At 34.9% G+C, this 132,235-nt stretch overlaps 9 protein-coding genes, 1 long non-coding RNA gene and 1 pseudogene across 13 annotated transcripts; 9 read left to right on the top strand and 2 right to left on the bottom strand.

Moving 5' to 3' along the window:
* Positions 1-23,264: 23,264 nt before the first annotated feature.
* On the top strand, positions 23,265-28,977 carry LOC132622186 (putative methylesterase 11, chloroplastic). 2 transcript variants are annotated; one of them, XM_060336743.1, is made up of 5 exons: positions 23,265-23,768; positions 25,578-25,814; positions 26,672-26,815; positions 27,834-27,974; positions 28,426-28,977. In XM_060336743.1, exons 1-5 carry the CDS (start codon positions 23,430-23,432, stop codon positions 28,702-28,704), a joined length of 1,140 nt encoding a protein of 379 aa, XP_060192726.1. In that variant the 5' UTR covers positions 23,265-23,429; the 3' UTR covers positions 28,705-28,977. The 2 variants fall into 2 exon arrangements, with proteins under 2 accessions (XP_060192726.1, XP_060192727.1); XM_060336744.1 differs by having other exon boundaries at positions 23,266-23,768; positions 27,843-27,974.
* A 10,942-nt stretch (positions 28,978-39,919) lies between these two features.
* Positions 39,920-42,085, top strand: LOC132622960 (protein SPIRAL1-like 3). The gene is made up of 3 exons (XM_060337651.1): positions 39,920-40,074; positions 40,998-41,283; positions 41,833-42,085. The coding sequence occupies exons 2-3, from the start codon at positions 41,035-41,037 to the stop codon at positions 41,914-41,916; spliced, it is 333 nt and encodes a 110-aa protein (XP_060193634.1). The 5' UTR covers positions 39,920-40,074; positions 40,998-41,034; the 3' UTR covers positions 41,917-42,085.
* A 998-nt stretch (positions 42,086-43,083) lies between these two features.
* Positions 43,084-43,650, bottom strand: LOC132622961 (large ribosomal subunit protein eL39x). The gene is made up of 2 exons (XM_060337652.1): positions 43,497-43,650; positions 43,084-43,413 (listed from the first exon to the last, which is right to left on the bottom strand). The coding sequence occupies exons 1-2, from the start codon at positions 43,497-43,499 to the stop codon at positions 43,261-43,263; spliced, it is 156 nt and encodes a 51-aa protein (XP_060193635.1). The 5' UTR covers positions 43,500-43,650; the 3' UTR covers positions 43,084-43,260.
* Positions 43,651-46,015: 2,365 nt separating this feature from the next.
* Positions 46,016-50,739, top strand: LOC132622805 (uncharacterized). 2 transcript variants are annotated; one of them, XM_060337476.1, is made up of 10 exons: positions 46,016-46,222; positions 47,938-48,067; positions 48,302-48,440; positions 48,518-48,730; positions 48,808-48,946; positions 49,547-49,700; positions 49,780-49,889; positions 49,965-50,062; positions 50,185-50,254; positions 50,378-50,739. In XM_060337476.1, exons 1-10 carry the CDS (start codon positions 46,130-46,132, stop codon positions 50,465-50,467), a joined length of 1,236 nt encoding a protein of 411 aa, XP_060193459.1. In that variant the 5' UTR covers positions 46,016-46,129; the 3' UTR covers positions 50,468-50,739. The 2 variants fall into 2 exon arrangements, with proteins under 2 accessions (XP_060193459.1, XP_060193460.1); XM_060337477.1 differs by having other exon boundaries at positions 46,017-46,222; positions 49,547-49,697.
* A 1,394-nt stretch (positions 50,740-52,133) lies between these two features.
* LOC132624736 (uncharacterized) lies at positions 52,134-52,502 on the top strand. The gene has a single exon (XM_060339467.1). It carries the CDS (start codon positions 52,134-52,136, stop codon positions 52,500-52,502), a length of 369 nt encoding a protein of 122 aa, XP_060195450.1.
* A 16,352-nt stretch (positions 52,503-68,854) lies between these two features.
* LOC132621924 (receptor-like protein kinase FERONIA) lies at positions 68,855-72,061 on the top strand. The gene is made up of 2 exons (XM_060336401.1): positions 68,855-70,889; positions 71,187-72,061. Exons 1-2 carry the CDS (start codon positions 68,996-68,998, stop codon positions 71,915-71,917), a joined length of 2,625 nt encoding a protein of 874 aa, XP_060192384.1. The 5' UTR covers positions 68,855-68,995; the 3' UTR covers positions 71,918-72,061.
* Positions 72,062-89,264: 17,203 nt separating this feature from the next.
* On the top strand, positions 89,265-91,666 carry LOC132622561 (uncharacterized). The gene is made up of 2 exons (XR_009575934.1): positions 89,265-89,699; positions 91,266-91,666. It is a non-coding gene; the product is annotated as an uncharacterized LOC132622561 (long non-coding RNA).
* Positions 91,667-115,131: 23,465 nt separating this feature from the next.
* LOC132624735 (putative receptor-like protein kinase At5g39000) lies at positions 115,132-115,851 on the top strand (the record flags this gene model as incomplete). The annotated part of the gene is made up of 1 exon (XM_060339466.1): positions 115,132-115,851. A coding segment is annotated over one exon (720 nt), but the record flags the coding sequence as incomplete, so codon positions are not given.
* Positions 115,852-115,891: 40 nt separating this feature from the next.
* LOC132622494 (receptor-like protein kinase FERONIA) lies at positions 115,892-118,316 on the top strand (annotated as a pseudogene).
* A 4,622-nt stretch (positions 118,317-122,938) lies between these two features.
* Positions 122,939-126,756, top strand: LOC132621677 (uncharacterized). Of its 2 annotated transcripts, XM_060336019.1 has the most exons (8): positions 122,939-123,095; positions 123,182-123,303; positions 123,811-123,863; positions 124,000-124,063; positions 124,208-124,250; positions 124,351-124,398; positions 125,447-125,505; positions 126,092-126,228. In XM_060336019.1, the coding sequence occupies exons 1-8, from the start codon at positions 123,012-123,014 to the stop codon at positions 126,093-126,095; spliced, it is 477 nt and encodes a 158-aa protein (XP_060192002.1). In that variant the 5' UTR covers positions 122,939-123,011; the 3' UTR covers positions 126,096-126,228. The 2 variants fall into 2 exon arrangements, with proteins under 2 accessions (XP_060192002.1, XP_060192001.1); XM_060336018.1 differs by lacking the exon at positions 125,447-125,505 and having other exon boundaries at positions 126,092-126,756.
* Positions 126,757-127,525: 769 nt separating this feature from the next.
* On the bottom strand, positions 127,526-130,969 carry LOC132621676 (uncharacterized). The gene is made up of 3 exons (XM_060336017.1): positions 130,568-130,969; positions 128,491-128,835; positions 127,526-127,993 (listed from the first exon to the last, which is right to left on the bottom strand). Exons 1-3 carry the CDS (start codon positions 130,676-130,678, stop codon positions 127,784-127,786), a joined length of 666 nt encoding a protein of 221 aa, XP_060192000.1. The 5' UTR covers positions 130,679-130,969; the 3' UTR covers positions 127,526-127,783.
* Between the last annotated feature and the right edge of the window lie 1,266 nt (positions 130,970-132,235).

Raw genomic sequence — 132,235 nt, 5'->3', positions numbered from 1 at the left:
AAGTGAACAAAGGCGCCCTTGTGATATGGATGTTCATTACGAAGCTTTGCAAGTTTGCAATGATGCTTTTTTTTGTTCCTTTTCCATAGTATACGTTTCTCTGTTTTTTAACCCCACTGACCAGAACTGCTACTCTATCTAAGCTCATGTGTCAGTGTTTTTTACTTGCTATTGTTGAGGTAAAATTTTGCCGTTGTGAAAGCTTTCATCACTAATATTTTTCTATATCAACTCTTAAGCTTGAAGTAATCTTCACGCGTTTAGCATATTTTAACCTGTTATTATAAGTTATTTATCATCACTTCAAAGATACTCATCCACACTGAAATTTAACAAGCACTTATAGTAAACTTTTAAATGACCAAATCATGTATTATCATTAAAGGGCTCTAAAGACTAAAGGTATTTTATCATGTAAAAGTTCTCAGCCCCACTTGTTTCTACAAATCTCAATTCAAACTAGTAAACTGGCGCTTCGTTTATTAATTTTTGTTTTTAGCTTTAGTAAACTGGCGCTCATATTTTGCTTTGGTCTAAGGTGGGGGCGGGAGCAGATCAAAGGGGGTTGACTATAAATGATTGCAGTCAATGCTTGATTTATTAAATCTCCCCTCTATTTTTGTTTTCATAATCCTTCTACGGTTCTTGACGATGACTGGATTCATTAAGTATTCCATAAAAAACATTGACTGGATTTTCAACTCAATGTAATGAAAGAGAAGTAGAAATAACCCCGTAATTTCTAGCTTATGCATTCTTTTACTAAGTTTTCTGTAATAGTAATTTACCACGTTATACGTAAAAAAAAGTCATTTCTTTCCTTTTTTACAATATGATGTCTGATTGATTCTCTTTTTTGGTCCTAGTACAAAGTCTACGTTTATAAGACTAAGACACATGTTTTGTTTAACTCGCCACCAACATATATCCTGTTTTGGCAAGAAATTGTTAACCATGAGATAATGTTCTATCGTCAATCGAGATAAATATCGAACAGTTAACAAAATAGGAATTTCAAGACCAAGTTTAAATTGCATTTTGAGATGAATGGATTTTACCTGACCCTTCGAATAATCGTCTCAGGAAAAATACTTACTCGCTCCACATTAGTTGAAATTTGGCTGTAGGAACAGGAAAAGGTGAGACATGACACTAGGCACATATGCGTTTGTTCAATTAATGCATGAGGTCCCAACAGTACTAGGACTTGTTTAATGTTACTGTGTTAAATCACTCTTTTGGTGCATTGACCACCAAAACTGGAGATGCAGCTAGTCTCCCCAGCTAGTGACCTTCTTCTCATTCAACGTTATAACACATAAAGAACACCAAAATTCAGTACCAAAAATAGGAATTAGTGACGGATAACTTTTGTCGCTAAACAGTAAAAATCCGTTCCAAATCCTATTTAAATAAATATTAGCGACGGGTTATAAAAGAATCTCTGTTAGCTAGAGGCTATTTAGCAACAGATCAACGACGAACTTCTTAGTTAATTCCCGTTCCTTTTGTAGTGATTTAATTTGCTATATACCGCTTGTCCAAACAGCTGGGGTTTGGGATTTCTCTTTTTACATTGACCACCAGAACTAGAGTTGCACTAGTGCTGTTGTTCTCATTGAAAATTCAAAGACAAGAGAAACACCACAATTTACTAGTAACTTGTTTTAATCAATGTATTGTTTCTAAGTGTATTTATTAGCTGTTATAATTAGCGCGTTTCAGAAAAATCTAGAAGGTTAGATCGTTCTGGTACCATAGTCATATATATACTACTAGTAGTCAGTAGTCAGCTTCAACATGTTTTGAATATCAGTAGCTACTATTTTCTCCAATCTTTTCTAAACTAGCTGGTGTCTGTATTGTATATTTGTTAAATTGTCATATGCCTTTCCAACTCATTTAATCCTTGTCGAGTTTTGCTACCTCCGTCCTAGTTCAATATTTAATCAATTTTGTGCCTTTGTGACCGATGTTCTCTTATCAGACAATGACAGTACTCAATTCAAGTTGCAATCCGTATATATATATACATACTTAATCAGAGACGTCATGTTCGAGCGTTTAGAATGAAGAAACACGGGTGTGAATCCAAATTTATCGCGTCAATAAATTCAAATACAGGATACCTAAACAAAACAAGAAACCTAGAAACTTTTTTTTTTTTTTTTAAGATTCATATTACGTAATTCATCCTCTCTTTTTCTCGGAGAGTTTAAAAAATCCACTCCGGCTCTATTCTTGATGTTACTTATTTTTAGACATTCTTTTATTAGGGATATCTGATATGCATTATATTATTTAGTTTAAAGACTTAAAATGTGAATGTTCAACTTTCTGAAGGATCTTTAAGGAATTATTAAGAGTCAGTTCTATAGCGATAAACTAGGTATACAAGTGAGGAAACGATTTTTAAGTGTATACAACTTCCGCGTCTTCAAGCTGTATTACCAATTATTTTCAAGAAGATTGTTTAATTAATTGGGTCCACACAAACATAGCGACCTATCAGTTTATATTATACCATACTATATACTACTAAACATGGTTAGTAGATATTTCGTGCATATTCTATATATCTAGCTAATTATCTGTAGTACACTTATAACTTAATTATTAATTTCATCCATGCGAATTCAATTATATGTGCTTGGTATAAACATGGGGGGTATTTATACAGAGTGATGGACCCGTGGTATACTCATTCTCACTATTATTAGTACCATAAGCCTATGATAAAGCTGTAGCGGACCCTATGGAGAATTTCATTTTTGGCCTTTAGTAGCTTTGATCGTATTAGTCTTTTAGCTTGCGGATAATATTGCAAAAGTACAATTGCGTGTTGTATTAGTCTGTACCAAACAAGTCACTATTACTGCTATTTTTCAGGTCTAGTTAAATTATAATAATTGAAACATGCATGAGAATCTGCTTCACTTTATTCTTGTCTTAACCACAATCATATATATCCAATTCCTGAATAGGTAATTAGCTTTGATCATTTGTGGTGGGTTTAATTGACAGCTTAACTGCAGGTAGCACGAGCATTGCCTATGTTGTAACATGCTTGCATGTTCTGCTGTTCTGGATTTGTAGGGTTATCTTTTAAGACCGAATTAAAACCAAGTTTAATTAGGCCGCAACCCCCCCCCCCCCCCCGGGCTAATTAATATAGCAAAATTGATTTAACTTTGCACCATTTAGGTGTAACTAAGGTTCCAGTTTCATCAGAAACAAAAGGAAGTACCATTGAATCTCCTTCGATTGAAAAATATCCTACGTAAATTAGGAAAAAATGTATTTTTTTTCATGTGTATGAGCGAAGGTGAATTAAAATTGTTTTAGATCAGAGGTTTTAAATTCCAGTTGTGATGTTCTTGCATTTCTAAGAAGAAATTCTTAACAAGATCTCTTATTTCGCCACTTTGCCTGACTCACTACTGCTCGAAAAAGTTTTAAAGCAAAGTAGAAAAAAATATTTGAAAAAATAGTAGACATGGAAAATATAGCAAAATCCGTATACCTAATTTCTTGAAGAAATCAAAAACTTTGATAACCACTCAAAGTTCAAAAGTAAGGACGAGCTTTACCTTATATTAAATTTTAGGAAAATTATTTGAAGATTTTGGATCTGCAAGTGCGTTAATTAAGTGAGACTTTTTTAAGCATGATGAGTATAGTGGTAAGGTTATATAGTACTACGAATGCGCACCTACATTGAAAGTGATCAACACCCGCCAGAGTCTAAATTTACCACTTTATTTCTCAATAGTCATCTCTAAAAGTAATATTCTCACTCTTTTTTTTTGGTTGATTTTTTTTGTGTTCCTCTGGAAAAAAAGTGAACGTGTTTAGGTAACAATTTATTGTTCCGGTTCACTTTGTATAATGTGTTTAACAAATCTTTAACTTTTTATTGATTTATAGCTGGTTTAACACGCGTTGTGAAGTGAAACCCAAAAAAGAAAATTGTTGTATATATAGCAAATTGCTTCTAGTTTAAAGAGTATAGTTTTCATCCAGGATTCTTGATTATTTTTAAAGTGGATGATCCAAATTACAAAGTTACCTCTAGATGGTCATATGAATCGAAGGTCTATTGAAAACGACATCTCTACCCTATAAAGGTAGGGATAAGGTCATGATCATTTAGTGGCCGACTTTTCTTATTAGAGGAAAAGAGGTCCCTCAATTCTCTATTAGATGAAGACAAGCAGTAAGCTAATTATTTTAAAAATCTAGCGTGTTTCTTGATTTTCGTTAAGTCATGTCATAACCAAAAAGGGAGACATACTTGATTTTGGATGTCCTCCAAGGAGTACATCTTATCTCGTGGTTGCTTAATTAAAACTTGAGCAAATTTAAAATTCAGGAGCATATATTATCTGCTCAATTTTTACTTGGTTGCTAAAAAAAAAAATTGGCCAAAAATATTTGTCAGTTTAGAAAATTAAAATAGAATTAATAATTTTCTTTCCACTTTTAGCCTTACTCTAAAAAATGTGGTAGAGATTAACATGATGAAAGGAGGAAAAGTACATTATAGATTGAGATTAAAGAATAAATACGGGCAATTTAGTTAATCTATCCTTTTAGTCAGTAGTTTTCTTAAGAGACGTGTCAAAGGCAAACATAACAAGTTAAATGATCTAGAAGGATTATATAATAAAAGCAACACGTATAGGTACGTTCGTAGTCTTTATATATAATTATTTATTTATTTACAACAAGTGCAAACCCTATTATCTATATATTTAATTTAAAAGCATGAATATAAATGTTAATTAACCAAAATATCCTTTAAATATTGAACGACTTTTGTACCCTTAATTATTTCATTAGAATGTACAAGAAAAGAACACAATTGGTATTGTGCACGTTAGGATAAAAATTATACGACTATGAACTTAACTAACTCTAATCCTATTAGGAACTAATTTACTCACGTTAATAGCAACTCAATTTGAAAAATTACACTAACATGGTACAATTCTAACACCTAAATTACTCCAATCCTATTAGGAACTCACGTTAATAGCAACTCAATTCAAATAGAATGTTACACTAATATGATACAATCTAACATCTAAATTTTTCTGTGAAAATAAAGTTAATTTTTTTTAAAATAACTTATTCATGAATGCTACAACTGAAATAGAATAGAAAACAAAAGGCACATATAAGAAACAAAAATAAAAGGAACTTAGGGGTCGTTTGGTTGCTGGCTAAGGTTATGTAGGTATTAGTAATGTAAGAATTAGTTATGGAGGGATTAATTATGCTTTCTGCCATTAATCTGTTCATAGCGCAACTAAATAATTTTTGATTATTAATGCGGTTAAAATTTATTATCTTTTGCATAAAAATTTTAAAGATTGACGTGGCAACGCAAGTCTATAGAGACTAATTATTCAAAATGAATAGACGGAATAGTGTTAAAATTTTGAATCAGTGTCTGTCTAGATTAGAATATAGCAATGAGTAGTATCTAAAGAGGGAACTAAAAATGAGTGATGGTGATAGTAAAGGAGTTAGAGAATGCAATATGATATCACATGCAAATAGGGAAGAGATGGCATGAGGGATGTGGGAGTTTGAGAGAGCAAGTTAACCCCACCTATTACTTATCTCTCTATCGTAATCTTCCCACTCCTACTGCCCTTCTCTTTATACTATGTTCCAAGAAACCTTCTACCCCATTAGTCATCCATCATTGGGCACATGAAATACCCTACTCATCACCTTTCTATACCATGTGCATACCCCCTAATTCTTTATTAACCCATTAATTATAGGAGTATTAGTGAATGACATCTACCCTACATTTTTTAATAATTCATCACTTTGATTGATTCTTTAATATAACACTTGTTAACTAATTAAGCATTCAAGTTCCCTACATTTTATTAATAATTCATCACTTTGATTGATTCTTTAATATAACACTTGTTAACTAATTAGCATTCAAGTTTGTGGTCTAACCCTCGAATTCATAATTCGAAGTTTATTAGTTTTTATAATGACCTCAACTGAATATACAGTAATAAATAAATTCACAATCAGTTGTCTTAAGCATAAATAGAATTTGGGCAAAAGGTATGGAGTTCACTTAAACCCATAGTTCATAAGTTAGGTCCGCTCATGTGATCAATAGAGTGGGTAAAAATCTTGGATACTAGATTTTAAATTGCTGAGTCTTGAGGACATAATTATTGGGTACCTCTTATGGTAGAAGGTAACATATACCCGGTTAAATAGTTGAGGTGTGAAAATTAGCCAGGACAGTACTATTTTGAAAAGAAAATAAAAACAATTGTTAACTTATTAACAAAGTTTTTCAATAATAATATTCAAACGACTTTTCATTTCAAGGAAACTGTTGCACATTCTTCTGAGCTAAGCAAAAAGGTAGTGGTGATAAATTATTAAACAAACTATGCTTCTAATAGGGTTGGCTTCTGAATTTATATTATTGTACTGTACAAAGTCAAGATTCCATGTTGTTATCACAAACATGATCACATGAGAGAGGGGAAAAGAAGCAAGAAAGTTGATGGATCTGAGCTTGCCTTATATCCACTTTTAGTATTTTTCAAATTAACTTCATAAATGAAGCACTAAAATAATTCACGCCATGTATACTGTTGATGCAATTTGCCAATACAAGGAATCGAACTTAAAAAGTAATGTTACGTCCATCGAAAAAACCTCTGTTGCAATTGTTCACTCCCCCATCTTATATACCCTGCCAAGCCACAAAAAATAAAACAAAAAAAAAGTTATCCCCCTTCAAATTTTATAATTAATCAACTTTCGAGTACTCCATGCTATTCAAATTAATTAGAGTTTGACTATTATATATCGATAGTGTAATATAATTTTATGCTATTAATCACTTATAAGATACTCACGTGTTAAAATAATTTACACTATGATGATGTATATAAGTTCAATTATTCATATTATGAATCAATTGAGAGGAGTTTCGTGCTAGATTTGGTTCCCATATTAGTTCTTATAATTTCTACAAAACGTACAAATAATCGGGCATCTTGCCAGTTAATTTAATTATATACACTAAAATCACATTAATCTTTGTATATATTACTCCCTCCGTTCACTTTTACTTGTCCACTTTTGCACACCCCTTAAGAAATAATAAATGAAGTGCATAATTTACCAATGTACCTATATTAATTAATGCATATTTATATTGGATTTGAAAAATGATTTGAAGTGAGTATTTAATACTACGGGTAAAATAAGAAAAAATAAATTGTCTTTTCTTGAAATGCTAAAAGTGATAAGTAAAAGTGAAAATTTATTTTTAGAATGCTGAACAAGTAAAAGTGAACGGATGGAGTATATGTTAAATAGGAAAATTACAAAAAAGGAAACTGATACTTCAAATCTTTTTGGAATAATCCCTTAAACTTTATCTAGCCTACATATTTCAAGATCTTTTTGGAATCAGTATTGGGGAAAAAAGACTTGTCCTGGAGATTTTTATCATTGGAATGATAATTTTCTCTAATAATTGCAAGGTTGACTTTATTGATATTAGGGTAGCAAAATAAAAGGAGAGGCATGTTAAATGAATCTTAAGTGAGTGAGTGACTTGATGAATTTCTGCATTCATAAGAATGAAGCAAATCAAGTGGGTATTGAGGAGAAATAGTCTACCAATGGACCATATGGGGTGTTATTTCGACCATGTGGCTACTTTTGTGGTCTTGTATTTAAAACTTGGCCACTCTCTAAACGAGAAAATATTTAAATTTGTCTCTGTACTATTCGAAATTGCTCCTTAATTGCACCTTTGGTCCATCCAATAGAGAATGTGTCGACTCCACGTTTCCTGATTCTTCGAGGGAAAAAAAAAAAATTAAAGTTGCCCCTCAACTTTTTACCATGGTTTAGAATTCCATTCAGATTGGAGCTTCATCACTCATTTTATCCTAACTGCGGGCAAAGACGGACCCAGGATTTTAAGACGGCGAGGGCATCATTATCTTGGCATAAACTCCAACAAAAAATTTAGTGACGACTGAGGGATAATACCGTATCGGATCATTCATTAATAGCGTAACAGTGGCGAAAATACAAGTATATAGGTCAAATATGTATAATAAATAAAATTTAATACAGTGAAGCAAATGAAAGAGACAGCTCAGTGGCTAAGGCTGTCTAACATGTGGTGACAGTGCAGCTTCAAATCTGGGTGAGCTCATTTAACGCTTATTGTTTTCCTAAAAATAGGCTAAAAAATAATAATTAAAAGTGACATTCGGGTTCGATTCGGGGTGACATGTAAAAGAAGCAACGGTTGCAACCAACGTGCCCCAAAGACAATTTCATTTGTTAGAGTGCACAATAAATACATACTAATTTATCAAGGTATATACACATATATATACATCATTTTTTCCGAAGGGTGGACCCATTTGGGTCCGCCTCTGACTGCGGGCATGATATTAGATCAAAAGCTTAACAAATGAAAAAGTTATTGGATCGTGAAAAGAGAAATTTGATCTTTTGATTTTTGTAAAAAATATCAGTAATAGTTTTGAATTTGAATTTTGTTAGTATTAGGATAAACGAGCATTCCCTTGCATTTGGCTATAGTAAGAGAAACTTTCAGATCACTTAGTGTGAAAATATATCCCTCAACTTTGTGATTTAGAGCAGATATATCCTTCATTAAAAAAATGGTGTATATATACCTTACCGTTATAAAATGGTGCAAATATACCCTACCCTTACACAAATAGTGCAAATATACCCTTTTACTAATGAGATTTAAAAAAAAAATCATTTAGCTTATTTTTTAATTAAAAGAAAAATTCCATGTGGCTTTAAAAAAAAAGTCTACTCATTTTTTTCAGTAGACAGATTTTCCAACACCACATGGTAATTTTTTTTCTGGTGGATCAGGTTTGATTCGTTTAAAAAAATATATTTGTGGCTTTAAAAAAAAAATAAGTCTACTCATTTTTTTAAACAAACCAGACCAGATCCACCAGGAAAAAAAAATTATCATGTTGCTTTAGAAAAATATGTCTACTAAAACAAATGGGTAACTTTTTTTTAAAGCCACGTGATATTTTTTTAAATTAAAAAATAAACTAAATGATTTAAAAAAAAAATGATCAGCAAAGCGGCTATATTTGCACCATTTTGTAATGGCGGGGGTATATTTACACAACTTTTTAACGGAGAGTATATCTGCTCTAAATCGCAAAGTTGGGGGATATATTTGCACTTTTGTCCAAGAATTAAATTTCTATATCCAAGGCTAGGGGTGTACATGGACCGGGTTGATTCGGATTTTTCAAATACCAAACCAAATCAATTGCGTCGGATTTTTAAATTTATAAACCAAACCAAACCAATAAAATTCGGGTTTTTCAACTTCGGGTTATTCGGTTTTTTCGGATTTTTTTTCAAAAAAGTCTTCATACAAAACATATGACTTTTACTTCAAATATTTCTTTAGTCCTAGTAAGATATAACTATATAACTAAGGTGTTTCTTAAGAAAATAATATAAAATGTGAGATGGGTGATGACACCGTATTAAAATATTCAACAAAAAAGATAATAAAATCGATTAAAAATTAATAAGCCATAAAGAAAATGACTTTAATCTAAATACTAAGTGATGCTAAAATAAGTACGGCTAATAAGTATTAATTATATGAAAAATAAAAAAAATAAGTTATGTATTTTTACACTCTAAACCAATTACTAAAGAATAGATATCCAACATTACTGTCATTCCTAGTGTTAGAATTGAATTTCTTTTGTTAGCATCAGTGTTGAGTTGGTTTTGATTTGGACTTTATTTGAGTTACTAACGTCTATGGGATATAAAATTTATTATCATTCAAAATTCTAAGTTCAAGCTTAAAATACTATTATAAAAGACAAAAAAATATGAAAAAATTTAAGAAATATTTAAAATAATTTTTATGTATAAAATATTTTAAAAATCGAATACACATAATGTCAGATCGGTTTTGTTCGGTTTGACTTTTTTTAGCTAAAACCAAACCAAACCAATTATGGTCGGTTTCTTTTTTCAACACCAAACCAAGTCAAACCAAACCACCAATCAGATTTTTTTTTCGATTTGACTCGATTTATCGATTTGGTGCGGTTTATCGGTTTGCTTTGTATACCCCTATCCAAGGCCATAAAAAGTGGTTATTTATGTAAATCGGCCATCATACAGGGGAATGCAATCAAAAAGGAATATCCAAATCCAGATCATTGGGAATCCGAATTTAGTCATCAAAGAGCACATGTAAAGTTGGTAAAATTTGCAGAGGGAAAGGCAATCCAAAACCCAAAGTGACAACCATACTGAAAACCGTAGTGATGAAAACCTTCCTCCCATATCTCCTCTATTTTGGGATCTGCGCTTCTGCACAAAATTAAACAACTCACAATATCCCTCCTTACCAATGTGAATCATAGGAGTACTAATTTTTTATCCACTAGGGGCACTAACTATCTTAGAAGTGAAGACGGAGCTGAATTTCAACTTTTATCAGTTCTAAAAATTACAATAACGACTTCAATGGCTGATAACTATGATATATTTTAACTTCAATACATATTTCAATGATTTTTTTAACACAAATTACAGTTTGAGCAAAAGTTACTAGGTTCGATCTAACCCGTAGTTTGGTCACCTGCTCCCCTGCTTAGAAATTACTTCCTCTGCACTATTATTTACTCTCTCCGTCACAAAATAAGTGTCATCTTAGCAAAATCGCGCCCATTAAGAAATTAATAAATTAAATGTAGAGTTTACTAAACTATCCCTATTTATTAGATGTTTTTTAGAATGGAACAAAATATTAAAGATGACTACTTTAATGCTAAGGGCATAGTTGGAAACACATGTCAATTTTTGCCTTGAATTTCTAAGATGACACTTATTTTGGGACAAACTTTTTTTTTCCTAAGATGACACTTATTTTGGGTCTGAGAGAGTATCCACTAAATTAAAAAGAAAAAATTAATTTTACTTGTCACTTTGAGCATATTAAAATCCAAACTAAACGGGTAAAAATGACCGGAGGGAGTTGAAGCTATTAAATTATTATTTGAGGTGTGCCAATTGGCTCCTTTTCATATCTTGAAGATATTTCATCCTCCTTTTAATCAATAACTCACATGATCCTAGTATCTTACCCACTGTCACGTTCTATTTTATTCAAATTTTATTCCTAGACATCTTACTATATTAGTATTACAAACATCTTTGAGTAGGCAATATCGTCAGGAATGAGGTCATGATAATTTTGAATTTCGAGTGTAAACCATAGTTTCAACTACTATTGTAAAGTACTGAAGAAGGAAATGATGAAAATGACGAAAACGATGAAAACTACAGGTAACATCAAATTGATGGCAATTGTGGCCAAAAAAGTCATGATGGAGTATAAATGAACTGCACATCAAGTAGTCGATGATGAATTTGCATTTTTTTTCAATTTTTTGGACCATGTTGATGTGTTATGTCCTTTTATTTCCCCGACATCCTTGGAAAATATTACACACCAAATTAATGCGCCCAAGCCAAAATTCGGAAGTTGCATCTCTAGAGTGTATAAATAAAGTCTCATATTTGAAATTAATTCAAAAGATATATTTAAGCTAGTGACACAAATTTGAGGTCTTTTAAAAAAAATTGTGCAAGAAAATAAGAGTGGGCTAGCTCAACAGTATCTAAAGGAGTTCAACCTTTTACTCTGTTTTTCCCCCTTATTTGATCTTGTTTTACATCCTAGAATTTATGTACCGTGATTCTGAGGATATTGTGAAGTTGATATTTGAACCCTAGCGTCTTGCTTATTTAGACAAAAATAAGGTTAAGCAGAAGTCGATGAAAAATCACATATAGATATGGTGTGATAGTTGAAACCCCTAACCCTTGATCAGATCTTGATTCGAGCATTTAAAATAAAAGTTGGATTTGATGTAAAACATTTTATAAGCCGCATTTGAGAAAAGTAAGTGTGCATTTAATGAAAGCGATTTATAAATCGCATTTGCTTGCCAAATGCAATGAAGGTAAAAAAAAAAAAAAAAAAACCCAAATTTAAAAAGTTGGGCCCTTTATCTAGGGTTAGCTTGTGAACCAAACATCCTAATCATTTGGAGCAGGAACTCCGTAAACTGTATAGTATTATTTTTATAAGGTAATTATTCCGCTGAATAAGCAAATGTGTACAACTTGTAGAACTTGATTTTTGTACTATCCACCCAGATCACGGTCATTTGCCCGAAAGCCAAGTAGTATTGAGGATGAAAAATTTGAGAGTAAATCTCACTTTACCCCCTAACATTTAAGGGGTGGTTTGGTTTAAAAATAAATTATGCTGAGATAAGTTATGCTGGGATTAATTACGTTGAGATAAGTTATGCTGAGATTAGTTATTCTGGAATTATTTTTTATTGATTGTTTGGTATGGTGGACTAAAAGTATTATACATTGGATAATTTCTAAAAAGAAGAGGTTTCTTACTTATCCCGGGATAACTTATCCTGGGATAACTTATTTCATCCTATGACAGGTATAAGTTATCCCAGCACTATTTTTACTCCTGGGATAACTTATCTCATGATTACTAACCAAACAAAGGATAAACAATTGCTAAATTCTTATCTCAGGACTATTTATGTTTATCCTTTGTACCAACAACCCCTAAGGGCTGAGAAACGATATCTCCTCTACATATTGAATGGGAACGATAACCCCCTTATCAAATATTTTTCGATGAGATTTTTTTTTTTTTGAGTAAGGATTTTTTTTCTTTCTGAAATTAAAATAGAAAATATATACCTCTTATTTTTGTCTCATTCACCTATTCCGTTGAAAATAATGTACTTCTTTAGGATATTAATAAATTTTAAGCTTCATGACATTCGTTTTCTCTGCATGCGCATTATACTTTTGATTTTAATTGCACATAAAAAGTCTACCTAATTTTCCCCTCTAACATTACCTTTGGTCATATCTATAAATTCTCTAACACGCACCTACCGCAACTTAGGTCTAAATGCTCTAACCCTTTTGAGGTCCTTCCCAGCAACTAAAACACTTCAAGACATCGCTACTGTTTTTCCATTCCTGTAGTCATTTATCAATCAAAATTCATTGAAGAAAAGTTCTTCAATTGTTGCAAAACCGAAAAAGCTTTATTTTAATAGCGTTCGGTAAAGAGAAAAAAACACCGCAAAAGTTTTTCTTATTTATGCAAACAAACGCATAACTCTAGTCATTGAGTTTTTGAAAATTTTGAAAACTAAAGTTCGAAGCTCTCGAAGAGAAACCCAACAGTTTTTCAAAATTTAGTTCATACAATCTCTTTTAAAAAATCTAAAACCTTCAAACATCAATCATATCCTATCAATTAAAATTAGGGAAGAAAAATTACATTCGTTCTTAACATATGGTATGATAATTATTGATAAAATGAATGCCATATAGTTGAAATTTATTAATATCCTAAAAGAAGTACATTATTTCAATGGAATAGGTGAAAGGGATATATATATATATATATATATATCTTTGTATTTTAATATTAGAAAGAAAAAAAAAATCTTTACTCAAAAAAAGAAAATTCTCACCGGAAAATATTTGATAAGGGGATTATCGTTCCCATTCAATATGTGGAGGGAGTATCATTTCCCAACTCTTAAATGTTAAGGGGGTAACGTGGGATTGACTCGATTTATGATCGGGAGGGTCCCTTTAGTGAGCTCTACCCGGTTTGGTTAAACGAGCTACTAAATTTCGAATATCAAATTCATATAATTTAAATTAAAATAGTATATATTTATTCGGCACCGGAACAGTGTGAGTGTGGGTATTTCGTTGGTTATCCATTCAATATTCCCATTTTGGTCTAAAAAAAAAAAGTATATTATTTTGGCCTAATAGCTGCAAAAATAATCCATTTTGGCTCCGGACTCAGAGACCTCATGCTCCATCCTTGCCCACATAGTACATGTAATTACACAACGCTTTTGTTCTTTTTCTCCTTTTTTTTTTTTTACTCATGCAAATTACACGAGTGCATACAACTCCAAGGAACATGAAAAACTATTTCATTTTGAGAAAAAATCTCGCTATATTACAAGAAAAATAATGAATACGCTAGACATGTAATGTCCTATGACCTACTTACAGAATTAAGCATGGAGATACATGATTGAATTGGTTCATTTCTTCCTTTCCTTCCTTTTTTGGCAGCTTGTAAAACTTCTTCCCTACTCCCACAAACTTGTATCATATCATGATGAGGACTTAGGCCCATGTAAATCTCCTTGTTCATATAGATAACTGGCATAACACTTATGAGATAGCACCCTCTATCATTATTTTTGACAGCATATCCTTTATTTTCATCTACTCAATTGATTAGCATTATTATTATAATTCTATTCCAATTATGCTCCCTTTTGCCGACATGTCTCCTTGTTCAGGTGCCCTTTTCTTTTTGTGTAGTCTTTAATCTCAAAAAGGAAAGAAAAAAAACAAACGATTATCTTCTATGATGTCTCTCTCTAAGTATTTGGATGTAATTAAGAGGTCCTCTCAAACTAATGGAAGTAAAGGAATGAAGATAATTTTGGTTCTTATAATCAATGAGTTTATTTACTATCCATTTATTCACTACCATTCATTTTTACCTGTTTCTTCATATAATTCTTCTACTCTTATTTTGTAAATTTTCAGGTTTTGCTCTTGGTTGTACAATGAAAAAATGACATTTGATTAAAATATTATAATTAACAAACAAAGATGTGTTGCCAACGAAATGTTGAGTCTTTAGCTAAGTGCCACATGAATATGGGCTCGTGAGATGAAGATGGGCGGAGCCCAAGACCAATCCACACCAGCCCATCTGTTTAGTTACATTAACTAACTTGTCAATGGTCTTTATTCATAAAATTTAGTTAGTTATGAACTGATTTGGTTTCCATAAAATATTACGGAGTAGTTAGCTATGAAATGATTTGTTTTTCATAAGATATAGTAGTTAGTTATGAACTTTACTTTACTTGGATCACATGTAAAACAACGAAAGTTTGACATAAATTATAGATGCCAACCTCATGATTGAAGATTGTGGTAAAACTCGTAACATATGCATATTAGAAGGATGATAAATAACACAAAATGATGTGCTGCGCCCATAAATGTTAGGTCTCTAGCAAACTGTCACATGATTATGGGCTCGTGAGTTGAAGATGAACTGAGCCCAAGATCCATCAAACGGCCAATGTGTTTAGCTACATTAACCAACCATTTTTTTGCATGGATTGTCTCTCCAAGGCGCTGGTCTTTAATTTTTGCCGTTAGCTTTAAAAAGTGGCTGAAAATATCCGAGGCTCTGAGTTCGAACTCCAGCTCAGTTAAAAAAAAAAATCACAAGGCAAGGCTTCGCGAACATTCTGCTATAAGGCAGAGTTTGCCTTAAAATTTTGTCTTAAGGCAAAAGTTTGCCTTGCGAAATTTTGCAAGGCAGGATTTTTTTTTTTCACTTTGCTGAAATTCTACAAAAGTTAGGGTTCCTAACTTTTTCCCAAATAAGCCTAATTTTGCTACGAAACTCTGCCTTGAGATTTTTTTTTTTTTTAACAGAGTCGGGATTCTAACCCAGAACCTCGGGGTATTTTAGGCGAAGGACAAAAATTAAAGACCGGCAATTTAAGGGGTAAAAATTAAAGACCACCCCCGAATAAGGACTATCGTGCAAATTGGCCAACCAACTTGTCAATGGTCTTTTGTTTATTTTACTCCCGTTCAACACTTCTTTTGTTTACTTCTAACAAAAAGAAGAAGAAAAAAGGAGATACACAATAAATACTTTCCATTGAGACCTATTAAGAGTAATGATAATATTTGCTCTTTTCTACACGCAATTAATGTGAGAGTAGTGAAGGTTCAACTGGCCCAACTGCTGCTGTGTTACTATTGAAGTTTTGATCCATGAAGCTATTCTTCGGATTTTAACCTTTTGAACATTTGATTACCGTGTTGGAATAGGATCATAAAGATTTGCTGAACAAAATTGCATAAAACTTATTTCATAGCTGTTAAAAGTTAGAAAACCGTGAAAGAAATTGCAAAGAAGCTACAATACATATGTATTAGTCTTGCCAATCCATTGGGCCTGTAGTGACGCTTTTGAGTTTTTTTTACTTAAGCAATCCTTTATTTGGTCACATCTCTTCCCATTTTCTAGACCATGAGCTTTTAATATCATGTGGACACTAACAACGCATGTCATTGTGAATAAAATGGGATTCTGAGATTAAATAGTTCAAATAAAATGTGTCATTCTTCGCAACAAACTAAAAATAAAAGTGCATTAGCTAGGACAGTGAAAGTATTAATTAATCAATTTATTTATTCATTTTAAGCTTGCTGGTTTTCCAATTCCTTGTTATTTTCTCGCTGTTGATAACTCTACGTTAATTATGTTCCGAAAGTACTGCGCTAAAGATTTTTTTTTTTTAGAGCGCAGTATTAGCGAGCACTAAAAAAAAAATTTGGTAAACTTTTTTTTTTTGCAACACTTAGTGTGTTTTTTCATACTTTGACCAACGATTAGTCGTGTGTCAACACTCCGAAACGTCAATATTTTATATAGAACCTTATATTTTTTTCTGCGTATAATAATGTAGGTCCAATACATCAAGGATACGTAGACGTTCGGATAGTCATTTTAGGGGTTGAAAAGGTGCCCGAAGTAAGTTTTGTTTGAAAAAACTTAGCATTTTTTGGCCACTATTTTTTTTGTAACACTTAGTGTTTTTTCCATACTTTGACCAATGATTAGTCGTGTGTCAAGACTCCGAAACGTCAATATTTTATATAGAACCTATATTTTTTTCTGCGTACAATAATGTACGCTCAATACATCAAGGATACGTAGGCGTTCGGATTGTCATTTTAGGGGTTGAAAAGGTGCCCGAAGTAAGTTTTGTTTGAAAACTTTAGGTTTGAGTGTTCTATATACATAGACGTCCATTTTTATTTGAAGACTTGTTGCCATTAGCTTAATTTTTTTTATTTTTAGGGTTTAGATTTAAGTGTGTTATTTTTTAATGCCTAACTTTATTTCGAATATACACAATTTTTTGCGCTCGGACGTTCGATTTATGGATTTCTTTTTGCAATATATTCGAAATAAAGTTACGCATTAAAAAATAACACACTTAAGAAACACTTAGTATTTTTTTTCTTAAAAAGATCGCAACATCTTATTTAAATTTTTTTTTTTTTTTTTTTGCAACACTTAGAGTTCTCTTTTCCATACTTTGACCAACGATTAGTCATGTATCAAGACTTAGAACCTGATTTTTTTTCTGCGTACTATACTGTAGGCTCAATACATCAGGGATACATAAGCGTTCGGATCGTCGTTTTAGGGGTTCAAAAGGTACCCGAAGTAAGTTTTGTTTGGAAACTTTAGGTTTAAGTGTTTTATTTTTTAAGATTTTGATTTAAGCGTGTTATTTTTTAATCAAGACATAACTTTATTTTGAATATAAATCTAATTCTGAAAAATATAGGGAGAAAAGCTAGTTGTAAAGTGGTCAAACTTTAGATGGTCATAACTTTGCCCTCGGACGTCCGATTTACGCGATTTTTTTTTATTTTGAGTATTTTTCCGAGATCTATGCGAACAAACGCCGCAAGGCAGTTTGGCCGAGCCGATTTTTAAAAGAACATCTTTTATCCCATTCAATTTCAATTTTCCCCCAAATTGGCTTAAAATTTTCAGTTTTATTTACTTATAATATGATGATACGCAATAGATTTCAACGTAAAAATTCCGGGGTAATGTAGCTGTGAATGTCAATTTCACTTCTGTGGTTTTAATTTTTGAAAATAAGGATGACTAATTTTCTCGACATATAAAGTTGACTAAAATAACCTTATGGCCAAAAAACGCTAAGTTTTTTCAAACAAAACTTACTTCGGGCACCTTTTCAACCCCTAAAATGACGATATGAACGTCTACGTATCCTTGATGTATTGAGCCTACATTATTGTACGCAGAAAAAAATATAAGGTTCTATATAAAATATTGACGTTTCAGAGTCTTGACACACGACTAATCGTTGGTCAAAGTATAAAAAAACAAACTAAGTGTTGCAAAAAAAAAAGTTTACCAAATTTTTTTTTTAGTGCTCGCTATAGCGCAATATTTTACTGCGCTATAAAAAAAAATAGCGCAGTAAAATACTGCGCTAAAGGTAGTTTTATAACTTTTTTTTTATTAAAGTATTTTAATTCATTTGATTTTTTATTGAGTCATTTTGATTTCGGACTCTTGAACTAAAGGGTAAAAAGGCTATGGAGAATGGAGTAGCCTTTATGTATGGAAGTGGTTACCACTAGCTTTGCCTTTCCACATCTTTCATGCCTTGTTTAGGATAAAAGGCATGAAAACTACCATTATATGATTAAGGCGTAGAGCTCATCACTTTATTCCCCTTTTTTTACTAGCATGTCACCCTAGCATTTGGGTGTTGTGAAAAAACCAATCTTATGTTTGAAATCAACGTGTAACTGCTTGGATATTTTTGCGTATTCCCTTTCTTTCTACCCTATTCTACACTTGTCCGTCCAAATGATCAACCTTGTCATCAAGTTAAGTCACTCGATCTTTGAGTGTTTCCTTAACAACAACCGTGATTGACAGTGTTGAGTTTTTTGGTGTGAATGAGAAATGAGAAAATGTACCTTTTGGAGAGCACCCAAAAGACATCTTTTGAATTGCACCCAAAAGACACCTTTTGGATTGCACCTCTCCATCTCACCTTTTCATTGCCTATAAATTTTGAGGACTAGCCTCATATTTTATACACCAAAAATCTGATTTTTTTTCTCCCCTCTAAATTGTTCTCTGCATTTGTTTTCTATACAAAATAATAGTAGAGTTGTGTGATTTGTTACCAAATTTGAGTTCAACGAAGTTGGTGGGGTTTGAGGTACTGCTACGCCATCAACATGTATATTCGTTTTATCTTGGGAGGAAGTAATCCATAACCGCGGGTACAGTAAGGAGATTAAATTCCTTAAGGACACATCGAATTCTGTGGACTCGGATATTTTCAGTTTTATGCATTTTACGTTTTTTTAAGATTAATTCATGTTTCTGGTTTACTGGCTTTGAACACAGTTTTACTAACAGACAACACTCCACTGCTATCGTCATATACATGGTACAAAAAGAAGAGAATGAGACAATTTTATCCTGTGTGTACTTTCATTGTGAGTAACAAAACTACGAGAGTTGATTGAGCAGTGTTACATGATCAACAAGCAAAATCCTCGTGTTAGTGAACTGAGACCATCCAATCATCAATGGTAGTAAAAATATTTTTACTGAAAACGATATTGTTAGAAATTCAAAACAACCAAACACTATAAACAGTCCCTTTAATCAATAAAACATTCTACATCATTAGGATATGGATATTTTGGTCAATAAAAGAAGGGGAAAAAACATAAATGGGAAATATTTTTAACATATTTTCAAAATTGTAGCAGTATTATTTGATTAGCAGTCTGCGAGAATTCCGTGACAACTATCTTAATCCTTTTCCAAAATATTAGGAAATGCTATGCTAATTTTTCGCTCGACTAAGGAAATGGCTTTCCTTATCTTTTATCTCTTCCAAAGAAGAAATTTGCCACAAATAATTTCCATACACATGCCATAGGACATAATTGTTTTACCACGTATTCATAGAATATTAATAATGTTTAGCAGAATATTTCGTTGTAACATTGATATATTTAATATATATTTCAGTTTATGCATCACATGTTCCGTATAATATGTATATTGATATATTTAATATATATTTCAGTTTATGCATCACTTGTTCAGTATAATATGTATATTATACTATGTATATATTTTTTAAAAATTATATGTATACAAACAAAAGACTTCTTACATATATAGACAATACATATGATACATTTTCTTTCTGTAAATATATTATAAACTATACCAAATATATATACTAGTATAATTAGTAATATACATCACATATTATAATTATACTCATAATATTATTGGTATAATTATTTATACCCAGTATTAATAACTAATTACTAGTATAATTATAATTAGTAATATACATCTCTTATTATAATTATATACTCATTATATTATTGGTATAATGAGTTATACTCATAATTAATTTTAAATGTTAATAAAGAAGAAAGAGAAATAGAGTCTCACTGCCATAAATAACTCCATGAAAACATTGAGGAAACGTATGTAAACTAAAGTGGGCCACAATCCCTCGTTTAGTGGAATAATTTTAAATGTGAATCCTAAATTTAGGAAATAAATGACCAGATGTAAATGTGCCAAAAAGAAATAAAATCTGCTATTATTGAAGAAATCATTTTGTTCCTAAATTTAATATCATGGCTAACAGTGTAATTTTCTCATAAAAGAAAAGGGGTAATAGTGTTCATGGGCCGTTCAACTACCACCTAGACCTGGTAACTATTAATGAGTTGGTCCTTTTGCCCCATCATCATAATTAGCCGTACTATGAAAAGGGTTGCCGCACACCTACCAGGCAGCTAATGTTGCCGAACATCTTAGCTAATGAATGCTAAGACGAGTGAACGAACGATTTCGTTAGTTAATACTCAAATCGCTAGCTACCAGCAGAGAGAATCATGGTTTATATAGTGCTTTCATTGTTTCTTTATATGCTGACATCTGAGCAGGACCTGGACTCAGAAGCTAATGAACCCCATTTTCAATCCTCTCGTTGCACTTTGGAGCCTGATTAAATCGGATTCGCGCTAAAAAAAATCACTTTAGAGTAAAATACTCTTATCTAAGATTATTCCATACTAAAGGTTTAAACCTGAAATCTTTTATTAAGAATAAAGAAATATTATCATACAACCACAACCTTTGATTCTTTTAAAGTGGTCATGTGTAAGTGAGTTTAGTTTTTTTCTCTCGTTAACGGATAAGCAATTCACAAATAGACAACAGTGATGCACAAATAGACGGAGTAGTTTGTTTGGTTAAGTTATCAAAATTAACTATTCTGAAAGGTGTATTTTTTTGTTAAAATATATATACGTTGAAACTACTTTTGTAGAATAATAGTTTGTGTGTCAGCTACCATAATTTGCTGAAAAATTAAAAACAATAGTCTATTTTTTAAAAAAACAAATCCTACTTCAAATAGTTCACATAATCTTATATCTTAAATATTTTTACTTTAATCATTTCTCCAGCTTACTATTAGTACATCTTAAATAAAAACCAATACGGAAATTTAATGGATATGTTCCGAATTCTATAAAGTTACTTCTAATTAGTTTAGTAAATTTGAATTTTTGTCCAAAAACTATTAAACGCACTTACTTTTGGGAATGTGCTTAAAAGCTATCTTTTACATTTAGCTACCCTCAAAAACATTTATATTTTTACCAACCACCTTCATTTTCTAATATACGCGATTATCTAGAAAAGAAGCACTTTGACATTTCAAAAGGTTAGTCAAACATATATTATTATTTTAAGGGAATGATATTGGAATCTAAACTTGATCTAGAAGTCCTAGTATATATGTTCAATATTTACACGGAATGACGGAAATTCATGGGTCTTTTCTTTGTTCTTTTCCTCTCGTACCACGTGATCAAAATTTGGTGGGCAAAGGAATTTAAAGAATAAATTATTGTAACATTTATTTTTTCTATTTATTTATAGGATTTATTAGTTTCACAGGAAGAAATAGCAAAAAGAGATAATAAGTACCTAAATCTTGGTTGGTTCCGGAAGAAAATTCAATACAGCTTTGAGTCAAAAAAAAAAAAAAAAAAAAAAAAAGTTCACTCATGTTCCATGCTGTTGTCTACAATGAAATGACAGAGATTCACTTTTTCCAATTTAAATTTTACTAACCAACAAAAAAGAGAAAGGTGGTGTTTTTTTCCCATTTCCCATCATTTACAACTTGCAAGTACATGTAATCTTTGTTTTCTTGTTTTCCCAACGTTGTAAAAATCATGAGCATTGTCCATATACAATTAGGAAAGCTTTGTTAAAGTTGCTCTACACAAATATGGCCTATTCTAATACTATTTTAATTCAGTATTTAACAATCATTTTAGAAATAAATTTTAGATAACACAAATAAAATTATATCGATTTAAACTTCGGATGACATAATAGTAGACTAATTAAGCAAAGAATAAATTAGGTAAAATGAGATGTAAAGTGCAATTGCTAAAAAAAGAAGAAGAAAAAAACAGGTGTGTTTGTTAGAACAGGGAAAAGGAGCTTTCGAGGTAAGGTGACACGAGCAAGTTAGTGGGAAACCGCATAGAATGGCATGTTATTAGGTTGGCAAAATCTTACTTTTAAAACGTCTCTTTCCCTCAAAAAAGCAATCAAGTTTTTCATTTTAATTTATGAAACCATGCCCCGCGCTCTAATATATACCATTTGTTTCTCAAATATTCCCTTAAGCATTTGAGTAGGAGTACTAATTTTACTAAGGATAGCAAGGAGCGGATCCATTTTTGTCCAAAAGAAAGATCTATTCATTTTGTCCAAAATTATAATCGAATGGAGGTGCAAAAAACATTGTAGTAGGTTATAAGAGAATATAACAAGACAAAATTTTTAAAAAGTGACACGAACTATAAGTAGGAAAAAAAAAATTAAGGCTTAATACATAGGTAGCCCTTTAAATTTGTCAATATCCACTTAGATATTCGAATTAAGTCAGGTTCCAATTCAACCCCTTAACTTTAGTGTTTCAATTAAACACTTTCGGTTCAAATTTTAAAAAAAAAAAATTGTTTGTTTCATTCGTCTATTCGATAATTAAGTAATCACATAAAATATATCATCTCTTTTAATTATATGCATTCACCGCAATAAGTCATAAAACCCGATACATTTTCTACTAAAGGTCGATGCATGTAATTAAAACAATGACATATTTATGCAAGTCAATGATACCCCATAAATCATCATTAAATATATTTATTTGCCACATCTTACACACGTCACCTTTTATTTCTCCTTTTTCCAAAATGAAATAAAAGAGTTCGAAAATTAGTAAGGAAAAAAAAAGAAGGAGGTTATTTTAGTAATAATGGTCAAAATCATGCCCATCTTGATATCCACGTTACACACTTTTTATCACCTTTACTTGTGAAAACAGTTCGTTCTAAGCAAATAAAGCAGTAGTGGTGGTACTGGTAACCATCTTCATCTCCCTCAACTCTCAACCGCTTTGGGCGAGCGCATCAGATACTTTTACATATACGTAATTCAAACTGTACATATAAATACAAAGCTGTTGCATGTGAGAATATCAATCAGAGAAATGGGGTTATGTTTCTCACGGAGTAGTAGTACTACTCCAGGCCCCGTGAAGAAACGGCAATATTCCAAACGTTCATCAAATCAATCAACACCGTCCGTTAATAACGGGAGTAACAGGTGGTCTAGGAATAATCGATCGTCAAAAAGAGACGATTGCGCTATCGCCGCCGCTATTCTGTTACAGAACGGCGTTGGTGCTGGTGTTAACGTTCCGTTTGATCGTTCAAGTTCGCTTAGATATCCGAATTCGAAGAAGAATCAACCGTTGCCGCGTTCGTCTAGCTCTAGAGCGCGCTCTCTTACTGATCCTCTTCTTCAGCCTCATCAGCTTCTCAATCAGGTATTACTCCCAATTAGTGTCTTCGTTTGATTGGACACGACCGACACTTTTCAATATTGTGATTCTAAATTAAATGTGTGTAATGTCGTTTCAATTTTGTGGTTTTAAACTTGCTACGTATCGTGTTTGAATTATCAACTTACTAAATATATCAAGACAGATCAAAAAAGAATGTAAGACACTTAAATATGTTTTTTTTTTTTTTTCATGTTTGCACTTCTATTATTTACTTTCCAATTCTGGCATTGCTTGATTTGCTTTTCTTTGTTCCTATATATAATTCCCTATTTGTCGGCGATTAGTTCATAGCTTTTGAGCGATTGCTGTATTCCAATTGATAGATTAGATTCTGTGCATCATGTGAATAATGCACTTAAAATCAAGGTAGAAAATTTTGTTACGAATTAGACTGATACACTAAGAATTGTTTATTATGCTATTTAGAATTGCCTCCTGTCCTTGGGCAGGCAGTGAAATTTTAAGATGAAGGGGCTTCACCAAAAAAATAAAGCTACTCCCTCTGTTCTACTTTGTCGCTATTTCCTTATTAGTCCATTAATAAATAATGGTGCATTTCTGTATTTTATTAATGAGAAGCTTGTTTAGCCACAAAAATGTTATGACATGATTAAGACATAAGTTGCTCGGACTCGGGTGCGGGTTTCCAATGCAGCACCAAAAGTGAAGAGTCCAAGCAACATAAATTAAGACCACACAACGACACAGGTGTTATAATATATTAAAGACCACAAATTTAAAAAATCGTTCTTTTTATACTCCGTGCCAAGTCAAACTATATGCCAAAAAAGTTGAAACAGAAGGAGTAGCATTTATTTATGTCAAAACTAACTTTTGAAACGGAAGGAGTAGCATTTATTTATGTCAAAACTAACTTATGGTATGGTTAGGTCAATTCTTCAGTGCATCATTAAGTAACTTCAAAAATTCTCTTGCTTGGAAGTAGTTAACTATATTAATATGTAGGGCAGCAGAAAATGGTGTTCACCCTTCACTTTAACATTACCTTATTGTCTAACCAATACGAATACATTTCTGAAGATACAAAACGGTATTGTATTAGTTATTGTTTTAATAAGAAAAAAACGGTGGTATTAGGTTTTGAAAAAAAATATGAAAAAAGCACAACTACGTGTTACTGATGTGATTTAAACATAAAACCTCATGCATCATTTCAAACCCACTAAAACATTTCTTTAGAAACTTCACTTGTGAGTTGTGTCTAGGAATTCAATAACATGTATGTACACATTTAATGTTTTATATATGTAACTCTCCTATATGTAAAGTATTTTGTGATGAATGGAACATTGAACCCTCTTGGCAGTACACAGATCTGCCAAGCTCCAGTCTGCAGGTGAGACGTGAGGATGATTCATTTTTCCTGCAAAAATGGACAATCTAGTCCAACATCTTATTGATACTAAAATTACTACCGCAATCTGAAATAGATATGACAGAAATTGAGCCATTTTTTAGGTTTAGCTTAGACTTGGTCAAGAGCGTATTTTCATTTGTAGTCACGGAACTTCTATCAAGTAGTTCCAGGCAACTCAGCAGGAAAGTGTAAATTGACGCCTCATTACAATTTAGCTTCCTTCTTTTTTCTTGTTTTTACGTTATCATATATATGGCAATTGGCTTCTTTTTGCTATGGAATACTAAAGAGACAATCTTTTTGCTGTTTATCCCCCCTAAATAAATAAATAAGACCAGTCCTTTTGCTTGCTACTATGGTGTCATCGTGTGAGTTTGTCTAAGTTCAGTCTTCTTGATGTCTATCTTTGGCAGGAAGTAAAGGTTGATGATTTAGAGACGAACCATTTTGTCCTTGTTCATGGTGGTGGTTTTGGGGCCTGGTGTTGGTATAAAACCATTGCACTTTTAGAAGATGCTGGGTTCAAAGTTACTGCGGTTGATTTAACTGGTTCAGGCATTCATTCTTTTGACACGAATAGCATTGCCAGCCTATTGCAATATGTACAGCCGCTCACTGATTTGCTTGAAAAGCTTGCTGATGGAGAGAAGGTTAGTTCTGCATCTAGCTGTCTGTTTCCCACTGAATCCATTATTAATTCTTGTGTTCTTTTGGAAGTTAAGAGCTTTAAATAAAACTATATGCTTCCTAGTTCTTGGTACTAGAGATCGACTGGTAAAGTGTTTACAAGAACTTCATATATTAAAAAGGTGTGACTTTAGAAACTTTTTATGCTTTGCCAAGTTAGCTGTTCCAATACTCTGGTACCTGAATTCAGAAGCACATTCTTCTCCATTGTCTGTTGTGATTGAGAGAAGATTCTGCTCATTGTTGCTGTAATAGACGCTATTCAGTATTCACAACCTACTTCCATTTCTTCTCAAATGAGGACTTACAAAAGGATAAGCAGTCACATCCCTGAGACGCAAAACTTCAAGCTGTTTCAATATAATTCATCTAAATTAAACTAAAGACAAGTGATCCAAAGTGTTGTATCTAAATCAGAAAACAGGGGAACAAGACAGAAAAGGTCATATCATCATTTATCATATGTACTAGCTGTGTGTATACATAAAAAAGAATGAAACTTAAACTCCCCTGCCCCTAGCTACTTGTTTGTTGCATTAGGTAGATGAAGATCAGGAATTGATGATAAGAAAGAAAGGAAAAGTTTTCTTGCTTTTATATTGAATAATCTGTTTTCTTACTCTCGTTGGGCAAGTCAATTAGTAGTAAAATAGAGCTTGAATATATTACTTCCTAGTACTTGAAGATATGAATGCTGAGATTTGTGAGATCTCCAAACCCCAACCTAACCACAGAGGAAAATCCTTATCACCCTTGTTCATAATTATTTTTGCTCTGCCATGGTTGAATGAAATTTGGAATCATTTCTTTAATCATGTAGGTGATTTTGGTGGGACATGATTTTGGCGGTGCATGTATATCTTTTGCGATGGAGCTATATTCCTGTAAGGTTGCGAAAGCTGTGTTTGTTGCTGCTGCAATGCTCACTAGTGGACAAAGCGCCCTTGATATTTTCTCACAAAAGGTAAAAGTTGGTCATTTTGATTAACTGCTTTCAATTGGTTCTTCCGAAATCTGCACCATGCACACAATTTGACCTTTGTCCTTGTAAGTTTACATTACATATCTCCTTTGATTGAGCACATTGCTCGATTATTCAGGAAACCCGCACTTAACCCCTTGTCTTAGCTTTTATGTGCCGATCATCTCTGGTAGACTTTTAAAGTAGTTTTCTCTTGTGGATATTTGGGGCATGTATCTTAGGTAGGGGCTATGACAATTAAACTACATGATAACTGTCACTTTTTCTCTAGTGACCAATTAAGCTGGGTCCGTCAGCTCTTGCTCTTAAGGTTACCATGTTTGAGTAAGCGTCACTGGTTCATCATTGAGGACTTGGATGCCATGATATACTCGTGAAGAAATTTAAACTTCACTCTTGAAAATTAGGAATGTCACTGCTCTGCATTTTTTCTGTGACATGCTTCAAGGGATCTACTGTTCATCATGATAACCTGCAAGGACGCATGCAATATGTTTCTGGTGAAGGAGTGAACTATATGCTCTTCTATATAGTTTTGAAGAAAAACATGTGAATGATCGTCTTTGGTTTCTTGAAGAAACTGTGCTTGTCGAAATGACATCGAGAAGATTGAAGGTAAATTGTCCCGAAATCCTCTCTGGAGGAGAGAGAGATTGATGACTCACCTTGTGCACCAACTTTTACAGTCCCTCCAAAATTGGCTCAACTAAATTCCTGAAACTTCATTTGTTATTGTAATTCTAGAATGAGGTGAATTAGAATTAAAAGAATCTCCTGCTCTTGTTTTCCGCCATTCCTCTATTTATCGAATTAATATGGGATGGTAAAATATCATTCCACGCAAAAGGATTACAGATCTCAGATCCCTTGGTACCTTGAACAATAGTGGTTGAAGTTGTTTTGCTGCTTGTTTGACTAATTGTGTTTTAAGTTTACCTGTTGTTATGTTACCTTTATTAAAAAAAAAAAAAGGTTTACCTGTTGTTAACAAAATTCATAGTCATTGCAGACAGATTCAAATGACCTTATGAGACAGTGTCAAATATTTGTTTATGCCAATGGGAACGACAAACCTCCAACCGCTATTGATTTGGACAAGTCACTCCTCAGGGACTTGTTATTCAACCATAGTCCTGCTAAGGTATGCTGTCTACGAGTTATAGATAGTGAAGTATTCCTGCCTTTCCAGCTTTCCCATAAATGCTAAAATGGACTCTTCTATGTGATACTTTTACTTTCTATCCATGTATCCTAACTCTAAAACATAATTTTTGGAAATCTTTGTAATTTCCATTACTGCTCTAGATCACTACAAATTAGGAGTTGGGAGAAAATGTTTGGGAGTAAAGCTGCTTATATGTATCGACTGATCATGGGATGCCTAAACCTGTAATTTCTAATTGTCGGTTTTATTGGAAGGTAAGGGAAAGACAAACTGTTTTTTTCTTTTGGTTTTGAAATGGGCAGATTAAGTTTTCTCTAGCTGTTATCTTTACATACAAATTCAGTCTCTGCTAAATGAATACCTGTGGGGGACTTGGCATTGTTGGATATTCCAAGTTTTTTCCTCTTACCATTTGAATTTGGTACAGGATGTTGCATTAGCATCTGTCTCAATGAGGCCAATTCCCTTTTCCCCAGTTTTGGAGAAGCTTTGTCTATCTGACTCCAAGTATGGTTCTGTTAGGCGGTTTTATATAGAAACAGCAGAAGATAATGCAATACCAATAGCCTTACAGCAAAACATGATTAGCAATAATCCTCCAGAACGAGTATTTCATCTTAAGGGTGCTGATCACTCGCCTTTTTTCTCCAAGCCTCAAGCCCTACATAGGATATTGGTAGAGGTCTCCAGGATTCCATCAACTTGAAGTTGTTTTGCTGAATTCCTTATTAGAAGCATTCGTAAAATCACATCGACATGTTCCAGGCACAAATGTAGCGAAGTTATTGCTGTCTAAGTTAACCACATGTGGAATGTCCAAAGTAGCTATTCGTGTACATGCTCAGTTATGTAACTACTTTGTTTCATTAACATTATTTGTGATGAGAATTTCCTTGTGGAAGTGACACTCAGGATTAGCAATGTTTGAAGATTTGACTGTAATAAGGAAATATAATAGAAATAAACATATTCTTTTTAACTCTTACTGGGTTTTTTCACAAGTAAAGCTATGGTATGTTTGGTTCGACATTTTATATATGGTGTCTGGCTGGAGCCTTCTCAAGTCAAAACTATTGGGAATAATTGTTAAAGACCATTCTTGTAATGCTTGCCATTGTTTTCAGTCTTCTTCAGACTGAAGAATTCCAAGTGTTGTGTTTTCAACTATTCCCCCTCTCTTAGCAGGCGTTTGGCCATAGATACCAAAAACAAATTCACTTTTTTGGAATTTTTGAAGTTGGAGCTGGAGTTTGTTTGGCCATAGTTTTTGAAATTGTAGTTTTTGGTGAAATGTAGTTGTAAAAAAGTGAAAAAAGTAATTTTTTTTTTGAAAAACAAGTTTTTTGAGTTTTTGGTATTCTGGAATACAACTTCAAGTTGTATTCGGAATATTTATGGCCAAATGCTCAAAAGTGAAAAAAAAATCCAGAAAAAAGTGAATAATTTTTATGGCCGAATGGCACCTTAATTTATGTTTTACTCCCTCCGTCCCATAATAAGTGTCACTTTAGCTAAAAAAAAATTATCTCATAATAAGTGTCATCTTAGGAAACCAAGACATACATTGACTAGTTTTTTCCAACTCTATCCTTAGACAAAAAATGACAAGTTAAAGTAACTTTTAAATAATAATTGAAAAAGCCACATAGTAACTTGGTATTGGGTTACTAATGTCAAAAAGATTATTACTTGTGCATGCTCTAATCAAGAGGAAAAAGTAATTTATTTTATTATATAGGGGTAACTTAGTACACTTCAAATTGCATTATTAATTTTTTAATATGCGTGTTTTTGTTTAAGGCGACACTTATTATGAGACGGAGAGAGTATTTTTTTGATTAAATGTTTACGAGAGAAGAAATACTTTTTAAATTGTGTGCTCTAAAATAAGGTTTAAAATTTTATGTAGATATAAGTCATAGAGTAATATATAAAAAGACATCCCATTTTGTAAAGGCTAAAAAGAATGTACCACATCTTTGGGACAAAGAGTCGTTAATAAGAAGGGAACAAACATAAAACTAATAAAATCAAACTGTTTGCTAATTCAGTCTGTCCGATTTGGCGGTTCTACATTTAATATCTTAAAAAAGAAACGAAAGGGAAAAGCTCAACAATTGGGAACAACTATAGCATCCATGTAATGGTGGTGTAGCTGTTTCCACCATGATTTCATGTCTCTATTTGCTATTCTCCAAGTTGCCAGTTGCGACAAAAGCCATTAAAGGAAACTGACAAACTCACATGTGTTCCAGGTCACTTATTTTTCTTCAATACAATCTCATGCACCGAATCATCAATTACTACTTTTGTATTAATTAGTCAAAATTCACAACTCACCAATACGGTCCTTTTTTCTACACTTTTTGGTGAAAAGAATTTATCCATATTTGAACCATGATTTTAAGTTTATGATTTGACGACCCATAATTTGATTTACATATTATATTCTAGATATATTATCTCTATATATTAAATACTTTTCTAAACATAGATATAGAGTTTGAGTTAAATCTACAGGGCTACCTAACTCGTATCTTCTGAGGTGGCTCCGTCTCTGATTTGAACATAAGAACGACATAAAAGAATCGAAAAGAACTTGTATCCGTCCTAATTGATGTGATATTTTTCCTAATCGGTCTCAGAAAGAAAATTAAATTTTCTTATTTATGCACGAGGTAATCAAGTGATTTTAATCTATGCACTGTCCTCTTCAAAGACATCGGATAAAATCATTAATCTAAGGCCCCGTTTGGACATGGTTTGAAGCCATGTTTGGACATGCAATTTGGATATTTTAAGGAGTATTTTCTCTTATAGCCATAAAAACCTCACAAGTTGTGAAAACTATCAAAACATTCTCAATGCTTATACAATCTTACCAAATGAGCAAGTCATAGTTCATAACAAAATTAATACGCCAATTCATAATAACTGGCTCAAAATTAATACTAGAAGACCTTTCTAAAAATACAACATCAATTGATCAAGTTTTAGTTCAATAAATAAAATTAAACTATCAGTCTTTTTTTTACAAAATTAAAAGGTTGGTAGACATAAATAAAATTTGGTGGAAGTTAATGAGATTGGTAAATGATTGATGGGGGTAATTGTTAAAAATATCTACCAACTTATGGGTCTTTCTTTTACAAAATATAAACTTATGGGTTAAATTTTACATTTAAAAAAATTAAAACCATGCTTAAAAACGTATGTCCAAACGCTGGTTTGAAACCATGGTTTCAAAACTCATGGCCAAACGCTTGCTATTTATCCCTCCGTCCCAATTTATATGACACTTTCTTTTTTAGTCAGTCTAAAAAGAATGACACATTTCCTCATTTGGCAACAATTTAACTTTAAATTTTACCTTTTACGCTTAATGATATGATTTATAATCAGACAAATATCTTTGATTTGTTTTAGACCACAAGATTCAAAAGTTTTCTTTTATTTTTTAAATTCCGTGTCAAATCAAATTACAATCGTATAAATTAAAATGGAGGGAGTAGAATATATTATACTCGATGCATAATATTGTCGGCAACCCAATGACCCGATATCTTAATTCCTATAGTCAGCCGAAGTTGATGCCCCCATGTATGGTAATAGCAAGGATCTGAAATACGTATAATATTACGAATTCAAATTTTCGCAACTTAGTGCTGGTCAATTAGTTAGTTAGGTGGACGTTACTTGTGTATAATTTCTCTTTTCAATTATACGTGGAGCTACAGGGACGGATCAATAATTTGGTGATCTAAAGCCAAACTGTAATACGAGGCCTTCATTTATTTTGTATCATTTATTTCAATGACAAATGTAGATGACCCAAAAAGATATATATTCCGAGGTAACGTAAAGATCTAAATGAATATTTTTTTCCAACACTAATACAATCACAATTTTAAAAAAAAAGAATAATCTTTTTATACTAACTAGAGAACAAATCCGCGCTTCGCACGGTTACGAAGATTTCATTTTACAAACATTAATCATTAAAAAAATCTTATTCTAACAAATAACTCTACTCTACTAAAGTTAACTTGAAATTTTGTTTTCACATATAATGACATTTAACATTCAACCAATTAAGAAAATTTTGCATCCTAGAACCTATGATGAACATAGCCTCTATAATGATTTTTCGTTTTGTTTTTGGTGAAAAATTAGTGTTCTATTAGAAAAGTCAGAGATGCTTAACATGCCAAGAAGGCAAGAATTGTTTATTGTACATTCACATGTCTCTTAAATTTCTTTCTACCGAAACTGTTATCCGTGTCGCCAAATTAAAAGGAAATTCGGGGATCCTTTCCCCTGTTTAGTACTGCGCGGTTGAGAAAATTAGTAAATTTTTTCAATAATTTAATCGAGATAGGAAAAATGATGTTTATGCACGTACAAATATAAATAGGATTTTTATTTCACATTTTTAAGCTATGAAAACCTAAATTTCATCATTAGAGCTCACACAACTATCAGAAAACCAGATTAGAGCCTGTTTGGATGGGCTTAAAATAAGCAGCTTATAAGCTGGAAACAGCTTATAAGCCAAAAAAAAATAAGTTGGGGTAGGCTAACTTATTTTTTTTGACAGCTTATAAGCTAATTTAAATAAGCTAAGTCAAACGGGTTCAATTATTTTTTTGGGCTTATTTTATGCAGAAAATGACTTTAAGCTGACCAGTCAAACACTCAAAAAAGCTGAAAACAGCTTATAAGCAACTTATAAGCCAATCCAAACGGGCTCTATGACTTCATCCAAATTTTTGCACTGCCTATAAATCTAAGTACAATATATATTACTATTACTCTTTCAGTGCTTTTGAGCAACGAACCTCAAACATGAGAAATCTTTGTCTCTTCTTATTGCAATAAAAAAAATCCTAATTTATCATCAAATAATCTATGATAACAACTTTACTTTAGAGCATTATGATAACAAATCAATGCTTAGATTACTTCTTACCATGCTTCCACCTGGAAATTGTTAGACCTAAGACCATAATGAAAATTAACTTTACTAAAGCAAAAAGAGAGAAAGGGTGAGAAGATTAGTAAAACCTTACTGCAGTTGATGGCAAATGGCTCGAGCCTGAAGAAATATTTCTTCAACGTTGATTTGTTGGGCATATGAGAATGTTGTATATGGAGCAAGTGAATGAGAATTAAATGGGTTTAATAGTATTTGATAAATGGGTATAAAGGGGATATATGTTACATATGAGATCGTAACTAATGAGAATTAAACGGTTTTAATAATATTAATGATGAAATAAATAAATCATTGGGAAAATAATAGCTTAAAGAAATCATATTTGACCTGCTTTCAAGTACTCTGGGGAAGTGAAGCCAAGTTACGTTAGCACTGTAATTCTTCCCATCTCTACTGTTCTTCATCAGGCCAAAGCAAGAGTCTAAGATTACCATGTCAAGAATAAAAATAAAATTGATCCAGATCAGTTTCAGAGAAACTGTGAAGAAGAAGAAAAGGGAAAAAGGGTCATAACTTCAACAAAGGAGCCCAAGTATATCAAACGAATTGGACCAGGCCCAAGTCAATTGCAGCCTTCTCAATAATTTATCATTTGGCCCAAAATAGATGTAAGACACACAGCCCAAATCATATTCAGTATGGAGGAACAAAAAGATTCTCCTAGTTATTCTACAAGCATGCAACATTGTATGGAGGAAGTATGGAGAAATAATATTTGGTTGCATAGTGTTCTGTGCAAAGACAATAGGAGTTAGACAAATTTGTATAGATTTTATATTTATTTTATAGCATAATACACTTGTATATATAGGAGCTCTTCTTCAATGGAAAGCAACAGAAAAATTTCTCCCATTTATTTGTCTTCACCATTTTCTTTCATGGTATCAGAGCAAGGTTAAATTCCTCTCTAAAATACATCAGTTCTTCACTAAATACATCTAAAAAAAAAAAAAAAAAAATCACTTCACTCAATCATTTACAATGGCAGAAAATGCAGTTGTTGTTAATACACCAGCAGCAGTAGTAACAGCTGCAAATCAAACCACAATCGACTCAAATCATCCTTATTTTCTCCACTCTTCGGATGCTCTTGGAATGGCTCTTGTTAACACTCCTTTTGATGGAAGGGGATATCAGGGATGGAAAAGAACCATACTCATTGCATTATCAGCAAAGAACAAATTGGGGTTTATCTCAGGTGCTCATGTTGCTCCAGATTCAAAAGAAGCAGACTACCAACCATGGAGCAGGTGTAATGACATGGTGACTTCCTGGCTCCTCAATTCTTTGTCCAAAGACATAGCAGACAGTGTAATCTACTCCAGTTCTGCTAAAGAACTGTGGACGAGCCTAGAACATAGGTTTGGACAATCTAACGGGGCTAAACTTTTCCACCTGCAAAAGCAGTTGAGTGGTTTATGTCAAGGAACACTCAATATTGCAGGTTACTTTACCAGACTCAAGAGGTTGTGGGATGAACTGGAATCATTAAATATCAGTGTGAAATGTGAATGTGTGTGTATTTGTGAAGGAAAGGCAAAACTGCAGAAATCACTAGAAGATGAGAAGCTTATCCAATTTCTCATGGGATTAAATGATGTGTACTCTCAAGCAAGAGGAACCATTCTAATGATGAATCCTCTTCCTAACATCAATGTTGCATATTCTCTGCTTTTGCAAGATGAGAATCAGAGAGAGGTGTACGTAAACCCCTCTATTCCATCTGATTCTGCATCATTCATGGTAAACAGCCCCGCACAAAACTTTCACAAAAACCCAAGACCACCATCAAGGCTTAATGCAAATCAGAGGAATTTGGGAGCACCACAAAGAACTGGGAACAATTTTCAAAGAAACATGAACTTTCATTCTAAGGGAAAGAAATCTAAATATAACCCTAATGTGACTTGCTCATACTGTAAGAAGATAGGACACACTGTTGATGATTGCTACAGGCTAATAGGATTTCCTGATGACTTTCAATTTACTAAGAACATAAAGGGAAATGCAGCAGTAGCAGGAGAAGAAGTTGAGAGGATGAACAACCAAAACATGGAGATGAACTGTTTCAATCAACATCTCAGCAAGGAACAACATTCACAGGTGATGCAAATGATCAAACATGCAAAACTTTCAGAGTCAACATCAGGAGGAAATTCAGAAATCAATGCAAACTCTGTTGCTGGTACTATAACTAAGTATTTTGGTACTTCTTTCTCAGTTTTCAATTCTAGCTCCTGGATCATTGATTCAGGAGCATCTGAGCATATGTGCTTTGATGATAAGGCTTTTCTAACTATGACACTCCTAGACAAACCTTTAAGTATTAACCTGTCTAACTCCCATCAAATTACTGTCACTCACATTGGTCAAGTCACTATTCTTCCTAATCTTACCTTGAGAAATGTTCTTCATGTTCCCAGTTTTAGATACAATCTACTTTCAGTTCACAGATTTTGCTATCAATTTACTTGCACACTCTTATTTACTTCTATTGGGTGTATGTTGCAGGGCCCTTTAATGAAGAGGCCGCAAGTTTTTGGTGAAGTCAAAGAAAGTTTATACCTACTCCAGCCTACCAGTGTCAAGAATAGTTTATTGTCTAATGAGGGTGTTTCTTTATCCTATTTAGGTAGTCATAGCAGTAATGTTTCTACTGTTTCTGTTTCTGTTCCAGCTTCACTTTCTATCCCTAATTGTGCCAATGCTATTTCCAATGTAAAGCTTTGGCACATCAGACTTGGGCATATGCCATTTTCATCAATGAAGAACATTAGTTTTATCTCTACTCCTTCAAACTCTGATTGCTTTTGTGATGTCTGTCCCTTAGCTAGGCAAACAAAGCTTCCTTTTCATAACGGTGACATTTCCACTAAATCTGTGTTTCATTTAATCCACATAGATACCTGGGGGCCATATAAAGTTACCACTCACAACAATTACAAGTACTTTCTTACAATTGTGGATGATTTTAGTAGAGCCACATGGACATTTTTGCTAAGCACCAAGGGTAATTCTTTCACAGTACTAGAATGCTTTCTTAAAATGGTTGAAAGACAATTCCATACTAAAGTTAAAGTGATCAGGTCTGATAATGCCCTTGAATTAGGAAGTAGCAATGCTGCTTCTACTTTTCTCAATTCACAAGGTATTGTACATCAAACTTCTTGTGTTGCCACCCCACAACAAAATGGGGTGGTTGAAAGAAAGCACAGGCATTTACTTGAGATAGCAAGAGCATTGTTATTTCAATCAAAGGTTCCTATTGAATATTGGGGAGAATGTATTTTAACTGCTACTTTCTTGATTAACAGAATGCCATCAAAGGTATTAAAAGGAAAAACTCTTTATCAGGTTCTTTTTGGGAAAAAGCTTACATATCAATTTCTTAGATGTTTTGGGTGTTTGTGTTATGCATCTACTCTATCTCAAAATAGAGGAAAATTCGAACCAAGAGCTAAATGTTGTGTTTTCTTAGGCTATCCTAGCAATCAAAAGGGATACAAATTACTTGACTTGGCAACCAAAAAGATTCTTGTGTCCAGAAATGTGCATTTTTATGAACATATTTTTCCATTTTCAGATCCTTCATTCACTCAAACTACCATTTTCCCTAGTCCTACACCTGCAAGTTCTCATACTTTCCCCTTCTCTAATATCCCTAATCAAGCAAACGTACCAAATAATTCCAATGAGAAAACCATACAAAATGAAACTATCACTACACCATTATCACCTACAACTTCATCACCATCTACAACTCAGTCCTCAAATCATCCTTCAACTTCATCATCCACTTCACCTACTATCATATTAGACCATACTAATTCACCTTCACTACCTCAAACCATCTCACCTTCCATTCCTACTTCTACACCTCTTGTTCTCCCTACCAGAATTTCCACTAGAGAAAACAAAGGAACTTTGCCTTCTTATCTACTTGATTATTACTGCAATAACATTTCAATGTGTGATATTACAAATTGTATGTCTCAACCCATTCCTGTTCCCACCATATCTATTACTGCTTTATCAGTCCCAAATCAACATTTTCTTCATTCTATCTCCAATATCAAAGAACCTAATAGTCATTACGAAGCTTCTACACATCCTGGTTGGAAAAAGGCAATGGAAGTTGAACTTAAGGCATTACAGGATAATCAAACTTGGGAATTGGTCAATCTACCCCAAGGAAGGAAAGCTTTACCTTGTAAATGGGTTTACAAGGTAAAACAGAATTCTGATGGTACTATTGAAAGGTTAAAGGCAAGACTTGTTATTAGAGGGGATATTCAAAAGGAGGGCATTGACTATAATGAGACGTTTTCCCCAGTAGTCAAGATGACCACAATCAGGTGTCTCATTGCTATTGCAGTCAAAAAGGGATGGGAAATTTCACAATTTGATGTTAACAATGCATTCTTGCATGGGGATTTGCAAGAAGAGGTGTATATGAAATTTCCTCCTGGTTTAATTCCTACTTCTACTGATCTTGTTTGCAAACTGAAAAGGTCCTTATATGGTTTAAAGCAGGCCTCAAGGCAATGGTATGCTAGGCTAGCAGGGGCTCTCAAGTTTAAAGGTTTCATTTCATCACTTAATGACTATTCCCTATTTTATAAGTCATCAGGGGAATATACTACTATAGTAGGAGTTTATGTGGATGATATTCTCATCACAGGAAATCACTCAACGGAAATCAACAGCCTCAAAGGATTTCTACATTCAGAATTTCAAATCAAGGACCTTGGCCCTTTACACTATTTTCTAGGCATGGAAATCATCAGAGAAACACAAGGTGTTATAGTTTGTCAAAGGAAATATACCTTGGATCTGTTGAGTGAGTTTGATGTGTCACATATGCCTCATGTTTCTTGTCCCCTGGATCCTTCATCTAAATTATCTGCAAAATCAGGGAATTTGCTATCAGATCCTACTGTTTATAGACATATAGTAGGAAAACTTAACTACCTCACTCACACTCGACCAGATTTATCATTTGCAGTTCTTACCCTTAGTCAATATATGCAAACACCATGTGTGGATCACTTTTATGCAGCTTTAAGAGTCCTCAGCTACTTGTGAAATGACCCAGGTCAAGGTATCTTCATGACATCTCATCCTTCATTTCATCTTCAGGCTTTTTGCGATGCTGATTGGGCTTCATGTCGCGAATCTCGAAAATCAGTGAGTGGGTTCTTCATCAATCTAGGCGGATCTCCCATTTCCTGGAAATCCAAGAAACAAGACTCCATTTCTTTGTCATCTGCTGAATCGGAGTACCGGTCGATGCGACGACTTGTGACTGAGTTGACTTGGCTTACTAGACTACTGAGCGATCTCTCAGTTCCACCTAAACTTCCCATACCAATTCATTCCGACAGTCAAGCAGCTATACATATAGCTCGAAATCCCGTGTTTCATGAGAGGACGAAACACGTGGAACTTGACTGCCATTTCGTCCGGCAACAATACCTTTCCGGTCTCATTTCTTTGACTTTTGTTCCTTCAAAGGACCAGCTGGCCGATCTCTTTACAAAATCACTTTCTGGCCCAAGTCACCATCTCATCCTTAGCAAGTTGGGTGTTTCTTCGTCTCCCTCCAACTTGAGGGGGGATGTCAAGAATAAAAATAAAATTGATCCAGATCAGTTTCAGAGAAACTGTGAAGAAGAAGAAAAGGGAAAAAGGGTCATAACTTCAACAAAGGAGCCCAAGTATATCAAACGAATTGGACCAGGCCCAAGTCAATTGCAGCCTTCTCAATAATTTATCATTTGACCCAAAATAGATGTAAGACACACAGCCCAAATCATATTCCAGATCAGAGACAGCAGTATGGAGGAACAAAAAGATTCTCCTAGTTATTCTACAAGCATGCAACATTGTATGGAGGAAGTATGGAGAAATAATATTTGGTTGCATAGTGTTCTGTGCAAAGACAATAGGAGTTAGACAAATTTGTATAGATTTTATATTTATTTTATAACATAATACACTTGTATATATAGGAGCTCTTCTTCAATGGAAAGCAACAGACAAATTTCTCCCATTTATTTGTCTTCACCATTTTCTTTCATCGAGTGAAAATTCTAACCAATGCAAGAGCACTACACCTACAGCAACCCTATAGGAATAACGAAAATTGTGCTAGAATCAACTTTACCTGATCAAATAAGATTTTATCATTAAGGTCGTGATATAATGCCTAACCTGTGCTACTACAGTAAACCAAAGGGTAGACAGTGCTGAGTGAGGAGATGAAGAAATAGTATATACATTTCAAAGACCTTTAGACTCTTAGTAACGGTAGTGGATGTAACTTCTAACTATGACTTTTGGAATTTCCACTAACAGATTCTTTAATTTCCTCATTAATTATGGATTTTTTAACAATAATTAAATAAAAAGAATGACTTAAAAATGCAAAAAAGTGAGAAAAAGGATAAATAGGAATGATGGCCATAGAGAGGTGTTACATCACTTTGTCTGTGCCTAACTTTATATTATATATAGATTCCATCCCAATATACTTGTCACATTGTGTTTCTAAAGAGTCAAATCGTATAAATTTTGACCAATATTTTTAAGATGTATTTTTTATTGTATTGACATGAGAAAAATTACAATTTATAGTATTTTTTCGTATAGTTTTTGAATATCCAACTTTTAATAAATTGAAGTAATAAAATCTAATTTATCTTTGAATATTAATTAAATTAACTCTAGAGAAGTGATTGATACCAAATATTTGAAATGAAGGGCGTACATATTTCATAGTTTCTAAACTATACTTTAAAAAAAAAAAAAAAAAAACATATACACACACTATAATTAGAAAATGGGGCAATGGGCCCTGGGGAGTTAGCTGTTTTTAGAAAAACAGAAAGATGTGTCATTATATTTGTGTAAGATTCCATAGTATAGGAGGTGTGAGTGTTATGCTATCCAAAATATAGGGGGTGACCTGAAATTTTTACAATTCTTTTAAACATTCAAATTCACAATTTAAAACCTCTATTTAAACGTAATCTTTTTCCCCCAACCGGCCCCTCTCTGGCTTCGTAATTGATACCAAAGGTATGGATTCCATTTTCAGAATCTTTAAATTAGAAATTCCATTTCTCTAATCTTCTTTTTTTTTTAGCTGATGTGAGTTTTCATTTGTTTTTTAATCTATTTTTTTCTTTGTAGCATTCCCTGCTTTATTGCTGTATATCTGGCCGTGTTTTGTAGATATTAACGCTCATTTTATCTGTTCAATCTGAGTTTTTTTATTTTTTTTTAATGTAAATACAACTTTTGATCTCTTGAATATGTCGATCTGGGTTGTTGTGATTTAGATCTTGTGCTCTTTTCATGGGAAAATGATAAATTTTTTGTTTATATTTATTCTCTGTTTATCTAATTGTGACATTTAGAGCCCTTTCTCTCAATGGATCTACAGTATTTTGGGTTGAATGATTTCCAATGCAAAGCCTATAATTTGCAAACCCTAGTATCATGGCTGCACGGAATTATAGCTACTAGTTCGCCCAAACCTAGTAGCTTTTGGTCAAACAGTATATTTGTTTCTAAAAATTCATCAAATATGTACACATTGAAATTTAGAACCCAATTATTAGCACTTGAAGAAGTTGTTCTAAAATTCAAAACTCATAAAGTTGAAATCCTGGCTCCACCTCTCTCCGTTAGTAGAGGAGAATGAAGGAGACAGATTCTTGTAATTTGCTTAGAGACGTCATTGTGTAGTTAAGCTGAGCAGAATTGGTGTAGTTTTATAAACACTATTGAATTGCTCCTTTTTCCAGTTTAATGTTTGCTGATGAGCAAATTCTATTTTACTTTTCATATTCGACTAGTTTGTACTGATGATAACTTGTTTGATTTATGTGCTGTTGATGCTCCTCAGAGCAAGAGAGAATGTTTAAATCAATTCTTAGTTGTCCATCTTAAATTCCAAAATAACATTTGTAAAAACATGTTTTTGATAAATTTTGCAGTACTTGTTTTTTTCGTTCGGAAATCAAATCATTACGGATGGGTCGCGGAGTGAGTGCTGGGGGAGGTCAGAGTTCCTTGGGCTACCTGTTTGGAAGTGGAGAGCCTGCTAACAATTCTCAGACTACTCGCAACCAGGAAAAGGCTCCAACTAATGAGCCTGCCCCAAAGCCAGCTGCTGTTTCACAACCTGTGGATAACACAAAGAATGTTCCAGCAGGCATTCACAGTAGCCACACAAACAACTATTTTCGTGCTGATGGCCAGAACTGCGGAAACTTTCTAACAGTATGTTAACTAGCAACTTCTTATTTCCTGTTGCCATTTTCTTAAACTTGGAGTGCTTTTTAAAGTTCGCAAACTTATATTTATGTTGAATTGCGTAATTATTTCATCTTAAAGCTTAAACTTTCATAGAGAGCATGAATATCTTTTTGATAAGTGAGAATTGAATGGCTTTGATATTATATTGAATTGTGTGATCTCACTAAAAGCTTAAGCTGTTAAAGAGATCACACTTTCATTTACTTAATTATAATTTAGATCTTCAACAATCTGCTATACTAACCACACGGCTTTTCTAAAATTTGAGCCCATTCTTCTATCATCGGTGCATGTATCTGCATAAGTTTTCTTTGTTGACAAGCATCTTGTTTTGAGATCATAGTACTCAACTTCTCAAGCGTCGTCACTTAGTATACTGTATACTGTAAGATGTGGCTAATTGCCTCAACAGGCATGACCAGTCTGCATTTAGGCTTTGATTTTCTTGCTGATGAAAGACTGATGCTTGACGATTTTTAAGTATTACCCATTTTTGTCCTGGAATGATTGCAGGAAAGGCGTTCAACCAAGGTCCAGGCAGCACCTGGTGGTGGATCTTCCCTGGGGTATTTATTTGGTGATGGCAGCAGCAAGTGATGTCACTTAACATCAAGTTTCAATAGTTTGCTTTCCCAAAAATGTTCAAAGTACGAATGGATTTCATTTACTCCAAATTTGGAACTTTTTTCACAATTGTAATGGTGTCTAATTGACACAGGATTCAAACTGCTATGCAAGTGCTGAATGCATTACCCTTATTTATGTATCATGGGAGTACAGACACACTTCTTCTTTAGTTTAATCTGAATGTGGAAATGATACCATCAGATATAAGGACGTTTTAATTAAGTTGGACACTACCATTGCAGATGTCACATACCATGCTGCTGTATGTAAACAACAGTGAAAAAACATGTCATTCTTATCAGCAACTTTCATATTGTTCTTCAAGGACACTGTAGATCACAAGACTATAACTTTTGCAGTGTAGGTCGTCTAGAATGAAAATCCAAACTGAATTCGGCAGCAGCAATTATACTTTACTTTCATCTTTCATAAACGTCACAAAAATTATTAGTTTTTTGGACAAACACTGTCTTTTATTCCTTTATCACCAACTGTTCCTACAATGTTGAAATTTAACGACTTGAAATTGAACATAAAGCAAGGTAAAGACAGTTTGCATCAAAGTGATTCTTATACAGCTCTGATGATCTGAACACTGTTACAAGCCTCACAGGCATTCTTGATCTCTGAAGAATGTCAAAGCCCAATTCATTGATCGGAACAAAATATTGTTGTCGCCCTTTAATACTCAAAATCACCACTAAAATATTATTGACATGTTATCTCTAACACCTCTTCATCCAACTTCCAAGCAAAATCCATGAACGATCAAGTAAATCTCTTCAAAATTTCAAAATCTCTTCAAAATTTCAAAATATTTTACATTGTAAACATTTCTTCGGGCTAATGGCATCAAACAAGGGGAAAAAACAAAAAGCTTAAGGGTTTTGCCGTGTTTCCATGGCTACGAAAACAAATCCTAGAACTCAAGTAGGAAAGCCAAGTACCTCATGAAACAAGCAGAAGGTCACATTAAATGGAAGAGAATGCACAAAACACGTTTCAAGTAATCATGAATGATTCATACTAGCTTGATAATCATGTAGCATTTCCCTAGTAGATACTATTATCTAAGTAACATGGATTTACAAGCATCCAAGTTAAGGTACTAACATTGCAAACCTGTAGGCTGTAGCATTTCACCAAAGTAACCAAATGCGATTAACCAAAATTGATTTCAACTTAAGTAGCAAAACCACAGTAAAACTTGTTGCAAAACTTGCACAGATATCATAGTTATAACAGCTCCAAAATTGAAGACCTAATTCTGGAAATTAAAACTAAACTACTCATAACAGAAAAATAGATGGATCCTTAGAATCCGAGCTTGGTGCGGCGCCAGTGCCTACGCTTAGCATTGTAACGGATGGTGTTGTCAGTACGCATGCGGATCCAGTAAGGAATAGGCCTGTTTTGCCTCTGCTTCTTCGCCAGCTTCTTCTTTATCATGAATGTCTTATGTGAAGGCTGAAATTGAAACAACACATAAATCAAAAATATCCATTACTATAAAAACATAGGGGGGCAAGGGAGAAATGGCACTGGCTTACCATTTTCGGTTCTGCTCAACCAACTTTGGCCTACGAGACAGACTCAAAGCGCGGCGGAATTAAAAACCCTACTCACACTCACAAACTTGCTGCCTTGTTAAAAAGCACTATAAATCACCCTTAATAGCTAAAAATATTACGTAAATAAAAATAAAGGGAAAAGACTTAATTGCCCTTCTACCATGGGAAAAGAATTAATATTACTTTCTTATAATATACCTGTGTTTTCATTTGATTTTCATATGGTAATAGCAAGTTAGGGAAAAATAAGAAGAAAAAGGAAAGACGAGGGTATATGATATAATTAAAGTTGTGGTGTGATTTTTTTTTTCTGAGTAAATAATTAAGAAGCAAAATTTATTATATCATAATATTCTTTCACCTATAATACATGCAATATATTTTGGTAACTTAATACATGAAAAATTTATAATTAGAATTACATTCCAGGTTATTCATAAAGCGTGTTTAAATTTAGGGAAAATACATTAAACCTCCCCCCAACGTATAGCCAGATTAATTATGACGCACCAACCTTTGTGAGCGACCTATTACTCCCCAGTCTTAATTTTTTCAGTATTTTAGTTGTCTGAGTCGCGTGGATCACAAAATGGATCTATGATTTCAAGTCCACTCGTTGATTACCTTTGTTGACTGACATGGCAAAAAAAAAATTGAAGTCAGTTGCACACTCTCTGCCACATTGGTGCCACGCTGCTGCCACGGCACTGTCACTTTTCCTTTTTTTCATTTGATTTTTCTTTTATTAATTATAATTATAATAATATTTACCACTGCTGCTGCGGTGTGGCGGCGGTGATTGAGGAGAAAAAAAAAGAAAGAGAAAAATAAATTACATTTAACAATTGAAATGTGAAAGAGAGGGGTGGGGTAGGTGAGAGGATAAAATATAAATAAATTTTTAAAATTTAATTTTTATTAAAATATCTCGTTTGGACCTTTTCACTCGCCATAATTTTTTTTGCCACGTCAGTCGAAAATGGTATTAAAATACTGAAAAATTAAGACTGGGGGTAATAGATCGCCCGTAAAGGCTGGGTGCGTCATAATTAATCTGGCTATACGTTGAGGGTTTTAATGTATTTTCCCTTAAATTTACTGTAATTGAATTTTTTATTTATTACACCAATGACCAAACAAAGTACTCCTATTGTCCTACATAACAAAACTATAAGTTTAATTATTGTTAATAGAAAGTTCAAATTGAGTTAGGAATGGTTGTATTTTAACAAAGAACTTAAGCATATTGACCATCACCTATTTTTTTTTTATTTTTTTTATATCAAAAAAGGTTTTGAAGAAGAATAGTTTTACTAGATTGCCCTTAGGGCCTGTTTGGAAGCCACCGAGGTAATTTGAATTAGGTGTAATTACACAGTTTGATCTGTTTGTTTGATCAAGTAATTACACAGTTAAGTGAGAATTTGGTGTAATTATACTCTCCAATTCTCAAGGGAGGTTAAGAATTGGTTGTAATTACAGGGTTACTTTTTAGTTTGTTTCATTTTTTGTTTATTGTAATTTATTTTTATTTCTTTTGATTTTGATTTATTTTTTATTTCTATTATTTTAATTTCGTTTCATTTTTACTTTTTAATTATTTTTATCTTTTAAAATGTATTTTTTTATATTATTTATTTTTCATTTCCTTTCGTCTCATTCCCAACATTTACTTCTTGTGATTCCATATAATTGCTCATATTTTTTTATTTTATTCATTTAGTATAACCGTGTTATTATTCTAATTTTTTAAACTACACCTCTTAATATTGGAAAGAATGAGTCATTAACAAACTTGACATGTAACGAGTGACATTATTAAAGTAGAATTTCGTTGTGAATGAGATTATACACTTATAATTTCCCTTTCTTTTGAATTAATTACTTAAGTTACATTGGAACTTACTTGTGTAATGTTGGAATTTGACATAAGAGTATTAAGTTAAACTTTTTCTTTTGTATTTTGAATTTAGGTTATATTTTTAATTTTAAGTTATTTGCTTTCACATTGCATGTTGTTTATTTTTCACTTATATTTGATGGATTTTTTGTGTAAAACATTTGAATAATGTCATGGCATTATATTTATAATTTTTGTTTTGCCAGACATCCAATTTATGACGTTGTCACAAAAAAAGTCTTCTTTTAAGTTTTATTTTTAAATATTATTAATTTGAAGAATATATAACAATTATTTTTAACAATATTAGTTATAAATATATAATTATTAATTAGTATATTTTCAAGAAACAATGTATTATTAAATAACTAATTTAATATTATTTATAAAGGCAAATATTTTTAATTAAATTTTATTTTTAAATTAAATTAACTGTGTAATTACACTTGTGCAATCAAATAACTCACTTATAATTACATTATGACAAATAAACAGATTATTTTAATTATAATATTATATAATTACTAAGCTGTGTAATTTCTACCTAGTAATTACATCAATTCCAATTAGAAGGTGGCTTTGCAAAGAGGCCCTTAGTGCAATTGGGTATACTCCCAACTTTATCCTCAATCTAGGGTTTTATTCTTCTGTTCGGACCCAGAGAGCTCTCTGCATTGCTTGCTGTACTCTCTCAATCTCTCTGTTGGGAAAAATGACGACGGTGGTCCCTACTTCAGAGGAAGATCCCGTGCTTTCCGTCGTCCGTTTTACGGCTGAGTTGTCCTGGGCTGACGCCGGCCCCGAGGTATTCTCTTTTTCTTTTTACCTTCTCTTTTACTTAAATTTACGATAAATTTGATTTTTTCTTAACAAAAGTGTTTGATGTTTACTCTTAAGAATATTCACTCGGCTTGCCTGCCAATCCTCTTGATTGTCTTTAGTCATTGGTATTATCTTAGATATGGAATGAAATTGAACAGAATAGAGGCAAATCTATATAGACGAGCAGGAGTAGTTTGGTAATGAGGTACAAGTTTATTTATTGTTCTCCCATCAAACTATGCGGAATGGATATAGAGGGTTCATAAGAATTTTATTGAAGAGTTTATATATGGATATGAAATTGCTAAACTCCTCAATTAACCAACTGCATATGAAATTGCTATAGAGGATGCCCAACAACAACAGCAGCAGCAGCAGCAACAACATACCCAGTGTAATCCCACAGCTGGGGTCTGGGAGAGAGATAAAGTGTACGCAGGCCTTATCCCTACCTTGTGAAGGTAGAGAGGTTGTTTCTAGTATACCCCGGCTGCATATCAAAATCAAGTATAGAAAGAAAATACAGTACGGAAAAATCCATCCTAAAAATTAAAGGAGAAGAGAACAGTAGCAACAACAAATGTTACAGTAACCGAAGCAAAGGAAACAGCAAGTAATAATAAAACCGAAGAATAGGACAGTAGGAGAGTAATAATAATAACACTGATAAGGGAAACTATAAAACACTCGGTAATGAATCAGATCTCAAAGAACACTTCTATCTCTTGGTAACGGCCGCTGCGAAAGGTGTAGTTTCTCCTCATTCCAAACCTGCTCTTTTGCAAGGATTTATGCCAGTTTAATTTTGCCAGCTATGTTTGTCCCTATTAGAGTTCAGATATATTGGAAGCTTTTGAACATTTGTAGTGAGTCATTGTTGTCAAAGCATGCGGGTAACTTCTTCCATAATAAATTTTAGGGGTTTACATAGGTAAAACAATGTCCCTTCTCATTTTCCCAGCAGTTATGTGCTTCTGCTATCCCCTCAATCACATGCTTATCAGGAGTCTATGTTCATATTTTATTCCCATCTCACTGGATTTATTGGAAAGGTTATCAAGTGCAACAACACACACGAAAAAATTGCTAAATCTCCATTAGTCTGGTAAATATAGTTAGGAAGACTCAATTACAAATTCAGCCTCCAGGGCTTTCGTTGGGTCATAAGAGCACAACACGTGATTTATGGGTTGAATCTTGTCGCAAACAAAAACATGGTATGTAAGTGGAGAAGGGTATTGGGGTGGACTCATTATCTACCGAGTTTCGAACCGTCCGTCACTTGTACTTCAAGATTTTACGCTTATTTAAAAAGACTCAATAACGAATTCAAGAGGCACATCTTGGACTTGGAAGAACTTTCTTAAGTGGAAATACACGGAGTCTCTTGATGACTAACAAACAAGAAAAGGGAAAAAGAGGTAAATGTAAAAGATAGTGTTTAAAAGACCCAAAAAACTCCTTACAAAAAAAAAAAAAAAACCCAAGCTGATGCCAAATGCAGAGTCATGTGTTATTCTTTATACAATCTTATATGAATCTAGTCAAACTACTTATTTTGTGGGTGCATAAACAGAAAAACTCATGTGGTTCAGTAAGGGCTTTCTGGAATATTATACAATATTGATTGGTGAAAGATTTTTTTTATTAGACATTTTTGGTCATTGTACAAGTTCTAAATCAGTGATCCATTTACAGATTGCAGAGCCTCAAGTTAACAGATTGTGTGTCGAGGCCCAGGAATGCATGATTGAAGGAAGATGGTTGGATTTGGCTTCATTGATGCTCACTTCTGCAGATTTAATATTTTCTAAAGCTTCTGAAAAAGGTAAAACTGCATTTGTGCCTCATTCTAATCAGCTGCTGTTAAATGATACCTCCTGGACTTTTCCAGACTCGTTTTTTTTCTTCTTTCATCCATGTAAAAGCTATGCTTTGATTGTCTGATATTTTAGCCAGTTATTGCCAATTGTCATCTTATGTTTTTCTCTCTTCTATTTTCCCCATCTTTGTTTTTGGGCTTTCGTGGTTACCTAATATGTTTTAATTGGCTTCTGCTCAGATCTTGAGTGCATTTTCACTATCATTTGCAACCTCGTCAAGAAACCTGAGAGCTTGGACCAAGTACATGAGATGGCACAGCTCATGTCCACTAAAATCATTCAACAACCCAACGATAAACCCGCATTGCGCTTGAAAATGTATCTCACTTTGTGTTAATCACTTTGATTTCTTCAACTTTTTCTACTGTCTCATCACATTTTTTCTCTCTTTTCAGCTTCTTCAATCTCTATAACCTGTTGGAGAATCCATACAGCCGTTTCTTCGTTTACTTGAAGTCCCTTAATTTGGCCATTCATGGAAAGGTCACTGAACATATTTTGCCATCGGTCAAAAAGATGGATAGCTTCTTGAAGGAATGGAATCTTGGAGTCAAAGATCAGAGAGAGCTCTTTCTTGCAGTCTCCAATGTTTTGAAGGAAAACAAGGGGTAAGAAGGGAGGGACTTCTGTTTTGGGACCATATGTGATGACGATGCCTTTTTCTCATACTCGTGCATATTTGCAGCTCTACAAAAGATTCTTTCATGTTTCTAACAAAGTATCTGGAAACCTTTTCGGCTGAAGATGCTTCTACTATGAATGAGGCCAAGGAAGAAGCTGCCTGCGCAATTATCGATTTTGTCAGATCATCTGATATGTTTAAGGTATTTCTATATTAAAATAAACTCTCACTACAAGTAACTGAAATGGACAATAGGTTTGTGATTCACTCTTAAATTTCGAAAACAGCACATGTAGACTTATCCAAATATAAAAACACAAAAGCAAAACTGCCCACGTTAATTGAATTCATCAAGGCACCTTATATGTGGACAGAAGTCTGACATCCTGTTGTTTAGATCAGTGATTGGGTTGTCAATTAACTGATCCGATGGTTTCATTTTAAATTCTCAGTATTCCATGCTTTCTCGCTGACATTTGATGTCATGTTAATGTAATTGTGTTCTGTGGTATCACCATTCCACGTAACACATTAAACTTTGTGCTTGGCAGTATAAGCAGAATGACATGGCTAGTAGGTTACAATGTTAATTTTTTTGGCAACTGCTTGGCTGCTGTGAGTGGAAGTGAAGCTTATGGAGGGTACTGTAAAGTAGACCACTATATTTTCAGATTGAAGACCTATTAGAAAATAATTGAAGAAGTGAGACATTAGAAAAGAATTGAAGAAGTGAAACAATGAAAGAGTGTGCCTTATGTGTACTTATGTTCCATAGTTGACTTCTGTCTTTTCAATATGGCAGTGTGACTTGCTTGATATGCCTGCTATAGCCCAGTTGGAGAAAGATGCTAAATTTGCTCCAGTATATCAACTTCTGAAGATCTTTCTCACTCAGAGGCTGGATGCTTACTTGGATTTTGAGGCAGCAAATTCAGCATTATTAAAGAGCTATGGTAGTAGTGTCTTACCTTTGTATGGATCAAGCCTTTAATTTGGAAGGGCTATATGACCTGAAACTTCTGGTTAATGTTATAGGACTTGTCCATGATGACTGTATATCGAAGATGAGGTTGATGTCGTTGGTAGATCTTGGCTTGAATGAATCTAGTCAAATTCCTTATTCTGTCATCAAGGAGGCATTGCGGGTACATTTCTCGTCTTATTTGTTTGTGTATGTTTCTCTTCTGCATGTAGCTCATTTGGTCTTTGGCTCTTCTCAGATTGATGACACTGAGGTAGAATCTTGGGTTGTTAAGGCAATTACAGCTAAGTTACTTGACTGCAAGATTGATCAAATGAATCAATTAGTAATTGTGAGGTGTGCTTTCTGTAGTCGGCCTTCCGTTACTGTCTCTTCTGCTTCAGCTGGAGAATTCTGTTAGTTTTATTCCTGTGATTTGTTACGTGTATCAATTGTTCGTTGGTTGTGTCATTGTGCAGCCGATGTACTGAGCGTGTGTTTGGACAGCATCAGTGGCAAGAGCTCCGCACGAAACTAGTGACTTGGAGGGTGATATTTTTTTCCCCCTTCCAACCTAGCGCTAATAATAATCTGTTCGTTTTCATTCGTATTTGTAATTTGTAATGGGTCATATGCTTTGTATGATTTTGATTATTGTCAAACTTTTTACAGGGCAACATTGCGGGTGTTATCAGCACAGTTCAAGCCAACAAGATTACAGAAGATAGCACACAGGCAATGCAAGGATTAGCGATCCGCTGAGTTTGGTTCTTTGTGGCAGTCTCTTTTTAATTTTAGAGATTGGATTTAATTGGGCCTACGGGGGAGAAATGGCTCACATCTCTTTCAGCATGAAATTTTTGGTCATTTTTTTTAATCTGGCAAAGATATGCTATTTGTTAACTTAAAAGTAGCAATTTTTTTTTTTTGGTTCATCAAGGTTTCGGGCTGTATTTCTATGTGATGACGGTTTTTACTTTGTACTATTAAGTTGATTCCAGTATTTGGAAATAGTTAAACTTTTTGTCCTACAATTTCACTTGTTAGGATATCCCGAGCAAGAGTTATTCCTTCTAGGGTCTATTATGCTTTACCTGGGTTAAAGACTGTTAATTTTCAGAGGCTTCCTTAAGGCAGTTCTGTGGTGGATATGGTCAGTTGATTTTCTCCGAGTCATTTGTCTAATTTCATTTTTTGTGTTTGCATATACTCTTGATGCCAAAAGATTGGTTTCAGACTGGAAAACAAAAGATTCTTTCCGCGAAATACAAGTTTATGTCAAAAAAGGTCCATAATGTGTCAAAAGTAAGCACAAATGTGTTTAATGTCCGAATGAGTAATAGTTTTATTAAACTAAAAAAAATGGTTACTCATTAGCAATTTTTTGTCGAGACTCGTTAGTGTAACCATTTGGAATTGGACATAAATTTAACCTTTCCGTGAGGGATAGTTTTATTAAACTAAAAAAATTGGTTACTCATTAGCAATTTTTTGTCGAGACTCGTAAGTGTAACCATTTGGAATTGGACATAAATTTAACCTTTCCATGTGAATCCCTCATATTCGTTTCATCATTCTCCTGTAAGTTAAATTGAATGATGTATTCAAAGATGTTGTACTAAAATTGTGTTAAAATGTCAAACTATTCCAAGGCCCATGGGTCAAAAGTTAAACAGGTATACTTTGTCAGGCTATAGACGGAGGCAATCATAAATACTTGTATAGATCCAAATATAACAGTCCATACTTAGAATTAAACGGCTCCACAGGTTGTTGAGGGATTAATAGACATGCAGGGGCGGAGCCAGGATTCCGACGAAGGGTGTTCATATTTTAGGACAGGGGATGTGTGAGCGATAGTTTGCACACCCTTAGCCACTAGGCTATCCTTCGTTTCTATGTCAAGGTTGTTCATTACTAGTATATATCCACAAAGTTCTATATTTAACATACGCATTCGACAATTTTTTCCGACGAAGGGTGTTCATATGAACACCCTTCAATGGCTGTGGCTCCGCCCGTGTAGACATGGCTGGTGGATGCTGAGGTTCTCACTTTTGAAGTAGGACATAGGTGATGGTACAAACAAAGGGGTGGGTATCCATTCATTTATTATCCCAGCGTCAATAATTGGAGCAGCTTGCATGTGGTAAGTATTTAATAACGCCAAAGAGATAAAGGATTGGTTACTTCAAAAGAAAACATCAGATTTAAATCCTAAAACTAGGATAACAAAGTCGTCGTCAAGTCAACTAAAGTAGTAAGAGAGGCCGGGTATCCATTCATTTCTTATCCCAACGTCATTAGCGAGCGGGAAATAATTGTCACAGCTCGCACCTGCTATTTAATAACACCAAAATAGAACGGGTTAGTTACTCCATATCAATTCTTGAAAACAAAACAAATTAAAAAAAGGAATACTACTACCATGGGAGAGATGAGAAGAGAAACGTACAAGACCTTCACCGGGCAATTGTCCACTACAATCCTCCTCCTCTTCTTCTTGATAACCACAAACCTGCAAAAATTTGCGTGTGGTGCTGGTGTATTAGAATGCAATGGCACGATGAACATAGGTGAATGCCTTGCAGATGGCGACGAATTCTTCATGGAATCAGAAACGAGCACTAAGCTGCTAGCTGGTGGCGGTAAAGAACCACTTGACTATAAAGCCCTTCAAAAACCAACGATATGTAAAGCACCCATATACGGTAGTTGCATCGGCGCACAGGCTAATGTCAAAAGTCGATCCTGCGATTGGGACAATCGTTGCAAACATGATCTCTCGAAAAATTGATGCAGCGGTACTACTGTACAAGTCTCTAAGGGGAATCAAGTTAATGTACCAGCTAGCTATTTGTTTTACTTTCATCTTCCAAGCAATTTGGGTTAATTAATGTTACTCGAATAGCCCCATATATCGAGTTAATTTCTTATTGTATCTCTTCGTGAAGCAACTACTTTGTTGTTCCTTTTGTAAAGCAGTGGCTTAATTACTGTGGTATTTAGTGTATCAAATATGTCTCTTGATATATAGCAAGTATTAATTATATGCTTGATTTTAGCAAACTAATATGGTGACGTATCTGAACGTAGTTTGTGCGTCCAGTTCAGGGATTTGTTACAGAACTCCAAATATCGGTATGATTATCATTAATTACGTAGTATTATTTCTGGTTGAATATCACGATTTTTGCATCAGCAAAACTCTTCCCCTATATCTTTCGAGGCAGAGGAGAGGCTCGGCAACGAGAAAGGATGAACTCGGTAAAGAGTCTCTCTTGTATCACTCAATTCTCCTATTAACGTTGATTTATATTTATTTCTTAGCTAAAATTTGAAATTTTATCTAACCGTGTTGTATACGCAGACGTGGATCTAGCCTGAAAGCTTTGGGTTCCAAATCATGTTTTTGTATTAAATTCACTAAATATATCTATTAAATATTGATTTACGTTTGAACTATCCCTCTCTTTATGACACTAGGTTCATATCTTTAAGTTAGATCATTGACAAGTTCAAAGAAAGAGTGGGCCATTGATAAAGAATCGATAGAAAACCACAATGCTTGGGGTTTTTGGTACTAATTAAATTTACTAAGTCTCTTAATCCTTAATCAATGAGTTAAAGCTAAAATATCAACAACAAAACAAAAAATGAGCAAAAACTTGACTTCATCTGGATTTGTTTGGCTTTTTATTGTAGCTAACTTGATATTGCTATAGGTATCCATAAACTTCAAAATCTGATTCTGTGTGTATGCACTAAAAATGATCTCTTTGGAAGTTTTTTTTTCTTATAGATGGCAAAAACAAGGTCTCCGTTTAGTTTATATAACAGTGAAAAATGCAGTACAAAAGAATTTGTAATGCATTAATTAGTAAGGAGGAGATATACTCGCGTTCGGAAGCTTGAAAATAAAACGATGCAATAGCTGAATTCGATGTCCCTGGGGCGTGGAAAAAACCGTGGTGGATCTAGAGCAGATGTAGCGAATTCGATGAAATTTACTGTGCCTAGCTGGGACTATATATGTGTGTACACTTTGAGAAAAGGATTTTCACAACGGAAAAGGTCCAAAAATACCCCTGAATTATTGAAAAAGATTCATAAATACCCTCCTTTCACCTTTTGGTCTAAAAATACCCTTCCATCCACCTTTTAGGTCTAAAAATACCCTTAAGGTTTGTTTTTGGCTCAAATATACACCTCAAACTAACAAGTTAAAATTAACTCTTTTAAAAAGCCAAATGAAAATTTGTAATTGGTCAATAATAAAATTCCGTAATTTAAAAAAAAAATCCAAATTTAAAAAAAAAAATTGCCAATAATAAATTTCCAGTAATTTAAAATTCCAGATTTAAAAAAAAAATTTCCAATAATAAAATTCCGTAATTTACATATTTTTTTTTAAAAAAATTGTGTGGAAACTTAAAAATTAAAAACTAAAAAATTTAAAAATATGAACGAAACTGTTTTTTTTTTTTTTGCATTTCGTGAATTAATCAACGAAATATGTTTTTTTTTTTGCATTTCGTGAATAAAAAAACGAAATAGGAAATTATAATTTTTTTTTGCATTTCGTGTATTAAAAAATGAAATAGGATAAAAAAAAATTATTTTCGTTCATATAAAAACGAAATTGGAAAATTGGACAAAATATATTTTCCAATTTTGTTTTTATATGAACAAAATTAATTTATCCTATTTCATTTTTCAATACACGAAATGCAAAAAAAAATTATAATTTCCTATTTCGTTTTTTTATTCACGAAATGCAAAAAAAAAACATATTTCGTTGATTAATTCACAAAATGCAAAAAAAAAATCAGTTTTGTTCATATTTTTTAATTTTTAAATTAAATAATATATGTTCCAATCACAAAATGCCATTTGGCTTTTTAAAAGAGTTAACTTTAACTTTGTTAGTTTGAGGGGTATATTTGAGCCAAAAACAAACTTTAAGGGTATTTTTAGACCAAAAGGTGGAAGGAGGGTATTTATGAGTCTTTTTCAATAGTTCAGGGGTATTTTTGGACCTTTTCCGTTTTCACAAATATAAAGAGCAGAACTCTTGCTTCCAAACACACACGCAAGTATACGCGGTTGTACAAGTAATATAGGATTTTAAAGTTCAAATATCGTATCCACGGGGACTTATGATTAACTATTTACTAAATTAAACTGATGCTAATTATCTAAAAAAGAAATAAAATTTAAATTTATATTTATAAACTAAATAAAAATAAAATAAATAAATAATGAACTTCAACCAAGAAAGAACAGATTTTTATCGGAGAAGAGATAGATCTAGGGCTATGACGACTAACAATCCAGTTGAGTCTTCAAATCGTTCTACTTATGGGTTACTAGTTGATAGGTTAATTATAACTTTATGATAGTCTCTCGAACTACTCACAAGCATGTAGATGCTACTATAATGCCTATATCTCTATGGTCGTCAGAGGTAATAAGAATGTATTTATTTTTTCGTATTCAACTAAGTAGGGCTAAAAGATATATCTTATCCTCGGTAGAGAAATGATTAAATCGAACAAACTCTATTTATTCTTATTACGTACGTGAATTCCCTTTCTCAAGTTCAATTCACGCACCACAGATAGTGTTCAATTAGTGATCAAGTAACTAAACAATTAAGCACAAGAGTAAATAAGCAACCCTGAAATATGAAAATTTAATAGATAGAAACAATAATCAAACGTTAACTTTCATGTTTGTGTCAAAACCTTAGAACTAAAGAGTTTAGCTCCACATAGACATGGAAGAAAAACAACAAATCATCCGAATAAAATTGTAAAAATAAGTATTACAGAGAAGAGAAGATAAAACTCTGTAACTACGGCTTCCAAAGTTATGAACTAAGGGTTTCAAGCTATCCCAAAGTTATGTAAAAACTGTGTAGGATATGTATTTATAGGGTACCAAAAAGCCTGGGCTTTTAAAAATCAAATCCCGCGTCAGACGTGCGACGCGTGATCAGCACATTACCAGCTGCGAACTGGGCAATTCTTCAATCTACCAATTCATTTATAAAGAGCAATTCTTCAATTTACCAATTCATATATAAAGTCTAATCATTATGGTAATGATTGCCTAATGATTAGACCACCACTCTTTGTCTCCTCCCTGTCTCCTCTCTTTCTTCCTCTTTTCTTTTTCTCCAACTTTTTTTTCGATTTTGCTCCACATCTCTTCGTGTTTACACCGCTTTATTCCTATATAGTAAAAATATAATATTAAGCACAAAATAATTATAATTGATACTCAAAAGACAATTAAAAGTATTAAAATGTGAGGCAACAATGGCTAAATATATGCAATTTATGACCGAACATCAAGAACGCACTGATTCAGATTAAACTTGGATTAGCTAGTGTATACGGTAAAAATCGGATATATGCAAGACCGGTGAGACCGGGGGCCGAGGGTATGATCAAATGAGCACGAATATGATCGGTCTTTTCTTCAGACCGGGGGGATTGCACCGGATGTGGCTGATCCGAGAAAAGAGAAGTAACTCTATTGATCCGGTGTCTCTGGATCAAACTCAGCGTTGCCGTTAGTCCGGTTTCTCCAAAGTCAAGTTCTCATGGCCGTTAGTCCTGTTTCTTCATGTCCGAAATGAACGTGGCCGTTGGTCCGGTTAACCAGTTGCAAAACTGCCACGCGTCAAGACCGTTCTGTCATTTTGACTGACAACCGTACGGGTGTCAGACTGTACGGCCCTACCTTATCCTTTTAGGGTTTTCTCTATTCTAAAAGGGCTTTGTATTGTATGTAAGGCCCATGAGACAAAACTATAAATAGAGAACATTTCCCTACTTTTAGGGGTTGACTTTTTGAGATCTAGAACATTGTAATAGAAATTTATATTGAAGCTCTCTCTATCTCTCTCTCTCGGATTTTTAGTCCGGATCTACAGTGTTCTTTAGCTCTGTTTATCCAGTCAATACAATATATTATCATATATACATATACATAAGTATTTTAGATTGACACACACACACATATAGCATTATAGCAGACGAACCTACACATAATTCACATCAATCAAAAGTAGGTTAAAATTTATCCACATATCCTATACCTTACTTAAAAATTTAATTGTCACCTAATTTTGGGGTAAACAGTTTGGCGCCCACCGTGGGGCTAGGATAATAGTGGTCTTTTAATCTTGGCTTCTACCTTATACCCGTTTGATTATAGAATCTTCTCCTAATTTCTATCAATAAACTGACAAATGGCGAGTAGCGGACAGTCTGGTCATGTTAACAACAACGAGATTGTGGCCGAAAATGAAAACAGTGGGTTACAGAACCTACCAGCTGATCCAATCGACCCAAACTCTGTTGATTCGAGGGAAGGCCTCAACCGGCCGAACACCGTGAATTAGGAGAATGCCACCCAACCGGACACTGATCCCTTAAATACTCATAATTCAGTTACTTTATCCCGGGCACGAGGCCGAAAAACACCGGATACCCCGAATGAGATTAACTTATGTTTAATTTTTAAAATGTTGCAGGAACATGGAACCGCCATCGCCGAACAGGGAATCGCAACAGCTCAGCTGCAAAGTAAAAATGATAAAGCAGCCCCGGAAAGGTCAAAAGGCGATGCCGAACCTAGAAGGGACGAAACACGGATAGTCGAGAGTAATGGATCGGGAGCCGGTTCATCCACAGAAGTTTTGAGAATGCTCGAAACCTTGGAAAAACGGGTAGACCTAACTGAGAAGATGGTGGAAACATATAACTCTCGGGTGGATCAGATCCAGAGGGCTCCGCAGATCCTAAAGGGGCCGAATTCAAAGAAGTACATCCAAAGGCCTTTCCCTCCAAGTGCAGCCCCGAAGTTGATCCTGAAAAGGTTTAAAATGCCGGATATCCAGACGTCGAAGAGGATGAAATTGAGTCTGCATTGTTAAAAAAGTTTGGGAAAACTCTATCGAAAGGAGCACTGACTTGGTACGACCATCTGCCCGAGCATTCAATCACTTCTTTCTAAATGCTTGCGGATGCGTTCATAAAAGCCCATGCTGGAGTTAAAAAGATGCAGGCCCGGAAGGCAGACGTTTTTCGTATAGCCCAAAGGGATGATGAGTTGTTATGTTAATTTGTCAATCATTTCCAAAGGGAACAGATGGAGCTCCCTCCGGTTCTGGAGGAATGGGCTGCACAAGCTTTTACCAAAGGGCTTAATCCTCGGAGTTCGACGACCTCATTCAAACTGAAATAAAACTTGTTGGAATACGAGGTTGTGACCTCGACAGATGTCCATAACAGATATGAATCAAAGATTCGGGTAGAGGATGACCAACTCGAACTTCCCCCGGGACCCATAAATATGAGCAAAAGCTCTGAGAGGTCAAGGAAAAATTACGAACTGTAGACGCGACCATCGAGGGAAAGGTATCGGCTATACTCTCATTCGGAAAAGTCGAGCTTCAGGTAAAAAAAATCAAGGGTTGTTCCCAGTCACTTTTTGAGCAGGGGCGATAAACGAGCCGAACACCGGACAAATAGTCGAGGCCTCTCATTTAGGAGTGATGCCGAAATCTCGGCTAGCAACAAATACTTGCTGAGGATATCGGAGTACAACTTCAATATTAACACTTCGGACCTCATCTCGGCTATCGGCCGAATCACGGAGGCCAGATGGCCGAGGCTGTTAGGATCAGACCCGGGTTAACGGGACCCGAGCGTGATGCGTGAGTATCATGGAACCCATTGGCACAGAACTGAGGACTGTCGCCAACTAAGAGAGGAGGTGGCTCGCTTATTGAAGAATGACCACCTTCGAGAATTCCTGAGTGAACGAGCTAAAAGCCACTACAAAGAAAGAAAATCTCACAAACGGACTGAACCGGCGGAACCTCAGCATATAATCAATATGATAATCGGGGGAACAGATGCTCCCCGAGGGTCGGTGATGAAACGAACAAAGGTTTCCATTGTGCATGAGAAGCGCAGCCGGGATTTCGTACCCGAAGGTTCCATCTCCTCCAGCAATGAGGATTCAGAAGCCATCATTCAACCGCACAATGATGCTCTGGTAATTTCTATTCTTATTTTTAAATCACAAGTTAAACGTATTTTAATTGACCCAGGTAGCTCGGCCAACATCATCCCGTGGAGAGCGGTTGAACAACTAAGGCTACTCGACCAGATTGTACCGGTAGCCCGAGTAGTTAGTGGGTTCAATATGGCAAGTGAAACCAAGAAGGGGGAGATTTCTTTGCCGGTCAATATTGACGGCACCATTCAGTAGACGGTGTTCTATGTCATCGAAGGAGATATGAAGTATAATGCTTTGCTTGGTAGACTATAGATTCATAGCATGAGGGCGGTACCATCAACACTACATCAGCTGTCGAAATTCCCGACCCCGGAGGGGATAAAAACCATCCGAGGTGAACAACCCGCTACAAGAAAGATGTTCGCGATCGAAGAAACGCCACTCTTTCCCAAAAAACTGGGTCTAAAAGATGATGAGTCAGTCCGAGGAAAGGATACCCAATAGCAACTAAAGGGTACGGGTTCGATAGCAGAGCAGAAGGGGTCGGACCTGGGGGATGAAGAGGATGATTTCGGCGTACCCAGATCGTTCGTCTTACCGGATGATTCAGATGCAATCAAATCTACCGTGGAGGAGCTGGAGCAAGTCATCTTGTTCGAATATCTACCATATAGAAAGGTATACCTAGGTACGGGGTTAACCTTGAAGCTCAGAAATAAGTTAATTAAATTTCTTCAAGCTAATGCCGATTGTTTCGTGTGGTCCCATATAAATATGACAGGTGTGCCACCGGAAGCGACGACTCACAAGCTCAGCCTTGACGGAAGATTTCTCCCGGTGAAACAGAAAAGGAGGCCCATGGCGAGCCGAAACATGCCTTCGTAAAAGATAAGGTAACAAAGCTTTTAAAAGTAAGCTCTATCCGGGAGGTAAAATACCTGGACTGGCTAGCTAACGTAGTGGTGGTGCTGAAGAAATTTAATAAGTTTTTAGAATGCGTGTTGACTATAAGGATTTAAACAAAGCATGCCCAAAGGATTCATTTCTGATGCCTCACATCGATAGAATGATCAATGCGACAGTCGGGCATGAGATGTTAAGTTTTCTCGATGCTTACTCCGGATACAACCAAATCCGGATGCACCTGGAGGATCAAGAGACAACATCTTTTATTACCCGGTACGGGACTTACTGTTACAATATCATGCATTTCGGATTAAAAAATACCGGTGTAACTTATCAACGCATAGTTAATGGGATGTTCGAAGAACCGATAGGAAAAACAATGGAAGATTTATATTGATGACATGGTAGTCAAGTCCCTGGAAACAGAGGACCATTTATAACATTTTTAGGAGACCTTTGATGTACTCCATAAATACAACATGAAGCTTAACCCGGAGAAATATGCCTTCGGTGTCCGATCTGGCAAGTTCTTGGGTTTCATGGTGTCGAACCGGGGGATTGAAATCAACTCGTACAAAATCGAGGAGATTGAGGTGGTGAATAACGTCAAAGGAGTGCAGAGGCTCACCAGAAGGATAGCAACACTGAGCCGTTTCATTTCGAGGTCTTTGGATAAAAGTCACCGTTTCTTCTCCTTATTAAGGAAGAGGAATGACTTTGTTTGGACACCGAAATGCCAAAGAACTTTGCAGGAATTGAAAATATACTTGTCCAGCCCGCCTTTGCTGCGCACACCGAAGGCAGACGAGCAGTTGTTTCTCTACCTTATCGTATCCGAGGTAGCGGTAAGTGGTGTTTTGGTCCGAGAAGAATCAAGTACGCAATTTCCTATATATTATGTAAGTAGGACTTTAGAGGATGCGGAGACCTGTTATCGCCACTTCGACAAGTTAGCTTTGGCATTGGTAAGTGCTTCAAGAACGCTCAAACCTTACTTTTAATGCCATCCGATATGCGTAGTAACTACTTATCCTCTAGAGAATGTCATGCATAAACCGAAATTGTCGGGTAGACTGACTAAATGGGCCGTAGAGATTAGCGGATATGATATTGAATATAAACCTAGGACGGCCATTAAGTCTCAAATCTTGGCCGATTTTGTGACAGATTTTAACCTCGCTACGATCCCCGAAGTTGAGAAAGAGCTTTTGCTAACCTCGGGAAAGGCTTCGGGTATTTGGTCTTTACATACGGACGGGGCCTCGAACCTAAAAGGTTTCGGGCTAGGCATCATCCTTAAAACCCCCGCGGGGGATGCCATTAGACAGTCGATTAGAACTATTAAATTGACTAACAATGAAGCCGAGTATGAGGCTATGATTTTAGGTTTGGAATTAGCTCAGAGTATGAGAGCCAAAAGAATCGAAGCAAAATGCGACTCTCTCTTAGTCGTTAACCAAGTAAATGGCGTCTTCGAGGTTAAGGATGAACGAATGCAACAGTATCTGGAGAAAACCCAAGTGATACTACACCGGTTTAAAGAATGGACCGTGCAGTATGTACCCAGGGAGCAGAATAACGAAGTCGACGCATTGGCCAATTTGGGCTCTTCAGTCGAAGGGGAGGAAATCAACCCCGGTACTATAGTGCAGTTGATGAATTCGGCTGTAGAAAACGGGCATTCTGAAATAAACACGATAGGTCTAACTTGGGATTGGCGCAAAAAATACATCTAATACTTGCAAGATGAGAAGCTCCTGGGTGACCCAAAAGAATCATGGTCGTTGAGGACAAAAGCAGCACGTTTCTGTTTAATAGACGGTCAATTGTATCGACGATGTTTCTTCGGACCCCTGGCCAAGTGTTTGGGTCCCGGAGAAACCGATTATGTGATAAGAAAAGTCCACGAGGGCACCTGCGATAATCACTCCGGTGCAGACGTCTTAGTTCGAAAAATTATCAGAGCCGGTTATTACTGGAACCGGATGGAGGAGGATTCAAAGAATTTAGTCCGGAAATGTGATGGTTGTCAAAGGCATGCCCCGATGATCCATCAACTCGGGGAGTTGGTACATCCGGTGATATCACCTTGGCCTTTTATGAAATGAGGAATGAACATTGTTGGTCCTTTGCCATGGGCACGAGGTAAGACCCGTTTTTTTTTGTTTAGGACTGGCTATTTCTCCAAATGGGTTGAAGCGTAGGCTTTCGAGAAGATTAGAGAAAAGGAGGTTATTGACTTCATATGGGACCACATTATTTGTCATTTCGGAATCCCGATAGAAATAACTTGTGATAAAGATCCTCAGTTCGTTGGCAGCAAGGTCAATAATTTTTTCGAAGGGTTAAAGATCAAGAAAATTGTATCAACTCCGTATCACCAAAGTGCAAATGGACAGGAAGAATCCATGAACAAAACAATAATTCAAAATCTAAGGAATAGACTTGAAACATCGAAGTATCACTGGAGGGAAGTTCTACCGGAAGTATTGTGGGTTTACAGAACCACATCAAACTCAAGCACGGGAGAAACGCCTTTCTCGTTGGTCTACGGGGCCGAAGCCCTCATCCCAGTAGAAGTTGGTGAACCGAGCCTCCGATTCAGATACGCCACTGGTGGGTCAAATGAGGAGGCCATGGCCATAAAACTTAACCTCGCGGATGAACTTCACGAAAATGCGTTGGTCCTTATTGCAGCCCAGAAACAGAGAATGGAAAGGTACTACAACCGGAGGGCTAATTTTTTACGTTTCTAAGTTAGGAACTTGGTGCTTCGGAAAGTTACTTTGAACAGCAAGAATCCCAACGACGGAAATTTGGGTCCAAACAGGGAAGAGCCGTACAAGATAATAGAAATAACGGGCAAAGGGTCATACTAGCTGAAATCCATGGACGGACAACGGTTGTGCAATAACTAAAATATGGCTCATTTGAAGAGATACTACTGCTAAGGTATGGATGCTTACCCTTGTGATCATTTTTTATTAATCTGTCTTCTTTTTGCAGAGAGTCGAGTACTGGATGAAGTTAGGTCTAAAAATGCGTGTTGCACTCTTTTCCTTTGTACGGTTTTGTCCCGAAGTGGGTTTTCCGACAAGATTTTTAATGAGGCAACAAGTACAACATAGAGGCTAAGGGACTTGTTAGTTGATGAAATCGAGGGTAAGTATCCGGGAACACGGGGTATACCACTCGAGTGAGGACTTGATAATGCTTACCCGATCATGCAGATTGGGTAAACACTAAGGGACTATCATACCCACATAGAGGCTTATCCCGAAAAAATAGAAAATGAGCAGCTCAACAAAGCAGATGAACGTTGTTAGATGCTACCCCGGAGAAGTGTCGAAATTTTATATTTCTCACATTTATCCAAACCCAGACCTTTTGTATTAGGTTTCGATGTAACGACCAAACGATCAGAACGAATCGTGTTCACTTAGTATTTGCTACGGCAAAAACAGAAGGAAACTGATGAAGTCTTCATATCATGTATGTGCAAATACTTGCAATATAAAGAAGATTATAAAAAATTCATTTTGGATGTGTCTTCTTATTAAACACCCTACACCGAGGATTACCGCTGAAATTCGGCATCATTTTATCGAAATACCCTACACCGGGGACTACCGTCGAAATTCGACAATGGCAACAAGGTCGCGTTGAACTAAGACAAAATCTTTTAACACCCTCGAATGGGGACTGCCATATTAAAATTTGACAAGGCAGGGATTCAGGTGTTCGAACCTAATCTATGATAAGTAAGCGGTCAGAAGACATCGGCCCTAAAATGCCTAACGTGGTTCGGAGACGTCTGAATTCACAAAGCATATATAAGTCCCACGGGCAAATCATTCAATCAAATCCTCGGATAAAAATGTACCGAATGGAGGGAAAACCCAACACATAGGCACAGGCTATAAAAATGACTCCGAGCTTTTGATTTGTTCTTTAACGAGATAAGCGATAAGGCAAAAGTCATAACAAGCATTCGGATAAATGAATAAAGAGACAATTAAAAGGAAAATGCACATTCCATATACGAAGGGTTTTATAACCGAACTTTCCATAATGTAAAGAAAGCTAAAACAAAATAAAGGCTAGTGCGGGTCTTGATCTACCCGATATGACTGGAGTCGGAGTTTCTCTAAAATTGTTCGCTCGGAGTCCTCAAACTCAGGGTCGAGGGATTTTTTAGTCTCCTCCTTGATTGTTCTGACTTCGAGTATCAGAGCCGGCCGGTCCCCTAATCCTTGTTGAGCTTGTTCAAGGGTAACCCTCCAGGACTTCCACCATTCATATTCAACCGCAATCGTGGTATGAGCCTCGGCAACCTCCACGTCCTTAAGAAACTCTTCTAAGTCGGTCTCAGCTTTGGCCAATTTAGCCGCTAATTCTGATATCTCTCCGTCGAGAATTCCTTGAACTTGAGTAGCCGACTCGAGCTCGGCCTTAAGAATGTCATTGGACTCGGCTGCCTCCTCGAATTTGCTTTTGAGCTCGTTACAATTTCGGGACCTATCCTCGGCTTTCTTCTTAACTACCCTCAACTTTTTGTTGTCCTTAGCGTTCTCGAATTCAAGCAGTCGATGCCTCTCTACCATATTCACAGCATCAGCCTTGACCGAATCAAGCTCACTTCGAAGTTAAGAGATATTGGCCTCGAGTTCACCGAGCCTCGAAGAAAAATAGGCATTGTCTTGGCTAAAGTATGCATTATCCGCTTCCAGGAGCTGATTCTTTTCAACTATTCCGGCCAACTCGACCTTTAAACGAAGGTTTTCGGCCTTCGTCGCTTCGAGCTCGGGTTAAACGTTGGACAGGGCAGCGGCCCGGTTCAACCGGTCTTCTTTTTCTCGTAGAAGTTGATGGAACTTGTCCGTTTCACGACCATGGGCATCCAAATAGCCCTTTAAGTCGTCGACCTATTGCTGAGCACGGATAAAGGCCTCATTGACGAGCACAACACTCTGCAAAAGAAACAAATAAAGGTAAAGCTATAACTAAGGTTCACATTGAACTATGGAAAGATTGGATGATAAGCTTACCCGGTTGCCCGCGTGCATGCCCTCGTTAATAAGGCCCTGCCAGGGGACTCTAGCCATCTTTCTCTTATCCGAGTCCAAAATGAGAGGCCTCAGATAGCTTGTTACTCCCACCGGACGAAACAAAAAGCTGCAATCCTCTGGGACGGTGACCATGGTCGATCTTGCCCTTCTCGATTCCATGCTAGGGGCCGGAAAGACACCTACTAGGCTATCCATTTCACCAGTTTCGATGGCCCGGCTAGCCGCTGTCGTGGCCCGAGGGATAGGGAGATGTCTGAAACTGGCAGCTTCTCCCGTTGCAGGTGGTGTATTCGAGAACATGTCATCGAGGTTCTCCGACCATGGAGCATGAAAAGTTAGAGCAGCCCCAGCGGTCTCGGTAGAAGCATGTGCCTCGGATGTTGCAGCTGGGTCACCCCCGGGCAGTGGGCTGGTATCCATTGGAGCCTCGGTATCAGGGACCGACTCTGCTCTTAGTTTGGCTTCAGCAGTCGAAGCTAGCTCGGATCTTCTAGGCCTTTGCAGGGGAGTCTCTTCAGATGAAGTGTCACCTGATATATCAACAAATTCAATTGACCTTAGAGGAGTTGGATAAAGAACTTCTTCCCCATCTGTGTGCAAAGTCGGAGCGGAAGGTCCTTCCTTAACTGTAGAAAAGGGAGGAATGGTGGCTTCCTCCTCCGGAATAGAGGCGACGGAGGGGGCCACACCGACCTTTCGAATAAGAAAGTCGGGATCTGATTCATCCCTCTGGGTCCGAACAACACTTCTTGCCCTTTTCTTTAGTTTCTGCCCTTTGTCCGAGGGCTTTCTCCGCCTCTTATTGACAGCAGCAATGAGCCGAGATGTCCCTACTTAATCGAATTCAGGAACTGATGCAGTAAGCTCAGCTGTTGGTTCAGATCTCGGCTCCACCGAGCCCCTGGGTAAACCTGAATACCGAAGGGGTTATAAAAGAAAAAAGGAGAAGATACAATATGTACCAAATCAAGGAGAGCGTTACCGTGATTTTAACCAACCCATCGGCCACGCGACAGGTCCCCCCATGTCCGTCGTTCATGAGTGTGTTGGCCGATAATTGCTCTAACCCATTCGATCATGTTCCAAACGGCCGGAGGTATTCACGCCACAGCTGATACAAAAGAAAAAATGAGGGAGAAATCACGTGAATGCAAGGGAGTAAGTGTTGACAAAGCATGGAGGAAAAATGATTATTGAAGGGAGAATTGAGAAACTTACGCCTATCATTCCACCTCTCCGGAAAAGGCATGTACTCAGTCGGAATAATGTCCGCGGTCCTTACCCGGAGATAGCACCCTCGATCCCTGTCTTCGTCCATTTTGAAAAAAATCGGGTTCCTACCTCGGTTGGCGAGCTTTATCACGCCCCTCGGAATAGCCTCGGGGAATATAACTGGATGAAATGCGTCATCGTGAATTCCTTATTGACGTTGTTATCCAATAACCAAAGGCAGGCCACGGTCCTCCATATAATCAGACTAATTTGGGCCAGGGTGACATTGTACGTCCGGCACATCTCCAAGATAATTGGGTCAATTGTAGGGACGAGCTTGAGCGTAAATGGATAGGTGTAAGAATAAAAAAAGCCTTCTCTATGATCAGTGATAGATTCGTCGGGCCCGGGGATGAACACTTGCACCGGACGGTTATCCCGTCCGCAGTCGACCCGGACCTAGTCAAGTTTATCCTCGGTAATAGACGAAGGATATCGCCTTACATCGAAACTTCTATCCGCGATCGGAGAAGGCTTCTCAACTTCAAATTGTTTGTTATAGTTGGGTTTGGACGACACTATGTCCAAAGCGGTAGGTTCAATGAAGGTTTTCCCTTAGGTTGTGAGATTGGCTCGGCTCCCTGAGAAGAAACTGAGGGAACATCCTGGGAAATAGTTTTGGTGTTGGCAGACATTTGAAGAACGCGAAAGAGAAGATTTGAACGAGATGGGAGAGTCAAAATGCAGAAAAGAAAACAATGGAGGGAGTGTAACAAGGATGGAAGAGGCCGTTGGATGCAAAGTGACAAATGAAAAAAGATTGCAAAGGTGCACTTTCGATCAAAATGGCAGATGAAGTTGACAAAGTTGATTTCTGAATGATCAAATGATCAAATAAAAGAATTGGAGAAATAACCAGACGAGCAGAAAAATGAAATGAAGAAGTGAGAATGTTAAAGGAATGAAAATGGTAAAGTGAAGGGGTAAAGGGCCTTATATAGGCATGGGAACTGTAGCGGTTACAGAAGGCGGCCAATCGGGTGGCGCTATGTGTCCCACAATTAATGAGACGTGATACGAGGCGACGTGTCATTCGGGACGAGACACGTGGCCGATGTCAGAGGGACGTGATATAATTGTTCCCGACAAAATCAAAAGATAAGAACGAGCTTATGAAACCACCAGTTTTGTGACTTGTCCACTTCCCGTTGCTCCGATAAAACTACGGTCCAGAAAGTGTGAGAACTATCTATATACGGTAAAAATTGGATATATGCAAGACCGGTGAGATCGGGGGCCGAGGATATGATCAAATGAGCACGAGTATGATCGGTCTTTTCTTCAAACTGGGGGGATTGCACCCGATGTGTCTAATCCGAGAAAAGAGAAGTAACTCTGTTGATCCGGTGTCTCCGGATCAAACTCAGCATTGTCGTTAGTCCGGTTTCTCCAAAGTCAAGTTCTCATGGCCGTTAGTCCGGTTTCTTCATGTCCGAAATGAACGTGGCTGTTGGTCCAGTTAACCAGTTGCAAAGCTGCCTTGCGTCATGACCGTTCTGTCATTTTGTACTGACAACCGTACGGGTGTCAGACCGTACGGCCCTACCTTATCCTTTTAGGGTTTTCTCTATTCTAAAAGGGCTTTGTATTGTATGTATGGCCCATAAGGCAAAACTATAAATAAAAAACTTTTCCCTACATTTAGGGGTTGACTTTTTGAGATCTAGAATATTGTAATAGAAATTTATATTGAAGCTCTCTCTCTCGCGGGGATTTTTAGTCCGAATCCACAATGTTCTTTGGCTCTGTTTATCCATTCAATACAATATATTATCATATATGCATATACATAAGTATTTTAGATTGACACATACTTATTCAAGGCATATATATATATTCTCACACATTATATCATACGAACCTATACATACTTCACATCAACTAAAAATAGGTTAAAATTTATCCACATATCTTATACCTCACTTACAAATTCAATTGTCACCTAATTTCGAGATAAACAGCTAGTGCTGAAAAGAACATTGATCATAAATAAAAATGAAAGGAGGAACAAGAGTTAAGATTATACAGCATGTCCACTACAATCCAAACGTGCAACTTGAGCATAGGCCAAATTAATTTTTGGTCCTAGTCATCATAGATGCGCAATATATTTGAGCTGTCATGCTGTACGAATAGACCTCCACGATGATTAAATGAAGAGAGAGAAAATGAGTGATTGGAGACTAGCTAGTACCTCTGTTCACAGGAAGCAAAACTATCGAAATAAAGATAAGAAAGAGGGTGATTAATGGCTTTTATGGACTTGAAAAATATCTACTTTGAGTTAGTTTGATTTTTGAAGAGCATATATTTCTAAGATTACCAACCAAACCTTAAATTAACCTCTTGTTTTGCAACAATTGATAAAGATTCTTTGAAGGGTAAATAGCAAAGGAAAGAAAACAAACACCAAAGACTAAACAAGGCTCTGGTTCATTCATTTAGGATGCATCTGCTGTTACAACAATAACAACATACCCACCGTAATTCCACAAGTAGGGTTTGGAGAGGGTCGGATATACGCAAGACCTTACCCCTATCTTTGTGGGACTTGTGGGGTAAAGAGGTTGTTTTCGATAGACTCTCGGTTCAAAAGAAGTGCATGATGCATTTGTTTTTACGGGGTGTTAAATATGTCATAACATTCGTGTGACTATAAAAGTACTTCTCACTAAAAGTAAAATTTAAATTTTTGAATTTAGTTATTTCTAAAAATAAAATATATTATTCCCTTTTAACAAATAATTATAAGAAAATAGTATCACGGAAGTGTGAATATTAGGCTATTTCGTTTTGTCCAAAACTTAAACAATAATGTAAAATAAAGGACCAGTGACTGAGGAGGCGGTCTCGGTCAACATTGCCTTTCAACCATAGAAAAATAAAAATTAGCAGAAATGACTTGAGAGTCAACCCTCAAGTCTTGGCAATTGTTCTGTATAATTGTTCGTTCTTCGAACAACTAATATCTGCATACCAAATACAGATTTTTCCATAAACCACCATGGTAACCATTGCTCTGATTTCCTTTCTACTCTTACATCTCATAACAGCCACTATTTCTGTCACGCCTTCACCGTATAATGCGACAGACTATTTCTTGCTCAACTGTGGCGCACCATCACCCGACGAATCCTATGGCCGTCACTGGAATACGGATACCCACTATCCAAATTTCTTACCTTCCAACTCTTCAACCATCTCCACACCAGCCATAGCTTCTGAACAAGACTCTGACAGAGTTCCTTATATGACTGCCCGTATTATAAAATCTCCCTTCATCTACACTTTTCCTGTCTCCCCTGGCCCCAAATTCCTCCGTCTCTATTTTTACCCTGCCAATTACCCTGGTTACAACAAATCAGAATCTTTTTTCTCCGTCACTGCTAATAATTTTACCCTCTTGAGTAACTTCAGCGCCTTCCTCACAGTCTCTGCAAGTACCGATTCTAGGAAAGTACTTCAAAAAGAATATGTCATCAATGTTGATGAAACTCAGATTCTCAGTATCACTTTTTCTCCTTCACCAAATTCTTATGCTTTTGTTAATGGGATTGAGATAGTTTCCATGCCAACTGATCTTTACATACGCGCAGACAGTCATGACATCAAATTGGTGGGCTATGCTAATCCTTATTACTTTAATAACAACACTGCTCTTGAAAATCTGTACAGGCTGAACGCGGGGGGCAATCAAGTTCCTAGCACAGTGGACACAGGGATGTATCGTGAATGGACTGGAGATGAGGATTTCGTCGTTGGATTAGGCTATCAAACTCCTCATTTTGGTGACTACGTCAATTACACTTCTAAAACCCCAGCTTATACTGCGCCAACCATAGTTTACACAACCTCCAGGACCATGGCAAATCGTAGTTCTAGTCTGGAGTGGATATTCCCTCTTGACTCTGGGTTCTCCTATCTTTTCAGACTTCATTTTTGTGAGATTCAGCAGGAAATTAAGGAAGAGAACCAGCGGGTTTTCGACATATCCATTCGAAACCAAACGGCAGATCAACAAGTTGATATAATTCAACGGAGTGGCGGATGGAGAGTCCCGACGTACAAAGACTACGTGATGTATGTGAGCGACCCAGATGGCCGACGAAGCAAGCAAAATATGTCGCTTGAATTGAAACCTAACATGGAAACAAAGGCTATGTATGCAAACGCCATCTTAAATGGCTTAGAGATTTTCAAATTGAGTGATCCAAATGGAAGTCTGTCCGTGCCAAATCCTGAACCGCCCTTAGCAGTTCCAACTAATTCACCCCCAGACAACAAAAAGAAAAAATCATGGCATATCGTTGCTTTTATCATTGCAGGTGTGATTAGCGGAATTGTTATGTTTTCAATTCTATGTTTCTTCATTCTCCGTCGAAGGAAAAGCAGTGTAAAAGATTCCGAAAGCGTTACGAAGTCATCGTGGGTCCCTTTATCAACAACATCAGAGTCCACACAAAGGACTGCCGGCTCAGTCTCATCATCACTACCATCCGATCTGTGCCGACACTTTTTACTGGAGGAGATAAAAACTGCAACAGGTAATTTTGATGACAATTTTCTGATTGGCCATGGAGGTTTCGGCAATGTGTACAAAGGGTACATAGACAACGGTGCAACCGTGGTTGCAGTCAAGAGATTGAATCCTTCATCAAAGCAAGGAGTCCGCGAGTTCGAAACAGAGATTCACATGCTATCAAAGCTAAGGCATTTGCATCTGGTATCCTTAATTGGTTATTGTGATGATAACAGTGAAATGATCTTGGTGTATGACTACATGGCTCATGGAACTCTTCGTGATCACTTGTACAAAACTGATAATGTTCCACTTCCATGGAGGAAACGTCTTGAGATCTGCATTGGCGCAGCAAAAGGATTGTATTATCTCCATACAGGTATATGGTTAATCTCACTCTTAGTCACTAAACTTTATAAGCTATAACACTAAATTTGTAAAGATATTTTTTTAATCATATTGAAGTCACCTTGATGAGTTGGTTTCATCGTTAATAGCACGTAAAGTCAGTGACTTTGTTGTTATAATTTGTAAATGTCACTTCAATTTGACAAAAGTTGTCTTGTGACATTGTTATTATAAATGGTATATTTAGCGACTTCTGTTATAATGATAATTATGAATTTATTGTTATCTATAGTAGAAAAAATTCATGATCGTTAAATTAATTTCACAGGCACAAAGCATACGATTATTCATCGAGATGTCAAGTCAACCAACATTTTATTGGACGAGAAATGGGTTGCTAAGGTGTCAGATTTTGGATTATCCAAAATCGGTCCACTTGGTGGGATAGAAAATACCCATGTTAGCACTGCCGTGAAAGGAAGTTTTGGGTACGTTGATCCTGAATACTACAAGCGACAACAATTAACAGAAAAATCTGATGTGTATTCTTTTGGAGTGGTGTTATTCGAAGTGTTGTGCGGTAGGCCAGCAATAATTCCTAACATGCCAAAAGGGCAAGTGAATTTGGCTGATTGGGCTTGTAGGTGCTGTAAAAAGGGAAATCTTGAGCAGATAATTGATCCAAGTTTGGAAGGACAAATAGCCCCAGAGTGCTTGAACAAGTTTGCAGAAGTAGCATATAGTTGCTTGAGGGATCAAGGAGTCCAAAGGCCATCAATGGGTGATGTTGTATGGAGTTTAGAATTTGCATTAAAGCTTCAAGACGCGGCAAATAATAGAGGTCACGAAGTGGAAGGCAACAGTTACCCGACTAGCCCGTCTTTCCCCTTGATTCTGAATGGTCATACCAATATATCTACAGATGAAGGAGAGACGTTTTCATGTTCATATGGAGTTGGAGGAAAATCGACAAGCAGTGGTACATCCATGACCAGTAGTGATGACAAATTGAAGAGCGACACTATTTTCTCTGAGATCATGAATCCATCGGGTAGATGAGATTGTTACAACTAGTATGATAAGTTACATATATATTAGCTCTTCTATGTTCTCTTTTTTCCTTTTTTGAATTTATGTCTTTATTAATGTCGATGAATTGTATCAGATATTCAGAAGTATATAGCTTAAAAAAAAGATTTAGTACCTTTTTCTAGGTAGACTAATAAAGTTCCGTTATTGCATGAACGACTATCTAGTGTCGAGATAAAAATTTAGGTGGTTAGGAGAATTTAATTCGGAAGTATCTAATTAGAGGATATAACATACTGCCCTCCGGAAAAGATTTTTAAGCAGAAGAAAACAAATCACACCAAGAAAAAGAAAGAAGATGAAAACGAATGAGAGACAAGAAAAGGTTGCTATTGCATGGCCAGTTGCTTACTTTTCTTCCTATTTCACTTGCTTCTTAACAGTGCAAAAACAAAAAGACTTGACTAGCTAGCAGTCTTGATAATAAAACAAATTAAATAAAGGGATGAAATTATTAATTACTGTACAAGCAAATTTCTTTTCCTACCTGAAATTCGGAATTCTTATTCGATGTGTTGTTACTCGTATGCTATAATACAAATATGAATATGGAGGGATCCACAACCTTTTCCACAAAATTATCAAAAGAAAAAACTAATATCCTAAGAGATAAACATACACCTCATATCATTGGATAATAAACATGCAAAAGCAGATATTTTTCCTCATTTTTCTGTTAGTGTTGAAAAGTCAGGTCAAATTTTAAAAGTTAACTAAGAATCTTCCAAATTCCAAAGAAAATAACCCAAAGCCTTTCATTTCACGTATGTCTATACTCTAGATGGCCTACAGCTCCTTAGGAATTATTGAGCGGAACATAACAAAAGACTATGAAAATGAAAATGAAAGGCAGCATAGTTTTATTAGGATCAAAGAAGTTGTTTGCATGGCCTACAAGAAAAGATAGACACCCCAATTAACAAGTTTTCCTCACCTTTTTTATTTCTTTGTTTTCTTCTTCTTTTTGCATTTTCCTGGATACATATATGGTCCCAATTCTTAGTGCAATAATTCCCAATCTTTGCACCTAATTTCTCTGTCCTCCTTTGACGAGGTCAACTCTTGGATCATTGATTTTTCAGTCCTCCAATCAGTTAACCATTTAATTGAGGTAGTTGAATAGCATATCACTACAACTAGGAATTGGTTGCCACAGTAATTTACTTGCTTCATGATGACATCTTCCTTGTGTTGTAAATATGGTATCTCAAAAAGAATGTCTAAGTTCATTCCATTAAGAGAATATTAATGGGGGTCATTGATATGCTAATCATTTAATCTTCCAACGGTTGTCTCCATTTTGTAACAGACTCTTGTCATTCACTTTTTTTTATGGTCATTAAACTTTGCTCTTTATTAGCCTATTTATGATCATTATTTTATTCTTATAAACGTTGGCCATCTCAGATTTTTGTGTAGATGACTTGTGTTACCTATATATATTCTAGTCCTTTTCCTTGGGAGAAACACAAAAAGATAAAAAAAAATCACATATTATAGTGTGCTGGATTTATTTCTTGTAAAATCTTTGTTAGCTTCTTGCTCCTAGTTTTGTACTAGAAGGACTTGTTGAATCTTGGGGGATACAACCATACCGGGTGAAATATCTTTAAGGACAGTGTCTTAATTGACATGCCTCAAGCTTTCAAGAATTTCCTGCAAGGTTCGTGATCAAGTATTTTTCGACAAGGTTCGTGATCAAGTATTAATAGTTTCCTACAAGTTTTCGTGATCAAGTATTTTCCGTAAGAATTCCAACAATCTTAAGGATATTTACACTATAATTTTACGGAGAATTAATTTGACGATGTCCAAGTCACTGTTCTAATTCCATCGAAAGGTATAGAGATTTTTCACTCATTCTTTTCAAAGACGGTAAAAGTATGTGATAAAACTTCTGAACATATGTTATTGTCAAATAATGTGTTCAGTATGGGACGTTAATTCAAGTATTGATACTTTTCCTTATCATGCATTATTTTTGGTATTACATTATGAACAAATAACAAAAGTTGGAGCATACAAGTAACAAGTATGGAGATATAATTACCATTATGATGATCAGTGATATTATAAGTGGTGCAAAAATGTTCATTTGAACTATTTTTGAAAATGATGTCCTCCGTGTTTAGGCAAATAGTGCAGTCCACTGAAAGTTTAATTTTTTGTTGACTTAGATTAATTGTTACTGTATTTTTTGAGTGCCAACTTATGTTTGTATCAATCGGCTGCTTCAGTTAATGCATAAGAATTTTTCAATGAATTGTAATGAAGTCTTTTCTGCGAGTGGATTCGTAATGAGTGAGAAAATTCTTAAAGACCCTTTTGAGGATTTATTTGATTTATTGGACGATCTCTTTTTGGTATGAATTTATGTTGTTGTAGTATTATTTTAGGTAGCTCCTAATAAGTTTCAGATCATTCGAGTATTTGTGAATAATTTACATTTGAGGTGTTAAGTTGAAAGTGGATGCATATATTTTAATATGCAGCTATTGTGGTGAAATTCTTGAAAAGATATTCTGAGTGTGGCAAACTAAGCCATCATACACCTCAATGTAGTAGAAGATTCAAAGAAATGATAATCCCGCTAAGCGAAAATAAATTTGAGCAAGCGGATGATATAATTATTGTGGTCATTTCTCAAGTGAATCTTGTGATTAATGTGAGACATTGGGCGTTAGATGATTTGGTGCTACTAAGCATCTTTGTGCTATCAAATAAATTTGTGGTTTAGACCCTAGTTGAAGAAGAAGAAGAATTTATTTATGTTGGTGATTCAAGAACTTGAGTAGTCCTTGGAAAGGAAAAGTTCTTCTTAAACTCATATTTGGAAAGAAAAAAAAAATGAAGTGAAGGTTTTATTTGAGTATGATAAGGTTGCATAAATAATAATCTTATGAGCAATGAGTTTGCAATCATGGTGCATCTGTGTGTGCTTATAATATTAAAAAATAATAATGTGTTATAAATATCCCAAATAGTGGATATCCATTAAGTTATAAATATCCCAAAATATTCCAAAATATCTCAAAATATCCCATGTCCTGTTGCTCCTATAAATAGGATGCACAGATGCAATGTTGAAAGAGTAGAAGTAATATAATCTGATATCTCTCTACATATTCTCTCTACATATTTCTTCTGTGTATTTACTTCATAGTTTTATTTTATAACACGTTATCAGCACGAGACTCTGTTATCTCGAGCAAATACTTCAAAACCTCGAAGGTATTGATTTCTTCGTTTTCCTTTACTAATGGCAAATCTTACTAAATGTGAATTTGTAGCCTTAGATATATCCGGTAATAGCTATATGTCTTGGATTCTTGATGCCGAGATTCACCTTAATGCGATGGGTCTGGAAGACACCATCAAAGATAAAAATGAGGCATCAAACCAAAACCGTGCTAAGGCAATGATATTCCTCCGCCGTCATCTTGATGAGAATTTGAAAATGGAATATCTCACGGTTAAAGATCCTCTTACGCTGTGGAATGATCTGAAAGATAGATTTGATCACCTGAAGATGGTCATACTTCCACAAGCACGTTTTGATTGGCTCCATTTAAGGTTCCAAGACTTTAAATCTGTTAAGGCATATAATTCTGCAATGTTTAAAATTATTTCTCAATTGAAATTATGTGGTGAAAATATTACTGATAATGATATGCTAGAGAAAACATTCTCCACTTTTCCTGCCTCGAGTATGCTCCTGCAGCAGCAATACCGAGAGATGAAGTTCAAGAAATATGCTGATCTAATCTCACATCTTCTAGTGGCTGAACAACATAATGAATTACTGATGAAAAATCATGAAAGCCGACCCACTGGTACTGCCCCATTCCCTGAAGTGAATGAGGCAAATTTTCGCCATTCTAGGCGTGGAAGAGGTCGTGGCCCCAGTCGTGGTCATGGTCGTGGTCGAGGAAGGAATTTTAATCATGATTCTCGTTTTGCACCATATAATACCCTTCACCAGCAGCAGTGTAAAAGGAAGGATGAAAAGCATGAAGTTGTGCAAAAGAAAAATTCAGAAAATAATTGCTTCCGATGTGGAGGAAAAGGGCACTGGTCTCGTACCTGTCGTACGCCAAAGCACCTTGTTGAGCTATATCAATCCTCCCTCAAAAAGGCAGAAAAGGATGCCGAAGCAAATTTTATTTCTGAAGATAATGTTGAGCCCATGCATCTAGATGTGGCGGATTTCTTTGAACTCCCTGAAGGGAAAATAGATCATCTAATCAGTGATGGATCTGTATTAACTTAGATATTTCATACATGTCATTTGTATTAGCTAATGTGGTTATGTTTCCATAGTAATATATGAAATAAAGTGTGTGTAATACTTTGTCTAATCATAATATCTACTTCGATGTTTACTTTGCCTATTCTTTCGTTTTGAAGAATATATGGAAAATCCTCAAATATTATTTGGATCAATGACCAATCATGAAGATATTTGTGTGATTGATAGTGGAACAACGCATGCTATATTCAAAGATGATAAATACTTTTCTCACTTGCGTAGAAAAAGGGGAAATATTAATACAATTTCTGGCAATTCGAAATTAATTGAAGGCTCCGGAAGAGCTACTATATTTCTACCTAAGGGGACGAAACTTGTTATAGAAGATGCATTATTCTCTTCTAGATCCCCAAGAAACTTGTTGAGTTTCAAAGATATTCGCCGTAATGGGTATCACGTTGAGACATTAAATGAAACAAATGATGAATATCTTATCATTACAAAGAATATCTCCGGCCAGAAATATGTTTTGGAGAAATTACCAACTTTATCTTCTGGCCTGTACTATGCAGAAATTAGTACAATGGAAGCACACTCAATCGTAAACCAGAAGTTTAACGATTCAGGAACTTTTGTGCTTTGGCATGACCGAATGGGTCATCCTGGATCAATAATGATGAGACGAATTATTGAAAATTCAAAAGGGCATCCACTTAAGAACCTGAAGATTCTTGAAAGTAGTGAATTTTCATGTGTCGCTTGTCATCAGGAAAAATTGATAACCAGGCCATCACCAATGAAAGTTGACATTGAATCCCCTGCTTTTCTAGATCGTATACATGGGGATATATGTGGACCTATTCACCCATCTTGTGGGTCATTCAGATATTTTATGGTTCTAATAGATGCGTCTTCGAGATGGTCTCATGTGTGCCTCATATCGTCTCGCAACCTGGCGTTTGCAAAATTATTGGCACAAATAATACGCTTAAGGGCACACTTCCTAGATTATCCTATAAAGGCTATACGTCTTGATAATGCTGGAGAATTTACATCCCAAGCTTTTGATGATTATTGTTTATCAGTTGCGATAAAGGTTGAACATCCTGTAGCACATGTTCATACCCAAAATGGCCTTGCTGAATCATTTATTAAGCATGTGCAATTGATAGCAAGACCATTACTTATGAATACACGGTTGCCTACAACCGTCTGGGGTCATGCTATTTTACATGCAGCATCTCTTGTTCGTCTTAGACCGACTCATTATAATAAATACTCCCCGTCCCAATTAGTATTTGGTCATGAACCAAATATTGCTCATCTCCGAATCTTTGGTTGTGCTGTATATGTGCCTGTAGCACCACCACAACGCACTAAGATGGGCCCCCAAATAAGGTTAGGAATATATGTTGGGTTTGAATCACCCTCCATTATTAGCTATCTTGAGCCATTGACGGGAGATTTATTCACTGCCCGATTTGCAAATTGTCAATTTGATGAAACAAATTTTCCACAATTAGGGGGAGAGAGAAAAGAAATCAAAAGAGAAATTGCGTGGAGAGTTCCATCACTATCTCATTTTGATCCACGTACCCCTATATGTGAGCAGGAGATCCAGAAGATCATCCACTTACAGAAAATAGCAAATCAAATGCCAGACGGATTTACTGATTTGAAAAGAATAACTAAGTCGCATATCCCTGCAGAGAATGTGCCTATTCGAATTGATGTTCCAAAGGGACAATCTACTAGTGTCATAGCCTCTGAATCTCATCCACGCCTGAAGCGTGGTAGGCCATTGGGCTCTAAGGATAAAAATCCAAGAAAAAGAAATACAAACAATGATCAGAATGACACTATGAAAGGATCTCATGAAAAGATTCAAGATCTGATTAATTCTGATATTCCTGAAGAAATCAGCAAACCCGAGACTTCAGTGAGTGAAGAACTATATCGTTCGAAAATTGTGGTGAATAGTGTTTTTGCATATAATGTTGCACTAAATATTATAAAAGGCAATGAGGATCAGGAACCTCAATCTGTCGGAGAATGTCGACGAAGATATGATTGGCCAAAATGGCAAGAAGCAATTCAATCAGAATTGAATTCACTTGCTAAACGTGAGGTTTTTGGACCTGTAGTCCAAACGCCTAATGGTGTAAAACCAGTTGGTCATAAATGGGTCTTTGTACGGAAAAGAAATGAGAGAAATGAAATTGTGCGATACAAAGCACGCCTTGTTGCACAAGGATTCTCTCAAAGACCCGGCGTCGACTATGAAGAAACATATTCACCAGTTATGGATGCTATAACATTTCGATACCTCATGGGTTTAGCTGTATATGAAACCCTTGAAATACATCTTATGGATGTGGTTACAGCTTATCTTTATGGTTCACTTGATAATGAAATTTATATGAAAATTCCTGAAGGATATAAAATGCCTGAAGCATTTGGTTTAAAGTCTCGGGAAATGTATTCAATCAGATTACAAAGATCATTATATGGTTTAAAACAATCAGGGCGTATGTGGTATAATCGCCTAAGTGAGTACTTGATAAATGAAGGATATATAAATGATGCCATTTGTCCATGTGTTTTTATTAAGAAAACAAAATCAGGATTCATTATACTTGCTGTTTATGTTGATGACATAAACCTCATTGGAACTCCAGAAGAGCTCCAAAAGGCGATTGAATATTTGAAGAAAGAATTTGAGATGAAAGATCTCGGAAAGACAAAACTCTGTCTTGGTCTGCAAATTGAACATTTCGCAAAAGGGATCTTTATCCATCAATCTGCCTATACTGAGAAAGTTTTAAATCGGTTTTACATGGACAATTCGCATCCTTTAAGCACTCCTATGGTTGTTCGCTCACTTGAAGTGAGCAAAGATCCGTTCCGACCTCAGGAAGAAAACGAAGAGTTACTTGGTCCTGAAGTACCATATCTTAGTGCAATAGGTGCACTTATGTATCTTGCTAATGCTACAAGACCTGACATAGCATTTTCTGTTAATTTGCTAGCAAGATATAGCTCTTCTCCTACACGGAGGCATTGGAATGGGATTAAGCATATATTGCGATATCTGAAGGGAACTAGCGATATGGGTCTGTTTTATACTAACAAAGGTAGTACAGATCTTGTTGGTTATGCAGATGCAGGTTATTTATCTGATCCACATAAAGCTCGATCTCAAACGGGCTATCTGTTTACATGCGGAGGTACTGCTATATCATGGCGATCGACCAAGCAGTCCATTGTTGCTACTTTTTCAAATCATGCTGAAATAATCGCTATTCATGAAGCAAGTAGAGAATGTGTGTGGTTGAGATCAGTGATACATTTCATCAGAGAAAGATGTGGCTTGAAGTGTGATACAAAAATACCAACAATATTATATGAAGATAATGCTGCATGCATAGCTCAATTAAAAGGAGGTTTCATAAAAGGAGATAGAACAAAGCACATTTCACCAAAGTTATTTTTCACACATGATCTCCAGAAGAATGGTGATATTGATGTGCAACAAATCCGTTTAAGTGACAATCCTGTAGATTTGTTCACTAAATCTTTGCCAACTTCAACTCTTGAGAAGATGATATTCAAGATTGGAATGCGAAGACTCCGACATCTGAATCTTGGTCTTCGTCAGGGGGAGTGAAATACGTGTTGTACTCTTTTTCCCTTAACCAAGTTTTGTCCCATTGGGTTTTCTTGGTAAGGTTTTTAATGAGGCAGCTCTCAAAGCGTATTTCTAGATATGTGCACTCTTTTTCCTTCATTAGGACTTTTTCCCACAGGGTTTTTTTTTAATAAGGTTTTAACGAGGTACATCATCTATTAATGGACATCCAAGGGGGAGTGTTATAAATATCCCAAATAGTGGATATCCATTAAGTTATAAATATCCCAAAATATCCCAAAATATCCCATGTCCTGTTGCTCCTATAAATAGGATGCACAGATGCAATGTTGAAAGAGTAGAAGTAATATAATCTGATATCTCTCTACATATTTCTTCTGTGTATTTACTGCATAGTTTTATTTTATAACATAATGTTATAAATGCTAGTATATGTACTTATTTCCCCCCCCCCCCCCCCCCCCCACTTATTGTGTCATATTAACTGTACATATTCTACTTCTTTAAGAGATCTCTTAGTAAGATTTACTCATATCATTTTTGATAAAAATGCTACTTTCTTAAATATTAGTTGATAATGACATAATGTTATTATTAATTGAATACTATTAGCTTGTTATCTATAAGATGAGTCTTATGAGAAATTGATTATTCTTATTATGAGTTATGAAAAATATTATTCTCTTATCTTAAAATTTTGAAAATGTGGGGTTAGGGTGTCGTACGAGAGTTAGCTTGAGAGAATTTAATTTAAAAATAGATAATATTTTACTTGGTCTGATTATTCAAAATGTTTTTGAAAATAAAGTTTTGGAAAGAAGCTATTGATGATGAGATCAATTCTATTTTTGAAATAATATTTGACCATGAATCATTGTATTAAATGGATTTTCCATTGTATTAGAGAGATACAATGGTGATACCTGGATTTTTTATTCAGATGAGACAAAGTCCACTAGAAATTATGTGTTCACCTTTTGTGGGGGTGAAATAACATATAAATCAGCCAAACAAAGCATAATGACTATATAGATTGATATTTGAATTGAGGCTTTGGAGTTGGTTGGTTACGAGGCTGAGTGGTTAAGAAACTACGTAGCACTTATTTATATTGGAACAAAGTCAATATTGTTTGTGTCAACATAATATGATAAAGCAGCTGCTAAAAGATGAAACTATGAATTATGTGATGTCTGAGGTGAATTTGACCGATTCACAAGACTAAAAGAAACATCGAGGGGAATGAGACTTTGGTCAATTTGAGAAGATTAACAATGATGGTGACCCAACCTATGTGATTAGAAATCCCATGAATTAGGTTCATATGGGTAATAACTAGTCATTAGTTGATCAAAAGTGCACTATAAAATTATGTTTCTTCCTATGGTGTGTGAATATAGTGCAAATCTGCAAGGCAAAGTAAGGTTGAGCTATAAACTCTTAATTCATTACCATATCCTTTATAGGTGGTGTATTACTCTGCAGAATACACTTGATGGGTGGACCTATATGAGTGTGGAGTGGTGCCGCTCCTATGAAATTGTGACGGATTTCTAGAGCACTCATGAATACCGGGACATGCGCATGGCCTCACTACAACAAATGTGATTTTTAGCTACGAAATTACTAGCTACGACACGAAATTTGTCACCAATTGTCGATTTTTCATGACGAAAAATATATTTCGTCTTTAAATACATGAGGCACATACTTTTAGTGACTAAATACAAAAAGTCGTAGCAAAGTTTTGTCCACTAAAATTTCCCCCCAAATAATGAGTTGGCGCCATTTATTCAGTACTATTAGCCACAAATTTAAATTTGTCAATGACACATTATTTTGTCATTAATGATGTACCTAATTCGTGACGAATCATTTTTTGCCCTAAAATTAGTTAAATTATGGACACGAAAAACTTTCTACAATAGTGACGAAATAGTATTTGTAGTTAATCGTTGTAAACTTTAGCCACAAAATTTTATATTTAATTGTGACCTTCATTTTTGTCACTAATTGTTGAAACAATTAGTGACGATTGTATTATTGTCTCTATTTAACCTACAATTTAGTCACAACTAAATTTTGTCACAGAAAATACAATTTTCAAGCGGTTACGACTTAAATTTCGTAGTTAATTAGTGAAATTATTGGCTACGAAAAACACTCGTAGTTATAAATTAAAAGATCATCAATGATAGACATTTCTTTGATATTATAAAATAAAAAGTAGAGTTTTATCTGTCAATAAACATGCAACACACAAGCGGATTTTTCCATTGGATAGGGTCTATATTGGCAAATGTTGGACAATTAGGCCGAATTTTGAACCCGGCAATTGTAGCCAAAGTCTATTTAATTCGCAGCCCAAAATATTTCAATCATAGCAATTAGTTGACAGAATTGTCAATTTGTTTTAAATTAAAATCAATTTCTTGCACAATTAAACCAAATTCAAATATAATTTTGAAAATTGACCAAATTGGAGTAAAATTGAGATTAAATCATGTAGTAAATAAATTATTTAATATAGCTTTTTCAACTAAACAAAGATAAAAATAAATACAGTAAACAGATTAAATCTATAGTAATTAATAAGCCGTAAATAGTTATAAATTAGTAATTTTAAATATATATGTAATTAGACAATTCTTTTTTGAACTGATTTGTAATTTCTAAAACCTCAAATACATTTTGCACTTTAGGAAACAATACAACAACAACAACAACAACATACCCAGTGAATCCCACAACGTGGGTACTTTAGGAAACAATATGTAATTAATTTACATAAATAAAATTAATACTGATATTATATACATAATATTTCCCAAAGAAGGAGGAGCACTTGGTAACCTTCCGTAGTTCAGTGGCTAAGACCCAAATTGACTTTTTACTCCTTAGGAAGGACGATAAAGGTCTGTGCAAAGACTGTAAGGTCATTCCGAGCGACTATCTTACAACCCGACATAAGCTCTTGGTGATGGATCTAGGGATCAAGATGCCGAGGAAGAAGAGGGTCGTGGATGACCGACCTAGGATCAGATGGGGGAGTTTGACCACGACTAGTGCCGTGGAGATGGGAGAGAAATTGAAGGTTATGGGCGCCTGGGATAGCAGTGGGGATGCGACAAGTATGTGGGATAGGACGGCTAGTTGCATTAGGGCGGTAGCAAGGGAAGTGTTGGGGGTCTCGACAGGTAGTCGTGGCCAGCATCGAGGGGACTGGTGGTGGAATGGAGAAGTTCAAGGGAAGGTGGAAGCAAAGAAGGTGGCGTATGCGAAGTTGATAGAAAGCAAGGATGAGGTGGAGCAGTGGACGAATAGGGAACTTTATAAGATGGCGAGGAAGGAGGCGAAGTTGGCGGTTTCGACGGCAAAAACGGCAGCTTTTGAACGCCTTTATGCTGAACTAGAAGAGAAAGGAGGGGATCAAAAATTGTTCAAGCTAGCCAAGGCGAGGGAGAGAAAGGCACGTGATGTGGTTCAAGTGAAGTGCATCAAGGACGAGCATGGCAAAGTATTGGTAGAAGAGACTCTCATTAGACGGAGATGGCAGTCATACTTCTCCAAACTCTTAAATGAAGAAGGGGACAGAGACATTGTGTTGGGAGATCTAGAACATAGTGGAAGGCGTCAAGATTTTGGGTATTGCAGGAGTTTTAAGGTTGAGGAGGTTAAGGGTGTTGTTCGTAGGATGCGCAGGGGAAGAGCGACCGGACCTGACGAGATTCCTGGGGAATTTTGGAAGAGTGCGGGCCCGACAGGTTTGGAGTGGCTGACTAGGTTGTTTAATGTCATCTTTAAGACGGCAATGATGCCTGAAGAATGGAGGTCGAGTGTAATGGTCCCTCTATACAAGAACAAGGGAGATATCCAGAGTTGCAACAACTATAGAGGTATCAAGCTACTAAGCCATACTATGAAAGTGTGGGAAAGGGTGGTGGAGATGAGGGTGAGGAAAGGCGTGTCTATTTCAGAGAATCAGTTCGGATTCATGCCGGGACGCTCAACTACAGAAGCCATCCATCGTGTGAGGAGACTGGTGGAGTAGTATAGGGAGAGGAAAAGGGACTTACACATGGTATTCATTGACCTAGAAAAGGCTTACGACAAAGTCCCAAGAGAAATCCTATGGAGATGCTTGGAGGCTAAAGGTGTACCTGTGGCGTACATTAGGGTGATCAAGGACATGTATGAGGGAGCCAAAACCAGGGTAAGGACAGTAGGAGGAGACTCAGAGCACTTTCCAGTTGTGATGGGGTTGCATCAAGGATCAGCTCTTAGTCCGTTCTTATTTGCCTTGGTGATGGATGAATTGACGCGGCAAATTCAAGGTGAGGTGCCATGGTGTATGCTTTTCGCGGATGACATAGTCCTGATCGATGAGACTCGTAGCGGAGTTAACGCTAAGCTGGAGGATTGGAGACAAACTCTGGAGTCTAAAGGGTTTAAGCTGAGTAGGACCAAGACAGAGTACTTAGAGTGTAAGTTTAGTGAAGCACCTCAGGAGGCCGGCTTGGAAGTGAGGCTTGGTACCCAAGTCATCCAGAAGAAAAGTAGTTTCAAGTATCTTGGGTCTATTATGCAAGGCAGCGGGGAGATTGACGATGATGTCACACATCGTATTGGGGCAGGGTGGATGAAATGGAGGCTTGCTTCCGGAGTGCTATGTGACAAGAAGGTGCCACCACAACTTAAGGGAAAGTTCTACAAAGCGGTGGTTAGACCGACTATGTTGTATGGGGCGGAGTGTTGGCCAGTTAAGGTTTCTCACGTTCAAAAGATGAAAGTTGCTGAGATGAGAATGTTGAGATGGATGTGTGGCCACACCAGGAGTGACAGGATTAGGAATGAGGATATTCGGGACAAGGTGGGAGTGGCCTCGGTGGAAGACAAGATGCGAGAAGCGAGATTGAGATGGTTTGGGCATGTGAAGAGGAGAGACACGGATGCCCCAGTGCGGAGGTGTGAGAGGTTGGCCATGGATGGTTTCAGACGAGGTAGGGGTAGGCCAAAGAAGTATTGGGGAGAGGTAATTAGACACGACATGGCGCAGTTACAGCTTACCGAGGACATGACCTTAGATAGGAGGGTTTGGAGGACCCATATTAGGGTAGAAGGCTAGTAGATAGTCTCATTACCCTGCCTTATTAATAGTCGCATTATCGTAGTATAATTTCTTGTGCTCTAATTTATGCTATTATGCTATTATCTGTTATTTCCTGTGCTTTGATTATTCTATGTTATCTGTGTCGCTTGCGTTACTTCATTTCCATATCGCTTTGAATCTCTTAGCCGTATCTGACCTCTTTTTATGTTTTTATTGAGTCGAGGGTCTCTCGGAAACAGCCATCCTACCTTGGTAGGAGTAAGGTCTGCGTACACTCTACCCTCCCCAGACCCCACGTTGTGGGATTTCACTGGGTTGTTGTTGTTATTATATACATAATATTATTAGAGTATTTTGCAGTGTGAAATGGAAAAATAGCACAAAAATAATATGAAATAATATTTTGCACTTTTATAATACTAATAATAAAGAGATATTTCGACTCCGTTTAAAATTCACGAAACTTAATAATTAACTTAAAAAGTGGAGCGTCAAAATTGGATGTCAACACATATATGCATGATTAATTTTATGTTCAATTAAAAAAATTGAATTTTTCTTACGTTATATAGATCTTTTATATGTTATAATTTCTACTTCATATCACAAAAAATCATTTTAAAATATATATATTCAGTACAATTTTCGTAATGATTAGCGCACTGGACATGTCTAATGACCAGTTATATTAAAATGGTGACAGTAAATCTATCGCTAATCCATTACAATCTATAATATATTTATTATATGAAAAGTTTTACAATATTTTTTTTGTGTTGTAGCTCTATCGCATAATTTTGCATTATTATTGTTTTTCAAATAATTTGGCCATGATTCTGCCACTGTATTGGTAAGAATTACTGTGAGAAACAATTTATCTCAATCATTTTTTATTTCATTTATTTGAAGCTTGCAATTGTAGCAAATTCTATTTGATTCTTACCCAAAATTATTTCAATAATAGCCGTTAGTTGGCAAAATAGTCAATTTGTTTTAAGTTAAAATCAATTTCTTGCACAACAAATTCAAATATAATTTTAAAAATTGACCAAATTGGAGTAAAATTGAGATTGAACTATATATCGATTTAATTAATCAAACTTCTTGGACTAAACAAAGATAAACATAAATACCATAAATATACTAAATATAAAATAATAAGCCATAAATAGTTATAAGTTAGTAATTTCAAATATGTATGTAACTAGAAAATTCTTTATTTTGAAATGATTTGTAATTCTCAAAACATCAAATACATTTTTAACTTTAGGAAATAATATGTAATTAATTTGCATAAACAAAGTTAATACTCATATTATATAAAAAATGTATAAAAAAAATTAATCTACATAAACAAAATTAATATGTAATTAATTTACATAAACAAAATTAATACTCAAATTATATAAAAAAATGTACATAAGATTATATGTAAGGTATTTTGTCAGATGAAATGGTAAAATAACACCAAAATAACATGAACATGTTTTTGACTTTATAATAATAATAAAAAAAAAAAAAAAAAATTCTACTCCATTTAAAATTCATGGGGCTTAACAAATTAACTTAAAATGTGGAGAGCTGGATGTCAACACATATATGTGTAATTGATTTTATGTTCAATAAAATATTTTGAAAAATATTTTATTCATTTTTTGTAATGATTGGCGCACTGCACATCTCTAATGACCGACCAGTTATACTAAATTTGAGATAGTAAATCTATCACTAATCCATTGCAGTATATATTTATTATATGAAAAGTTTTTACGATGGGTTTTTTGTCGTAGCTCTAGTACATAATTTTGCATCAGTATTATTTTTCAAATAATTTGGCCATGATTTTGTCGCTATATCAGTAAGAATAACTGCGAGACATAATTTATCTCAATCATTTTCGATTTCATTTATTTGAACCCTGCAAATGTATTAAAAATCTATTTAACTCGTAGTCAAAATTATTTCGATCACAGCCATTAGTTGCCATAATAGTCAATTTGGTTGAAATTAAATTCAATTTCTTGCACAATTAAATCAAATTAAAATATAATTTTAAAAATTGACCAAATTGGAGTATGATATGCCATGAAATTACGGGATATTTGATGATAATTCCTTAAGCTTTTGTGACTCTTCAAGCACTTTTGGTGTTACTTTTTGTGTATTTAAGTTGTTTTGTAGGATAAGATGCCCGGAGAGCATAACGGAGCAAAATGGAGCAAAAATAGTTGAAATGCGGCACATGCTAGCAGCACATGCGAGTAGCATGTTGTGCATGCGAGCAACACTTGTTGCAGCATGTGCTGACAGAGATATAATCAATTTAAGATAGTTGGTGCAGCACCTGCGACACCACATGCGAGTAGCATGTTGTGCCTGCGAGCAGCACTTGCTGCAGGATGTGCTGCACCACAGCTGCTGTTGACACCCAATTTTGTCCCTCCTTTATTTAATTTTATTCACTCGGGCGTCTAAATTTACTGACAAGCTAAATACTTTATTTTCACTATACTATTATTTGCGCTACTTCTATTTTTAACATTACGAGCATTACTTTATCACTACTTCGGAGACGCATCATCAAGTCCCCGAAGACAACCGGAGACATAGCATCAAATCCCCGAAAACAACCGGAGACATAGCATCAAGTCCCCGAAGATAACCGGAGACACATCATCAAATCTCTGAAGACAACAAGAGATATCATCAAGTCCCCGAAGACAACCGGAGGCACATCATCAAGTCCCTGAAGACAACCAGAGACATCGCATGGCTATACGGCCTCACTTGCATAAGCCAAACGGCTATACACTTACCTTACTCCTTACTTCATTTCTTTATTTCATCATCTACTTTACCTACTTTAATGAATTTACCTTAAATTTCGCAGATATCATTTATCATCGAGTCCCGGAAGACAGCCGGAGGCCCTATCACTATCATCTTCAACTGCAACTAGAGACCTTACTACATCCTCGGCATATACATCACACATTCATTCAAGTCCCTGCAGACAACCAGAGACAACATTGGCCACACGGCTTCATCTTCATTCCCGCACTCATATTTACTATCCTTTACACTCTTTATAATTTCAACTTTATTACTAATTTTGACATGAATTTCAGTTTTGGCAGAAAATACATCCTGCAGAGACGCAACACAACGTGGAACTTTATCTTACGCAGTGAACTGGGGCAAACATGCTAAAGAGGAATATCAGACTCACAAGCAAAGGTCACGGATCTACTCTCGAACTCGATTCCGCCTACGTCCACAAACATGTGCTACGTAGGTTATCCAAAAATTTCTTTCATATTCACCGTTAAAACTTTACTCAATCAACTCTTGTCGCAATCTCGTATCCTTTTCTACATCCCCAGCATCTCCATAACTTAACACTGGGGCATCTTTGAAGAATTTACATCGTGCCTAGTAGAGTCCTACCTAAAGGTGTTGCGCGCCACATTTATAATTAGGAGGCTACAAGCATATGTTCCATTCTTAAACGTTCTCGTCACCCGTCTACAACTCCCGCAAGTTTATGAATCCACAAAACTTTCGAACTACACATGGCCTGATTCTCGTGCAACCCGAGATATGTAGGCAACTCGAAACTGAGATTCGGCCGTCATAATATTTTCCACCAATTCTCCTAACCCTTATTTTCTCAAATTCATGTTTGTCGGTCGGAACAAAATTGGCTACTACGTCAACTTCTTCGCCCGAAGACTCTTACATCTTCTCCGGTCGAAGAGGGGCATCTGTTGACACCCAATTTTGTCCCTCCTTTATTTAATTTTATTCACTCGGGCGTCTAAATTTACTGACAAGCTAAATACTTTATTTTCACTATACTATTATTTGCGCTACTTCTATTTTCAACATTACGAGCATTACTTTATCATATATTTTAAATGTTCGTCATCGTTTCATTTTTTCCGGTTTGGAATTGTTAAATTAGTTACAAGACAACACTTTGTAAAATCTTTATTTTTCTACATATTAATTATTAATTGTCTTTACATAGTATATGTTGTACTAGTTATTAAATTAGAAGCCCAAAGATGATTAATATAGAGGAGGTATTTCAGTCAAATAAACAACCCACATTTTAATACCCAACCCACATTGTATCATCCCACGTTTAATTCAAACGACCAGCCCATTACCCCTAAATTTTCGGACCAATTGAGCCCACTATCATTCCAATTCGTCCAGCCCACATTTCACTAAACTGACCCAGCCCATTTTCGTTTTCTTCATCACCACCAAAACATACCCTAAATCCCTAACCCTCTCATTCATTTTCTCCTCTTCTTTCTCCTTCATCTCGCAGCCGCCTCCCTCTTCTCCCTCCTTCGTCTCTCTTTCATCTTCATCTTTCTCCTCACGTTCTCCCCACACCTGCTCCACTTACCCCTGTCCCCCACGCTTCTATCGCCTTTGTTCCCCACGCCGCTCCTCTCTCATACGCTCCTCTCTCTCCTCACTCTATAAAGGTACAAGAATTATTCAGTTGAAGGGAGGCTTTTGAGATTTTGGGATTATTCAGTATTTTGGAAGGACACAACTATCTTCCACGCTCGATTTTTCCTTTTCCGGTGAACTTTAGCCGCGACCAATAATTACTCTATTTTCATTTTTGTTTTTGAAACTTTAGTTACTTTAATCGGGTTCAGTTTCGTTCGAGTTCAAGCATAAATCCGAGACCTCGACGCCCCGTTCACTGCATCCGAGAAGGGTGAGTGTTATTCATCCCTTGCCTCTCTTTCTGATTCAGTCTAGAATTTTGTTGTATGCTCACAATGTTGTTTCCCATCCTCATTTTAGTTCTATCTGTTATTTCCGTGTATCTTTAGTCATGCGAATAGTTCAGTTTAATTTTTTATGTTGAGTCTTGTTGAATCCTGTAGTTGGTGTATGAAGTATGAAATTGTTTGTTTATCGTTTTACGAAGTCGTTGAGGATATGATATGTGTTCTGGTGTTGCCCATTTGTGGATGTTCATGAATAACCTTCTCGGTATAAAGTTCAAGCTCTCCCTGTTTTATTTTTTTGGAAACTAAGATATTCAAGTGCAGATATTAAACAGTTGTGTTTTAGATTTATTTTGAAGAATAAATAACTTCCCCTTTCATTTTCGTGTTCTGTTTTCATTTGGGATATGTTGTTAAAATCTCCACATCTGTTTTGCTTGCAGTCGATTATTAATCTATCGGGATGTCTTTTAATGGTTAGCCTTCACTTAGTTAAGTTTTTTTTTAATGAATTGTCATTTGATCAGTCTTAGAGGATATGAGTCATTAGTTTGGTAATTCTCCTTTTATTGCTAGTGCTTTTCATTTTCTAGTTCTGTCCATTTATGCTTACTTAGTTTAATTTAGTATTAGCTTTTTCTTGTGTGTGAGACCTGAACCAATATTAGTTTGTTAGTTCGGTTCATGCTTTGCTTGGTTTAATTGGGTAAGATGCTTATTTTCTGTTTGCGGAGCATGATCGAGTATTCATTTCTAGTTTGTCATAAAAGCATAGAGTTTTTTTTTTAGTTCATGTTTAGAACTTGTTGCCGTAGCTAAATAAACAAGGACTGTTATAAAAAAAAATATCAGTTTTCTTATGTGAAGGCTTAGTAATATTTTCTGATTTAATCGGATAAAATGATTTACCAAAGGATGATAACAGGTCAAGACTTTGTTTACTCACTGCTCTAGTAATACATCTGGGCTGAATACTTTCCTTTTCGAGTTCAACTGAGCAAACTTCGATTTAGTTTTGTTAGAAGAAGTGTCATTCTCATATCAAAGCTATTTATTTCCTTCTATTATAAGTCCAAAACTACACCTGTTCTCTTGATAAATATATGCCTAGCATCTTGTCTTGAAAGTGTCTATATACATTAAGATTAATTTCCTTCATTCGGGTTGGGCTGTGTGATTGATTAAAAGCATCTCAAGTAAAACAACATGCAAGGTTTATTTAGTTAGTGTAATAAGTTGTGTGTGTTGAAGCTCAAACAAAGAGGATTTAAACAATTTTGACCCATGTGTATGTTGTTTGAAATGAATAATGGTCTGATCTTCTAGGAATAAGCCGTGTCTGATTCCAATACTAATTCCAGGAATTAGTTTGTTTTGTCTCAAGTTATAGATTTTTAATATAGTGCTTCAGTTAAAGTTGATTCCAGTATTCCGTTAAAATTAATCCATGACCTTTGTGCTTATTTAAAATGTGCATTTTCTTTAAAATTTAGATTATCCTCTTGTAAATCCTCATTGTACTAATTCTTTTTCTTTCATTTTTATGCAAGACATCTCGCATACGAGTCCAAGCGACTCGTCACCTCCTTCCGCACTTGGCGTTGGGCTAAAAGCCCAACACAACTTCTCTGGAATCAGTCCCATACAGTAGCAAATAATTTGCAGTAATATATAAAGAAATCTGCTGGGTCGAAGCCCAACAGTCAGCAGATCGCCGCAGTCCAAGAAAGTGGGCTGAGCCCAGTTATATTATATCTACTCCTCCATTTTTATTTTTTGTGTGCATTTAATGTGTATTGTATTGGCTAACATTTTTTTGTTTGTTAATTTAGGTATACCTTAGTGACATTAAGGGGTTTAGTTTAGTAATGGGTAGTTGACTCCACAAATTACATTCACTTCTATTTATGTTATAAACTATTTATGGTATTTATAGCATTTATTCGAGTAATTGATTTTTAAATAGCATGCCTACATATTTTTGGGTTAAAAGAATCATTTTTCATTCTTAGGAATTTCAAAACGTCACTAATACACGAAATATGAATCCGGTCATATTTTATAAACATTTTCAAGATTTACCCAATTATACATGTTTTTAGCCGAAATTGGTTAAATAAAGAGTGATAAAAAGATAAAAAGAAACTTATGGCCTTTTTATCATATTTAAGAATATAAGTCTAGGTATTCTTATGCCTTCATATTCATATAACATCATTTTATCTAAAGATCACATTTGTCAAATCATCTTTTAAAAGGCTATTATTCATAGGTAAATTACCCTACTTTCTACAAATCTTATTTTTCGAATAACATTATTATATTTCTCATTTAAGGCCTTAGCAATATTTTTGAGTCTCATTTAACATTTAGAAACTCTTTACGCAAATTATTATGTTTTCAACAAGTATTATTTTAAACAACACTATTACACTTTCATTTAAACTTTAACAACATTTATAAGTTGTATTTCAAAATAGCATTAAAAGTACTCTTTTATACAAATTATTATTTTCCATAAGTTCTATTTTAAATAGCATTCTCACACGGTTATCTACAACTTTAGTCATATTTACAAAGCTAGTTCCTTTCCTATAATACTATATTTACACTTAGCCTAACTAATCATAAGTCCGGTCGGTTAACCATTGTTAATGGGTCTTAAAGGGTGCCTAATACCTTCCCTTTTGACTAATTGAACCCTTACCTAGAATCTTAAGTTTCGCAGACCTTAAACACAACTAACTTTAGAAAATAACTTTAATAAATTTTAGGTGTCCTTATTCACCATAAATAATTAGGTGGCGACTCCTTAAAAATAAACACAAAAACAGGAATCTCCAATATGTTGTACTTCTACTTTAATCCGGGTTAAAAGGGGTATGACAGCTGCTTGCACAACATGCTATAGTTATGCACAACATGCGACTCCCAGGTTGAACATGCGACACCAGATGCGAGTAGCATGTTGTGCACGCAGGGTATTTTTGTCCACAATTTGTTCCCGTTTTGGCAATGCTATAAATAGAATTCTACGATTTGTAAAACTTATCTTTGGCAGTTTTTTACAAGTTTTGGAGACTAGGTTCCTACACCACACTTTGGGGTTGAAGATTTGGTTGAGCATTTCTTAAACCTTTACTTCATTTCTTCAATTCCTTGCTTTGTATTGCATATCTAAGTGTGTAGAATTTTATTCCATAACTTTAATCTTGTTTATGAAAATATTCATTTGCAAAGTTGGATGAAACCTCTTGTTATGCTTATGTATTGAATGATCTTTATTTCTAATGAAGTGGGTCTTTATTTCTTTAATTAATTTCGTTTTGAATTATTCTTAAGGGAGTAGCTAACCCTAAGACTCGCCCATTTACTTTGATTGAGATCGGAAGAGGAAATCTAGGTTGGAAAAGATTAATTAACAAGAATTTGGGTCATTAAACCCATCTAATAACTTGAGCTCGGAAGAGGATAGTTACTTGAGGTTAAATTGATTGTGCCTAATATCACACTCTAAGGCTTGGAAAATCTTAGAGTGAAATTCATTGATTTGGTTGGAAGACTTTCAATGAAATTATAGAAATCATTATCTGTTAACATAAACCCGCTCTTAGTTGTGAAATCGTGAAATACATTGGATCCTTACTTGAGCGTAATTTCCTTTGTATCCAAACTTGTGGCCATTGATCATTTTACTTGCTTTCTAGGTTAGTTTTATCTTTGGTAGTATCAAAATCAAAAACCAAAAATCTTATCAAGTGTTTTGCTTAGCGTAAAAAGTGAAAATTCCTTACTTGCTTGATCGCCTAGTATATTGTTTCCTGTAGGATAGACCCCGACTCATAATTGGGTAAATTATATTGCATACGATCGTGTACACCCCCAACTTAAAGTCTTTGCTTGTCTTCAAGCAAATCAAAACCAAAATTTCAATGAGGATCCATCAATACAAGCTTAGGTAGTGCTATTATCATTTTCAAAGCACGTTCTTCAACTAAGCACAACCCTCATGACTTTGGTTGGTACCAACAATTAGGCTACAAGCATGTGAAACTTCAACCAAATAACTGTAACAACCCGATATTTTTCTTTTGAATTACTTCCTTATTTATAACTTATTTAATTTTATTTGATTTCCTATAGAATTATTTACATTACATATATATACACACCTACATATTTAGAAAGAGATATGTATTCTCAAGGAATTTGTCGGTACATATATATAAGCGTAGTATGGAGTAAGTTGGAGAATTAAATTAATGACTAAATGACAAAATATGCTTAAATGGGAAAAGAAGTGTAAGGGAAGTTTGGATGACAATTTAAGTGGCAAAAGAAGTGGGGCAAGCCCACACTCCTTTTTTTCTGGCACGTTTGAAATGACCAAGGAGTATAACTTTGGGACTTTTTTTTTAGTTTTGGTACAAATTACACAAAACAATACGCTCAGGGCTATAGAAGTTTGGCAGAAGCACTAAAGGGTTAAGGACAAAGCTATTCCTTGGGATCGAATTCAGGGACTTAGGATTCATATAAGACAAAGTTGAGTTTATTTTATCCTATTCCTAGTCCTTCATGGATTAAGCAAGCACAAGCAGTTTCTTTAAACTTGCAATTAGTATTGGAAAAGACGTTGTTGAAGCACTGAAGTAGGATAAATTCCAACGCACAGTAACAGGTATTAATCTCTCGCTTTCTTCTCACTCCATTGGCTTTATTAGATAAAAGTATTTCTTTTATGTGGTAATACTCTAACAAAATAGATTGGGTTTGGGTTTATGTACGAAGAACACAAACATGAGTCGATATATGATTCTGTGCCTTGAGATTAAGATATGTTTTCACCAACATAAAATATGGTAATTGAGATGTAGAATACTGAGAGTTATCCCTGAATGTTAAATTAAGGGAAAATTGAGATTTGACCCATCAATTGACATCAAGATTGAAACTTGGCAAAAAAAAAAAAAAAAAATTAAACTTTCGTAGCTTATTGTAACGTGTCTAGGGAATCAATTATGGATTTAGAAATATTAACCCGAGGGGCGGGTTTGAGTTGATTTTTACCATAGGTGTCCTTAAATTATGGGATTAGTTTTCCTAGACTAATTTGGACCCGTATTTTCGTTATTGAATAGATTGTGGCTATTGAAGATCATTTGAAGAGATTTTGGCATTTCAAAAGAGGTTGGTGTTCCGGTTATAAGGCAAGTGAGACTTAAACTTTTAGTTTACTTGTTTTTCATAAAAAGCATATGGTTTGTGTTGTATGTATGCATTTAAACCATTTAGTTCGTGTGAGTGGGCAAACATGATCTAAATTGGATAATTTTCAAGTTTCTAAAGTAATGACCATATGAGTACTTTAGCGTAATTTCGCTTAAATAGATACTATTTATATAAATGTAAAGTTTAGAAGTGGTATTGATTGGATGAATGTTCCACTTATCATATCTTCAGAGGGGCATACTTCCACAGGTCCCATTGATGTTCGGTGAGAGATAGATGCTAGAATTTTAAGTAACCCGGGTAAGATGGGGGTAAATAATGCCCTCTCCGGAAGACGGGGTAAGACATAGACAAATACGTACTATGTCCCGTGAGCATACATTCAGATTCAGTGTATTTCATGTATTGCTCGTCCGGGTAAGATGGGGGTAAATAATGCCCTCTCCGGAAAACGGGGTAAGACATAGATAAATACGTACTATGTCCCGTGAGCATAGATTTAGAATATTTCATGTTCTGCTTGGTTGTGCATCATGATTTTAGCTTTAGCTTCAGTGTTTGTATATATTTAATATACTTGTACTGCGTAATTGCTTTTATGCATTATCAGGGATTTCAAAGACTTGCCCCAGGGGTAAGCTGAGAGTGTCGATGATCTTGCGGGGTCTTTTAGACTCACACTTGTTGATGTTGTATGTGTGCAGGTGTGGTTAACGGTGACCAGGTAGCCAATACTTGATTCATTCCAGCTTTGTTCAGTCCAATTCAGTAGAGGTGAGCCACCATTAGATCATGGCGGCCTCTTCTTCTTTGGTTGACTTAGTAGCATTCGAAGCTTCGTCTCGTACTTTTCTATTCAGACTAGTAGTTCCATGACTTAGACATTTTATGAGGTTTATGGGCAAGACTTAGTATTTGTATTTCGCTTCCGCACTTTTCGTTATATTATGAGACTTTGCGTATTATTCATTTTATTCATTAATTTTCGCATGATTAGCTTAGAGGGTTCGCCTTATGGGTAGAAGCTCGTCAGGTGCCCGGTCACGGCCTGAGTGTCAGATTTGGGTCGTGACAATAACTCCCTCATTTCAAAATACAATTTCAAAAATGCAATAGAGATTCAAAACAATCAAGCAATGATAACGTCCAAATCCACTCCTCAAAGAGAAAGTGTACACGGTCATATAAAATATAATTTACCCAACTATGAGTCGGGGTCGATCCCATAGGGAACAATATACTAGGCGATTAAGAAAGTAAGGAACTTTCACCAACTAAGCTAAAGTCAAACGATAGATAATATTTTGGGTTTTTGGAGAAAATTATAACTAATGCGGAAATGTAAACTAACCTAGAAAGCGAGTAAAATGATCAATGGCCACAAGTTTGGATACAAAGGAAATTACACTCAAGTAACGATCCAATGTATTTCACGATTTTACAACTAAGAACGGGTTTATGTAAATAGATAATAATTTCTAAAATCTCATTGAAAGTCTTCCAACCAAATCAATGAATTTCACTCTAAGCTTTTCCAAGCCTTAGAGTGTGATATTAGGCACAATCAGTTTAACCTCAAGTAACTATCCTCTTCCGAGCTCAAGTTATTAGATGGGTTTAATGACCCAAATTCTTGTTAATCAATCTTTCCCAACCTAAATTTCCTCTTCCGAGCTCAATCAAAGTAAATGGGTGAGTCCTAGGGTTAGCTAATCCCTTTGGAAACATTCAAGAACGAGATCAATTAAAGAAACAATAACTCACTTCATTAGGAATAAAAATCATTCAATACATAAGCATAACACAAGTTTCAAACCAAATTTTAATCAAGAATATTTTCATAAACAAGATTCAAGTCATGGAATAGAAAGCAACACGCTTAGATAATCAATACAAAACAAGGAATTGAAGAAAGGTTTAAGAATTATCTCATTAAAGTGCTCCAATCTTCTCCTCAAATGGTGTAGGTGAAACCCTAGCCTCCAAACTTGTATGAAAACTGCCAAAGATGAAAATGTTTTGCCCCAAGCCTCTCTTTTGTAGCTCCTCAATTTTTCCAAGTCCAAAAAATGACAAAATATGCCCCAGTTTTTCGTTTTTGCAGTTCTGCCCGTTTTTTGCAAATCTGTCCCGTTTTTGCAAAACTGTCCACTTTTGACAGTTTAGCAAAACTGTACAGTTTTTGTCCAATTTGGCCTCTTTTTGACTTTATTTTCACTTGGTTTCTTCCGATCACTTCTAAATCACATAAACCTATAAAATGGAAGTAAACGACATTAAATGCACTATTTTCTCAATCAAAACATAGCAAAAATCTAAGATTAAAGAAGAAATAAGTTGGTAAAATACCAACTTATCAAGCAACAACACTCAATCCTCAATAAGTGACTCAAAACCACTAGCTTACTAGATATGCCCAGTTGACTCAACTTGGAACTTTTCAACATTGCCAATCTATCTTAATTCATATGCCATCACAAGAAAGAAAGTCCCAAAATCACTATATTCACAACAACAACAACAACACAAGGGACATATAAACAAAGTCACTCACACTCAACAAAGAAATTATAGTGCTAACAAATATCACACCATAAGTTTACCCTTATTTTCATTCATCACTAACTCAAGAACATTCGGTTGGAGATCACATTGGGACTTTTTAAGCTTGTAATGTAGGCTTAGGGAAGGGTAGGATAAGTATTTGGGATACAAGTGACTACGCCCTCCTTGAACACTACACAATACCTTTTGTCCACTTTCCTCTTCATTTCAAACCATCACTCCTTCCTTTGCATACTAGTTTCCCCAATTATTCAAACTTCTTTTTGTGCAACCATTTTCTTGATTTCTAATGTTTTTGTTCTTTTCCAATTCCTTTTTCACAAAGATACATTTTTTTTTGCACAAAAAGTTTACAACCTTTTTTGTATTTTTTTAAATTTTCTTCCTTTCTTTTGACTTTTCCACAACACCAACCTTCACCAATTCTCAAGCAACACTAACACCCCCAACTTATGCTTTTGGCCTCAATTTCACAATTTCATGTTCAAGGAGGGAAAGGTTCAAAAGAGAGACTTTTCATAAAAAAGGGTAAAGGCTTGTAATGTGGCAATAAAAAAAAAGGTCATAGGCTCAAATGGGGTTACTAGTGATATTATTTATGCAATGGTAGGCTAAAAAGCTAAAGAGGCTTTTTCAAAAATCACAAAGATAGCCCAAGGTCATCTCTCCAACCAACATAATCAAAATTAGCATTGAAAGACTAACCGGGCAAGTTCTAGATGATAAAAGTAAGCACAAGAATTATTCAACAAACACTCGCCACACATGGCATATGAACTAGTCAAGATGGAACAATTTCACTTCCTAAGCAAGAACAATTAGAGCAATATCTCATAATCCAAAGTAAACCCAACTAGTAGGAAAAGAGTCACCAAATGAGCCAAAAATTGTCACAAAGGTCATTCTTTCCTATGCACCTTGCTTTTTAACTTTCACAAAATATTTAGAGGGGTATTCGCATTTCAATTTTACATGCAAGAGACGAACTCTATTAGTACCAAACAAGCCAAGAGTTTTCACATTTTTCCTCAAAGAAGCACCTACATTTAAAATTTTGAAAATGACTTAAAAAATTTAAAACGATGGGTTGCCTCCCACCAAGCGCTTAATTTAACGTCACGGAACGACGGTTATCTTTACCACTTTTCCCTCCACTTGGAGGATATGATTTTCGCCCCAACTTTGAATCAAGGTTCCGGTGATGCTCGTGAGGCGGTGGTAGGAAAGCAAAGAGGCCAAATTTCGAATGTCGCATTTTGCACTTCTTGGCCTTTAAGTGAGGAATGTCAATTTGTCTTCTTGGCATTGCAAATTTCAAAATAAAGACGCTTTATTTTTCATCTCCACAATCCTCCCTAGGCTTGGTTAGTTCAACTTCCATATCACCCGCCAAGCACAACGTTGAAAAATGGTTAGAATGAGGTCCAACGCGCTCAAATTTCAAACTTGCATGAATTTTGACATTCTCACCCAAAAATGAACTAGATTCTTCAAAAATTATTTTATGAACTTTTTTATGCAACTCTAGTATCATTTCTTCAACTTCGACATCATTCACTATTTTTGGGTTGGTCGGTTGGCAATTCACCATTAGCTCATGAAAATAAATTTTGACCTCTTCTTCATTGGAAACCAACTCAAAACTGCAATCCATGGCCCTTTGATATTGAGCATCACATGCCTCAATCTTTGCATTCAATTCGGCCTCCAATTTCCGGATAGTAATTTCAAGTAGCTCCACTTCTTGACTTTGCTCAACATACATTTCTAGAAATTCTTCCATCATCCGTCAAATGCCTTCACGGTGATCCCCATAGGCTTCAAGTTGTTGAGCTTGATTCATTAGCCAATCTTGGCTCAAAATTTCCATCTTGTCAAGTTTTTCTTCATTGTAAGAGTCGTCCAAAGCTTGTAAAAATCCATCCATGGTGAGATCCACCTTTTGGATAGTTTCATCATCTCCATGTTGAACTTCTTCCCACAATTTGGTCAAGACTTGCTCATACTTTTCATTCCTCTTCATTCTGCTTTTCAAAATTTCCCCAACTTCTTATTTTTGAGAATTGGAGATTTCTTCTTCAAGGTTTTGCTCTTCTTCAATTTGAACCACTTCTTCACTTTCACAACTTTCGTTGTAGTCACAAGAATTTTCGGGCTCATCTTTTAAATTTGAAATCTCTTCTTCAACCATTTCATTTTGAGGAGTCAACACTTCCATGACAATTGAGGAATTTGCATTCTCTAATGAATCATTCATTCTTTTCATAGCTTCTCCATTTTCTAAAATGGATTGTTGGATGAGTTTTCGTTCTTCCTCCATCTTAGCTTCCCGATCTAAGTATGTTTGGAGCATTGCCATGATACCTTCAAATCCAGCACATTGTCCTTCACTTGCCATGTCATTGTCCCTGTCAAACTCAAAAGCACAACTAGCATTTTCGTTAGAACAACTTGGGGGAGGGGGAGTAAAATAATTCAGACAATCACCCCAATGTCTACCTTGACCACCACATATATTACAAATATTCCCATCATAAAATTGAGACGGTGCACACATCTCTCTCCCGGGAGCATTTTCACAATCTTGCCAAAAGTGAGGTCCTCCACAATATGGACATGGGTCATCAAAATATGGATTGCAACCATCAAACCCATTTTCATTCCAAGATGCCATAGAGACAAAAGTAAAAATAAAATAAAAACTAAACACAAAACACAAAAAAAGAAAAATCACAAACACATTTTCACAAATATTCACAAGTTTGGATCAAAGCAAGTAAGCTAAAATCCCAAACTAACCCAAATATGCCAAATTGTTTCCCGGCAACGGCGCCAAAATTGATAACGTCCAATCCACTCCTCAAAGAGAAAGTGTACACGGTCGTTGCAATATAATTTACCCAAGTATGAGTCGGGGTCGATTCCACAGAGAACAATATACTAGGCGATTTAAACAAGTAAGGAATTATCACCAACTAAGCTAAGCCAAACACTTTTTCAATATTTGATTTTTGGTTTAAAAAATAAGAAAGATAAAACTAACTGAAAAGGGGTAAAATCATCAATGGCCACGAGTATGGATACAAAGGAAATTACGCTCAAGTAACGATCCAATGCATTTCACGATTTTACAACTAAGAGCGGGTTTTTGTTAATAGATAATGGTTTCTAAAATCTCATTGACAGTCTTCCAACCAAATCAATGAATTTCACTCTAAGCTTTTCCAAGCCTCAGAGTGTTATATTAGGCACAATCAATTTAACCTCAAGTAACTATCCTATTCCTAACTCAAGTTATTAGATGGGTTTAATGACCCAAATTTTTCTTTAATTAATCTTGTTCTTTAATGTTTCTTAAGGGATTAGCTAACCCTAAGACTCGCCCATTTACTTTGATTGAGCTCGGAAGAGGAAATCTAGTTGAGAAAGATTAATTAACAAGAATTTGAGTCATTAAACCCATCTAATAACTTGAGCTAGGAATAGGATAGTTACTTGAGGTTAAATTAATTGCGCCTAATATCACACTCTAAGGCTTGGAAAAGCTTAGAGTGAAATTTATTGATTTGGTTGGAAGACTTTCAATGAGATTTTAGAAATCATTATCTATTAACATAAACCCGCTCTTAGTTGTAAAATCATGAAATGCATTCGATCGTTACTTGAGCGCAATTTCCTTTGTATCCATACTTGTGGCTATTGATCACTTTACCCGCTTTCTAGTTAGTTTTATCTTTGTTAGTTTTTAAACCAAAAATCAAATATTGAAAAAGTGTTTGGCTTAGCTTAGTTGGTGATAATTCCTTACTTGTTTAAATCGCCTAGTATATTGTTCCCTGTGGGATCGATCCCGACTCATAGTTGGGTAAATTATATTCGATGACCGTGTACACTTTCTCTTTGAGGAGTGGATTTGGACGTTATTAGAGTAAACTTGAGATTGAATTACTTATCAAATTAATTAAACTTCTTTAACTATACAAAGATAAATAAATACCATAAATAGACTAAATATACATTAATAAGTCGTAAATAGTTTAAGTTAGTAATTTTAAAAATGTATGTAATTAACAATTCTTTATTTTTAAATGATTTGTAATTTTCAAAACATCAAACGCATTTTGTACTTTAGGAAATAACATGTGATTAATTTACATAAACAAAATTAATACTTAAATTATATAAAATATATACATAATATATTAAGGTATTTTGTCAAATGAAATGGTAAAATAGCACCAAAATAATACGAAAAAATATTTTTGACTTTTATAATAATAATAAATAGATATTTCTACTCTGTTTGACGAAGCTTAAGTGCCCGTCTGGCCATAAGAATTATTCATTTTTTTCTAGATTTTTTTCATTTTTTTTCTAGATTTTTTTCATTTTATTTGAAAATCATCATTTGGCCATGAAAATTTCAAATACAACTTGAAGGTACTGTAGAACCTTATTTTCACTTTTTTCACTTTCAGTACATTCAACCAACCAAATATTCTTTACAAAAGCTATAACAAACACAACTCCAACTTCAAAAATTTCAAATAAAGTAAACAAAAACATTTAGTTTGTATGGACAAACATCTACTTAATAAGTTAACTTAAATGTGCAGAGTCAAAATTGTATATCAATACATATATGCATAATTAATTTTATGTTCAATAAAATATTTTGAAAAATGCTTTACGTCATAGATTTTTATAGGTTTTAATATCTGCTTCATAACTCAAAAAAATAATTCTAATATTCAATACAACTTTTCAATTATTTTTTGTAAGTGATACACACACCCGAATTACTTTAATTGCATTATTAAACTTGTAACTAGTCTATTTTAAATATAAAAATTTGTGGGAGCTTATAATTAATATGTACAATTATCCTAACATTAAGCCTGCTCATGTGCACACATAATATCGATTATATACAAAATTATTTTCAAAGTGTTTCACTTGTCCAAATAAAATTTATGAGGTAAAAAGTGTTGAAATCATTCATAATACAAAAATCAAAGATAGGAATATAATTTTAATATTTAACGGGAAGTCGTTTAAGTGAAGAAGTCATAAGTATGAGAATTTTACATGAAAACAATGGAGGGAAATTAAAATAACAAAACTGACTTTCAATTATTTTACCTTCCCTCCAATATTTTCGTGTAAAATTATATCTCACCCATTCCCTCCTTGTAAACCGCTAACAACTGCCCACTAAGATAAATATGAAGTGTCCAACTCAAATGCAAATACACGCCCTCCCAAGAAAGAAGAACTCCATACGTGTATTTTGATACGCCCAAATTACACCTTTAATATCAGGAGTAAGCGGTCGTTGTCAAATATAGAACCCAACAAGGTTGGGGTCGAATCCCACAGAGAATACGATGAAGAAGAATACTTAATAAGTGTAACACCCGACTGTTAGTCTATATTTTCAGGGGAAGGGAAATATAATAAAAAATTGATTGTAGTTTGTTCATTAAAAACTGAGAATGGTTATAGAATGTAAACAATTGGTAAATGGGACTAAGGTTGTGGTTCCAATGGAGAGTAATGCGTTTGGGTGTCAATTCAACTTAATTTATATACCTAGGTGCATTAAGCCAAGGGTCACGCGATTCTTGCCAAAAGTTTTCCAACCAAATCAACAAATTTCATCCTAAGCTTTTCCAAGCCCTAGGATGTTTTATAAGAGAGCACCCAAGTAGCCTCAACTAGCTTTCCTATTCCTAGCTCAAGCTATTAGATGGATTTAATGACCCACATTGTTGCTATTAACTCAACCTCTACTTTCTTTTCCAAGCAAAGTAATGGTATTAAGGCACAAGTAATGTTGTACACCATCACAAGACATTGATGCTTGAAGAGTTAATAGAAAACACCGTTAGCATACAAACATAGTATGAATATGAAACCCAATCACATAACTAACATATTGGATACCACAACCTTAGCTGAAAGATTAGCTACTAATATTCATTAAAAGTAAAGCAATCAAGTAAAATGTATTCATAAATCTTACAAAAGTGTTGGATGAAGAAGATGACAAAGCTAAAAGAAATCTCTTAAATGCTTCAACAACCAACAGTAAATGACTCCACAAGAGTTTATGCCAAAAACTGCAGGATACTCCAATCCAAAACCCTAGAAAATCTATTTATAGCATGTCCAAAACGGGAACAATTTCCAGACAAAAATGCCCCTGTGCATCAGGTGCGTCTCGCACTTGGTGTCGCAAGTGCAACATGCGAGTCGCATGTTGCACCAAATTATCGCATGTGTGACATCTTCAGTCGGCTGTTGAGCAGCATGTGCGACACCATATGCGATTCGCATGTTGCACATGCGACTCGCATGTGGTGTCGCATGTGGTTTCTTCTTTAGCCTCTTTCTGTCAGCAGATGCTGCATCACATGCGATTCGCATGTAGCACATGCGACTCGCATGTGATGCCTTTGTTCAGTTCAGGTGGCTTTTTGCTTCATTTTCCTTCATTTTGCTTCAAGTTACTTCCGGCACATGTTATTCTACAAATTGTCACAAAAACACGAGAAACGACATCAAAAGTACTTGGGGATGTGCAAAAGACTAAGTAGTTGGTGTCGAATATCGCATAATTTCACGACTCATCATATTTTCTGCTCTTTGATTTTTTTTTCTATCAATTTATTTCTATTTCTACAACTGATGGTCATGCATTTGACCAAAAAAAAAAAAAAAAAAAATCCTCTCTCTCGTCACTTTATTAGTCTTTTTGTAGGAGGTGCATATTTGTTCGGGTACAATGAGCAAATTTTCCACAGGGTTTGCCAATTGTTCTTTTAATAAGGAGGTATGTTTTTAATAATGTAGCGTCGATCTTGACAACTGAATTGTTACCGATTCGTATAGATGTTATTACTTCTTTCTCGTTCTATTATTTGCTTCACTAATTAATGTTAGTTTTATGATTAAAGTTTGAAGATATATTTTGCTTAACTCCTGATAACAAAAAGTATATACTAAAGTTATTAGTATATTTTTCTTTTTCACACAGGTACATGAAGGTGCAAAAAGTATTTCAAGAGTGAATTTTATAGATTTAGAAGGTTGCATTAGCACATGAGGAAACATCATACCTTGTCTTTTTCAATTTACCATTATTCATTATTCATGTATTTCAATTAGACTTTTTATGATTGAGTGATTTCACTTTATTTACTCAATGTTGGACCCATATGTTATCTCATAATAATTATAGATGTAACTAGTAGTTGATTTTGTATGAATTTTTGTGACGTCTTTTATTAACAGATTTAAATACTCAGCATTAAATATATACAATTTGTTATAAAATAATTTTATCCTGGAAGATTTATACATTTTAAGACAATCGCGTTTGGTCACAAAAATATCTATTTACGGAAAGTAATTCATTAGTCTCAAATTGATTAAATTCAGTAAAAGAAGTAATTTATCCCAAAATGGCTTCATATTAATAAAATAATTATATTTTTAACTACAAATTAACGTAATATTTGATGACAATTGAAATTGTCACTAATTAAGATAACGTATAGTGGCGAACTAGTCTTGTCAAAAAAAAAAAAATCCTACGAAATTGTTGCCTTTCCTAGACAAACCAATCTGTCACTATTTTAATTATTTAGAGACGAAAATTTCCTTTCGTACATAAAACATATACCTTTTAGTGGCGTAATCACATTCTTTTAACTACAAATTATGCACAGCTTTAAAGACTATCTGTATCGTCACTATTAAAATTATATTTAGTGACAAATTAGATTTGTTAGTAATAACCACCTTTTTAGCGACGTTACAATGTTTTTAGCTACAATTTTTACGCTATTCATGACAAATAGGTTCATCATAAATACTACACATTTGGGGATGAGATTTTAGTTTGTAGTTAATATTTATTCAGCGACGAAACACTAAGTTGTCTTTGTATACTTTTAGCGACCCACTTTTAGGGACGAAAGGTTGACGAATATTTTTTTGTCATGAAAGATTTTTTGTGACGAAATATGACTTTTAAGTGACAAAATAATTCATCACAAATAATAAAATTTGTTGTAGTGCCTCTTAGCGCAAAACTGCTATAACGAAAAAGATTGTGCGAGTATGATGTGATAAAATTAGACAATGAGCTTACAAAAGAATTCTTGGTTCATAGAAGTTTTACACTTCACCATTTGTCCTGTAAGTATAATCTTGTTTTATCTAGGTCTAGTTCACAGTCTACACGACACCAGATTTGATGCATTGTACTCATATGTGGAAACCTAGAAAAATATTCGTTCTCCTTCATTTCCTTTTGAGATATGTGAAAACCCATCAAAACTTCTTTTCCTATTATATTTCATAATAAATTCTTTTTGAGATATATGGGGGATTACTGTGAATATGGTATCTCAAAAAGAATGTCTAAGTTCATTCCATTAAGATGATACTAATGGGGGTCATTGATATGCTAATCATTTAATCTTCCAACGGTTGTCTCCATTTTGTAACAGACTCTTGTCAGTCATTTCGTTGACATTTACTTCTTTTTATGATCATTAAACTTTGCTCTTTATTAGCCTATTTATGGTCATTATTTTATTCTTATAAACGTTGGGCATCTCAGATTTTTTGTGTAGATGACTTGTGTTGCCTATATATATTCTAGTCCTTTTCCTTGCGAGAAATACAAAAAGATAAATTCTTTTCACATATTATAGTGTGCTGGATTTTATTTCTTATAAAATCTTTGTTAGATTCTTGCTTCTAATTTGTACCAGAAGGGCTTGTTGAATCCTGGGAATACACCCATATCAAGTGAATTGTCCTTAAGGATAGTGTCTTAATTGACATGCCTCAAACTTTCAAGAATTTTCTGCAAGGTTCGTGATCAAGTATTTTCTGACAAGGTTCGTGATTAAGTATTAATAGTTTCCCACAAGTTTTCGAGATCAAGTATTTTCCGTAAAATTTCCAACACCTTGGGGCCTTCAGGAATATATATATTACTTGTGCCCCTTATTGCTACTATAATGTTGGCAACTTACATAGCTCTGCCCTGAAGCCCAGTGGCGGACCTAGTAAGAGCCCAGGGGTTCATCCGAACCCCCTTCGGCAAAAAATTAAACTGTATATACAAGATGAAAATTATTTTTTATGTATATATAGTAGACGTTGAACCCCCTTAGCTTCTTCATTTATGACTTCTTTATATTTTTGAACCCCCTTGACATAAATCCTGGCTTCGCCACTGCTGAAGCCATAAATGATTTGAGTAATATCGAAAGAAAGACCCTATCCTAGCAGTGGTAGCTAGAACGCAAGTTAATTACTTAAATAGTCATTCAAGTTATTAAAGCAGCTCAATAAAAACCTTAGCATCTCCTTGTTTTCTTTCTTCTACAAGTATTTTTTTGTGTACAAGAACTTCTATCTTTCTTCAGCAAGCATCAATTGTCATCTCTTTCTTTCGAAGTTTCTTTTTATTCGTGTTGAAGGTGAGAGTTGTTTCCATTCTTCTGTTTTTGTTCCATTCGTCCTTCTATATATACTAGTCTCTACAAACGTGACTCGCACGTTATTTCCTGTCAATCATAACAAATGCTAAGTAATATTGAGGAATCTTAATAGCTCAGTTGGTTGACTACCTGAACTTTCACCTTGTTGGTGAGGATTCGATTCCCCACCTTTACCCCACTCGTACAAAAATATTATTTTATCGTAAACACATAATACTTCCCGTTAAAATATTTCTTTTTGATATATATCCTTGATGTTTTTATCTATGTGAAAAATTATGTTAGCACTAAAATAATCCAACATTAGGAATTGAGCTAGTGACCAGATATTGTATTTATTTTCATTTATACTGAAAGTCATTGTTATATTATCAAATATGAAATTTCTTTTATCAAGTCAAATAACTATCTTTCGCTGGTAGGTGATGCGTTGCTTTTCCATCGAAAAAACTTGTTCAAAATTGGAACATGCCGCTTATGACGGACTGTCTATCCTCTGCAACCATTTGATCAACTTATTTGGATTAGAAATTTGTCATTATTACATATAATTAATCTCCCACTGCATGCATGAACTTAGAAAATGAAACACACTACAATCATATTTTTCCTACGATAGTTATTCTTGTTTTTTCTCGTCCTCCTATTTTATTTAAGCATATCCATATTAATTTCCAGAATAATATTATAACCTGTGGTCATTCAACTTTGAATGTACACAAAATCACTTTTTAAATTTTATTACATAAATATCACCTGCACAAAAAGTATTTGTCTATTTTTGGTTAAATAATAATCATCCTACTTAGTTAAGCTATCACGTCAAAGTTACTTTTCTATTTTTGTTATCTAAAATTCATCCAACTTAATTAAAGTATATCATACAAACAACAATATAATCCCTAAATAATGCTATTTGAAATATTTGTAAATAATATAGGTCTCTTAAACTTTGGATATTACATTCTAATTAGGACTCTCAAAATAAGTGACTTAATTTTTGGCTAACGAATTCTTATAGTACCTGGATCTACGATTAAGTAATTCATTTGTTCGACGTCCAATGTTTTAAATTTGTTAAAAAAATCTTCTTACTTACGGTTAGAGCATGTAAAAGTTTCTAGAGTGATTAGACTTTGATTTGGAATCAACATAATTGAGATTAGAATAGGAATCTGATGCAAACTCATCCTACAAATTGGCAAAGTTTTTAATGCTACTATTTTATCCAACATGAAGTTTTGTTTTTGAAAATACTTAACTTATAAAGGTAAAAAAGTCGTTCAATATTTGAAGGATATTTTGGTCAACCAACATTTGTATTCATGCTTTTAATATAATATAGACTAGTCTCTATAAACGTACAGTTGTACGTTATTCTCAATCATAGTAAAAAGTATTACTCCAGATAATATTATTTGTAATCATTTAAATTTATTATTGACATCTCCTTAAAAATTAAGCAAAACTAATTACAGTTTCCAACAAAAGAAGCTTCCAAAAATTTTCAAAGTCAAAATAAATTGTGTACATTATTCAAGAAATTTAAGTTGATCATTAGAGGACCTCACAATCGAGGTTGGCTAGGGATATTTACATCTTGCGGAAAATTTGAATTGCATAAGGAATGTATGACTTAAACATGAAAAAGAAAATAAAAAGAAGCGTCCTAGCAAAAAAAATACCTGTATAATATGCAAATAGAAGATGGTAAGCCGACAACTTAATTATCTTTCAAACCCAAACTACTTATCGATAAGAAAAAAAAAGTATAATAAATATAAATTTAAAGACAGAAATTCTATTTTTGTTACGTACAAGTCATCCAACTTAAAGTTCATCACACAAAATTAGTTTTCTATTTTTTATAACATAAAAGTCATCTGGTCCAACTTTAGCCAAGTTAACTAAGATGTATATCTTACTTGGATTTTTATATTTTGTATAGAAAATATGACATGACTCTCCAAAATAGAAAGTAATTTTTTATGTAATAAACTCAAAGTTAAATAATCACCGGTGAGATTTACTCGTCTATCTTCTATGACTGAAGTGCCTATAAATTGTATTATTTTTATATTCAACACGATACTTGAATGAAAAAGGCAAATAAAAAAATTCATTTATATATATATTAATGGCGACAACTCAACTATTTTATCTAATATGAATGTAGCCTATTTTAATAATATTCTATTGTAAGTTAATTACGAATTTAAAGTCCTGGATATTGGATAAAATCTTCAAGACTATACTAAAATTATTAAAATTCAAAGAAATAATTGTTTTGGTTCAAATCAGTTACAATAGGTTGAGTTCTCTTTCATTTTATTATAACCACGTCTTCATACTCGACAGAAAAGTAATCATTTTTCCTCATCATCCTGTTGGTGTATTCTTTAATTTTTAACCTCCTATCTTGACAAATATAATCGATTTGACATTAAGGTTAAAAAAAAAAAAAGAGTAAGTAGGAATCCTTCTCCCTGTCTAACTCAAATTTTAAAAAAGAAAAGGAAGTATGGGTGTACGTTAGTTTTAAGATTTTAGGTTCAAGTTGAACTCAGACTCCAAAATATTAGAAAAAGTTAATATTACAATTCTATCCAATATAAAATTATCTTTTTAGAAAAGATTTCAATTTGAAAGGGTATAAAAGTCGTTCAATATTTGAAGGATATTTTGGTTAACCAACATTTATATTCATACTTTTATAATAATATAGATAGATAGACTAGTTGCATTGAGGCCCGGGCTCACTCATGATATAAAAATAGTAATTTTAATTAAGAAAATATATCTTGTGTCACATTTTTCTATTGCATAATTAACTTAATCTAATGGTACATTAATCATTTCTTGTCGATAATTTTTTAAAATTATTAGTTTCTTAGTCACAAATTGAATATTTTTTTAAAGAAAAAATTATTTATGAGGAAGTTTGGAAGGAGATTTAATAGATACAAAGGAACGCAAAAATTCAATATTCTATGAAGTAACATGATTTAAAGTATGAAAATAATTACGATTCGGTGAGGATCATAAATTGAAAAATATTACTAGCATTTTTATGAATTTGTGTGCAGATAATTTTTTTTAGTATAAATGGAAATAATTATTTTGGTATTTATTAAGTTTTAGTTTCACTCATAATTTTATGTGACAAGGTTTTATGCTAGTTAAATGTGGCGATTTAAGCTTAATTTTAAACGAAATTAAGGGGAAAATAAATCCATAAAATGAACCTCAATAATTAATTTAATTCTTCATGTATATTTTTTGTGCTTACAAATATTCATTCTTATTTAACCAAATAAGAGATTTTTAAAAAAAAAAATTGTGTTGATTGATAATACTACCTTCATTTTCAACACTATATGACATCAATTAATAGCTTTTACTTTTAGTATTTGTAATACATCATAGATCGTTCAAACATGATGGATAAAATTGTTCACAAAATCTTCTTATATAGTTTTAAAAAATGAGTTAGGAAAAAAATCAATTACATGAGAATCGCACTGATTCAACACGAATACAATATGACATCATACAATCACTAAAATTCAAGATAGTTATAACTTCTTCAAAATGATAATTGAAATATATGTGTTTCTAATATTCCCTCCGTCTCAATTTATGTGACACCGTTTGACTTGGCACAAAGTTTAAAAAATAAAGGAAGACTTTTGAAATTGTGGTCTAAAACAAACGTTAGATACTTGTGTGTACTGTAAATCATTTCATTAAGGTAAAAGATAAATTTTAAAGTTAAGTTGTTTCTAATTATAAAAAGATAACTTTTTTTTAGGACAAACTAAAAAGAAAAGGGTACCACATAAATTGAGAGGGATGAAATAAAAGATAAGAAAAATCCACAAGGTTACACCAATTAAAAAGGCCTACGTGGATTGTCTTAAGAAAATGAATGAGGGAAAAAATGAGAATACAAAAGTTAAAAGTGACATCCACATGGAGGAGCTTTCATAGGATCAATTGGTATTGTGAGGACGATAAAATTTCTTGATTGTTGCTTATATAGTTTAGTAATACTATATATATATATATATATATATATATATATATATATATATATATATATTATTATTATTATTATTATTATTTTTCTTGTATAAAAGACAAGGTTCTTGTATGTTTCGCAATTAATTTAATTGGTTCTAGTTTATTGTTTAAGTTGTTGTCAGGATGTGCGTAAATTTTATTTGCCAAAAAGGAGAGGATAGTTTATGCATATTTTGATAAACTAGGATGATTTTCACGATGGAGATGAATTGTGAGCAATGGAACAAAATAGGTAGTATAAGCAGATCTTAAAGAGGAATTGGCTTAACTATTGAGCAATGACTAACCGTTGAGTGTCTCCAACGCAAAACTCAGAAATAATCATAGAAAACCAGAAATATAGTGTGCCAATAAGGAGCATCAAATGTCATGAGCAACGGTGCTTGTTTTGGCCTACTACCGTGTTATTAGTATCTTATCTTTTTTATGACAGAAACATAACCTCTTTATTACCCCTAAACAACCAAAAGTCTGAAATAGAACAGCAAATAATCTGATTATGTGTTGAACATAAACTAGTTTTTAAACCATAGACCAAATAAGCTAACTACTAATTAAATGCATCTAAGATATATTTGCTTTGAATCACCTAGTAACATCACCAGGCAAAAAAAAAAAAAAATCAAAGGTGGAAAAAGACTCGAGGAATCATGGTTACATTATTCTACAGCTACTACAATCCAAAAGTGCAACTTGAGTATAGATCAAATTAATTTTTGCCCCCCGAAATTGCAAGAAATTTGAGCCATATATACATCTTGTGTGATCCTGTAAGAATAGACCTCCACGATGATTAAATTAATTGAAAAGAAAGAAAACTAGAGACCAGAGAGTACCAAGTTTGGATTTTTCCATAGGATGTTAACAAGTGCAATTATTCTAAGAAGAGTTGTGACTAATGGCTTTTATGGACTTGAGAATATCTTTACTAATTGGTATAGTCTTTTCTTTTCTAGGTGCATAATTTCAACCAATCTTAACATCAAGCGTAACTGTTGTTTCGCAACAATGAAATGAAGGTTCTTGGAAGGACAAAAGGCAAAAGCAAACAAACAGAGACAAAGACTAAATAGAGCTCTTGCCTTCTGGTTCATTCATTAAGGATGTAGTTGCTATTGAAGTCTCGTCAAAAAGCGTAAGTTGTCAGAGAGAGATATCACACTTTAATTACTTAATTATATTTTCGACATGTCTCCTCACGTGTGGGTCTGATTCTTTTTTCATGGCTAAGCACGTGGAGATTCTTTTTGATAATGAGTGGTTAGTTCTGATACCATATTGAAGTGTGTGACCATCATTTAAAAATTTAAGCTGTTAAAGAGAACTCACTTTATTTACTTAATTACATTCTCAACAGTTGCTACATGTAATATTATTTATTTAGCTAAAAAGACAGACTGAGACAACTTCGAGGTTCAGGAAGAACTCCATATTACTTGATCAATCGCTTGAACTGTAGGAAAATCCTATTACTTGAATTAAAATCTGTATGTTCCTTTTAGGAACTTAAAGAAGTAGTTGAACAGCTCGCTAAGGATCTTATGTATTGAATGACGGTAAGAGAAATGATTCAAATCCTTTTTCTGGAAATGAAGATGATCAGAGAACGAATTAGTAATTCTGAACTTCTCATACTATGAGGAACTAGAAAGGGGTTAAGTAATAGCAGAGCCCAATGACGTATGCAAGACTTTTCATAAGCGGTGTCACTATATGAAAGAGTGACCAGCAGAATACATCATTGTAACATATTATAAAAGATAACTCAAATCATATCTTGATAAAACCCATTTAAGGTGAATCTGGGTTTATTGAACATGGCTTTGGACGCTTGGAAGATTCTTTGTGGTAATATGGCTCCATTGAAATTTAGGCTGATTATAAATATAAATATAAATATAAATATCAATTTAAATAAATTCGAAATAATTTCATTGTAACTAGAAAGTAGAAAGAAATAAAATTATTGTCATGAACAAATAAAAATAAGACTTCAAGCACTTAATAAAAAAATTATAGTGAAGAAAGTACTGACCTGATGCGGGAATCGGGTTGCCAATGAACATAAACGAGAAGAAACTTACAAATATATTTAAAAAGTGGGCAGGCAGCAATGTTATTATATTAGTTCTATTCTAATTGAAAAAGAAAAAAAAAAGGTTTTAAACTTCTAAATAACAGCCAATTTTTTTAGGATTTTAAATGGAATTGCTAGCTTAATAACCCACTGGAATAGCTGGCAGTTACTTTGAGAATTTTAAATGGAAGTGTTAAAAAAGATTTAGGCTGTGCGGGAACGAACCTGCGACGTCTCACGCAAAAGAGCAGGGCCTAACCACCAGGCCTGCAAGCAATCTGTCCATAATCGGTGTCCCTTTTAGTAAAGAAGTTTCGACGAAGCAGTGTCATCTGACACCTCTCGGGAAAAGGTAAATCTGCCTCTGAGCAGAGCCACTACCAGATATAATATACAGGTAAACTATATATGTACTAGAATTTAGTTATATAGTAGTGTACTACCTTTGTCGCAATTAACTTATGTGATACTTTTTCGCTTTTTTTTATTCTTACTTCTTAATTTTGAGCACACATTTGAACATAGAATCTTTTAATTTTCTGAAATAAAATTTACATATTTGAAAACTAAGTAAACATTAAGTTACAATAATTAATCATCTATATAAATATATAAAGCAGGGCATAGCCCCGCCTACGTGGCATGCCTAAAAATCCAGGAATGATATTTATCTTTTTCCTCAAATTTCTGAGGTTTTCCCCTATTTCCCCCCATTTATTAAGTAAAACAAAAAAAACAAAAAAAAAAAACGGCCAGCGATTAACAAAACGTTTTGGTTTTCCTCTGTTGATAGTCGTTTACCAAAACCCTTTCTTCTTTATGGCCACATTCCAAACGCTGCTATCTCTCCTCTCTCATCCCTGGGAAAAAGGAAAAATAATCTTCCCCCATTCATGTGTTCCATTCTTTGGGAGTTGCAATGATCTTTTTCTTTTGATCACTGAAAGCCCATCAAATCCGCTGTCAAAACTCCAGAACATGTGACAGAATGGGAAAACAGCATACCTGGCAGGCCTGAAGAGAATTTGTGCGCCTTGAAGAAGAATTTCGAAGTCAGCAGGGACTTTTTAACGCCGTGAATGAGAAATCAAAAATTTTCTGCAGAATTTGATATAAAGTGTTACGGCAGATTTCAAAATCGATTATCCTGAAAATACAGAAGGGCGTATGCAAAAGTAGAACAAAGTGGTTGAGAATGGAGAAGCAGCTTATACACCTACTACAAATCTACAATCCAAGAGTGCAACTTGAGTATAGGCCAAATTTATTTTTGGTCCCACACGTCATTAATACTGTAAGAATGGACCTTCCCACGAATCACTAAGGTTAAAAGAAAAGGAAGAAAACAACAGATTGGAGACCAAGTGAGAAAGGAAACAGTGGGTACAGTATTAAGATATTAATTACTTCCTTAAAACAAAACAAAATAAAATATAAGGTATAGTTTATATTTTTAGTTTAATAAAAGTATATTGATTTCTTCTTCTTAAATATTGTGCCATTACATATATTTGTTGAAAATATTTGTCAATTTTAATCTTGAATTTCTGAAGTGATAATTATTTTGTGCTAATTTTTTCTTTTAGCTAAAGTGACTTAATTCGGACGAAGAAAGTATACTACAATAAACATGAAGCGTGGTGAATAATGCCTTTTTATGGACTAGAAAATATCTTCGTTTTGTTCGATGATTGAAATAATTTATATCTTTGTGCATTTAATTAGTCCTATAATTCTGTTGATAATATTCCAAGTTCTGTGATTTGCGATTCAAATAGCTTCCTTAAGAATTGAAGCAAAAAACAAAAAAAAAACTACCAATGACTAACGAAGAAGTCTCGGTCAACGTCGGAATATGAACCACAGGATATGACTTGAGAGTCAACACTCAAGTCTTTGCAATTGTTCTTTATAATTGTTTGTTCATCTCCTTAAACAAACTCACCATTCTGTCATAACACCACCACGGGAACCATTGCTCTAATTTCCTTTCTCTTCTTACATCTCATAACGACCACCATATCTGCCACGTCACCATACAACGCCACAGTCTATTTCTTGCTCAACTGTGGTGCTCTATCAGCCACCACCGACGAAATTGATAACCGTCGATGGGACACTGATAACCACTACCCAAAATTCTTACCTCGGAATTCTTCAACCATCTCCACAACATCCAGACCTTCCGAACAAGACCCTTCGGTCAACAGAGTTCCTTATATAACTGGCGCCCGTATTATAAAATCTCCCTTCACCTACACTTTCCCTGTCTCACCAGGCACCAAATTCCTCCGTCTCTATTTCTACCCGGCCGATTACCCTGGTTACAACAAATCTAAATCTTTTTTCTCCGTCACAGCTAATCATTTAACTCTCTTGAGTAACTTCAGTGCTTTCCTCACAGTCTCCGATAGTAATAGTTCTAGTAAAGCACTTCAAAAAGAATATGTCATCAATGTTGATGAAACTCAGATTCTCAATATCACTTTTTCTCCTTCACCAAACTCTTATGCTTTTGTTAATGGGATTGAGATACTTTCCATGCCAACTGAACTTTACATCCATGGAGACGTCAAACTGGCGGGGCAGATATCTAATCCTAATTATTACATTGATAATAACACTGTTCTTGAGAAATTGTACAGGCTTACTTAACGTGGGAGGCCAATCGGTTGCTAGCACAGAGGATACAGGGATGTATCGTGTATGGGATTCAGATGACGAATTTGTTGTTGGATTAGACTTTCAAACTCCTCATTTAGATGTCAACATCACATACACTTCTGAAACCCCGGCTTATACTGCGCCAGCCATTGTTTACACATCCTCCAGGACCATGGCAAATAACAGCCAAAGCCTGGATTGGATATTCCCCCTAGATCCTGGGTTCTACTATCTTTTCAGGTTCCATTTCTGTGAGATACAGCTGGAAGTTACGAAAATTAATGTGCGGGCTTTCGACATATCCATTGGAAACCAACTGGCAGAGCGAGCAGCTGATGTAATACAGTGGAGTGGTGGCTGGAGAATCCCGGTTTTCAAAGACTACGTGGTTTATGTAAACCTAGATGGAAGACGAAAGAAGGAAAACGTTAAGCTTGATTTGCGTCCTAACAAGGATGTGAATGATGTGTATGATAATGCTATCTTAAATGGCTTAGAAATTTTCAGGTTGAACGACTCAAATGGAAATCTATTCGTGCCAAATCCTGAACTGCCCTTAGCAGTCCGAGTAATTCACCCCCAAACAACAAAAAGAAAAAATCATGGCACATCCTTGTTGTCATTGCAGGTGTGATTAGCGGAACTTTTGTATTCTCAATTCTGGGTTTCTTAATTTCCCAGAGACGACATAGGGGAAAAGATTCTGGTACAAGTGTTCCCAAGTCTTTAGAGTCCACTCAAAACACAGGCGGCTCAGGCTTATCATCACAACCATCCGATCTGTGCCGACGCTTCTTATTAAAAGAGATTAAAACCGCAACAGGCAATTTTGATGAAACTTTTGTGATTGGATATGGAGGTTTTGGTAATGTTTATAAAGGGTACCTGGACAATGGTACAACCATAGTTGCAGTCAAGAGATCAAATCCTTCATCAAAGCAAGGGGTTCGCGAATTCCAAACAGAGATTGAGATGTTATCATCAAAGCTTAGGCATCTACATTTGGTGTCCTTAATTGGCTATTGTGATGACAATAATGAGATGATCTTGGTTTATGATTACATGGCTCATGGAACCCTCCGTGATCACTTGTACAATACTGATAATGCTCCTCTTCCATGGAAGAAACGCCCAGACATTTCCATTGGTGCAGCTAAAGGATTGTATTACCTCCATTCTGGTAAGTAGTCAATAAATTAATAAACATGTCATGATCTAAATTGCTCAATGTTTGTTTGGTAAAATAGTATTAGGTCAGAATAGGTCAAATTACGGTAAATGCCAAGTTGCACAGCATGATCTAGCCTCCCAGATTGGGTTTTGTTTGTTCGAGTTGCTTTTTGACCTGTTGTGTTATACTATTTGACATATTCTGATCTAATAGCTTGATGAGTCATTTCAGGTATAATGCGTTGGGTCAAACTAATAAGCAATTTACAATTCAATCCGTTTAAATTTGAGTGAATTACTGCCTAATTAGTTGATTTTACTATTATAGGTATCCAACACACGGTCATCCACCGAGATGTCAAGTCAACTAACATCCTATTGGACGATAAATGGGTTGCCAAGGTGTCAGATTTTGGATTATCCAAAGTAGGTTCACTTGGTGGGACAGATATTGCCCATGTTAGCACTGCAGTCAAAGGAAGTTTTGGGTACGTAGACCCTGAATACTATAAGCGTCAACAATTAACAGTAAAATCAGATGTTTATTCCTTTGGGGTGGTTCTATTTGAAGTGTTGTGCGCTAGGCCAACAATAATTCCTAACTTGCCAATTGGACAAGTAAATTTGGCAGAGTGGGCTTGCAGGTGCTATAGAAAAAGAAATCTTAAGCAAATCATTGATCCTAATTTGGAAGGAGAAATAGCCCCGGAATGTTTAAGCAAGTTTGCAGAATTGGCATATCGTTGCTTGAGGGACCAAGGGGTCCAAAGGCCATCAATGGGTGATGTTGTAAGAACTTTAGAATTTGCATTACAGCTTCAAGAGGGTGCAGATAATAGAGGTCGTGAAGTGGAAGGGCACATATACCCGCCTAGCCCTTCTTTTCCCTCGATTATTAATGGCCATGCTAATATATCGACCAATGAAGATGAGATTTTCTCAGGTTCAGGTGAAGTTGAAAGAAAGCTGACGAGCAATGGTATATCCATATCAACCAGTAAGAGTGCGAAATTGAAGAATGTCACCCTTTTCTCTGAGCTAATTAATCCATTGGGGCGATGAAATTGTTATGATCGATACAATAAAGTTACATATATGAAGTTTTTTCAGCTTTAGGTGATCAAATTGGGGTCCAACTCGAAAAGTAACGGTACATCCATGACAATTGTAGCAACAAATTGAAGAGTGTAACCATTTTCTATAAGATCATGAATCTATTGGATGGATTAGATTGTTACAGTTGTTCAATAACATACATATTGTTAGCTCTTTTTTTTTTGGCGATATACCTTATCCATCATAATTTTACACGTATTATCAGTTGCACTCCTGATCTATCCTTAGTATTAGTTACTCCCTTGAATTTGGCTATTTGATAGTTGTTACACCTAATTGGACGATCTCATCTCAGGTAGTAGCATACATGCACCTGTCAGGTGGACTTTTTTGTCCATGTGACATTTTTAAAAATGAAGAATTTTATTTACGTTTTTGAATTCATTATTCTTTTAATCATTTTGGGGTCAAATTTGTATAAGAAAACTTCTAGGAACCTATTATTAAGGCTAACTTTTTTTCATTTAAAATGATGAAGTTTCACTTAATTTTATTTACAAACTGACCTGAACGAAGTGCACAATTGAAACAAATAGTCATTATATCAACAAACAAAAAAAGATTGAAAAAGAAATACATAGTTGAACTTTATTATTTTGGCTAAAAAAAATTATTTGGCTAAACTAATTAAGTTCTAAGCAATTTCTTTTTCTTACAGATTTTTCCCAAAAAAAGAAAAAATATAAAGTTGAGATAAACAGCCATTACAATTAAGAAGAAATAAACAAGTATACAATTGTAACTCCATTATTTTGGTTATACCTTTTTTATTTGGCAAAAAATGCTGAAGCTCTAGCATTTTTTGTTGTTGATTTGACTCGAAAATAAAATATTCAATTGAAATAAATAGTCATTGCATTTAAAGAACAAATAACAAGTAATACATAGTTCATACTATATTATTCTAGATAAAGCTTCTTTTATTCAGCTAAAATGATGGAGTTTCAGGTTTTCAGCGAAGCTTTTAAAAAATACACACTTGGTTCAAATAGCCATTGCATTTTTTTTTAAATACAAAATTGGGTAAAGTATTGCATTGTATATTAAGATGAAGCAAGAAGAAGAGATACACAATTATAATAAACAAATCAATATATATAACTATGTGGCAATTAATGATTGAAAAATACCTTACATGGAAGCCGATCTTCACTCTCACGCGCCTAAAGGAGAGTGTATTCACACTCTGTCACGTCGGGATCCAGGAGGTAACAAGTAACGACTTACGATTAGCCAAGTTCAATGGATAACTAGGACTTTTTAGGAATGCAACTAATAGTCTGTGTCAAGTTTAGTTTTTTTTTAAGGTATTCTGCCTTTTTCCCTCTTTGTTAAGTTAATTTTCTTATAACATTCATTGTTTCACTAAACTTTTTCTTGGTTAGAATAAAGTTCCATAGCATAAACGACTAATTAAGTAATGTCGAGTTAGTAAAGTAATTAGGTGGTTATGGGAATTTACTTCTCAAGTATTTAACACCATAGCCTACTCCCACACAAGAAGACTTTTAAGCAAGAGCAAAACAAATCACATAAATGAAAAAAGAACTTGATGGCAGTCTTGCCAAAATAAATAAATTTAAATAAAGATATAGAATTAATAACGAGTAATTATTTTTCTCCTACCTGAAATTTGTGATTCTTATTTAATTAATTGTTACTGTAGACACATTTGACTTGTAGGATCTTCAACTTTTTCATAATTTACCAAGAGAAAAAGTTAATGTCGACAAAAGAACATATATCACATTGTATTAGAGGAATCTTGATAATCAGATAAACATGCAAAAGTAGTTCAAACAATTTTCGAACTTTGCTTCGTAAGTGTTGAAAAGTCAGGTCAAAACAACAAAGTAGCATCATCTAAAGGTCGAAAAAAATAACCCAAAACCTTTCATTTAAAAGTCGTATAATAATATTATGTCTATGGGCTACGGCTCCGGTGGTTTGCATGGCAACAATAATTCGTTTTATTTCTATGTGTTTTTGTGGGTACACATATGGTCCCCATTTCATAAGCTTGTACACTTTCTTTCTCATTCTTTGACGAGGTCAAATCTTTCATTAACTTCTTAGATCTTCAATCAGCTCTTAAATGGGGTAGAGAAACTAGAAAATGAGTACAACTTGAAATCAGTTAATCAAGCATTTATCTTCCAACCTACCTTTTGTGAGTGTGTTAGCTTAAAGACATCGAGATGGTCCGCTTGTTATAAAAGTGACCAAACTAAAAAAATTAGAGAAAATAGTTAGATGCCCCCTTAACGTTTGAACGGTTTAATTATGACGCACCCAACCTTTGCGGGCGTCCTATTACCCTCCCGACCTTATTTTTTCTATCTTTTTGTACCCTTTTTCGGTCATTTTTACACAACCCCCACTTTTTTAGTGTTAGGTGAGATACACGCGCCCAGGTCTTCTTCTTCGTCATTTTTTTTTTCCAGTTTGCTCAATTCTTTCTTTCCAACTGATTCAAATCTATTGTCTCTTCAATTTTTCTTCTTTACATCACCAAACCCTAACTGAAATTGAACCAAAATGAAAATCGAATCACTTACTAAATAAAATTTCAACTGTTAGAGTTAAAAATTCAGTCACTTAATTTCAACACCCCCACCGCAACACCACCTCCACCACCCAGTCACCCACTTAATTTTTGTTCAATTGCGCTTTAAAATTTTAAAAATTTCATGATTCTTGAACCCAAATAGGTTTATTTCTTGAAAATATATGTATGATTGATGATGAAATTGAATGTGGGTGTGTTAATGGAGGAAGAAAATGGGTTTTAATTGAGGAAGATAAAAGAAAGAAAACGAAAAAAAAATCATGATTCTGAACCCAATTAGGTTGATTTCTTGAAAATATATGTATGATTGATGATGAAATTGAATGTGGGTGTGTTAATGGAGGAAGAAAATGGGTTTTAATTGAGTAAGATAAAGGGAAAAAAAATTCATGATTCTTGAACCCAAATAGGTTGATTTCTTGAAAATATATGTATGACTGATGATAAAATTGAATGTGGGTGTGTTAATGGAGGAAGAAAATGGGTTTTAATTGAGTAAGATAAAGGAAAAAAAAATTCATGATTCTTGAACCCAAATAGGTTGATTTCTTGAAAATATATGTATGACTGATGATAAAATTGAATGTAGGAGTGTTAATGGAGGAAGAAAATGGGTTTTAATTGAGGAAGATAAAATTGAAAAGATTTCTTCCGTTAATTGGGGAAGATAACAGAGGTGACGGCGGATATGGTCTTTCCGGTGAGATGTGGTGGTGGAATTTTTTAGTGATGAAGAAGATAAATTATTGGATGATTTTAATGGTTAATTAGAGTTTAATTAGTGTAAATGTAATTAATAAAAGAAAAATCAAATGAATAATAAGGAAAAGACTAAAATTTTTAAAAAATCTGACATGGCGCTGGCGTGGCCATGTTAAAAAATTCCCTCACGCACTGCTACTTCGTGTTGACACGCCCATGTAAAAAATGACCCAAAAAGGGTACAAAAATACAAAAAAAATAAGGCCAAGGGGTAATAGGACGTCCGCAAAGGTTGGATGCGTCATAATTAAACCGGTCAAATGTTGAGGAGGCATCTGACTATTTTCTCAAAAAAAATTAGCTATATTTTACGCACCAATAAAAATGTGTAATTCTTTAACATCATCCAATTAAGTTACCAGCAAATCGCAATAACATATAAGTATAAATAAGTCACCTTAAAAATAGAGTAAATGACTTATAATAACATGTTAAATTACACTATTAGTGTACATATTGAACGCCCAGTTCAGAAAAATTCAACTTCAAAAGGCTCAAGTGCGTGAATTTTGGACCCTTTGTGATACGCCCCATGGGCTACTTCAAAATTAGCCCAAAACAATAAATAGCGACATCATTTTTTTCTTCAAAAGGTAGCAGTATTTTTCTTTCTAAACATAACACACCATATGCACACTCTCAAAATGTATCATATGCGCAGTATGCACGCACATACAAGAATTTGTGCCTACAATTTAGGGATACGTGTATCAATGTACATTTACTATAAAATAGTATAGAATATACGGAAAAAGCTCAAATGTGCCATCGAACTATCGAAATGGTTCATTTATGTCACTCATCAATAGTTTGGCTCATTTATGCCATCGCCTGTTATTAAAATGACTCATCTATGTCATTTTTTATTAACGTCGATTTTACAATACCGGATATGATATGTGGCCTCCAACTAGATTATGGTTGTGGGTGGGTAGGGTGTATGAGTCGGTTTTTTTTTTATTAATTTAGGATTTAAAATTGGGCTGGTTTAATTAATACGACGTAGACCTTTAATTGGAGGTCACGCTTCATATCTGGTATTATAAAACCGCCGTTAATGAAAATAGCATGGATGAGTCATTTTGATAACTGGCGATGACATAAATGAGCCAAACTTTTGATGAGTGACATAAATGAACCATTTCCGATAGTTCGATGGCATAAATGAGTCAAACTATTGATGAGTGACATAAATGAGTCATTTCTGATAGTTCGATGACATATTTGAGCCTTTTCCGTAGAATATAGCTATGTGCTGTAATTATTTAACAGTACCACTGTAAAGTTTAATTATGGAGCACAATCAGTTGCATTAGGTTATTTTCCCTTACTGGAAAAAGAAGAGGAAGAAGAAATGTTGCAATTTTGTTGTATGGGCCCAAGAGCGTGGAATTTGGGGCCTTTTGTGATACACAAGCCCATGGGCTACATTCAAACTTAGCCCAAAACAATAAATAGGTCACATTTCCATCATCAAGACAATAGAAGGGAGTTTTAATCTTTTTTTTAGAAGAGACAAAAAAAAAAAAAAAAAATGAGCAGCGTGAGGAAAGGGCCGCCAAAGCACCAAAACAAATTCGCCTGGAAACCTAATGCCGGTATCAAAATCAATGAAACGGTATATACGCCTACTTTTAATCTCGCTCGACCAAACTTTTTCAATACATGACGTGGCTCTGTCTGAACCGTTGATTTTATTTGCAGGAAGTGGGTGGAAGATTTAGGCCTCTGTCAGAAATAACAGGAGTATGCCAACGTTGTAGAGATCAAATTGATTGGAAGCGCAAATATGGCAAATACAAACCCTTAACTGAACCTTCTAAGTGGTACACTTCTATTTCTCTCCTTGTTAAAAAAAATATCTTTTTTTTTGGTTGAATTTGTAATATATGAGGAGTTTAATCAATTACTAAAAGCCAATTTTTGGTTTGTTTTTAAGGGAAAATTATCACTCCCTCCGGTCCATTTTAGTTGTCGTGCTGGTCCAAAATAGGTGTCATTTTAGAAAATCAAGATATAATTAATTATTTCTTTTCACGTTTACCCGTACTCAATAAATGCGGAGAGAGATTAATGTAGTGGGAAAAGTGTAGTACTAATTTGAGATTAAAGAGTAAATAAGGATAGTTTAGTCGAATTACCCTTTTAGTTAATCTTTTCTTAAGGGGCATGATAGAAGATAAAATTGGACATGTACTAGATTAGCTATACCCATATATAACTGGTTAAAATTTCTTTAGTATGTAGTTATACTATGTTCATTCAAATTAGTGAACCATGGTACTCAGCAGCCACTGACTTAAATGCATGTATTATTTTTTAAATTTTGATAGTCAGAAGTGTTCGAAAAGAAACGTGCGTCAAGCTTACCACAATCTCTGCACTGGTTAGTTTTAATTTCTTTTTCATTTGCTTTTATTTTATTTTATCTGTATTTGTTACAGCATACTTGAATACTCTATTGCCTTTTGAAATTTGTGAAGTGTGGTTTGATGTTTTTGCATTTATATGAAAAATCACAGGCTGTGCAAAGGAGCATAATGTATGTGCCAAGTGTTCATGTCGTGTTGGTCAAGTTGTTGGAAGGTTTAAACGTTCTCCTTTTTTCCCATTCCCTTCTCAATTTGTTGAATCTCTATTCTGCGCTTTTAATATGGGTTTTGCTTCAATTTAAATGATGAACATTGTTGTTGGAAGACATCTCATATGTTTATTATTGATTTCGTGTAGAGATATTTCGGAAGTGGAGGCTGAGAAAAAGGCTCTTGAGGAGGTTTGTTTTTACAGTCTTATCCTTCGGCTTTTCTGTCATTTGTATGATCAACGCGTCATTTGTCAATCTATGGAGGTAATGGTTTTGCTGTTGGTTACAGGCTATCAAGAATGCTCGTGAACGGGATAGGAGGTCACTTTTACGTGCTGTAAGAGAAATTTTTGCTGAATTAACCTTATAATTGTTTCTAGGAGATGCCTGCCTTATCCTTGTTCCTAGTCCCCTCTCCCCACAACGGTAATTTTTCTATGAAGTGGAGAGAAAAATCTGAGAACATTTATGACTCTCTTCAAAATCCAATCTCTGCACTTGGTCGTAATTCTTTTTTCTTAATAACAGTGGTGTATGAGCCAACTTGTGTGCACCTTGACTATACACGGGGAACCTGCCATCTCCACCAGCATAAGTACCGGCTAAGTACTTGATAACTCTACCACCTAATCATGCTTGGACGGATGGGAAGAAATCACCTAGTGTCTTTATGGTTGAACCCTAGTCTTCCATGATTTTCACCCATGTCATTGACCACATTAGAGATCTAGTATACTAGACTTATCATAAACTCTTACCTTTTCAATCATTTGTTAGATGTGATCAATATAATTCTTAATCAATAAATAGTCATTAGTATCAAGCCATATCATTTGGTAGCGCCACAGTGGCTTTTGTCCTTTGCTATATTTCAAATCTTCATGTCAGTGAATTTATTACTCCATCCGGTCCAAAAAGAGTGACTACTTAGCCCTTTGCACACCCCTTAAGAAAATACTAACTCCTAGGCAAAAATAGATAATTTGACTAAATTACCCTTAATTAAATAGGTATTGGGATTTGGTCACTTTAACACTTAATAAGGGCATATCTAAAAAAAATAAGGTTAGTTCTTTCTTGATTTGGTAGGTGGACACTCTTTTTTAACAAAAAAAATAAAGGCTATATGGACACTCTTTTTGAACCGGAGGGAGTACCATGTACGCTAGTCTCTCAAATCTAGAAGAAAGTAACCCCTTTAACACTTATTTGTCTCACCCTCATTCCCCATATTTCATCCTCGTTATTTGATGGAGTCTAAACGAGTACTGTTTTCCACACCACATTAAGCCTTGTGGCTCTCTTGCTCCTCTTTCTTACGTTATTTGTCTTCAGTGTTGTCCCTCCCTTGGATTGCACCTTGACTGGATTTGTCTCATCTGTAGGAGCAAATAACACTGGTTAGATCTATGTGTTGTCATTGGCACAATCGCCAATCTTTCAGGTGGGTACCTGACAGACCACTTACCGCCTGCCTCTTCTGGCGTGACATTGGCGACAATTTGGTAAATAGTATTGACTGCTACAGATCATTCCCTGTAAACAGTTGTACTATTTGCCTTCTTACCCATATGAACATCATCGATCAAATAATGCTTAGCATAATTGTGAATGTTATAAATTTATAATCCCCCAAAGTGCTCTACTTCTCTCAAATATGTATTCACGTTAGATGAAAATCAGTTTTTACCATGTAAATTGTACTATTGCAGGTCACCTTGTTCCTGCAAAAACAAATGATGTAGATGACAGTTATGGTCATTTTTGTTTATTTACTATCTGATCATACCATTTTATAGTATAAGCTTAACATGTCATTCTCCTCCTTTTTTTTACTTTCCATCTTCCTTATGACAAGGTTGTAAATGTACTTTACTTCCCCTTTTACCATTTGTCTATTCTATTGAACCAAGCAGTATAAAAGTATCTTCGTTTACTAGAGTTTCAGCACATTGGTGTCCGTTGTCTGATTATGTTGCTTTCATAATGTTTCTGAGATTCTTAGTGCGAGTCTATTGTGTATGCAACAGATGAACAAAGGGAAGTCTCAGAGTTGGGAGAAAAACCAAACTCAAAATGACATGAAGGTCGGTGAACTGTTCACAGCATCATCACTTGAGGAATATGCTGAGGCAAACCTTGATGATGAAGACGATGATGATGAAGATCAGGTCAAAGTTATTTGAGATGTGCATTTTGGAGAATAAATCCCAAATGGCCATTCATAGGTTTCCCTTCATGGTCACTAATTTGATTGATACTCACACGTTTGTGTTGGCAGCTTTGGAAAAAAAAGTAAATTTGTTGGCCACCACGGATACAGGCTGTTTGGTTGACCGTCCTTTTACAGTATAGGACTAAGGTTGAAACCAACACACTACTGCATTCCTTTTGGCTTTCAGATTTTCGTAGCTAGTGATGAGTTTTGAGAGTGTAATATAGGCTATAATAGATTCTTAAGCCTATTTCAATGTAAAATGGGCTATAGTATGAGGTGAGTAGTTATTATAAGTTTTGCAGCGTAGATCCTTCGGCCTTCAGTTCATTTCTTTATCGGGGTAGTCTTGTAGAATTTTATCTGAATATGGGATTCAGCTTAAAAGACAGCTTGCCTCATGATATTGTTATGTACGAGCATTGGTGTATTGCTAGTCATTTTACTCAATAGTAGTTGGTCTTTCATTTTGGAACTCAATGGCGTGTGAATTTACATTAAGGCTGATGAATTGGCTTGCTGAGTGTTTGCAGCACCAGTATTTGTGTGATGCAGCCTCTACATTGATTTTAATCTTCTCTGTTCAGTATTCTGATTGCAAGATAAACTAAGTGTGCCGGAGATATAAGAACACAGCAGTAACTTAATGCAGTTCTGAGAGGAAAGAGTATAATGAATGAACTAGAGATTAGCTATCAAGGTCAGTATGTCCTTAAACCACCTAATGATAATATACTGCATCAAGAAATGATCTGAGAAAAGCAGAAGTGGAACATGTAAAACCCATTGAAGCACACCCTAGAATCATCATGCCCAAACTGTTTTACCTTGTTCCACTGGTAACCATATCTGCAATGCCAAGTGGGTGTCCTTTTCGAGCAGATCCATATTGACAATTAAGAGTGTTCAACTTGCAAAGCTTTTATCATCAGTCGGTGAAGATGGTTAGTGCAACCATAGTAATGACAGTTTTCATTTTTATGGCTCATGGAACCCTCCGTGACCAATTAATGCCCCTCTTTCATGGAATAAATGACACGACATAAGCAATCAATCTGCGAAAGGATTGAATTACTAACAAAAGTACGTAAATTACAAATGAAAAATATCTATTACATGGACTAACATGCAGGAACAAGTACAATGGGAAGGGCAATTCTGGATGCCTAGACAAGTATAAAAAGAAAGGATCTAAATTTTGGAAAGAAATGAAATCAGCGAACATAAAGGCTTAAAAAAAAAAAAAATGAAGTTGATCAAGGATTCAGCCATTCCAATATGGATGAATATTACATTTATTTGGCAAAAAATATTTAAGAATATATCCTTCAGTCCTCCTTGTAGTGACTCACTACAACCAATGAATATTACATTTATGCGGCAAAAATCATTGAAAAGTATTGTGAGTGAATTCCTAAGAAATTAATTGTTGTTTGCCAGGTATTCGGATTCCAAGTCAACTTATGTCTTTTGTATACAGACAGCTAAGCAGCAGATCTACCACGGTCTAGATATCTCCAGCTCCAAAACTGTATGGCAGTAATATAAAAACCCTACTGCATGAAGAGTCATCTGGAGGTTCATACGCAAGTATCATGGAGGTCACCACGCTGACAAATCTTGGACCTAGTCCCCTATAAAATCCTGTCCAACCATCCTCAACAATTAACTGCTTAACTACTTGACGTGCAGTAGGTCTCTTGTCGTGTCTCATCACCTGTAATGCATGAACAGAAGGTCCTTAAATAACAAGACTCAAAGCTGAGACTAATTACAGGACATGCAAGACAACATACTAGTGTGGCTAGAGTTTTAACAGGAGTTGCTTAGCAACACTCTCAGTTATGTATCTGACCACCAAACGAGAGACCAAAATGGGAGAAGAGAATCTCTACAATTTCTATGCAGATGAAGAAAGCAGATATTAATGCCCAATTGGGTGCTCTATAGAACCAATCTGCACGCAGGAAACAAAAAAGGACATCTAAAGGAGAGCAGCCACCAAAGTTCATAGTATAGTTGTGAACACAATCCTTCATTGAACATGAATGAAGGGGAGCAGCCACCAAAGTAAAGCATAGAAGTAAAAGGAGAAGCATCATAAATCGATCAAGGGTAAACAGTATGGAAAATTTTGAAAAATGCAGAAAAAGCAATAGCCATTTCGAAGAAAATACTAGCTGCAGAGTTCCTAACAGAAACCAAAGTTAATACCTGCAATCGAGTTTTAATGGTGTCCAATGGAGTTGTTATGCAAGATGCAGTAGCACCTGCAATGATCCCACCAGCAGCTTGAACTGCCACTATTTTCCTCTGACTGGGTGAAGGCCCACCATGCTCAGTTCCATTATCCAAAAGCCTGCTCCATATGAAGCGCTGGCTCGAACCATAACTTGCCCACCATACAGCACTGGACGGAGAGTATGTTAGAACAGATAGACTGAATCCTCTGTATAGTAAACGAATACTTTCAGACTTTAGAACTTTGCGAGCAACATCCAAGCCTCCCTTGTAGCTTGCATGTCCTGAGTATCCTTGCACCATTAACCTTTGACTAACCTTTTTCCATCAAATTTTCAGGACGTTAATTTCAAAAATTGAAAAAAATTCATCTACAAAATTGTGACTGGCTGAAGTAGGATATGAAGAGAACTTCATTTAAGAGCATATTTGGGGTAATCAATCATTTGGGGTAGTTTCCAGCAAGTAAAATCAATAACCCTAGCTCAGTATGCTTTCAGGGAGAAAAAAAAAAGTGCTTAAAGTGGTAACAAAAGCAAACTTGAGGCTGAGTGAACACCACAACTAGAATAGAGTTCTGGTCACATAGTCAGCTAAAATAATGAAGCTAAAACTTGTTTTGAGAGCTAAATTTATTTAATCAGGACACTAAAAGAGTAATCTTCACAAGTCAAACATAGATGAGTAAAACAAATTTATTAATACCACGCAAGGTGTGCTAGGGATGTTGGAATATGTTAACTTAATGGGATCAATTTTCATACTTACAAGCAAATGGTATCCACCTCTTTACACAAAATGATATGTTGTGATACTAAAGAAAACATGATTGCCTTCCCATTTAAAATCAGTGGAGGGAAAGGAAAAATTTAACATGTTCTGGATTTTCATGATCAAAGACAAACCATTTGAGGTCATTTGAATTAAAGTTTTGAGAAAATTTTCAATACTTCCTGAGGAAGCACTTAATAAAAAATTAGCTAATCAATTGAAGAAAGTCTTAAACTTGATCTCAAACACAAACTTGTGATTTTACAACAAAGAAGTACTTAAGTGTCCATTCCATAACTAAAAAAAGGACACAGGCAGCAATTAGTTAAAGAGAGAACAAATTTTCATTCTTAAATCCCAAATCACGTCTCAACCTAAAGAAAGGCAGCTCAAAGGGTTTGAACATGTTACACTAACAAGGCATCCTATTTTCTAGCCGAACATCTCAACACAGTAGCTTAATGGAATGGAATGTCAAACACAAAATATCATTACACACATGTATAAGCAGACAAGTTCAGAATAACTCATCTTTTCTTAGGTGTGATTTAACAGTTGAAATCCAACCCTAGAGATTAACATTTGGCTAGACTTACTGAGGTCTCTACCTTTGAGAACTCCTACATAACAATAAAAAGAAAAGAAAAAAACTTGGTCTTCATTTAATATACTCAACATGATCATCAGTTAATCCCTTACTGAAATAACTTGAACACAATATTCATTTACAGGTCCCCTTTTCAAAAGGAGAAAGTTCAACCCCCATCACCCTCAAAGTTAGTATTATGAAAGACATTGAACATTCAAGCATCTGGAAGAGATTTACTTAAATATAGCTTGTTTGCAAAAGATGTTAAACTTCTCAGGAATAGCAACTGAAATTGATGAATCAAAGTCAGCTATTTATCAACCCACACAGCAAGTAATATCTTAAAAAAAAAGGTTTCTAGGCCCACTTGTCAAATAAAAAAATAAAAATAAAAAACTGAGAAGGAAATTGAATCATTTTACATCCAGGTCACTAAAGTCTTGTTTTTTTTTTTTTGAGAAAGAACTAAATCCTCAGGGAAGAACACAGACGAGGGATTAAACTTATCTCTATTTAACAGAAAACAAACATCAATCCTTAGTTAAAACAAAACCTGAGACGAAGAATAAATCTGTAATAAAGGACTGACAGATTGGAACTCAAAACTTATCAAGAATCACATAAGGAGTGTTAAACTTCTCTCATTGAAGGCAAAACAGGGCAAACTGAACCCGATATTAATATTTATACCTCGATCACATATCTCAAATCAAGCAAATACTGAACATTATGAGGCATTTCCGATAGGCTTTTGATCAGGGAAGAAGAAAAAGAGTAAGGCTGAAAACTTATCCGCGTCATGCCTTAAATAAACTTACAGAATAAATAACCAACAAATAATTTCATATTTTTTATGCTTGTGCAGCAACCAAACTAAGACTTGAGCTAAAACGAAATATAACATACTAGTTCATTTATCCGCAGAAATACTGAAGTAGGAAGGCATTACAGTAAGAAAGATTACTGAACTAATGGCCTAAGTTACTTATCACGAAAACAACTAAACTAGACTTTAATGGACAGTAATAGAAGCAGGAGAGAATAGAACTAGGAATTAAAATGCACAGAAGTGCAACTAGGATGTAAAATATTGGAAGAACAAGAAGATTACCTTTTTGCCGAGCAGCGGAAATTTGGTCTAGAGAAATTTAAACTCTGACTTGCGATTTTTTTAAATTTTTTTTAACTGTGTGGGGGTTCAAATCTGAAACTTATGAGTTTTAGCCGAAGAACAAAATTTAAATATTTCAAATATAAGGGGCAAAATTTAAAGACCGCCCAAAAGTTGCCCTCTGAAATTTGGTCTAAAGATCAGCTAATTAGGGGATTTAAAAGATGTTCAAACATGAGATTTAAAAAGTAGCCTTTCTCATTTCAATTGTAACTAAAGTTTTAAAGAAAGGCCAATTGAAAACCCCATTTGGAATCAATTAAATACAATTGAGATGAATTAATGATTCAATTATTTAATTAAGTTTCTCGACTAAACAAAGTAAACTATTTATTTGAGAAAATAAACTAGTTGCAATAATTAAATAGTAAACGACTTAAATTTGAAACATTTAAAGTCCTTTTATAGTTAAAATGCTTGTGTTGACATGATTAGATTTTCAAGTTAATAAATATACTTAAAATAGTACTACATGATTACTTATAATTATATGTGAACTATACATAATATATATGTTAAGGTAGTTCTCCAAATGAAATGACAAAACATCACCAAAAATATTTTAGAAAGCATTTTTTGATTTTCAAATGATTCTTTTACTCTCTTTGCTATTCAAGAAGCTTGACTAGTTAATTTGAATTTTTGAAGGGTAAAAATTGGGTGTCAACAGTGACTCCAAAATTCGTAATCCGCGCGCCGTGAATTTAGGCACGCTTTCGATCCTTTGAAGATCCCATTCCACACACCCTGTGATCGATACTTCTCCTGGAGTATTAGCACATCGTACACTCTGGCCCCGGATGTAGGGGCACCCGTGGAAGATCCATAAACGAATAATAAAACAAATAGAACAACTTTACTAAGAAAGCAAATCCAGCAAAATGATTGAGAGAATACAACATAAATAAGCAATGCTAAAATAGACATTGCCAATTTTTAGCATAAGGGGGTCTGTTCTTTCGATTATTAAAAAAAAAATTATTCAAGTACCAAAAGAAAATCTCCTACAACATTTTTGTCTTCTTTCTTGTTCTTTTTTTCTTATTTTTGGTTGGATGGGGTAGAAAAGAATGGAAGCATGCAACATATGATGTCAAAACTTCATCGTATTTCATATTCGGATATAATATTTGAATGCAAAATAATTCATGAAAATACCAAATTTAGGTGCAACAAACCCATGAAAA

This window comes from Lycium barbarum, chromosome 12 (genome assembly GCF_019175385.1).
Source record: "Lycium barbarum isolate Lr01 chromosome 12, ASM1917538v2, whole genome shotgun sequence".
Classification (NCBI taxonomy): domain Eukaryota; kingdom Viridiplantae; phylum Streptophyta; class Magnoliopsida; order Solanales; family Solanaceae; genus Lycium; species Lycium barbarum.
The sequence above is the reverse complement of the archived record's forward strand: the minus strand, read 5'-3'. Positions and strand labels throughout refer to the sequence as shown.

Coding starts and splice junctions, on each gene's coding strand:
- LOC132622805 (XM_060337476.1), top strand. CDS start 46,130: ATGACGACGGTGGTCCCTACTTCAGAGGAAGATCCCGTGCTTTCCGTC. Junction 48,068..48,301: donor TTCTAAAGCTTCTGAAAAAG/GTAAAACTGCAT, acceptor GCTTCTGCTCAG/ATCTTGAGTGCATTTTCACT. Junction 50,063..50,184: donor AATCAATTAGTAATTGTGAG/GTGTGCTTTCTG, acceptor GTCATTGTGCAG/CCGATGTACTGAGCGTGTGT.
- LOC132624736 (XM_060339467.1), top strand. CDS start 52,134: ATGGGAGAGATGAGAAGAGAAACGTACAAGACCTTCACCGGGCAATTG.
- LOC132622960 (XM_060337651.1), top strand. CDS start 41,035: ATGGGTCGCGGAGTGAGTGCTGGGGGAGGTCAGAGTTCCTTGGGCTAC. Junction 41,284..41,832: donor ACTGCGGAAACTTTCTAACA/GTATGTTAACTA, acceptor GAATGATTGCAG/GAAAGGCGTTCAACCAAGGT.
- LOC132621677 (XM_060336018.1), top strand. CDS start 123,012: ATGAGCAGCGTGAGGAAAGGGCCGCCAAAGCACCAAAACAAATTCGCC. Junction 124,251..124,350: donor AGAAAAAGGCTCTTGAGGAG/GTTTGTTTTTAC, acceptor TGTTGGTTACAG/GCTATCAAGAATGCTCGTGA. Junction 124,399..126,091: donor GGAGGTCACTTTTACGTGCT/GTAAGAGAAATT, acceptor TGTATGCAACAG/ATGAACAAAGGGAAGTCTCA.
- LOC132621924 (XM_060336401.1), top strand. CDS start 68,996: ATGGTAACCATTGCTCTGATTTCCTTTCTACTCTTACATCTCATAACA. Junction 70,890..71,186: donor ATTGTATTATCTCCATACAG/GTATATGGTTAA, acceptor TTAATTTCACAG/GCACAAAGCATACGATTATT.
- LOC132622186 (XM_060336743.1), top strand. CDS start 23,430: ATGGGGTTATGTTTCTCACGGAGTAGTAGTACTACTCCAGGCCCCGTG. Junction 23,769..25,577: donor CTCATCAGCTTCTCAATCAG/GTATTACTCCCA, acceptor TATCTTTGGCAG/GAAGTAAAGGTTGATGATTT. Junction 27,975..28,425: donor TCAACCATAGTCCTGCTAAG/GTATGCTGTCTA, acceptor AATTTGGTACAG/GATGTTGCATTAGCATCTGT.
- LOC132621676 (XM_060336017.1), bottom strand. CDS start 130,678: ATGACGCGGATAAGTTTTCAGCCTTACTCTTTTTCTTCTTCCCTGATC. Junction 128,836..130,567: donor ATTTGAGATATGTGATCGAG/GTATAAATATTA, acceptor TGATGGAAAAAG/GTTAGTCAAAGGTTAATGGT. Junction 127,994..128,490: donor CCATTAAAACTCGATTGCAG/GTATTAACTTTG, acceptor CATGCATTACAG/GTGATGAGACACGACAAGAG.